Source organism: Amphiura filiformis, chromosome 13 (genome assembly GCF_039555335.1).
Source record: "Amphiura filiformis chromosome 13, Afil_fr2py, whole genome shotgun sequence".
Taxonomy (NCBI): Eukaryota; Metazoa; Echinodermata; class Ophiuroidea; order Amphilepidida; family Amphiuridae; genus Amphiura; species Amphiura filiformis.
Window position 1 is genome coordinate 16447626 of NC_092640.1, and position 124405 is coordinate 16572030.

At 38.7% G+C, this 124405-nt stretch overlaps 4 protein-coding genes and 1 long non-coding RNA gene across 5 annotated transcripts; 1 reads left to right on the top strand and 4 right to left on the bottom strand.

Annotated features, from left to right (window-relative positions):
- Positions 1-21222: 21222 nt before the first annotated feature.
- Positions 21223-29949, bottom strand: LOC140168053 (uncharacterized). Its single transcript, XR_011861133.1, has 2 exons — positions 29691-29949; positions 21223-25464 (listed from the first exon to the last, which is right to left on the bottom strand). It is a non-coding gene; the product is annotated as an uncharacterized lncRNA (long non-coding RNA).
- A 669-nt stretch (positions 29950-30618) lies between these two features.
- Positions 30619-38302, bottom strand: LOC140167446 (nucleolin-like). The gene is made up of 7 exons (XM_072190753.1): positions 38091-38302; positions 37042-37169; positions 35917-36031; positions 34578-34699; positions 32736-32874; positions 31917-32044; positions 30619-30716 (listed from the first exon to the last, which is right to left on the bottom strand). The coding sequence occupies exons 1-7, from the start codon at positions 38300-38302 to the stop codon at positions 30619-30621; spliced, it is 942 nt and encodes a 313-aa protein (XP_072046854.1).
- Positions 38303-38804: 502 nt separating this feature from the next.
- On the bottom strand, positions 38805-62445 carry LOC140167448 (uncharacterized). The gene is made up of 10 exons (XM_072190754.1): positions 62428-62445; positions 62062-62245; positions 49773-49858; positions 48939-48970; positions 46958-46985; positions 44721-44811; positions 44349-44420; positions 41170-41274; positions 40197-40314; positions 38805-38907 (listed from the first exon to the last, which is right to left on the bottom strand). Exons 1-10 carry the CDS (start codon positions 62443-62445, stop codon positions 38817-38819), a joined length of 825 nt encoding a protein of 274 aa, XP_072046855.1. The 3' UTR covers positions 38805-38816.
- Positions 62446-65716: 3271 nt separating this feature from the next.
- On the top strand, positions 65717-84341 carry LOC140167449 (uncharacterized). The gene is given in 12 exon segments (XM_072190755.1): positions 65717-65848; positions 66971-67043; positions 68625-68912; positions 69949-70047; positions 70050-70110; positions 70400-70521; positions 71404-71574; positions 71888-71982; positions 77925-78144; positions 79060-79182; positions 81079-81241; positions 82445-84341. Coding segments are annotated over 12 exon segments (1749 nt in total). The 3' UTR covers positions 82647-84341.
- Positions 84342-93009: 8668 nt separating this feature from the next.
- Positions 93010-121241, bottom strand: LOC140168054 (uncharacterized). Its single transcript, XM_072191358.1, has 7 exons — positions 121024-121241; positions 109599-110147; positions 107783-107977; positions 105180-105260; positions 98361-98497; positions 94936-96038; positions 93010-94286 (listed from the first exon to the last, which is right to left on the bottom strand). Exons 2-7 carry the CDS (start codon positions 110124-110126, stop codon positions 93892-93894), a joined length of 2439 nt encoding a protein of 812 aa, XP_072047459.1. The 5' UTR covers positions 110127-110147; positions 121024-121241; the 3' UTR covers positions 93010-93891.
- Between the last annotated feature and the right edge of the window lie 3164 nt (positions 121242-124405).

Here is a 124405-nt window from a genome sequence, read left to right on the forward strand (position 1 = left end):
CTAAATGATATGCAGGGTTCCAGCTCTAGAATGATGCTGGCTGCCCGGTACTAAAAAAAATGTAAAAAATAGGGTGTTGATATCCCCTAGCCTATTCCCCAATCCCTCACGTTTGCTAAACAGATTGTGCCCTGATCCAGCTCTCTAACTGAATAGTAAAATTTGCCGGCACTCAACTTGGGCTAGCTATAATAAGCAACATTCGACAGAGACTTTTGAAGTATCAATTGAACAGCAACTGTAGTCTGTACACATGGCACAGAATTCAATAACTAATAAGTTTAAATCGAGTATAAACCCAGCAAGCACAAAAATGTTTTTAAACTCATTATGGTTTTGGTCAAAACATTTTTTAAAATAATATTTAAAGGTTGGATTATGTTAAGGTCATGAAAACATCTTTAAAACATTTTGTATAAAAAAAACACTACAAAAACATTTTAAAAATGTTGTCAAAATGCCATCGCAAAATGTTTTTTGGCAAGCATGTGTGCAAAATGTTTTGTCAACGCTAAATAACATTATGATGGAATATTTTGCAGCAAATTCTGAAAAATGTTTTCTGAACATCATTATAATATTTTATACCCTTTACAAAACCTGAAACATTTTCTGCTAAACATTTTGTGCTTGCTGGGAACAGGGTCTTAAGTATTAATATGCTTGGAAAATGACTGTAACTTACCATACTCTTTCACAAAGAACTGCACAGTTACATTATGCTTCATCTGTATGACAGAAAAAGGGAAATAAATATGAAGTTTATTTGACAATTTTTTTACAATCAAACTGGCATGGCATGATTTAATTTGGTGACCCTTTGGATCGCTAGACAGATACTTTGACCAATAAAAACCAAGTATTGCGTGAATATTGAAACAGTCTTCGATTTGATTGTTGCATAAATACATACATTATAGCGCTACATACATTAAGAGTGCAGCGAAAATGACCAAAATGACAAAAGAAAATGGCAACAGATGAAACCAGAAAATTAAATACAAAGAACATAAAAATTATGACCACAGAGGAACAAACTATTCATAAAGAGCAAAGAGATAAGACTAAATACAATGTTGGTTAGATTAAGATATTGCATAGTACTAGTGTTGCAGATTAGAACAGGGGTCCTCAACTAAATATTTGCAAATGATCTTAAAAATCACCAAAGTGCCACTTTCAAATGTAGAGAATTCTAAATCGCCACTATAGCCATGAGAGCCGAGGGTTTTGACTAATGTGTGGGGTTCATGGGCTCACCTCTGATGGTGTCCATGAGCTACACCCTGGTGGTGGTCCAGGGGGCAGTGCCCTCAGAAACTCTTGGATTTTAGCCCAAAATCACCGCAAAAAGGGGATATTTTCGTAATTGTGGGTTTTTAAGGCAGCTGTGTACTCTAGACATTGTTTCTTTCGCTAAATTGAGTTTTTTTGATATGTTTGTACTTTGTTATGTTTTTTATAAATACAAGGAATGAAAATCCAGATTTGTAAACTCCAACTGCAATATTTTAAGGATTTTATTTCACTATTCCACTCGTGTTTGAAATTGAAAAGGAAAGAAAATCTTTGTTGTACCAGCAGGGTACACTTGCCAAGAACAACGCATCGCATTGCGTATCGCGCAATTTGTTAACGCACAAATACGCTTACGATACGCCTGACGCTTATCTGCATGCGCTGGCGCATCTTATGGAAACACCACGGAAGTACACAAACCTAGTGGTCAAATGGCTCCGTTTTAGCTGATAAAATGTGGGGTTTTTCAAGTTCTTTCCCCCGATTTAAATATCAAGTTATGAATGGATTTTGCTCAAACTTCTCAAGGAGCCGTGGATTTACCCGATGTTTATGTAATGTAAGGTAGAAAAATAAAAACTGCCGCATTCTCCTGCTAGATTCGATGAAAGTGCAAAATGTGACCACTTTATACTTCACCGTCCATTAGTTCAATGTTCATTTTCTCTGTAAAATGGCGATTTAGGTACACGATAACTCAATAAATACAGCATCTATAGGTAAGCAAATATGATCATCGTAAAAAGCATGATCGACTCAAGAAACGGTTTTCTCACTTTTTTATATTTTGGTCTATTTCCGATTTTAGGCATCATTTTGTGCAAACATGCGTTTGTGAATTTTAAAAAGTTCAATTTGATGCCTTATATGGTCAATATCTCAAAAAATAAGGCCAATATCAAAAAAATAAAAAAATAAAACGTTTTTGGAATGGAGCCTCAAGATTGAGCTAAAAACAAAATAAAATATTTTGGAAAGAGTGTATTTTTGTTATGATGTACCTAACAAATATTGCCAAAAACTCACTTTTCTGTGATTTTCTTCATAATTGTTGTTTTTACCCCAAATCTGTATTTATATTAAGATTTATTGATGTCTTGCCTTCATAAAAATGTATACTTTTATATGTCTTGCACGAATAATTATAAAGTTATTGCACTTTTACTACATGCATGTCTGAGAGTACACAGCCTCCTTAATGGGGGGTCAAACCAAACCTTCTCATGTACATACCTCATGTCCATAATATGCTGCTACAGTCCAATTACCAAAAGCAGGTAACACAGGAAACTGATACTTGACGGAAACAAACCCTGAATCCGGCTCAAGTTCATCAAACCTTTTTACGATGATATCTTGAGGTGTGAGTATGTCAATTCGAACCTATGTAAAGCACATAAAAATATAACATGATTTATTACAAACAATTGTGAAATTCTAGAACAAGGACAGGGTTGTCATGTGGTGGGGCACATCAGTGGTGTAGCCAAGGGGGAGGGGCAGCTGCCCAGTGTGAAAAGTCTTCAAGGGAGATGCATATTCAAAGGTTACAGATTGCTCCATTGGATGCCTTATTTGATCTGTCCACAAAGCATTCTCCAGCAATATAGTTCTCTTGCATTTGTATTCTATGATAGGCCTATTCCAGGAGCAGATGTATACTAGTCTATGTTTTGTTGTTGTCATTTTGTAATAAACCCTGAAGGAGGTACACTTCATACCGAAATGCAAACATAACAATCTGCGTGTTTACACTGCGCACTCTGTATTTTCACTCGGTATTACCCGGTAACCCACAATCCGATTCAGGCAACAACCACCACGTTTCTACAGGCGCTTAAAATAAGGGTTGCGGTGTGTACCGGAAGTACTGAAAGTATTTTCATGTCCCCAAGCTGTTTTTAAGGTCACGATGTGATACATGAAATCAACATACAAGATGTTCAACACCCAGCAACCGTTAACCGTTGTGTTTCCACTGGCAGAAATAACGGGTGTCACACCACATCGTCTACCTCATGAGGTGGATCACGGTTGCCGGGTGTCCACACCGCATCACTCTGAACCGATCTGTTTCCACTGGGCACATTAACCGGTAACACTCTAAACTAAACCACATTACCCGGCTACCCGCCAACCGTTCCCCAGTAGAAACACGCAGAATGATTGCATTCTCCCTTCTTATTATATGACAGACCCAGGGGCACCCCTACACTATTCTATGAGTGACATGCAAATATGGTAAAATGCATTCTCCCTTCTTATTCTATGAAAGGCAGATACACTAGTAGCTACTAGTCTATGAATGACATTTATGCATGGCAACACTCCACGACAGTTGTATTCTCCCTTTTTGTACCGGGGCCAGCAAAGCTGGCCACGGTACTTATTAATTGGTTCAAGTTTGTTGTTGTTTCTAACTTTCTATTTGATAGTTTATGAATAAAACAGAAAATATTGTCAAAAAATGATCAAGTTGTCATAGCAAATAGAAATACCAAAATTGGTGTGTGAAGAAAGCAGAAGTTTTGTGTTGATTTTGCATGACTAAGGTAAAATCAGTATATATTTTAGGAACTTTCTTTCTAAATTGAAAATTGGGCAAATTCGCTGGTCCTCTTACCATGCACATTGACCTTATTAGAGTATAAAGTGCAGGGGACAATAAAATACTCAGTAAATGTGTCAGTGTGTGGTCATCATGTCATAGTGCTTTTCAAGCAGGGTCAAGGTTATCTAGCAGTGATCTTGCTATAGGTTAATGAAAATGTTTTGATGTCATTACACATCAGAAAACTTACACATGAAAATTAATTGGCAGTTGGTGGGAGATAGAGAATAATTGGCAGGACAATTGGTTCTACATTTAGGAGTTTCACATGATAATAATAATAATATGTTAGGATAGAAGAGGGTGTATGTTATGCCCTTAATCAAAAGTCTGGTATCAATGCTATTTGCACACATGATAAACAATTACCTTCTTTTGGATAAGTTGATTAACTTCATATATTTTTGTCTATAATATTATGATGATATACAGAAAATCAGAAATCAGTAAAATGTAGCTTTGGTGCAGATGTAACTAATTATGTTCCTACGTATATCACTAGTCTTTAACCATGCTATAAACAAAATTAATACAATAGCATTGGGTTTCAGTATGTGTAGGCCTATAATATATTTGTTGTTTATATATTCCAAAAATAATTATTCTTGATATAGTGTTTAACATTCTGTGTGTTTAAATTTTCAAACCAGATTGTTATGAATTAATCTATACTAAAAGATGCAAATGTTGTTTGCTTTTACAAATTTCATTTGTGCAATCACAATTATACTATATATAGACAGTTTTGACGTAAGTATAATGTGAGAGAGAATACAAAACAGAGTGTAACATAAACTATTGGGCAAAATCGCCAATGAATTAGCTTCCAAATTCTTGAGGATGTAGAAGGATCACATTTGGTACCAAATGTTTGGAATCTATTCCATCTTTTTTCAAATTTATGTAACAACGTGAAGACTGATGTTGAAAGAATAGCAACAAATGGAACTAGGCTCAAAATATTCAAACAACCACAATCTTTACACTTAAAAATAATTTTTACTGTATATTTATATTTTAAAAAAGAAAATGGTTGTTACTCAATGTAATTCATCCTTTTGCCGGTACATCCCTTTTTAAAGGGATTTTTTTGATAGTATTCGCCAATTTTATGTTGGGCTTGTGTTTGTTATATTACTGCCACAGCACAATTAGCTGTTGTTGTGTGTATATGTTTTGAGTATAGAAAGACATAATTTAATTATAAAAAATATAAGTAACAAATGTAGATCACTATTGAGTATTGGAAAGTATAAAAATGTTCAATTTTAGAACTCTAGCAATTGCATACAATAAAACAAATATTTCTGGAATGTTATAAAAGGTGTAGGTGAATTGATGGCACAAACTTGGATGAGTTATTGGCAATGGGTACATTGTAAAGGAATCACTGTGATCTACTTTTTGTTATATAATCTTCACATGAAGTCATTCCTGTCCCGGTACATCCCTTTTTAAAGGGTTTTTTATTATGCTATAATAGTGGCAAGGGCAGATGTACACTAGTCTATGAGTGACATGAAAACATAACAACAATTGCATTCTCCCATCTTATTCTATGATACGCCTATTCCAGGGGTACACTATTCTATGAGTGACATGCAAACATGGAGTAGGCCTATCATAGAATAAGATGGGAGAATGCAATTGTTGTCATGTTTGCATGTCACTCATAGGCTTACCTTGAATCACACCCACTCTAAACCTCTGGACCCCCCCCCCTTTTATTCTATACTTTGATCAGCTTGTAATCAACGGGAATTGTCAGGCTTTTATCACTACGCCGAAAAGTAGACCCATGTTAAGAATGATGTAGTTGACCTGTCTGGTCTATATTGTGCGTGTTAAAATATATAGTAGATAAAGTATAGGACTTGAATTAACAATAATCATGATACTTCTGCTGACACATCACAAGACAATTCTTGAAATAAAATATATTGATATTAATCCGCGATGCTATAAGGCCAGCCGGTTACGAGCTGATCAAACTGTATATAAAATATCTGTACCTTTTCCTGTGATGGTCTCATCTGTTGATCCACAGAAACCAGTCGGATAAACACTGAAAATAACAACAACAATGATTTTTTTAACATCAAAATCTGTTTTCAAATACACTATGCAAACACAATTTATTCACAATAAGTATCCACTTTTTTTTTTTATAGACATATTTTTTTATTCCCTGTGCTTGGAACTGTTGAAGGGACATACTCAATGAACCACCAGTTCCGAACAATCATTTATTTGCAGACATTCTTGATGTATCAAAGGAACTCATCAGTCTGTAATTTTAAGGGTGGTGGTAAAACTTCCTGCTTCCCATCCCTTCTTCACATAGGTGGGAAATTGCTACCCCACCAAAAAAAAAACTCTCTCTAATTGCCAACTCTCTATCTCTCCCCTCCTCCCATTAATAATTTAAAGAAACACCATTATTTTTCTGGATCATCACCTTTTCAACTTGTAATGCGTTTCTAAATAGCTTATTTTTTATCCATTCCCACCAAACTAGTAACATTACTTATTTTACTCTTTTGATATATATGTAAAGCCCTCGGAAATAAGCTTGAAAATGACAACAAATTTGTTTGTGTACCATCCATAACCAGAGATCTTAAAGTAAAGGATCTCTGCTATAAGTGACGGAAAAAAACAAATGAAACAGCTAAATCCTAATCCTTTAGTTTTATTGGCAATAAAAGTCCATTTTTAATATTTGGTCAATTTTTGGAAATAAGGGTCAAAAACATGCATTTTTATGGTGTTTTTTTGTATGCTGTGTCAATCAAGCCCAAAGACTTGTACCAAGACTATTTTCAGTGTATGCAGTCTGATTTTTGGAAAAGACATGTTTCATTCTGATAACCAATCATTAAATTAAAGAAACACATAAGAGTGAAAATTATAGCATTAATATACTCAAGATTTTGAATGCTTGTTCCAAGTCTTTGATATGACTCCATGGTCAGAAAATATGCCGCAAATGCGTGTTTTTGGCTCTTTTTTCAAGAATATTTTATTTTATATCCAGTTAGTACTAAATGAATGATTAGGATTGAGCTATATGTTTCATTTGGCAGAACTTGATAATATTTTTTAATCCCAAAAAATTAGTGCTGTATTTTTCTGGAATAGGGAGTAGACCATCATCTCTCCATGATAAACTTGTTGAAACCAATCATATCTCTTTATCTTGGCAGAGCTGCTATCTCAAAAGCAGATCTGACCATGTTCCAGGTTATGTAGCTTTATCATGTTTATGTGGGAGATGGTTTAATACATCCTGTGGTCACATATGGTGCGATATCACCATTTTGGCACCAGACACTACCAGAGTGCACAGCGGAAATCTGATTGGCCTATTATATCCTGTTTTATGGGGAAATCCCCAACAACTACCATCTTTGTGTAATAACATAAACACTGCCCTAGAGATCAAACATGTTTAGGAAATTCAAATGGTTTCAATTGGTTCCTAAATGAACAGGGAAGCACCAAATGGTCTCAGCTGCTTATATTACAGTGGTAAACTCAAAGTATATAAACACACTGCCCACAGGCATTCAGGTGTTTTAGGTTTGCTGTGAAATGGGGAAAATCTTTCAACCACTAGGGAATTTTCTTTAGGTTTCAACCATAGACCCTGGAAGTTCCAGGGTCCATGACTACCTTCACATCCCTGTTTCAACATAGCAACTTCTAAGTGCCAGTAAAGTAGTTAACTTAAAACCATGACCTATTGATTTTTCAGGGGGATAAATAAAAATAATTAAAGCCAGGGCCTCAGATTTGTCGATCGATTCTCAGTACGACATACGTACAAGGCGTGCGGGCAATCGTGACATATCAAAAGAACCAACACAGCTCACGTTCGAATAAGTGGTTCGCATATAATGCCCTGGTATTAAATAGTGATTTTCTTTGTATTGCCTCATCTGTTTGGGCCTAAATTAAAAGAGGACATATCTGAAAGTGAAACTAATATTTTATACCAAAAAAATACAATTATATTTCTGGCAACACCTCCCTTTACTACCACCTCCCCTCCCCTCCCTACCATCAACACCCAAAGGAAGACTTACCTTCTTGGTTTGGTGTATAGATAGGCTTGTCCGTCTGTATGAATGTATATCCCGCCTTGTAACTAAGTAAAATTTGCGTCCCTTCATCAAACTGAATAGCAGCTGATTGTGAGCTGGCATGTAGATACACATACTGTGGTTCATCAGGGTTGTTATTTTCAACCACATCTCCAGGTGATACTCTTAAGGTGACTGTTGTTGGTTCATCTTTAAAAATAAAAAAAGCAAAACAATTGTAATGATCTCTGCCCAACCAGGGGCGTAGCCAGCTTTCTTGGTCAGGAGGGGCAAAATAAAATTTTTCTTTTACTTTGCCCTCCAGATTGTCTCTTTCATATTTTGTCAGAAGGGCACTTTTTTCTTTCATTTTTTGTTAGGGGAGGCACTCTGCCCCCCCCTTGCCTCCCCACTGGCTACGCTACTGCTGCCCAACACTTCTACACATGTTACTGTTTTCAAATTTTAACCCCAACACTCCCAAGTACTAAAAATACTACATTATATGCATACGCAGTGCATCCCATGTGATGTTATGACACAATCATCCTATTTTTATGATACACACGGTTTTGTTGGCCGGGCCAGCGAAACACCTGTGGCTACACTTCCAACAAAGCAAATTCAAGAAAGCATGGAAACTACAATTGAATTACCGGTATCCTTACTTTTTTTGACATTAACAGTCTGAGTGGCATATGTTGTTGTCGTCGCCGGGTAGCTCTGAAGCTCTACCGTCACTGGTACACCTAGCTCACCAGCATTCACTGTACCAAAGATATTGATGACGACGGTTTCATCCACACCAACTCGGATAACATTGGGTGCTGATATGAAGTATGTTGGCCTGTAAAAAACATCAAAATGAATAATTAAATGTTATAATAATGACAGTGGAGATCAGTCTGAGTCCCTGGTACCTTGACCTAGTCCGAGTCCTTGAATGTCCTTGACTGTCGAGTCCAAGTCCTTGACTGCCGAGTCCAAGTCAAATCTTTGACTGTCGGGTCCAAGTCTTTGAGTGTCAGGTCTGAGTCCTTGACTGTCGAGTCAGAGTCCATAAATGCCGAGTCAGAGTCCTTGATTGCTGAGTCAGAGTCCTTGACTGCCGAGTCAGTCCTTGACTGCCGAGTCCAAGTCTTTGACTGCGGAGTCCGAGTACTTGACTGCCGTGTCAGAGTCCTTGACTGCCAAGTCCGAGACTGTCGAGTCCAAGTCATTGACTGAGGAGGAGTCTGAGTCCTTGACTGCCAAGTCTAAGTCCAAGTCCTTGACTGTCAGGTCCGAGTTCTTGACTGTCGAGTCCGAGTACTTGACTGTCAGGTCTGAGTCCTTGACTGTTGTGTTGAGTCAGTGTCCTTGACTGTCGGGTCCGAGTCCTTGACTGCCAGGTCTGAGTCCTTGACTGCCAGGTCCGATACTGGCAGGTCTGAGTCCTTGACTGTTGAGTCCAAGTCCTTGACTGTCGGGTCTGAGTCCTTGACTGTCGGCGGTCCGAGACCTTGACTGTCGAGTCCATGTCCTTGACTGCCAAGTCCGAGTCCTTGACTGCCAAGTCCGACTGCCAAATCCGTGTCCTTGACTGTCAGGTCCGAATCCTTGACTGCTGAGTCTGAGTCCTTAACTGCCCAGTCAGAGTTCTTGACTGTCGAGTCAGAGTCCATGACTGTCGAGTCCAAGTCCTTGACTGTTGAGTCCGAGTCCTTGACAGGGTTCGAATTCGTTAAAAAATTTTGCGTAGCAGTTTTTGGCTAATTCATCATAATCAGGATACTTTTATATAATAAAGCACTATAAAAATTGCTATACAAATGCAAAATTGGGTAGCAGTTACTTCAAAATGTGGAGTAAACTGCTATGCGATATAGCCGAATTCGAACCCTGGTCCTTGACTGTCAGGTTTGACTGCCATATCCGTGTCCTTGACTGCCAGGTCCGAATCCTTGACTGTTGAGTCCGAATCCTTGCCTGCCGAGTCCGAGTCCTTGACTGCCGAGTCCGAGTCCTTGACAGCCGAGTCCGAGTCCTTAACTGCCCAGTCAGAGTTCTTGACTGTCGAGTCCAAGTCCTTGACTGTTGAGTCCGAGTCCTTGACTGTCAGGTTTGAGTCCTTGACTGTTGAGTCCGAGTCCTTGCCTGCCGAGTCCGAATCCTTGACTGCCGAGTCCGAATCCTTGACTGCCGAGTCCGAGTCCTTAACTGCCCAGTCAGAGTTCTTGACTGTCGAGTCAGAGTCCTTGACTGACGAGTCTGTACTTGACTGTGTCGAGTCTTGAGTCCTTGACTGTCGAGTCTCAGTCCTTGTCTGTTGTGTCTGAGATCCAGGTCTGAGAGTCCTTGACTGCCAAGTCCGAGTCCTTGACTGTCGAGTCCATGTCCTTGACTGCCAAGTCCGAGTTCCTGACTGCCAAGTCCGAGTCCTTGACTGCCAAATCTGTGTCCTTGACTGCCAGGTCCGAATCCTTGACTGTTGAGTCCGAGTCCTTGCCTGCCGAGTCGCCTGTGTCGAGTCGCTGTCGAGTCTCAGTCCTTGTCTGTTGTGTCCGAGTCCTTAACTGCGAGTCCTTGACTGCCAAGTGTGAATCCCTGAAGTCCAAGTCATTGACTGAGGAGTCTGAGTCCTTAACTGTCGGGTCCGAGTTCTTGACTGTTGAGTCCGAGTCCTTGACTGTCGTCGAGTCTGAACCCTTGTCTGTTGAGTCTGACTCTGAGACCTGGTCCTTGAATATTGAGTCTGTGTCGGTCCTTGACTGTCGAGTTCAAGTCCTTTAGAGTGAGTTCTTTCAAATTCGCAGGTAAATTGAGTAGTTCTTTGAGCTTTGCAAACTTAAAATAGGGTAGTGTCAATAACGAAAATGTCATACCAACAGTGGCCGCACCAGGAATTTGTTCGGGGGCATGGGGGGGCAAAGTGAATTTCAGCGGGGTAAAATCAACAAATTTTGCACAAAGTTGCTGCAAGAAGTGGAAATTTACGTAATTTTGGGGGTTTGCCTCAAACCAGTTCTTGACTGTCCTTTGCCCCCCCCCACCCGTAACGCCACCACTGACCAATATAATGACAAGTCTGATTTGCCAGTTTTTTAAGTTTGCGACTGCAAACTATAGGAAAATTGCTAATTTTGTTTTCATTGTGGAACCCTCGCTATAATATTTTCCAAGGTTCCTTTCCAGCGTTAACCATCGCGTATACGTGCGCGACGTCAAGCGTGTGCATTGGATCTTGTGTAAAATATGCACTGGACCAGGGTTGTATATCTACACTGGGCGGTGGCGGGCGCCGGCGGACCCGCCCGGCACTCTTAATTTCCACCCGGCACTCACATTAATTTTGAGCCCAAATACCCTGCACTCCAGTCTCAAATGTTTCAAAATCAATGAATAATCATTATAAAAATGAGCAATTCTTATCAAAATTTCAATTTTTTTACCATTTCATATAAATTTCACCCGGCACTAAAATTTTCCTAGCTATAACCCTGCACTGGACGGCTAGCAGTACGCTTAATTTGTAAAAGTAAATCTGAAAATTATTATTATTAATAATAATAATAATTTTATACTCCTGCAACTTCGCAGGCAGCAACACCCAGGCCAACATATACACTATTTAGTATAAACAGCGCAGCTGCACCATTGAACTGAAAAGACCAATCATGTTTGTGCAATAACACATTCACGTCTGCATCCTACGCTGAATATTTAAGTTGACGTGGTGAACTAACAATGAACACGCGAATTAATTTTCCTTTACTTAGTTGTATTTATGCTGTGGATGGTGATTGTCACTGACAATCAAAATGATGGATTCATGTCCCGGGAGGGTCACTCCCATGGCCTGTACACCATCCGCGATAATCAACTTTTGAAAAGCACCCTAAACAAGGATTTAACCCTGGGCTACGATACCCTAAACAGGTAACATACACCTGTTTTCACACCCTAAACAGAGATTGTATTCCTTTCATACCCTAAATTTTATTTCTGCGTATTACCAATTGCAATTTTCCTACCCTTTTATTTCCAATATTTCATGTTTTGACACCTTAAACACGATACGCACGCGATCGTGCCAACCCACCTAAAAGCTACCCTTTTACGCGCTTTTTATTTATCGCGGATGGTGTACAGGCCACAATGGAGTGACCCCCGGGATTCATGCGTCTCAATTAAAGTATTTCAGATTTCCTTTTACAAATAAAGCGTACTGCTAGCCGTCCATCGCGTATTATTTGTACCAGAGAAGATGTAATAATTTATTACATCTTCTCTGTTTGTACAAGGTCCAATGTACACGCTTGACGTCGCGCACGTATACGCGATGGTTAAGGTGTCAAAGGAAATCTGAATAAAACTTTAATTATATTTGCATGTTTGAGTAAGCTTAAAAATTTTCAAGGAAACTTGAATCTATTCCATGATTGGCTTGCGTTCTGTTAATTTGAACTTTATTTATCTTGAATGAGTAATGTTGAAAATTTAACACATGCAAACGTGTCGCCGGGAATTCGTATTATTAATGCTTACCATTTATATGAAAACAGTTAGATCTTACTGTGGATCTCATAAATCATGACAATCAATGAATCATGCAATCGACGACTTCAGAATCCCTTTCTTCATATTCATGATCATCTTTATCATAATTTTACCATACGCGCAGGGATTGTACCACACGCAGACCAACTGACATGTCAGTGGATGCAAAGTACTTAGGCTACACAACTTTCGTACACTATTTACGTAACAGGTGTACATGTAGACCTAGTACCTACATAGGGGGGCTGTGCAATAATTATGTGTACCCCGCTTGCCTCCCCCTTGGCCGTGCCAAAAAATCTTTGCCCCCCCCCCTTTTGACGTGCCAAAAAACCTTTGTCCCCCCTTTTGACGTGCCAAAAATTCTTTGCCCCCCCTTACACATGCAAGATTTTGGGGAACCCGAATTTAACACTTTAAATTCTTATCATCGAGCTATTAGTATTACTTACTAGCTCGATGGTCTTATCATATAGGCCTAGGCCTAATGCGAGCGCAGTGAGCAGGAAATTTCGCATAATTATTTGAATGTCTAACGTTTTCCTACACATTTGTAGGGCGTAATATAGAAATGGTGCCCAAAATATCTGAACCAAAAATCGCTTGCCCCCCCTTTCGACCTGCCAAAAATCGCTTGCCCCCCCCTTTTGACCTGCCAAAAAATGCTTGCCCCCCCCCCTTTTTGGCCTGTCAAAAAATCTCCCCCATAGGCCTACCGTAATTCACCAGACCGGGCTACACAAAATTATTGCACCACCACTACTAGCCGCTTTCGTCAAGGGAACAAACCAAAAGATCTATGACGTCCTATAAACGTAACTGGTTTCGTTTCTCGGCCGACCCCCTCCCTGCCAGAAACGTACGGTACTAATGTTGACAATTTTGGGTCATGTATTTAAAGGTAGGCCTATAATAGTAGGCCTACTAAAAAAACTTTTTTTTTAACATGGCAAGAACACAATTTTGAGCATCTGTTTTCCATAGGCCTAAAGCTGACGTGTCAGTATGACATTTTGAAAGTAGGCTACATTTGTTTCCAAATGTTTCCAAAATCATCACAATTAGGATCCAGCAAATGCTTTGCCAAAACTAATTTTTGAGCTTGGGAAAGGTCGTCAACATCAAACAATATGAAAATGATACTGTCCTGTATGTAGAACAATTTATTGGTTTTATGAAGCACCGTCTGTAAAGGGTGGTGCAATAATTATGTGTACTAGGCCTATATACCCCCGGTCTGGTGAATTATAGGGGGGGGGGGGCAAAGAATTTTTGGCAGGCCAAAAGGGGGGGCAAGCATTTTTTGGCAGGTCGAAAGGGGGTTCAAACGATTTTTGGCATGTCAAAAAGGGGGGGGGGGCGCAAGCGATTTTTGGCACACATAGTTTGGGCACCATTTCTTTATTACGCCCTAAAAAGGTGTAGGAAAACGCTAGGAACACATTCAAATAAATATGCAAAATTTCCTGCTCGCTGCGCTCGCATTATATGATAAGACAATTTAAGGTTTTAAATTCGGGTTCCCCAAAATCTCGCATGTGTATGGGGTTTGGCACATCAAAAGGGGGGCAAAGGTTTTTTGGCGCGGCCAGGGGGCAAGCGATTTTTGGCAGACCATTTTGAAAATTCACCACCCCGGGGTACACATAATTATTGCACAGCCCCTTAAATTAAAATGCTAGGGCTCGGAACCATTTTAGACCTGTATACCACCATGACCATAGGCCCAGTGTACCTAAATTCCGGGGGTAAATTCTGGCAATTTCCTAGACCTTTTTTTTTTTTTTGGGGGGGGGCAAAATTGCATTAGTCCATCAATCATTTAACCATTTTAATGTATTTTCTGGAATAGCTATATAGATACCACAGCCAAGAAAAAAAGACCACAAATGGCTAAAAATGTAAAAACGTCGGCCATCTTTAATATATTCCCTGCACTTTTTCTAAGCAAAAAAAAACACACCAATTTTAAGCCCCTATAGTAACGAACAGTGGCGGCACCAGGGGGCATTGCGGGGCAAAGTGAATTTCAGGGGGGAAAAATTACCGCAAAAACGGGTGAAATGTTCGTAATTTTGAGTTTTACTGGGGAAACAGGGGCAAGAGTTCTGACTGGGGGCATTTTCCCCTCATGCCCCCCCCACCCGTGGCGCCACCACTGGTAACGAAACATGTGTCATGCATGACTATACCTGTATTGTGTTAATCATGTGTTAATAGGCCTAATTCAACAATGGTTTGCTTTGTATTTAGTGCGCTTACTAATATTATCATATATGCCAATTGATGTATTAAATTAACGTTGACCAAGTTTCAGGGCAAAAGTATGCAAAATAAAAGTACCCTGAACATTTATGCATAGGCCCCTATGTCCGATTTGCTCCAAACAAAAGGCATATTGATCAGTGTACTTTACCCCTACTATTTTAATCTGCTTAAAACATATACTCAAAGCATGTCCTAATAATCTAGAAAATGCCTCTAATACCACCTTAAAATTGAGAGGGAAAAGAGTTCAAGTTTAAACTCTGAAAAGAGTAAACATGGGGTGCAATTCAGTTAGTTTCAAAAGAGTTATTCACTCTATAAGTGATCACTGCAGTCAGGCAAATTTCACTCTTTTGCATATAGAGAGAAGACATGATTGAAAACAAATAAATGCTCACTCACCCTAAAGCTGCAGTTAGAGCCGGGAGAACAACAGCCAATAACGTAACACTGCTGACCAGCAACAAACCCATGATATTACACGAGTCTCCTTTTCTGAGAATATAATATTTCTTGCGTGTTGTCTGAACGATGATCTACTGATGTTGTGGGAGTCAAAATGCAACGCGTGGTTTTATATGATCGCTCAGGCTCACCTCTGAACCCGGACCTGAAAATTATGTGAACTCAGCTATACTAGGCCTACCCAGGAAATGTCGGGTTACTGATGGATATAGCTTAAATTAAAAAAAAATGAAAATGGTATAAACATATAGGTGTAGATCCCTGGTGGATGAATCATGAATCCCCTAAATGTTGAGTATGTTGGCCATAGCCTTAAAAAAAAGTGAATTTTTGCGCTCTTCAAGCGATTTTGTTCTACCTTTGCAGCATATTTTTACTTTTTTCTCGGGCATTCAAGTTAGCTCTCTGTAGCTTTCTGTCGCCATAATTGGGGCTGTAGGCCTACCTACTTAGGCATTTGCCGTTTGCGTCAATCTGTCTTGAAATCGGGGGGCAACAGCATGAATTCCAAAACAAATGGCTGAAAAGAACAAAAAAATCAGTAATTTTACCAAAACATGGGGGAATCATGACACGTTCGCTATATTTAAAGGGGAATTTCGTGATCCACAGCCTCATCCCCCCACTTTTCCCCCCAAAAAGTTGAGATCTTTACACCACTGGATACCTCTGGTTACATAATGTTTATGTACCAAATATTTCTTGCAGATTAATTCGTTTAGCAAAAATATCGCCAAATTTGAATTTCGTTCTGGTGCACCAGAACGAAATTACAACACATTGTCTATGGAGCAGTGTAATACACATAATCATGCATAACTCGCAAACGCAAAATCGGAATCAACTGAAATTATGGAAATAAGCTTTTTTTTTTGGTTATTTACTGAAAAAAATGTCATAAAAAGAGGATGCTAGGATCACGAAATCCTCCTTTAAGGCCCCCTATCTCTAATTTTAAATAAGGTTCGCTATCTCTAATCTAAAATAAGGCCCACTAACTCAAATTTTAATAAGGTTCGCTATCTCTAATTTAAAATAAGGCCACTATCTCTAACTTAAAATAGCGAATTAGGGATGGCGGGTCCTATTTAAAGGCCCATTCAGTGATTTGCTCATCCGGACGATCGTAAAAATCATCAAAATTCAGATTTTGGTACCTTTGTAATTGGCATAGATGTGCTAACATAGCCTGCTAGTGGTTCGGTCGAAAGCCGTGTATTTTAGACAAAATAAAGCAGTTGCATGATTCTGGACTTTTGATACTGACAGTACAAAAAGTCCGACTCGAGATCGAAAGAAGCTCACTCTCCACGTACCAACACGCGTTGCGTATTGTTTCTACTACTTATTACATCAGTAGCTACTATTTTAAACAAAATACACAATTTTAACAGCTTTTAACTGTTTTTCATATTTGAATTGACCGTTAGTTTGCCTCGGTGACCTTTAATTGCTTATTTGTTTTCTACTACAAAAATTAAGCGTCTGTTTTAAATCAATTTAGACTCTACTTCCCCGTGTTAGAAACACTGGACTAGGAAGTTTTTCCAGTCGATTGGTGGCGCACTGTACGAAAATCTCGATTTTCTCGAGTCGATCTGAGTTGAAGTAGAAAACCTTTCTAAAACTTCTGTTTTTAGACTAATTTGTCGATGTATTCAGGGGAAAAGTGGTTTAATGAAATTCTGTAGACTTATTCTTTATTTCTAAGCAACTCTGACAAATTTCCATTTTTTTGTTCCGTAGGAACGATATGCTCAGATTGATCAAAACACCCAGTACCAGTTCTCATCATATCCTGTTTGTAAAACTTGCTTGAAGCGTGAATTATATGTATGAGAAAGAGACTGTAAAGAGGTAAAATGCTGCCTCTCGTACACTAGGTTGTCAAATAGTTGCTTGGTTTAATAGTCATGAAAGTGCATGGAGGCCAGGAGATGTAGCAGAGACAATCACCTCAGTTTAGTATGTAACAAGGCATCTCATTGGTCCTGCTGTTTTACATCACAATGGCCGAGTTCTCAGTTCATTGACTCTTAATCTGTATTGACATTATTGGATCTTGGGATGTGACAGCAAAATAATGACAGAAATACAATACTCTCATACCCAAAGCCAACTAATATTTTTTACCATTTAAATTTTGTAACTTTACCTTGCAGAGATTCGGCTAAATTTATAAACTGGTAATGATTTATGTGTATTTACTTTCACGAACTTGCCCTAAATGAACAGTGAGTGCACTCCGGGAGTGCACTGCCCTGCCCTTTGGTGGGAGCTCACCAAGGAAATTGAGTCCACAAGCATCTATGCATACTACTAGTAAACTGCATACATGCACTACAGTATTTTTGTGAATGAAGATTGAAGTAAATATTCTAAAATACTTAGTTTGTAAATCATTTAAACCATGATATATCAAAAGTGTTTCATTAACACCGTTCACTATAAGTTATACTGATTTCAAGTCTTCCACAGAATATAGATCAAATTTAATTCTACTAATTCTAAGCCAGCATTCAGCATAGACAGTTCTCTCTCTGGTCCTCTCTACTGGATATGCATTCAGCTAAAAAGACCTCAAGTTCATAAGGTCGTTGTCCGAACTGGGCTAGGTACGTTGTCATAGCAACTAATGGATTCTACCACTTGTTTGTTACGCCAGTGCACCGGTCCCACAACATGCCATTTAACAATTGCTTTATTGCGTGTTTCTACACCCCCATGCAAGTAGTTCAGCTAAATTATATCAATGTTAATCGTTTCCATGAGTCAAGAAAGAGTAGATTTTGATTTATTTTCAATACCAGTATGCCATAGCGGAACGTTGTCCTTTTTAAGGACTCTTCTTGTTTAATGTTCCTGTGAAATCACTGAAAGGGCCTTTAATTTAGAGATAGCGTGCTTTATTTTAAATTAGAGATAGCGAACCTTATTTTAAATTAGAGATAGTGGGCCTTATTTTAAATTAGAGATAGCGAGCCTTATTAAAATTGGAGTTAGTGGGCCTTATCTAAAATTAGGGGTAGCGAACCTTAGAGATAACGAATCTTAGAGATAGCGAACCTTAGAGATAACGGCCCTTATGTTTCAAATTAGAGAAACGAACCTTAGGGATACCGGGCTTGTTAAAATTAGAAATATTCGTGATATTGAACCTTAGAAATACCGAACCTTTTTCCAAATTAGTGATATCGAACCTTAGGTAGTGGACCTCTTTTTGTAATTAGTGATATAGCGAACCTTGGAGATAGCGAAACTTGGAGATAGCGGTCCTTATCCGGCTATTGGCTGCTGGGCCCGACATCATATCTGGCTTTGTTTAGGATATACAGGGCCAGGGGTAAACATAACTGGTAGGCCTACCTTAATTTTTTTTTTCGGTCTGTAGTTCAAATGATTTCCAAAAGTCCCGTTTATGATGTTAAAAATGAAGTTACGCCACTGGCAGCAGAGGGGGGCAAAGATTTTTTTGGCTGTTAATTTCAAATAATGATACTGATACATTAGCCTACCCAGGCCCGTATACGCTGGCGAAGTTACGTAATAAATCGGATTAACTACCATAGCAATAGGTGAAAACAATTTTGAATATACCGTACTGCACTACAAATAGGTTGTACTCACCTGTGTAAGCGTACGTCTGCAATCATAGATTGAATACAATACAGGTCTTTTCAAAGATACTGATCTTACAGGTGCGAGTGATTGGCATAATATATGGTTCAATGCAGAGGTACCGCGTGAACGTACCAGTACAGCGCGGTATATTCAAAAATTGTTTTCATCTATTGCTATGGCAGTTAATCCGATTATTACATAGTCTGTGTTACAGACCGTGTACCAGATTAGCATGGGCGAGTGGGTGCTACGGCTTTGAACAAATCAAGTTCGAGGACGTCCTATAGACGAATCCAACGAGCCAAGTCATGGTCAGGATTTGGTCAGCCAATACAGGTCCCCGCATGCACCAAACTGGTGTAATGACTGCCCAATTGGGTGGATTAAAGCCGCTTAAAATTCGATGTTAGATTCTTTTGTGTTATACACTGTCATTATTCTTTTGTCTACGTGTAACACATGTGATAGAATGCAGTTTAAAATACCCTCCAAGGCCGCATCATTTCACATTTTAGGTGAGATGGAGCCGACGGGGACCCAACTTTGGCAGCCATTGAGGTGTAGGAATGCGTGAAATTGGATTCATCTATACGAAAGTGCTTTCGTTAGGCTGACCCCCTCCCTGAAACGTAAGGGAGAAATATTGAAAATTCCAACTCAACAGACCAACTTTGACCGGTCGACCGATAACTTAACTAGTTCTTTGACCCCCCTAACGAAGCAACCTCCGTTGATAGGACGTCATCGAACTTTCGCTTTGTTCCCTTAGGGTGCCGTTTAAAAAATCATTTCGGTCACATACTATTGGACATGTAAAAATCGACCTTTACCATCTCTTTGGTTTACAAATTATCGCACTTTGAATTTGTATCAAACCGCATCCTATACCCCCATCTTGGCACCATGTTTTTGCGTGTTTATATTATATCTGATGCGATCAAGCAAAATCATTCTGAACTCGGAAATATTAAATTTTCAGTTTCTTATAGGATAGTAAAAAGCGTTTCCAAAGCTGCATTTTGCAGAAAACCCCATTAAAATTGAACAACCAGTTCCTAAAATACATGAAGATAAAAAAAAAAAAAAAAAGATATGAGCAATTAAAGAGTTTCTAAAACAACCAAGAAACAAAAGGAAATAATTCCTTTGTTTGGCTATATCTCAAAGGCAATATTTCCGACTGATTTTGCTTGATCGCATCACATAATAGTTAGGCCTACGATACCAAACATCGACCTGTATCTAAACAAGCTAAAATGTAGCCAGAGTTTCTAACCATGACCCATCGGTGACATACCGCTATCTCTAAGGTTCGCTATCACTAACGTGTAAAGTCTATGGAGATCAGAATCCCGCTATCTCTAATAGAGAAAAGGGTTCGCTATACCTAAAAAAAAAGGTCCGTTACTTCCAAGGTTCGATATCACTAATTTAGAATAAGGTTCGCTAGTTCTAAGGTTCGATATCACTAATTTAAAATAAGGTTCACTATCACAAATTTAAAATAAGGTTCGCTATCACTAATTTTGAATAAGGTCCGCTATCACTAATTTATTTAAGGTTCGTTATCACCAATTGCAATAAAGGTCCGCTATACCTAAGGTTCGCTATCTCTAATTTTGTTTAGGGTTCGCTATCCCTAATTAATTAAGGTTCGCCATCTCTAATTTTGATTAGGGTGCGCTATACCTAAGGTTCGTTATCACTAATCTTAAATAAGGTCCACTATCTCTAATTTTAAAAAAGGTCCGCTATCTATACCTTATTTAAAATTGGTATAAATTAGAGATAGCGAACCTTGTTTGAAATTAGAGATAGCGAACCTTATTAGAAATTAGAGATAGCGAACCTTATTTGAAATTAGTGAGCGAACCTTAGAGATAGTGAACCTTAGAGATAGCGGACCTTATTTGAAATTAAAGATAGCGAACCTTGGGGATATCGGGATTGTTAAAATTAGAGATAGCGGACCTTATTTTAAATTAGTCATAGCGAACCTTCAATAAATTAGTGATAGCGGACCTTATTTAAAATTAGAGATAGCGAACCTTATTTAAAATTAGTGATATTGAACCTTAGCAATACCGAACCTTAGGTATAGTGGACCTTTTTCGTAATTAGTGATAACGAACCTTAGGGATAGCGAACCTTAAGAGATAGCGGTCCTTAGAGATAGCGAACCGTAACCGACCCATCTATCCTGAAAATCGATGCGCCTATCCATTCACGAGATACAGCATCAGGAGGGACGGATGCACGGACGGACATGGCAAAAACAGTGTGCCTTGCGGTGGACTGGAGGCATAAAAACTATGAAAAACATCACAAAGACACTTGTATTGATGGTTTTCTCTTTTATTTGTTCTCACATGACGACATCAAATCTATTTCCATCACATTCAGTTTTCTGTTACATACACACGGTAGCAGTCATTTCAACATTGTTTTTAATGTCAACACACTTTGATTGGTCTAAATTCATTCAAGTGCACTAACTGTCCTGGACTACAATTGGTTTGTCTAATGCGTAGGACCTGTTTTATGTCCATACTTTGTAACATCAAAGAACATGGATGATATGGATTATCAGAGGGATGTACGGGTATCAAATTATTTGTAGAGGAGCGGATACCTGCACAACCCTCTCAATCAGTGGAACAGGCCAACAATTGTACACCCCTCTTAATTAGTGGAACAGTAGTCCAAATTCTTGTGGCATAAGGGTAATAATAATAAGAGTCCTATGAAGTTGGACTAACCCAATTTGTAGTCCATGATTGTATATACTAACTGTTTTGTAAAAAACTACCCCTTGAGCAAATTCGGTTTAATCTGTGGACTTACTTTCACATCACAAGACAAACAAAATACTACATTGGTTACAATTTCACATACTCCCTGAAGATAAAATGGTATATTCCAGTTGATATACACCCCCTGTGGAAGTCATGAGCTAAACCTCTCAAACAGGGGTGTGTGAATTTCATTCAAATGGGGTTACCTGAATGGGCGACTCCACTTGAAATTCACACCCCCTGTATGGGAGATTAAGGTCATGTCTTCTATAGGGATATGTGGATTTCAACTGGAATAGCCCAATCCAGTATCTATCCCATCTACAAGCACGTTAAAAGTACAAAAAAGGGACGCTATATACATTTTTCTTGATATTTGGGATAAAATCCATGATTAAAACAAAAAAAACCTTATTTTTCTACAAAAACATTCTTAATGAATATGCAACATTTTGTTGACAAGAAAAATAAATTAAAAGTATTGTTTTAGTACACTTATCAGTGGTGGCACCAGATATGAAGGCAGGAGTGGGTGCAAGGGAATGTGGGGTTGGGGGTCAAAATATTTGCCTAAAATTTTGCAATCTTTGCACCAAAACATGAAAATATTGATGTGGTTATTTCCCTGGTGCCACCACTGACCCATAGGTTGCAAAAACTTCCAAACTTAAACACAGCTGAATTGTACACACTTTCCCCTTTAATGATGGGAAATAACTCCTATATTTCTAACTTGACATTAAAATTGGAATGTCTACATTTTTGACCATTTATTTCATATCTTTTTTTGATAGTTGTTGCTTACAATGTGCATTTCGTAATATACAGCTACGGCGAACTTCTTGACATGCAGTGCTTATTTTTTTAATATCAACATTTCATTTTTTTCTAAGCAAGAATTTAAAAACGGCATCTGATCAAAGAACATAAAATTTAAATATTGCAGAAAATTACACCTACAATCCAAGCACTGATGTCATAAATTACCAAAAACATTTCAAAGCATAAACATAATTTTTAATGGGAAATAAAACTTGAATAAGAAGCACATGGAAGAGGAGGTAAAGTTCATGAGCGTTGCTTGACATTGTGGCAAGTTGAGTCCAGGGGCGTAGCAAGATTGTCGTCGTCCATAGAGGGCGTTCTTGAACCCTGCCTGGATCTTCTTGCATGTTTCAAAACCGGATTCCTTGAACATAGTGATATTGTTTCATGGGATTTTGAAATAAAACACCTTGGGGTATAGGATTTCAAAACTACCTAACCGTCACTTTCTTGCCAACCTGTTGTTGTTTTCAAAAATTAAAGCTAAATCAAAAAAGGAACTTCTTTGGTAAAATACCCAATAGTCATGGAACCATGGTCATAGTGTTTACATAGCACATTGGAAAATCAGCTTGGGTTGCAATATATAGCAGTAAACCAATATTCATTTTGTATTGTGTGCAACATCCAAGATTTTTCACTCCAGACAGAATTTGTTTACCAGAAACTTCTGATAATCTGCTAGGGTCACTGAGGCAGTTCAACAACATCCCCCTTGGCAAGCATTACTCAAGGACATATCAAATGTCCTAGATCTGAATTTAACACCCACCTGTTACCATGGCAATTTGGTATCCCTGGTAAAGCGAGGTCAGCCAAATGGCAATTGTAATTGACAAGGGGGAGTACCACCAACATTTAGGGGGAAATTGATGATGCAGGATACAATTCTGAGAAATATTGGATTTATGACTCAATTTAATTTTGGGGATTTTTCTGAAGTGGATGTTTTCCTGCTATAACAGGATATACTTAACAAGGTCAAAGGTCACCATAATGAAATTTGGAATGCGTGTTTAATCCTGTTTATGTGTATTCTTGGAACTGAAGGGAATACAATAATTGGAAAAGAATTGTCAAAACTCCTCCATTCCTATTCCAGTTGTCAACAGGTGCTTTGACATGGGGTAAATATTATGAAAACCCCCACACATTGGCTTGTGTCTGCCATTGCAGGCATTAAACCTAGTGTGACATGGAACAGAAAGGGGTCCAGTGAAATACCTGGTTTTACTATCTTGTTGTGGTGTCAATCACCCACTTAAACCATGCTAGAAGCCCACACTTTTTGAACCCCCTTTCTGAGAAGAATTTTCCATATATAATAAGTTCTGAGGTATAAATGAGATCAAAATTATCAATTTCACTCACCGATTGTGCAAATTCATACTTCATTTTATTGTAAATTTTTGACTAATGATTTATAAATACTGTTCAAGGAACATGGTTCCAGACATTGCAAGGTATAAAATAGTCACATAAAATTAGAATTGAGTTCACAATTATTCACAATAATGCCAAATGAATTACTGGGACAAATATCATATATCACTCAGATGACACAAAATGAATACTAATTTAATTCACTGAATACTTGATATTGAAAAACTGCTGAGCACTACTTGCTATACAGTGTATAAAGGTACTGGATAGACTATGCATCTGCTTTGGTAAACAGGTGGAATACAAACGGAAAATACAAACCGTATTCAAGCTCAACCGTGTTCACTTGCAACTGATCAGTGTCACTCATGACCGATGTTAAACTAACCAAAACAGTTACATTGTCTATGCTATTCCAGTTGACTTCCGTACCCCCATGGAAGACATGACATTATTTTCCCACACAGAGGGTGAAGATTTCAAATGGCATTACTCATTCAGGTAAAGCCAATTGAAATTCACACTCCCTGTGTGGAAGATTAAGGCCATGTCATCCATATGGGGTGTATGGGTTTCAACTAGAATAGCCCAATATCCTTACACAGTGCAGCTTAGTCGGATACAATAAAATCTTTTTTTTGGTTGGTTTTGAATTTTGATTTGTTCAAGTTACTGCACCTCTGGAAGCAGCGAAGTAGCAAGAATGAGAGCTGCCACAACACCTCGAATCTATGACTTGCACCAGGGATGACTGACAGACTACTCTTTAATCTTTCCATTGCATACGTCCCCTTCCCCGACCCCCACCTGCATTGAGAGTTGGGATAAACGAAAAAAAGGAGAAAGAAAGAAAGCCAATTTAAGCCATCAGAAATTGACTATCAATCACTGACTTGACCTACTGAACCTGGCCTTTAAAAATCCTGAGTTAAAATCTCAAGATATGGCTAAATTGGCTGATTTATATAGCATTTGCAGAGGTTTTTATTGATACAGAGTTTTGCTCATTAAATATATCAGTTGGACAAGAAAAAGACAGGTTCAATGTGTCAAATCTATTTACAGGCAGACAAAAAAGTTTAAATAACAGTCTAACAAAATAGTAATTGAAAAAAGAATTATCCAACATTACGCATGGCTGAAGACGATATTATAGCTAACGAAAGAAAACATTCTGTTGTCATAACATCATGATCCCAACAATTCGTATTTCCATGAGTAATGTCAGGTAGTTCCAATTAAAAAACATGATAAATTCATCATTTTATGTACAGACACAAAAAATAATCATCCCATCTTTGCAATCCCCTGTCTTTCCCCAGCTCCCATGGTTATTGCAGCGACACTAACACATCCCTGGAACCAGCCACGTGTCCTCGTTTTGCATAGGGTTGGCTATATGTACAGATCACTAGTGTCAGGAAAGCAACCGTGTGTGATGTGGCCGATCCTCAACTGAATTTCACCCGGTCGGAGCTTATTACATGTACTTATAATAGGAGCCAGAGCAAGGACATAGTACCACAAAGATATTGGGTTGAATCTTAGTAGTAGTCGTCTGCAAAGCGGGAACCTGTATAAAGCAAAAAACAGATAACACAAAAACATGAATAAATAAAATTTTAAAAAAGTAATAAAAAAATATTTTTCGCCATCAATTTATGCATACAGTCCAACCTCTCTTATCAGGAACTCTATGTGGATAGCTCTGTTATCTGGCTCAATGATCCTCATAGGAGACGTATTTGCTTTGACGCTGGTCTTCATTTTGTGCTGTGAAGCATTTAGGACATCTACTACATTTCCTCAAATAGTTGCCCCGGGCGTTTGATTTTCCAAAACGGGTCTTTATTAGAGGTCATTTTAGAACGATACTTCATGTTAAAATCATTAGATACGGTAAGCTAAAAAATCATGCTGAAATGACGGAACTATGAACTTAGGAACAATGACTTCCGGTTCACTTCCAGGTTTACGACCAGATATTCGCCAATTACAGACGCCATTAGCAACCATGTGTGCACCTTGGTAAGCTTACTACACAAGATAGTATAGAAATATCAGCATTTTTGAAACATCTTGGTTGAAAAAAAGTGGTGGGGGTTTTAACTGAAAGAGGGCAACTATTCAATAAAATACGGGGTATATGTTGCTTACAAGGCTAAAATACCATCTTTTGGTGTTAAATACCCGTCTTGAGTAACATTTTTTTTTTCCTCTCAAATTTAGCACTTTGGACATTCATGACCCTGTTTTTACAGAGAGATAAGTCGACTTCAAATTTGACATCAAATTCATATTACGACAAAGAATTGGCATGCATTATTTTCTGACGGGGTGTTTACACTAAGCAGTTTCTCGATTCCCAAGTTTCTGAGCCTGGTACCCCTAACTATTACATAACACACCATTCAGGGTGGGGTTGGATAAATTTGAGCTCATTAAAAACATGATCTCGAAATCATATTTCCATTTCACACACTATATTAGCAGAGAGAATACTGTTTGTTTTTATCTATATCTATACACACAGGATATTCACAGGAAATCATTCACTATGGACCATGATGGCCTCATCCCAATGGCATTGTTCAATAACCTCAATTAAACAATCATAGTGCAAAATTTGACCTCAAATGGCAAAGTATGAGGTTTTGTACCCAACTTTTCTAAGGTCATTCAATGAATGTGCAAATGTATTGGGGTTAAAGAACTGTGCACTGATGGGTGAGCTTGTTGTGGATCCTAGTGACTGCTGGGTTATTGCACCTTGGTATCTGATTCAATAACATGATCACTCACCCAAGCATTAAAGGAAATCATAGCTGGGTTTGTTGCACTGGTGTCAAGATTCAATATTGATCACCCACACAAGCATTTAAGGTACACTGTTCAATTAGTATACTTGAGATTATGTGAACATGTGTACTACATTGCAAACAAACACATAGGGCAGCTATTTTCACTCTTCATTTAAATCCTAAATCTTGATTCGTCTAAGTCTAATGAGTTACTACATGTAACGAATACTTCAAGCGGGAAGAAAATTGTTTCTTTGCAATAAAATGCGCAAGTTCTTAACCCCATGAGAACTACCTGCCGATTGGCCAAAAAGAAGTTTTTATTATCAATTGGACCAATCAGCAACATGGTTAGAATAATTTCACCATGCAAAAAATTGGGGTGAATTGTTTGCAAAGCTCCATTCTGAGTGAAGATATCATGTAAGTGTAATCAATGTTAGATCGGCAGGTAGTGCTCAGGGCAGGGGTTAATGGATATTGTACCGAATAGGTCATTGGTAAGAGTAAATGCCATGAATAGTAGGTACCGTTAAGAGGTGGGAAAACAAAATGTGCTCCAGGGGCACAGGTTCTTGATCAACACTATGGACCACAATGGCCTCATCCCAATGCCATAGTTCAATAACCTCAATTAAACAATCTGAGAGCAAAATTTGACCTCAAGTTGCTGAGTATGAGTTTGTGTACCCAAATTTCAAAAGGTCATTCATTGAATGTGCAACTATATTGGGGTTAAAGAAATGTGCCCTGATAGATGAGCATGTTGTGGATCCTAGTGCAATCTTTGTTTCACCTTACAAGAAAGAATACATTTGGATTGTGGCAACAGTATCTCACCCATTTACTTAGTTTTCAGCAGAGAACTTCAGCGGTCTATATATTTGGTGTAGTGTATGGCGTATACAAAAGTGGGGTTCTGATTGGCTAATTGCATCATCACATCGGCACCTCACTCGCTGGTCAAACTGCGTACCAACGTGTGACCGTGTTCTTTTTACGCGATAATCAGACAGGGCAGACAGACACCGCTGAAGTAATTTTGCTGAATGGTATAGTTTGTAGGATCAAAATATCCATGGGAATTCACACATCAGTTTAGGAGAGTGAGAATAGATTCTCACAGAATTTCTAGGCGTGGTTGGTATCATCCTGTGCATGAATGCACCCGACAGCTTAACTAAACATGTCATTCAGTACATGGCAACACAAACAGACCATGGTTTCAGTTTCTTGTGGATTCTTGCAAGTCCTCACCACAAAAGTGGGGAAAGTTTGAATGTTTTTAAGGCAGGTCAGTAGGCAATCAACTGTCTGAATACGAGTCAATTAAGGCCTGAAATGATAGGACAAAGACTAATTCCCTATTCATGTTGCATTTCCTAATTAAAACCCTTTACTCTTATAGATGTTTGCAGCTGCTAGCATTGGACTTTGTTTGATTTCCTAAATACCTTTTGTATCTGGCAGAGAAGGATGTGACAATCCTAAAACCAGGAACCAGGCTTGCAATAATCCTATCAGGAACTAACCAAGAAAAAGTTCACATTTGAGGAACACTGGCAACGAATCAAAATCACTATTTCACAACATTGTTCAACATTACGCAACAAGTGGTGTGAAAAATCAGGGACTTTATTATTATTATGCACTGGCCATGAAGTATTTGCACACTAATTTAAAGCAACACAATATAGTAAAACCAATTCATATGGTTGGTCCTTTAATTTTACAAACTACAAATGAACAACATGGGACTTAAACCCCCCCACTTTTTTCAAAAAAACGTTGAGATTTTTATACCACTGGAAACCTCTGGCTATATAATGCTTATGTACCAAAAATTTCTTGCAGATTAATTCATTTAGCAAAATTATCGTCAAATTTGAATTTCCTTCTGGTAAACCAGAACGAAATTACAACACATTGTCTATGGAGCAGTGTGATACACATAATCATGCATAACTCGCAAACACAAAATCGGAATCAACTGAAATTTTGGGAATAGGCTTTATATGTGGCTATGTACCAGTGTGGTAGGTCTTGAGACCGGCCTCGGTCTCGAGACCAGCTAAGCCTGGTCTTGGTCTCGGAACCTGCTGGTCTCGGTCTTGGTCTCGGTAACGGCCCTCCTGGTCTTGAGGTCTCGGTCCGAGACCGGCTTCGAGACCAGTAAAATAGCAGAATTCTGGTCATTTGACAGCCCTTATAATTCTGCTCAAACAGCTTTCATAAATAGAATCATTAAAGATTAACTAAATCTCCATTTAACATTCTCATTCTTTATACCTCAAGACCTATTCAAATATTTATAATTACACCCAATTATTAATTGTTCAAAATACCATATAAATTCATCATAAACTATCTCAATATCCAGAATCCTAGATTATAATTATTTACAGCTCCGTTAAAATCTATTTAAGCAACACGTCATATTTCTTTGAAAGTAGCAACATTTTAGTTATTCCAAGCAAACTCAGAAACCCTTCTTTTGTTTTCTTCATAACATATCAAAGGACTCAAAGGCTACCAAATAATGTTAAAATATCTACTCTAGATGATAGGAAAGGTTATGAAACGTTTTCTTATTTTCTTTACAATAAGGTTTTGTTGTACATAATGTTATTATAAAGGTGGCAAAACATTTATTTAATAACATTTGCCAGAAAATATTTAACAATTTCATTTAGCATTTCTCGGTCTTGATCTCGGTCTTGATCTCTGAAAAATGTCATAAAAAAGGATGCTAGGATCACAAAATTCTCCTTTAATTCACCAATCAAGAAATTCAACTTTATTTAAAATAACTTTACGATACACTACTAAACTTGAACACTTTGCAGGTAGCTAAATTTGCAAATATGGACATGAATAGTTGAATGGGTCTCCGTACTTGCTTTCCAATTTGCTTCCTGCAAAAAAAAAAAAGGTTAGTTATACCACCTTTTTGACATTCAAGATTAGCAATAAGAAAAAAGAATAAAATTCTACTTACGGAAACTGCCGCCACGCCCTCCTCCACCATATCCTCCACCACCTCCCCATCCGCCGCCACCACCGCCGTATCCACCTCCTCCATAACCTCCACCTCCATAACCACCGTGATCCGCCGCCACCACGACCGCCACGCCCACCTCCATATCCGCCACCGCCATATCCTCCACCACCGTATCCGCCGCTTCGGCCCACCATATCCTCCACCACCACCGCGACCCCCTCCTCCTCCGCCGCCACGCCGGTAACCACCTCCGCCGCCCCCCGCCCACCCCTCAAGTTGCGCCCTCCCCGACCGCCACGCCCACCTCTTCCACCTGAAAGGCAAAAATTACCACACATAGTTCGTGAGCATGACTGTTGATTAGGCAAAAAAAAAATTGTTTATCCACGTCCGACCGACAGTGTACCCTGGTCCTGACCTGGTCATCTTTTTTTTTTTAAATTTGCGTTAGTATAAATTAAAGAAAGAAAATGTAAATAAAATGAACAGTATAACATGCAGAACCATCTCAAGAGTTAAACCAGTAAAGTGCTGTGTGTTTTGACTTATTTACCAGTCTTTAAATTGTCAGTTTCAAGTGCAATATCTGTAAAAAAAAAAAAATCCGACCTACCGACCCAACTGTTTCATAAGCCTCTATGGACAAACAAACTTTTTTTTTTTTGCCTTATCAGGGTTCCAGCTAGTTTTTTAATTATGGGGACTTCATATCTGCAAAGTTGGAAAAATATGGAGGCCCCCCCCCCCAAGAATATTTTGGTATGTGGGCACAAATTCTGACAAGCTTATCGAGTTCGGGGTCTCAAAGAATTATGGACTCCAGGTCGACCATATATTCTGCGAATTGGAAAATATTTTGGTTCCACATAAAATTGAGTCGAGCTGAACTCAGGTGGCCAGGGTCAGATCCGTTGGACAGAATGCTTTATTTTGCAAATTGGAAATCATTTTGGTTCCACATCAAATTGAGTCTAGCTGAACTCAGGTGGCCAGGGGCAGATCCGTTGGACAGAATGCTGTATTCTGAAAATTGGAAAATATTTTGGTTCCACATCAAATTGAGTCTAGTTGAACTCAGGTGGCCAGGGTAAGATGCGTTGGACAGAATGCTGTATTTTGCAAATTGGAAAATATTTTGGTGCCACATCAAATTGAGTCTAGCTGAACTCAGGTGGCCAGGGCATTCTGCAGATCAGTTCAATGGAACGCTATATTCTATGAATTACTTGCTTTGTAACCAATTTAACAATCTTTACTGAATTGTGTCATTTTCAAATTGAATGAAGCCAAGATGTGTACATTTTTTTTCACAATATGAAAGTAAAAGTTAGCTGTCAACCCTAGCAGAGATGACCATAATCTCTCACACAAGGAGTAGATTTCAAATGGAGTTACCCATTCAAGTAACCCTATTTGAAATTCACACCCACTGTGTGAAAGAATAAGGCCATATCTTCCACAGCAGGCTATGGATTTCACTTGGAATAAGGGGCAGGGGTTAAGTTAAGCAGGGCCATTTGAAATCTACCCCTCCCATTTGGGAGTTTAATATGGTAATGTCCTCCATAGGTGTATGTACAGGGTGTCCCAGAATGATTTATACCGAGAAAGATGTATTTTTTAGGTATAAACGGCATTTCTATTGGTCAAATTGTTTTGCATTTTAAGTCCTACATATATTTAGCGTTCTCAGATTTTTTAGATTTTAAAAATTGGATGTTTCTAGTATCAGTTAGAGAGGATTGCGTTAAAATGGTTAATTACAAGTTTTGACAAAGCAACCTATTTTGAAAATCTGTAAAATTACTAACAGTTCAGTACAAAGTAATGTGTCATTTTCAGTAATAGCAATGTCACACCAAAACGAATCAAGCTATTTCCATGAAAGTCACAGAATAAGTAGGAGACATGTGTGGCATTGTATTGCACTTATTAAAATTAGATACACTGTTGACTATATATTTTTTTTTTTTTTTTCAAACACGGTATAAATCATTCTGGGACACCCTGTATTTCAACTGGAGTAGTCCAATGTTGGGTTTCCTATGATCACTCCAAACACATTTCCAACAAGCAGGGCTTACCCTTAATATTTAATCCTCCTTCTTTTCACCCTTCCGCAAGGCGCAATCATGGTCGCGATTGGCTTTAAACACTAGGATTTTTGCCGAACAACCCAAGCCCAGACAACTATTTCTTGGGGTCTATAGACAGGAAACCTACCTTTGAATTGTGGTTTCTTTGGCTTGGACATCTCAACAGTCACTGTGTTACTACAGTATTCTGTCTCATGGTGTTCTTCAATTGCCTTTGTTGCATCGTCCTTGCTCTCGTAACGAATGAAGGCAAATCTAGAAGAAATACATATTGGGAAACAAATTAGTATTAGTATTAGTAATAATTTACAGAGATGCCAGTCTGTCAGTGTTGTCAAAAAATCCTGAAAAGGCAACAAATTTCCTGAAAATGTTCTTTGCCCCCTACATTTGTACATTATCAGCTGGAAATTCATGAAAGATATCATCCATGACCAGGGCCCAACGATTTGTGAGAAAAAGAGCAAATTGCATGGAGAAAGATTTCAATTTTTCAGAGTTTTGAAGACCAACAAATTCACGGAATTTCAGACAAAAAAAACGGAAAACAACAGAAATTCGCACAAAACATGTTTTTTCCTTGAGAAAAAAAATGAAAAAAAAAAAAATTATGAGCTGTGTGGTTAAAATAATGAAAATGAAGTCCGATTCAAAGATATCAGGCTTAAAACAACTAAGTTGATGATGCAAGCAACTTCTTTTTACCCCGAATGTGAACACGGAATTGAAATTACATCACAGAAAATCACAGAATTTAGTATTTAAAACCATGCACGCAAAATCGTGGAATTCGGTATTTTAAATCACGGAAAACTTGCCACTCTAACCTACAAGTTCGAAGAAAGTGCCTGTGCAAGGTTTACATGAAAGTTGTTTGTCAGATCTTTGGAAGGGTAAGGTTTCTTTTATGAATACTAGCCTTAAAGTATGATCTCAACTCCCTTACCCTTTTGGTTTATCGGTATCCTTATCCTTAATCATCTTCACATTTGTACACCCTTCAAATTTCTCCTTGAGTCCCTCCTCCTCCGTACTGTCCTCATGAAGATTCCTTACAATGACTTCAATGCCGTATTTGCTCTCCTCTGTATAAATACACAAAACATGGCGATAAGTTATAAGGTGCGTAAAATATATTCCCCCCATATTAGGTGAACAGAAAAGGCAAGTTTGTGAAGAATCAACAATGACCTCACTTGACCCCAGATTCCATACCACCCTACATTGCCACTGACCAAAGGATTATACCATGAAAGTACCATCAAAATTAATCAACTTTTGTAGTTTGAAGCATTTTCAAACATATTTGTACAATGACCTCAAATGACCCCTACATACCATTTGACCTCGATCTGTTGACGTCATTGTACCCAAAGGTCATTGTGTCCAAGTCCCATTGAAATCCATCAAAACATGTGGGAGAAATCGTCAAAAGAAGCCCAGGGTTAACAACACAAACATAATATATACACACAGGTAACAGAGTTTGTTTTATAGGCCCCTCTTCAAACTAGTTTGACAAGGACAAAGTACAAATCCAAAGATTAAAGTGGTCTACTGCATGACATACCGTAGGCACCGGAGTTTTGCGCGGTCCGCGCAAAAGCGCACATTTTCGCGCATTTGGGTGTCCAAAGCGCATTTTGGGTTCCATCGAGAATGTTCACGATTTTGACCCATCGATAAGCTTAAAGTTAAAACTTACGATTTTATGCCCCAAATCGGCAGCATTTACAAGAAAATGCACGCAATATTGGTTCTAACTTCACTTATGTACATCAAAATACAAATAACGATCATTAAACCAAGCATAATGTGGGGAAATTTACCCTTGCTTTCGACATTTCGATCGACGATTTGTGATGGTCGCCATCTTTATATTTTATTTTTTCCAGAAACTGGAAATGAACCGGAAGTCGGTCGTAATTGATTGACATGCCATCATTTTACTGATGGTTTTTCGTGTTTTGCATTGATAACAGGGGATCACGATTTTGACCTATTTTTGGCGCATTTTACAAGATTTTGAAAAGTGGCCAGCGATTTTGCTCTTTTAAATCGCAAGCAAAACTCCGTGCCTAACATACCGCTATGAATTGAAGCACATTATTGTGCAAATATTAAAGAAAAAGAAAATGCTTGTTTTTTACCTTTTTACTCAAAGCCCAGGCGGCGAAAGTGGCATGATGGTCGGAAAGAGCCGGCAAAACCGCTTAGCCGTATGGCATTTTCCATACACTAGGCTTGTTTTGTGGGGTTCATTATCGATTCGAAACCCCAACGGCTTTAGCTTGTATTTATATTATTTATCAACATAGGCCTACTTCTTGTGATATTTTAAGCATTTTAAAATTTCAAAATAATCCCATTCAATTACACGGTTGACAACGGAAATGTACTGAATTTAGAGAATGCAAGGCGCTCACCACCTGCTATAAGCCTATAACTGATGTGATAGCACCCTCAATGACCACCGTCTCCATAGACTTGCATGTAAACCCCTACATAAATACCCGAATCGTATATTGTTTGTCATAAAATTCGCACATTATGTTTAGCAAGCATATAGGTATGTCATGCAATAGTTCACGTATGCGACCTTTCCCTTATAATTATACAATTTGTGCTTTAAATTATAAAATGTCCACTAGAAAAAAAGGTGCACAGCCAGTTCAGTGATATGGCAAGTATGCACACTGCATAGGTTTGTGTGTTCAAATTTAGAACCTGTCGTCACTGTTACTTGAGCTGCAATTTCACTATGTAAACATGAGTTAATCCACCTTACCCAATTCTTCCTTTCCTTTAGTGAACTCTATCTTGATCTCGGAGCCTTCAAATTCCTTTCCACTGTATTCATCTATGGCTTTCTGGGCATCCTCTCGCGTTGAGAACATGCCTGTGGCTTTTCTGTGAGGGACGAAACAAAGTAAATATTATTGAATTTCATCCTAGAAATAAATGTGTGCTGAGCTGGAAGCCTAGTATTTGTGCACACAAACGCACCTATTTCACAGACACTTACTGTGAATGATTCAACTACTTTTCCACAATTCTTTTCTTTTATGGCTCCATGTCCGGAAGACTTGCAGTCACACATCCCTGAAATAAATTTCTGGCCACTCTTTGTTTTGTTGGCAATTTGGACCCCCCCCCCATTATTTTTCTCACAGGACATTGGTTCTCAGACAAATGCCTCGCTTTTGGTAAATCATCTGTGGTCTAGCGGATTAGACTAGTATGCCACTTAGAAACATTTATGGGTATCATCATTGAACCATCAACAAATACCCTATTAACTCCAGGCACTTGAAGTAAGGGAGCGTTTGACTTAAATAGGCAACTCAAAAAACTCGGAAGGGGAAACTTGGAATATTTTATCAATACACACATTTTATATCAAATCTGTCTATATCCCTGTAGCTTGGCAATCGAGCTAAGTCGGACTCTGGTGCTAAACTTGCTACATGTAACTCATCTCATCTTAGTTATTGTAACTTGTAAGGAATTGTCAATTCTAAGACATGTAGATAAGTAATTATTATTCTATGCCATCGCACATTAAGTCTTGGAAGTCATACTCTACCCACGACTCAATTTGGATTACAAATGCAGACCTGCCAACCTACGGAGGTCAGCCTGAGGGCCATTGAGACCAAAACCTTGTACATGTACACAAACCAGGTACCGACAAATTCAAAGACTTGAGGTGTGCAATACTTTCAGAATTCACAAAAGGTTTTGCAGGTCTGAATTTATCACAATAGACTAAAGAGAATGATATAGCAAATTTTAAAGTGACATTTTCATCATTTTCTGCTGTTCTTACATTTAAATTTGCCAATTACTGAAATTGTCAGAAAACAGGACTGTCCCTCATTTTCAATTTGGTAAACCCCAAATGAGGGACAGTCCCTCAAAATGAGGGACATTTGGCAGGTCTGCAAATGCCTAAGGATGGAAGAGGAAATAGCAAAGGAATGTAGGGTTGACATTTTTGTCACACAAACGCACACACAGAGAAAGTGCTTATTTCCTAGTATCCGTCAGAAACTCGTTCAGGAGGGACAGTAACCAAAAACTTCACAAAACAGATGAAATTTTCTCTTTGGGTTTAGGTAACTTACCCAGTTGGTTGTTGTGTGTTGAAATCATATCTAAGTTTGACTGCTACAGCTCCTAATTTCTCCTTCAATGTTTCAGCTGTTGTTTGTTTTGATAGACCCGTAATGAATACATTAGCTGTAAGAAAGACACACAGATGAACAGTCATTACAAAACAACAATAGACCTTTTCAAGAGTACTGTTATGAAAAACACCCATCATGATGTGCGATCATCATAAACATATCCAACCTACCGTATTTCGTCAAATAGTCACCCCCTCAAATAAACACCCCCACCACTTTTTTCAACCAAGATGTTTCAAAAATGCCGATATTTCTATGCTATCTTGTGTAGTAAGCTTACCAAGTTGCCCACATGGTTGATAATAGCGACAATAATTGGCAAAAAACTGGATTGGAAACCCGTAAGTGAACCATAAGTCAGTGTTTCTAATTCATAGTTCGTTATTTTAGCGTGAGTTTTAAGTTTTTTTGAATGTGTATTCGATCATGCAGTTGATAAATCAATCAGTATACACTGTGTCATGTAAGAGCAACACAATATAAGATTGGTGTAAACAATCATACAATGTCATATGCTCATAGAATAAGTTTGGTGTTTCCAAAGTCTTCTGATCAGCTGCTCAATAAATCTATTGAAGGGTGGGGAGTTATAACTATAAAACCAATTTTGCAATAGACCATTGCATCAATTTAAGAACACCTTTGCAAATTCAAGAGAAAAATACTTTCCGTCTTTGAGCACATCATTACTGCAGTTGCGATGTGCGTAACAAAGAAGGCACTCTTTGAATAGGATGTTGGGAACTACTGAAGATGTGAATTCAAGATCCTTAATTGCATGACATTATTATAGACATACTGTGAAAGTGACAGTTTTTCGTGTGTGTAACTTTGCTGATTTTGAACTACTTTGCTTGTTCTTATATTCATCATTTTATGTTTTCGTACAAAGCTCTATGCATAAAAAAACACATTTGACCATTTTTGCGGTGTATAGCGTGAAAAAGCACAAAAAATTATTGTTCAGTGAAAATGTCCACTTTTACAGTATTGAACAGACTGCTATTGCAACTCAAGGTCATGTTCCACAACTGGACAGACTACAGTGTATTTGATACTCACTTGAGAACATTTTACGTTTTTCTCCCACATAATCAAGGAAGAGCTCAAAGCCTTCAACCTCAACTCCCTGATTAGCCTTGATGGCAGCCTCAGCATCCTCCTCAGATTCAAACTCAATGAAGGCACGCCTGTAGTAAAACAAAATACACACATAGAAATTAGTCCAAATCATTCATTTTCCACTCTTTGGTGAGCTGCAATGGCAGTCTCTGTGTACTCCTTCCCTTGTATCATACATATAATTTGGGAAAAATTTGATGTGTTCCCCATTGTGTTCAGTATAAATCTGATTAAATATTGATCCGCTTTTAACACATAAGCCAAGCAATAGTTATTTTTCTTGATTTTCCCGCTACATTTTCCAAGTTCTTTTGTCCAAAAACAGGAAAAGACGACAACTCATGATTTTGCCAAAATCAAGTTTTTGGCAAAATCTTGGTAACCTGTTCGCTATGACTTACTCTCCAATCATCGGCTTAAGGTGGTACTACACCCCCTGATCAATTTTTTGACTAATTTTGCATTTTTCAAAAAATAATTACACACTGGTAACAAAAGTTATGTATATTATTCGCCTATTGCACGGTTCCGCCAAATGCGAGTAGAGCCTCGAACTGGCAATAGACATGAAAGGAAGTATTACGTAAATTTCCGCAATGTTATATGACTGGTTCAATTCCCATTCATGCATGCTGCCAGATCGAGGCTCTCCTTGCATATGGCGGAACCGTGCAATGGGTGAATAGGAGCAAAGAATCCAATTACTTCACTGAAATTTCAATGATTCAAAACAAGTGGTTCATTATATGTTAAGAAATGAGGTACTTTCTAGCGGTACCTCTTTTCTTATCATAAATAACGTACCGCTTGTCTTGAGTCACTGAAATTCCTGTGTAGTAACTGGATTCCTTGCCCCTATAATATACATAACTTTTGTTACTAGTGTGTTATTATTTTTTGAGAAAAATGCAAAAATAATCACAAGGGGTGTAGTACCACCTTAAACTCGCACAATTACGGTATTATTCAGAATTATATTATATTCTTACCCCCTACTCCTGCCCATGCCATCTCTGGGTAACCTGATCTCTTTGACTTTCTCTCCAAATGTCTTTTTCAAAGCATCCTCTGTTGTGCTGAAGTTGAGTCCCTTAACAAAGATGGTGCGGACGTCGGCTTCCTTGTACCTGTCTGCACGGTCCTGTGCACTTGTGATTTTGTCTGCAAATACCAACAACAAATGATTGCTTAGACATGTCATAATGTGTGTACACAAGCTAGGCTTTAAAAATACATTGGGGCTAGCGTGATATTGATATGGACCCAAAATAGCCCCTGTGGAAAAATATTTTTCAACAGTACATTCAACTTGCTACTTTTCACCTTTTAATGCCAGGATTCAATAAGCCTGTGAGATCCTAACTTCTGTGTTACAGATTCCAAGCTCCCTGATAGCTAAGTCTATTTGGCTTCCTCAAGAAAGTACCATCCATGTGTGATACATGAACAGTCAAGGGTTGTGTATCTGTAGGACACGTCACTTTGCGCTGCATCCCGTGCTACAGATATACACCGCCTTTGATTGCGCATGTATCACACACGGATGCTACGGTCTTAAGCAAGCCAAATGGACTATAGAAACAATGATTGGTTTTCATTCAAGGATTGTCACAATCTAAATCTATTTTGCTGGCAAAATGACCATTATCCCTTTAACATTGACTTCCAAGCCAGCCAGCCAACCAGGGTTGTATTAAGTTCACCTTTTGCTTTTTCTATCCTGATTTCTGATCCGTTGACTTCCTTCTTTCAATAGCTTCTAGTTTTGTAAAGTCTTCTTCAGTTTCAACATCAACATAGCCAAACCTGAAACAGAAAGTAATATAATATGCATTAACTTGGCAATATTTACACAGTGACCTGGGATAAGAAGTTACAAGGACACTAACGATGTCAACAGATGCCATGGGAAACGTGATCATGTCATACACTTGGCATGCAATATCAGTGATCCCATCAAAAGCATACCAATATTTGGATATTGTACAAAGAGCTTTAAAGGTCCATTCAGTGATTTGCACATCAGGACTGTAAAAATCATCAAAATCACACTTGTTACGGTCATAGAGATGTGCTAACATAACCTGCTAGTGGTTCTGGTTAAGCTGAAAGCCGATATTAGAGACAATAGAGGACATTGTAGAGAAATTAGCTGCATGTATTTTAACGAGTCCTCAATATCATTACATAATTAAGCATAATTAACAATTAGTCAATTATTTCATAAATTAATAAGGATCACCCAAGCATCGATAGTCTGAATGGTGTAGAACAGCTTACGGGTGTCTTAGACCCTCCCTGGGGTGTCTTAGCCACCCTGGTCAGAGATTTCCGGTACACTGCAATGTGGCCAATCTTCTTTGTTGTTGGCAAGTTAGTATTCCCATGATTTTGCCCAGAGGTTGTTGACATTGGTTCTCAGACAAATGCCTCGTTTTGGTCGTCATCTGTGGTCTAGCGGATTAGACTAGTATACCACTTAGAAACATTTATGGGTATCATCATTGAACTATCAACAAATACATCTACCAAGATGCTACCAAGCCTGTGCTTAGTGCTGGATTGGACCATGAACATTTGCACTTTTCATTTGCATAATTTTCAATAACAGATTTAACATACAGATATTTTATTAGCTATTTTTATCCTTGATTTTATCAATTTATTTATCTCTTTCTGCTGTTTTGTATTATTTATTTTAAAAACTAAGTATTTGTGAAAACTAAGGGCACTATTAATATAATAATTCCTATCACTTCATGGTAAGTTTTTGAAATTTTGCTATTTGTTCTTTGGGTTTTTCCCTGTTTTAATAGCAGCATACAAGTACCTTCCCTTTGTAGATAAATATGTTCATTAAGTTATGACTCTTTCCAGCACTACCTATGAATCATTATTATGTTTTGATTGGTTGATGACAAGAGATATTCAGTTGAATAGCCAATAAGAATACAGTTTGGAAAATATTTCACCCCATTCATTTTAAATGATGGCATTATTCTTACAAGATCACTGATTGGGTCAATAAATGAAACAACATCCATTCTGACCAATTGCTAGGTTGTTCTCATGGGGTTAACTGTTCTCATTCTTACCTTCTGGCCTTAACTATTCTGGCATTGTGAACTGTGACATCATGAGTCTTGAAGAATTCTACCAATTGTTCAGCCTCTGTGCGAGGAGCGAGATTGGCCACAAAAACACTTATCATACCTGTGAAGAAATAAAAACCATCAATTCAAAGTCAAATCAATTCATAACAATGGAAGCTTTTTATACCTTGCATAGAAGGACAGTAAACTAAAACAAAAGGTAGCATTTGCTACTAAGAGGTTTTGCAGAAAGGTATACATACAATGGAGAGTGCAGGGACTGCTTTTTGAGGAGGGTGAGAGCAATCGCTCTCTACTGCTCTCCTTAAATCTGATATAGGAGAGTGATTTTAGCTCTCCTTAGTTCACCATTCTCTCCTTATGTTCTATTGTAAATGCTCTAAACAGCTCTCCTTGGAGGCTCCAGAAGAGCTATTTAATGCTCTCCTGCAAATTCCAAAAGACAGTCCCTGAGAGTGCGTTTCCAAAACCCACTCAGTTGATGCAACTTTTGGATTGCAAGACAGTCAATTCACACCAGAAAAAGCCTTCATTCAATGATTTATAGGAGAAAGATTTATAGTCCTTGAAATATGGACTATTCGAGTTGAAATCCATATATTTACACACCCTATGGACAACATGGCCTTAGTCTTCCACACAGGGAGTGTGAATTTCAAATGAAGCTTGCAACCCTGTGTGGAATATTATGGTCAAGTCTTCCATAAGGGTATGGATTTCGACTGGAATTCGCTGTCGTAGTGCACGTTAGTAACCATTGGTTACTGCTCCAAGCCTGGGCTCATACACCTGTGCCGAATTTTGATATGCCATAGGCTTTGTGTTGTGATCATTTCGATCAGTGGTTCGTAACAAAGAAAGCGTGATCCAGTTGACCTAGCAACGGTCATATTCTAACGCACACTACGGCAGCGAATAGCCCTATGCACCAGAGCTGTCAAGAGGAATCCCTTACCATTGTCTTCCTCTTCTGTAGACTGTTCTGTTGCGGTGCTCTCAGCTTCACCAGCAGTGTTCTTCTTCTTCTTCACAGGTGGCTCATCGCCATCATCACCATCACCTGTACAGGGAGAAAAGTCAATTGAGTTAAACAACTGTTGTTAGAGAGGACATCGCCAAACCTCAGTTGTGTGCTGACAGAGTATACCAAAATGTTTTGCCAAATCCTTTTAAGCGTAGTCCTTGCATAACGTCAAGCATTTACGTGTGCAAATTAATTTTAATTTGTAAAAGGATTTTGCAAAACATTTTACTAGTCTGGAGTAACACAGCTGATGCTAGAGAGGAGTCAGAGGACATCACCAAATCTCCATTGTGTGCTGACGAGAGCATCTGGACTCCACATAATCCGTGTTTGTCAAAACTTACTCAGTTCACTACCACAATGTTTGATGTTTCTCATCGCTTTGGTCACAAACACACTATTTATTTCCCAGCAAAGATGCATGAGATTGTTTTTGCAGACACTGTCTTTTGAAATATGGTTAAGACTAGAGCTGTAGAATGCTTATTTAGTTGCTCATTTAGCCTCATCAAGAAGAGCTTTTGAGGAGCTGTTTGGACCAGTGGCCATTAAGTTGGCAATTCATCAAGAAGAGTTATAAATCACTCTTCTACATGTCATTAAAGAGATGTAGAGGAGCAATCGATTTGCTCTTGAGCCTATCAAAAGGCAGTGTCTGTATGAAAATCTGGTTGGTTTGCCAATAATGATAATGTGTAACATGGGGTGAGTGGTGGTGTCCGTGGTGAACTCAGTGAGTCAGACATCAGGCTTCAAATGTCTTCCATAAGGTGCCTCCAAAGACCAGACTCCGTGAATCCTTTCACCTATATTTACATCGTACAACATACGAGGCGGCAGTTGTTTAAGTTACACAACCATTCTAGGTTGGCCATGAGGTTTGTACCCCAAAATTATACTTTTAATTTGCAGTTAGTATTGATCAGAAAGTAATTCTTACTCTACCCCAACGGCATCATTTGATACATGTGGTGCTATATTCCTTTTTTCTTGATGAGTCAGTGACATCAACACATTGACGCAGCAATCGCAGCATGCAGAATTGCAGATCCAATATCTTTAAACATGTGCACATGTACACCAGTGCTCTGAGCAAATGCTTGTGTTGGGAAGTTGCACCCAATGATATGTACCGACTCGCTTGCCAAGAAAACGAATATACCTAAACTATGCAATTTTATGTGGTGCTGTATATTTTCCAAAATCATTATATAGGCCTACTTAACTAGCTCCTCCCCATTCTCTGGTCACCGTATCTAACCCAATTCGACCCACAGGTGCTTTGTAAAGTCATTAGAAGAGGTGCTTCGTAACCCATATTTGAAAACTCAACCTGTTCCCTTGAAATTGGGAGAGGGCACTAATTGGGTTACATACGGTAATGAACAAGTATAAGTACTGCTATGTTGGATTGTAGCACTTGGTAAACAAGAAGTGTACCTCCTGCATTTTAAATACTAAATCTGGTAGCCAAGAATTGTGTCATTGATCTCCATGAGTATGTGTACACTGTACAATTGTTGTTTGGAACCTAACAAAAAAAAATTTGAATCCGAATTGGCCTTGGGTTAGTGAAAGATAGTAAGTTGGACAAATTTAAGATCATACACTTCACTTTAGTACACTCTTAGAGTCAAGTGCTACATCCTTCTCAGATTGTATTAAATAATTCCGAGAGCTCACAACCAGAAAGCTGCAACTCACTATGACCAGCTCTCACAACATGAGCATAAAGTTGGCTCCTTGCTTTGATCTTCAAAAATCAATATTTCCTCCACAATGTCTTATTTCCTATTGAATTTTGTCATGATTAATGGACTGCATCTTGAATCTTCTATAGTGCCTTGGCGATTTTATGCTCATTTTGTGGGAGCAGGTGATTGAGAGTTGAGGCTTTCGGGCTCGCACCCCTCGAATGTAATTAGCCCTATTTTACGCTTCTTTTGGCTTAATTTGGGCCTACATTTATGGGGTTTTTTTAAATATAAAGTTCCTGTGTATCCAAGCGGAACTGACTACAAAAGTGATTGTAACATAATTTGCACCCTCCATATTCTGCACTCATTTTTGAGTTTGGTGCAGGACCTCAAATTGGTGGTATGAACTGTACTACAAATATATAAATGAGAATCAAGATACCATATTCTCTGTAATTAAAACTTAAATTAAACTTGCAAAATATGACTTCCGGAACTCACAACCTTGTGACTTTCGGTTTGAAATGTAACATAATGGCTTCCATGCGGGGGGCCACATATTATCCCAAATTTCTACAAACATGGATCTGTTCGTGCATTTTTATGCAAAAATAAGATTTATTAAGTTAAATATATGAACATTCTACTACTATATGTGGCGATGAATTGGGTGGAAATGAAAGTTTGAATAGGATTTGTCCATGCAATTTCAAGTTTACTTAACATGCTTATAATTACATGCCCGTCACTTTTTTCTTTGAAAAAAGATGGGGGCATTTATTAGAGGGTGTCAATTACAGAGAATACGGTATACGTACATACCCAGGTTGCCGCTATATAGCCACATCCAAATATTACAATCTTATGCCCATATCATAGTAATTGCTGCTGCGATAGAAACATCTGGAATTACCTTGAAGGGACACCGATCTGACACTAGGGCATGCTAGCGACTTCCGATTGATATATTGGCAATCCATTTTCCTATCAAGCAACGGTTCGAGATGCGAAAAGTGTAATAGAAATGCTATGCTTGCTGCAACTGCTTAATATGATACAGGCATTACAAGCATTTTAAATTTCATTGATTTATACTTGAAATGTTATTCTATTGAGCTATTCCAGTTGAAATCCATACACCCCCTATGGAAGACATGACCTAATCTTCCACACAGGGAGTGTGAATTTCAAATGGAATTACCTTAAATGGGCAAATCCATTTGAAATCTGAAATCAAGGCCACATCTTCCACATGGTGTATGGATTTCAAATGTAATAGCTTATTCTACTACTAGTACTACTATAGTCGATAATCTGATTATGACGACATAACCATGAAGAGAACCTGTTAATAGTATTTGTTAGTATGCACCATCCTTTCACCCGGAATAACATCAAATGTAAAATTCTCACCCCCTTCTTGATTCTCTGTTTCCTCCTCATTTTCCTCAGGCTCATCCTTTACTTCCATTTTGACACCTTGCTCTGCGATTAATAAATAAATAAACATCAGTGACTTGCAGTGCCAGACAGTTTGGCCTCGCATAATTTAGGTTAATATATAGTCGACTTCCACTTACTCCTTACACCACATTCGTATCCGTTTGGTGCCTAGAATTGTTGTTACCACAGGCAATTGTTGTTACCACATGATCATTTTCCCTCAGATGCATTTCCTGAACAAAATATGGATCCAATGGATCCACATTTGAGATTTTGTCAACAAAGTGAGCTCCAGGGGCACAGATCATTGACAGAATCTCAAATATACACAACACGACTTGCCTTCTTCATCACCATCGTTAGCATCTCCTCCCGTTTCCATGGTTTCCTCTTGAGCTTCCTCCTGCTCCTCCTCTTGCGTTTCCTCTTGTTCCTATGGGTTCAAAACATAATTTAATGATCAATCTATTTTGTAATACACACATTAAACATTACTAACATCTAAAAGCACAATTTGAGTTTTTTATGTCAAGGCTTATCTAGACGGTTAACCACAGAAGTCTATTTAGGTAACACAAATGGGTTGGCAACAAAATAGCTATTTATCTCCAGTTTGAAGCTCTGCAGATCCTAGTTTGTTTATAGATCAGAATCAGTTCACGTCTTCCACATATTGTGCATCCATGACACACGTCTGAACTTGAGTTGGGGAGGGAATATCCAAACACTACTAGGACAAAGTAGACCATTCCAGTTTGAAATCCATACACCCCGACTGACCCCGTATGCAAGACATAACCTTAATCTGCTACACAGGGGGTGTAGATTTCACCCCATGTTCTGTAATAGAAGTTCTTTCTTCATCGATTGATTCGGAACAAAGGAATCAACAGGCGTGCTATACCATGATAAAGTCCATTCAATTTGACATGTCCTACTACTGCCAAAGATGTGAGGCAATAACTGAAATGTGGATATGGTTTTCTGATACCATGCATCCAGATATGTTGAAAGAACTTTAGTATGCCATATTTGTGGTATAATACGTCATAGGCAGAGCCTCTACGTTTGAAAAAATAAATCAATCTCACTAATGGCAAAAACAAATAAATACACACAAGTTTGGCACTGAATGACATCAGACAAGAGTTTGAAAATTTGTAAACACAGCCGATCACGCCGAGCAATCGCATCAAAGACGTCGCTAACATCGCCCTTCAACAAAATTTTTTGACTGTTCAAAATTGGCAATCTTTACTCAAAATATACAGTCGACTCATCAAAATAACTTTCCTCCAAATTTCAACATTTTCAGAATAAATAACATCTGTTGTAACTTGTGAAATGTAATCGCTGACCGACCGTAAAACAATAGCAACATACTTTATCATCGAATGCGTTAACTATCATGCGCAAATTCTAAGCTAGAGTTCTCAAGTAAATGACTAGAGTTCCATCACTTTCTTTGAGTGATAGCAGTTTTACAATACGTTGAATCCATTCATACAATGCCACAACACGTAGCCACGCCTAGTTTCAACCAACAGTTACATGGAATGTAGAATGTAAACGAAAACCAACAGTTCCCCATTCCAAGTCCAAGAGTAGAGTATACACACACATGTACGGACAAACAATGTCTTAAACCAGCATGGTTCTCACAAAGTTGGAAAAGTCAAAGTGTCAGCTTCAAACCCAATGCTACCAAGGAGCAAATTAGCTTCTTTTGCTGATTCTAGCATCCATAAAGACCTGATGCATATCTTTTCTGTTTGAAGCATCGCAAACTGGTAAAGCCTTTCCACGCCAGAACCATCAATGAAGAAAAATACAACTCTCAGTGAAATAGGCAGCAGCGATCTTACCTCTCCAAGCTCTTGAAAATGAATGCCCAAATTTCCATGAACAGTAAGCCAGGAGCTCATTTACATAACACACTGAATATTGACAATACCTAATGAATTGTCCACAAAAGAAATGGGACTGACCTACTGACTACTGTCCAGGTCTGTCCACTAGCATACCTGCACACACCACATCCAGATTACAAGCTTCAGTGCACATACCTGCCAGCTAGATGTAAGGGATCATGTCATTAATGTGAACCCAGAAAACAATCCACTTTTATCTTAAGGGATCAACTTATGTGACATAGCCCACAGGGACAATCGGGGGTTAACACCATACATTTTTCAAAGTAAGACGAGAGGACTCTTGTTCATTACAGGACTTGGTGTATCAACTGTAAAGCCTCTTTTTAATAATCAATTATCATGAAATTGCTTTTACAAGTTATGACCTTCTATTAGTTTTCAATCTTTGTGATTTTTTGGGAGCTGAAGTAGCTCCAGAAATCAAATCCCAAAAGGTTTGGCACTTCATGGGCTATTCCATTTGAAATCCATACACACCCTAGGTAAGACCTTAATCTCTCACACAGGGAGTGAATATTTCAAATGGAGTCCCCATTCAAGTAACCCCATTTGAAGTTCACACTCCCCAAGCAGATGGTCATGTCTTACATAGCAGGTGGAAAATAACTGGAATAGCCAATCTGATGAACAAAAAGAGTTACATACCTCTGGTTCAGCTGCAGGTTCTTCTTCTCTGAAAATGGATAAAATATAAACATTTAGAATGTTGCAACTTACAAGCAAGGCCAATAAATCCAGTTAAAATACAGTGATCTTCTTAATTCTCCCCAAGCACATTGGTCATAAAGATTAGTCTGTTCCTCTAACTTCCATATTTCACCAAACACAGCATTGTACCCAAATATATATGTTATTTGCCATCATAGTGAATACAGCATAGGCTTAGTTACTGGTTCACGCTTCGTTTCAGGCAAGAGAATTGCCTTTTCGAAAACTGCCTGAAAAAGCGCATGAATTAGGCCCAAAACGGGCTGAAAAAAAAATATATATATAAATTTGAACAAAACTGTCTGAATTCAGTCAAGAGCCTGAAAATTCTCATGCCTGTGGTTTACACACCTGCTAGCGAGCCACTGAGTCACTTAGACAAATGTTGATATTGTTTTTACCCCCTTTAGAAGTTAACCATTCATTTTCTTAACACTTCCTACGACAAAGTGATTCAGAAGTGAATCACTTGGGTCACGTGACGTTAAAACGATATTGCCTGCCTTATGTAAGCCAGTCATTGTTCAGTAAAACAATGAAAAAAATCGAAAAAATCGCGATCAAAAAGCACCTAATTTGCAATTGCTCTTCCGTCGTCATTTTTAGGTGTTTTTATCTCAAATCTAAAAATTTAAATTCAGGCAAATTTTATTTTATAATATTTATGACCTTTAGCCTCTAGATAGCCTAAGTCCCTTGAAAATCAGTGGTAAAGTAAGGCATGTCAACAGCTAAAAGACTCAATTTTCGCTGGAAGCTGCTAAAATGTTTTTAGGAAAACAATCTAGAAACGCCGACGTCTTTTGGAAAATTCAACAATGTGATCTCGAAATGGCGAAGCGGCGAAGCGATGTGCTAACGCTGATCTAAACCGTGTTTTCAAGATGAATTGGATGATAGTGAGAGTAAATTGAAGGATTTACGGAATAATGATAATCTGGGCAACTTTGGGAGCAGTTATAGCTGTTGACAGGGATGAACAAGCATCGGAAGGTCTGAATATGTGTTGGCCACTGGGTGACCGTCTTAGCGGTTGTAGTATCATGTATGCAATGCAATGCGTGGTACTGTATTCAATTCGTGGGACGGTTGCTCTTTAGCCTACCATAAAAACATCAGAGCAACGCTGTGTTTCATGAGTAAGCAGTGATCATACAGGCTACGTGCCTCTGTATGTAAGTTTGTTATACATGTATTTCATAGTTCATAAGTCCGAGATTCGATCATCAAAATAAATATTCAATCACAGTACGTACACAGATTTTTAGTTCATCTCAACTCAAGTTGAAATTTCGGTTACTGCAGTATCGAATTGTGCGAGTAACATTCATCGCAAAGAGCGTACATAAGCGCAAGTGCGGTTTGTCCACACGCTATGCGTCTCAACTGCGAAAAATCATTGACGTCATCACAATGCTCTACACACCGAACTTGCAAGTCAGGAAATTGAACCCAGTGAAAGTTGAACATGTTGAAGTGAACCAATGTATATACATGCAATGCATGCATATGCTTTACATTCAGTGTTTATTTTATTGAAAATAAATGGCTTTCAGTAAATTGACAGTGAAATACTAAAAAAAAAAAAATAACACTTACTCAAACTGATCAATTTTTATATTTTATTTGTATTTTTATTCAAAAGCAATTGTATAAATAATATTCTGATACATTTGAGTAAATAATATAAACTCGACACAAAATCTACACAATGTAGAGAATTTTATTTGCAAAAATCAGTAAACGGCAGCTATTATAAAAGCACCCAAAAACACCCAATTTTTCAAAATTGCTGCCCTTGGTCGTAGGAAGTGTTAACCCTTCATAACTGGAAAAACACAAAAATTCATCAATCCACGTATTAATAATGAATGCCAATTTAGCAATTTAAATATATAATAGAGAATTTCAGACTTACTGCTTTGACTTCTTCCTTCCTCTTCCTCTGGTCTGTAATGAACAAAATGTGTAAAGCAATAAAAATATTTAGAAATGCATATTCTTGTCTCCTCCATGATCCCACTCACTCCATACAAACCATCCGCCAATACTTGCATTGCACTTGCATTGCAAGTCCTTTTTGATCGGCTAAAATCTTTCCCACGTGTCTTCAAGCACGACTTGCAAGGCAGTCAACAGGATAATGACTGCTAACCAGCTACTTAATATACGCAAGTCATGATCAAGTCATGTGTAGTCTACATCAGTTGAACTTGGACATACGGCAAGAGATCCATCATCTATATCTGTTTATGGGATGTGCGTTGCCATTCAGAAATGGCGTTTTAAGTTATAATTGACAGACAGCTTGTGTGGAGAATGGGCGGAATTAAACTGGCGGCTGAGGAGCCCAATTCTGACACAAGCAAGGTTATTTCTTCCTTTGCAATGCAGAGCTGCTAACATTGGAATATATGTAAATGCAGCAGATTTCTGCAAAATGTTAAAAAAGCTTAGGATGTTGCGTGGGATCAGCGCTCCCAAAAGCTCCTGGAAGTTAGCTTTTTAGCTTCTAGTTGGCCTTAAAAATGCCTTTCCAAGGCTACAGAACCATTTTTTTTGCAAAAGGACAGGACAGTGGGCGTATAATTGTTTTTTAGCCAGATGGCTGTAAATGAAAAAATTTAGTCAGACGGCTCAGAATTCATTAATTTCCATGTGGCAACAGCAGATCGCCTCGGACAAGTGCGTTTCAAAGCAGCAAATACGCTCTGAATATGCTCCGTCAATATATTACCAAAGTTGTACATACCTGTTTTGGTGGAGGAGATGCCACCTCTTCTTCCTGTTGTTCTACTTGTTCCTCTGCGGCCTGCTCTTCAGCTGGGGTGCTGCCGCCTGTGAAGGGATCAACAAACAACAAATCAGTTAGAGAATGGACTAAAAATGTACTTAGACATTTTGTCATCATCAATCCACAATTTGAATAAAGAATATCTGCTTTTGTCCAGCAGCATCCCACAACACTTTTGAAAGAGGCAGGCCTCCGCACTCTTTTCATAACAGCATGTGTGCGTTTATGGCTTTGTATTAGATACAAATGGTATGATGATCGCTCTCATGTCGCGCATTAGTATTACACAATAGAGGATTGCAGCAGTATATATACTTGGACATGTATATGTGTGTGCTTCTTTCCACCAGTGCACAAAGTACTGACAAGTTATAACATTTGCTCTCTTTGATAACCATCACTTAGAGCCAGGTATCTGCTAATTTGATTTACATGACAACATTACCATACTATGCATAGTAAGTCAAAACATACTCAAGGAGGATGGACCAACTGCAAGCCACTCATCCACGCCTTGTTTTTTGTTCTTTCTCACTGAAATAAAAGCTTTTGATATTGGGTACAGAATGTCATTTTCCACAACAATATGATGTATGTATATATACGTAACCACAAAACAAGACTACACGACTTGTAGTATAGGCTGTTCTCCAACACTTTCTACAAAACAAACAGTAGCGTGATCTGAAGGAAACATTGCATAGTGTGTACACTAAATTGACTGGGAATTTGAAATGTGGTCAACAGAATTGGACCATCCCCCTTTAAAATTTACATTACTTCCTTAAAACAATGCTATCATTTAGTCAACTTTATCAACAATAATTAAAACTGGTAAATTCTTAGAACTCTGCCTGCCACATATGCTTTATAATCTACTAGTCTACATGTAGAGCTACATATTATTCAGCGCTCATCTTATATACATTAAGTTGTTACTAAACCCATTTCTGCATTCATTCAGCTACATGTATTGCAAGTCTTCCCAATTTTGCTTCAATTGCTCAACTGATGATTTTTAATGAAGCTGTAAATCTTCAGCTTTTCACAATCTACCCCCCCCCCCATGTGTTAGCAAAATAGCATTTTTATCTTTGATAACCGAACCAGGAATCGTTCAAAATGGGTTTGCGTTTACAACATGATACAGTTACCATTACCATGCTTTGTTTGGGTTGATTTGCAACATATAGTTACCATCTGTTAATTCAAGTAAAGTGCTACATTTTGCTTCGATAGGATGTGTAACGTAAAGTTACCATCTGCTAGCAGCTACAATTTGCTCTGTAATGGTTTGCAACATATATTACAATCTGCTACATTTTGCTTTGCAACATACAGTTGCCATCTGATACATTTAGTTCCATTATGTTCGAAGTGGGACATGTTTTTTTGACTTTGTTGATTTTCATGGAGAAGTGCCTTTTCAATTGCTATGAGTACGATGAACTGTAGATATCATTAAAAGGGCCCACCAACATAAGCCATATTGTGTGCCATTCAATGCAGAAATTGGTTTGTAACCTATACCTGTACAAGTTTGGCAGATATTCTGTTAAAATTACCAGTTTTAACAGTAAAAGTTGCAGAAAACTTGAACGTAATATTTAAGTGTTACTTATTTTTTCAATAAGTTCTGAGCAATTTGGCAGTATGTTTTATTTCAAGTTTATAAAGGACCAAGGCATTCAACTCAGAAATGTTTTGTGGCCTCTTATTTAATTCACGGTTCTGAAATTAATTGCAAAAAGCCTGAAAATCTCACACTGACCAAGTTATTTGATTTTACACCTGAATGAATGATACCTACATGCAAGTATATAATCAAGTTTTCTGCAACTTTGTAACATTTTTTAAGTTTTTATAACGTATATTCTCAATTATTACACTTCCAGTTTGAAGCATGTTTATAATCCGATAAATTTAAGCTACAAATCTGTTAACTCTTGAATTGATCACATGACAAGTCACGACATTGTCGACTCTGTCCATCTTTAGATCACTTCTGCATGTTTGTTATGCTTTGATAATTGCTGTACATGTCAGCTCTCATATCGGTGTTCATTGTACCTCCATAGTTAGGCTCGTGCACTCAGTAATGTATGATCCATATCCTTTGCAAGTCAATGTCTTGGCTCCCATGCCATAGACATGTTATGGTGTAAGTCAGCCGTGAGAATACATATCAATCCTTCTCCAACACCAAACCAGTTATGAACTACACTCGCTTTCAAGCTCGGTTAAGGGCAATATAACTCCTGTGCACATTGCCCAAGTTTCTGTTATTCAATCGAGCATGGAATTCATTTCGATCTCGATTGACATGTCATCAATTCAGAGAACATTTTTTTTGTAGCATTCACTATTTCAATTTTTTTTATCTCATTATTTAAAAACTTCTTACGTTTTTGGATTTTTTTGGTTCCGCAAAATGTTGTGTAAACATGCTTCAAAGCAAAATTATGTCCAAGGAATATGAAAACCATGTCATATAAAACTCCAAGGTAACTTGCTTGTTGTCTTTCTTTTCACTTTATTTATGCAGTCACATTTTCTGTAAAACTAAATTTGGATCAACAGTATAATTTACAAGATTTTTTAATTGGTTTTCATATGCCTTGAGCACATAAACATCACACCACGAGCAGGGGTGGCGTTCAACTTTCAAATTTCAGGGTCTAAGCAACTGGAAACAGTTTGAACTGTAATGGCATTTAAGTTCAAAACTACTGGACATTTTTTACCCATCATGTACACAGAATTTGTTGGTTGAGAATGTTCAGTTCTAGACGCTAAATTCTGAAAAACGCCACCCCTGACCAGATGTTGTTTTATCGATCGACTTACATGCACCTTCCATGCCAGAACTTGGTGAGGGCTGGGTCATACCCACACGCCAGACGAGACAGAGAGAGAGAGAAAAGACGGCCGAGCACTGTCCATATCATGGGGAGACTGACGTACATCAAGATGAGTGATGTTGTGTGCTCGGTGGAACGGCGCCAAAGTGCCAAAATATGGATAGCCTGATAGACAATTTGTCTCCCTTTTTGATATAATTTGGTTGAAAGAAACACAATTAGGTGTTTTGGTCTTGTGTTTGATGTGCAAGTTTCTGCTCTATTTGGAAAAAATGATTTTTTTTATTGCAAGTTTTTAGTCGCAGTTGAAACGCTAAGAGATCACAAACAACTGATGTTATGTTATGATATGATGTCATGTGGAATTTATTCAACAGTAAGGCCTCAGCTAACCCTAAACAACATACCAATTTGACTTAAAAGAATTCTAAACATTTAAGTGCAATGATTTGAAGTCCTTTTAATTTATAGCAATTATAGCAGTTATTTATAGCAATTATGCACAATGCAATGTCATTGTTACTGCATAAATTGAGACATGTTTGATTGCATTAAAACAAACAAGTACTTTGGCCAGGCCTGACTTTGGCATGCTCCAATTTAGGACATTATAAAAAATCTTTCTAATAGATTAAATTAATTAGAATCACTAGAAAAAAGAGCAATATTATATATTCAAAATATCTTAAATGTTGCCAATGTCACTGTGCAATTAACATCGTGCAGCAACAAGAAATGAGCAGAAATTTGAACAAGGACCCAAGACCCAACATTTTTGCACGATCTGTTTGATTGGACGGCATGGACTACATAAAGCCCATTATGTGACGGACGGATATTACACGGTTTTATTTATCGTTACGCACGTTACACATAATGTAGGGCCACATAAGACCCAAAGACAAGCACAAAATGGCCACGCAAGACCAAGGCTCACTTAACAAGTAGGTCACGCAAGACCATCTACGTTTGCTACAAGAGAAAAATTCACGCACGACACAACTTACGTATTACATCACCGCGGTCACGCACGACCCGGAGTACTTTAAAAGAAGTTTTTTTATGCAAGTAAGGCCATATCATTAACATGATGAAGCCTTCGATTTATTCACTTTTATTACATCGCATTCATCAATACAATTGTCAGCACGTACATAGGAGAAAAAAATAGTAACGGTCGCACAACACTGGTAAAAAAGAAAGCGAGAGAAATGTATAATGTGGATAACAAGCGCGCATTAGATCACTGTTTGACACCAATCGAGTGGATCATCCACTTCCAATACATATATTTCTCAACTGGTATCGCTCATTATCATGATTCATCTTCCAAGGTCATTGTTGCATCTTTAAAGCATGAATCTCATTCGCACCGAGAATCGTATTTCCATATTAACTTGTCGTAACTGTTAGAACGAGCACCACTCTAGCTCATAAACCCTCTGGTTTGGTTTTTCTTTATAAACGCCTACATAGACTTGTTGAAACTGTTCGGACGAGCACCAGCTAGCACATATCTTCAGCATGAAACTCAATTCATTTTGTTATTCTCAAGCCATATCAATAAGAAAATTGACTCTCATCTTCGAGAGTTTCGACGAACACATTGTAGCTCAGCACCTGTTTGCATCTGAAGTGGGTTCTCGATGCCCAATGTCACTTAATTTCCAAACTTTACGACACGGCTGTGACAGAATTTGTATGCCCAAAGTGGTCATTGTTGTATCCATGAGTGCACAGACCACTCTGTGTATTGCTTTATAATACATGTGTAGGGTCAGTTCTTATTTGTACCATACCAGTTGGTACCATACCAGTTGGTATAACGCAAGTCAATATTAATGTTAAATTGATGATATATATTATATCCGTCTGATGCAGGTTTTCTATTGGCAAGGGTCATTATACATAGGTTTGCTGGACCATTATTTGCAGGGTATGTGGTCCGGCTGTTCAGAGGGCAGTCAGGCAACTGAGGACACGAGGGGCACAATCTGTCCTGTTGGGGGTGTGCAACAAGTTTCTTGTACAATGTATCTACAACCAAGCATGCAGGGAGTCCACCTATATCATACATACAATCTGCTGGCATACCCTCGACACAAATAGCTGTATACATTGGTGGTGTAATATTCATGAAACAAAGGTTATATAAGTATGCACAGATAGCGCAAGACCAGCTCTCGACATTACTGGTCCAATATTGCTCTGTATTGCGGAAATCGGGCTATGGGCAACATTTTGATAAGCAATCAATGAACTTCCATTTTTTCACACCTAGAGTATAATCTAGCAAAATTTGAATTGAGACAATTCAAATTAATTAAAAAAAATACAGGGTGATGGGCGATTTGCCCCTGCATTCTCTGAAATAACCCTTAGAAACGGAGTAGCACTTAATAGACAGCTGGGGGCTTTTCTGATGAAAATTTATAGAATAGCCAGGGCCATTGAGTTATTGGGTGGATCTGAGGTTTGTACTTAAACCACATGTCAAATAAAAGGAATATGACATGACAGGCTGGTGTCGGTTGGAAGGTAAAGGAAGATCATTAATTATATAAGTCTCTGAATTTTTTTTTCTTTTAAAAAATAAAATTGCTTAAAATTAATCTTGTAAACAGGAAGGATAAAAACGGATATTTGGCCCTATAAACAAAGGGTAGGCCTACTAACAACTACACTAAGTTTCACATGAACTGTAAAACATTGACCAACTGGTCTAGGAACAGCCTGACAGGGCCGTGAGCAGGAATCTTGATGCAGATTTTGAAAAAGTGGACATTCCTCCCAAATTTGGAACTTTTTTTGACCCCAAAAAGTATAAAAGCCTTGATTTTTTTCCAGAGGGGGTATTTTGTGAAAAGTGGACATACATGTATTCACTCCCAAATTTGGACCTTTCTAGACCTTGAAAACATAAAAACTTTGGGTTTTTTTTGGGGGGGGGGGGCTTGCTAATGCTATGCTCACAAATTGGGATTTTTGTTTTGACTCTTGGGAAGGGAGCTATTGCAAACATGACTTATTTGCTAGTATGCATTATTTACGATTCTTGATCCAATGGTCTTTTTCTACCCATCATTAGTGTATCACACCATTAAAAATTCAAATAAGAGGGTAAAAACTGAAAATCAACCAAAAATTGTGACTCTTTCCTTGTCTGTAACTTATTATTTCTTTTAAATTCTCATTAAAGTATTTAGCCAAATTCAATGCCTTGACTTTGAAATGAGCAAGTGTGATGACTCACTCTGTAAAAGCTCTCTCAAACAGCAGAGTGAAATTGCTCAAACCAGAATGATATTTAGGGAAAATCATCCCCATAATACTTCCAAGTTATTCCAGTTGAAATCCACACAACCCAACCTCTATGGAAGACAAGACCTTAATCTTCTTAGTCTACACAGGAGATGTGAATTTTAAATGAGATAACCCGAATGGGCGGCTCCATTTGAAATATATACAATTATACATTGTGCACTGCTGTATGGGAGGGCGTCTGAGATTAAGGTCAGGTCTTCCTTAGGGATGGGGATTCCAAATGGAATAGCCCAAAAATCATAAGCTTACAAAGCTCGCATCAAATCCATTCAAAGGTGATCATACATGTAGTGATTAAACGTTCACTACACTTGATTGCACTTGTAATAGTACAGCCTTTGTCTACCTTTTTTAGTGTGTAGTCGTGGTATGCAGCACAAACACAGATGTGGGTCCCCTTTGCTAATAAATCATAAGCAGGTAATCCAATTGGCCGAATATGTGTCAAAGTTTCGTTCCGTGCTCAGAAGGAATATGAAGCCCTGCCTTATGTCACTCATTAACAGGTCACAAGGCGTCCACACGCACTGAACACAGCAAGAGTACTAGGCCTGTTCTTCTCTATAATCAAATTAAGTAATTCTTGGCCAAACTAGAACATGCGTGTTGTGTCCATGTAGTGTACTAAGCAGTGTTCAATTAAGGAAAAATAAATGAGTTGTCCCACGGACAACCAGGTTACAATTTCTGGTTGTCCGTCTAAGTTTTTGGTTGTCCGTATGTACAAAGGTCCATTTTGGCTACAGATTTATGGTTGTCCGGCGGACAACCGAATCAGTATTTTTGGTTGTCCAGCCACTTTTTTAGTTGTCCCGGGCAACCGGACAACCAAAATTTCGAACGCTGGTACTAAGTGTGTACGCAGTGTAAGGCGTGTGTATACTTTCTTCTGTACCGCGCTATATTCGTGTGTGTTTATCGCAGAGCCACTAGCGTTCACAGTGTTCCAGTTTGGCCAAGAATTACTTAATTTGATTATAGTGTAGTTTATCAAGGACTACACATACGCACAAAACTTGTAGGAGTAACGCAATAAATGGAGAGCAAATTTGCAAAGTGATGTCGTATCATGAACTATCAAAGTTTTAAAGTTAACAGAAAACAAGAATAAGTCAACAGAATTGTGATACCTTCCTAGCCTTCAAAAAGTTCAAAGGTTACACCATAACATTAAGGGGGTACTACACCCATTGATTTTGTTTTTGCATTTTTTTGCATTTTGTGAAGAAATTACCAAAAAAAATTGGACAAAGTGGTATGCAAAATGAAGGGGCAAATCTTCTCGTTTTATTGGTGGTATCGGTATCAACGTAGCTTACATGCTTTTAAAAGTATAAGCCAAAAGGTGGTACATCACTGATGATTTAAATTCACTTCATTTTGGAAAGCTTACTATCAACGGATTTCGTTAAAATTTTGGATATGTGTTGCTAACACGTTAGGGAAATAAAGTTGATATGTAAAATGGGAATAAGTGGTTCCTGATTTCTTTTATGACTTCATGAACTTGGTGCTCCACAACTATCAAAAAAGGAACTGGTTAAAATGCTTCTATTTTCAATGTTGAGCTATATTTTGTATTTTTAACTTGCGACATTATTTCACTGAAACTTAATTAAGCCACAGGTAACAGGTTACCACAACCATACTACAGCAATGTTGAACAAACTTGTATTTCTTGTCACCTATACCACCATATTGGGTAGTTTTCCGTAAGCTTAGCTTTTGTGATTTTGGTAACTATTTTATATTTATTTGTGAAATCCATCTCAACTAGGCATTCTAAATTGTACTCACCATTTACATCCCAAGATATATTAGTATATCCACCTTGCACTTCTCGATATATATCCAGTTAAAGACAGAATATCAAAATTATTCCTCATTATGATATCACAAACTCTCACATGTGTATTCAAAATTGATGCTTAAATTTGACCTGAACCAATTGACCTATAACCTGACATACTGTGACCTAATAGCCTTTTCTTCTCCTAACAACACATTATAATATTATTGACTAATGACTATACATCCATTGTGTAAGTGTTTATATATTTTGCATGCACCACTAGATTTTCTATAGAGAGTATAACAAAGGATTTAATGTATTCTATTCATGTACCCTACTTGAACATGCTGAATAGAATAAATCATGGTTTGTTATGAAACACCCATCTGAGTAACTAGGATACAGTAAACAAAATATATATAGGGCTAAAATGACTTACTACAATTGTTTAAAAGCACTTTTTTCTTCTTTTTTTCATATTTTTTTTTTTTTTTTATTTCACATGATCCGTGCATATATCGCCTAGCTATAAATGAAAAAATATTTATTTAGACCAATCAAACCAATATATGGGTGTAGTACGCCCTTAACAAGGTTTCGCCTCTTGTCACTTTCCATGTTTTGCTTTATCTCTATCAGCTTAATATTCAATTTCAACCACTGGGACTTTGCAAATTCGCTACCATCTATACAATGGCGGCAGCAGCGACGACGACGGCAGCTGTAAATCATGCCCACAGGAGAGTATTCAGTGTTCAATATTAGTAATTGTAAACAATATCTGAAGCTGAAGAAAGGACCAGGATTGGCCGCATGCATTCCTTTGCATCCGGACTTTTAGTCAGCTACGGTACACTGGCACTGGGGTAAGATATTGGTTAATGCACAATGTAAAGGTGATAGGCCTAAGGCAAAAAAAAAATTGTTTCTCCTGGAAACAAGTTTTTACTGACATTCCAAAACGGGTGGTTTTTTTTTGCTTTGAATTTCAAATAATATTTTGACCATGAGCATTAGCGATGAAACAAACACAACGATTGGTTGTTTCAAATGGATTTGTAATATGTTCTAACAGCCAATTACAGGGATGTACATGTAAGTAAGCCTGAAGAAAAAATACTGAAAATTGGGGGAGGCGTAAATTTGGGCTAAAAAGCCCCAAAACTGCACAAAGCCACAAATTGCGTAAATCGGGACTAGAAAAAAACCTGAATTCTGTAAAAATCCTGAAAACTTGCATCCCTGGTATATCGAAAGCAAGCAGTTTTGGGCAGGATCAGTAAATAGAGAAATAGCCCAAAATCTGCCAAAGGGTGATTTTTTTTTCACAATTTGGGTTTGTTGCGTAATTTGTGATGTTATGTTTAAAATATTGTCAGTTTCAGACCGAATATAACTGACTGAATTTAAATGGAAATACTTATTGTTTTATCAAATATGCATTTTTAATAAATACAATGAGTTAGAGAATAAATGATAGGATTTTGTCTTTTGCCTATCCAATATTGTGCCATAATGGATGGGCTGGCCAATATTTTGTGTAGTGGATGCCGGCGCGTCCGGTATCCCCTACGATAAAAATATTGGCCAGCCCATCCATTATGACACGATATTGATAGGCAAAAGACAAAATCCTATCTTTTATTCTCATTCTTATTCAGTTTTAATGTAATTTTTGCGAGAAAACTGCCTTTTTTCAGAAAAAATAAAGTTACTTTTGTGAGGACATCCCGTTGTTTTAAATGAACGAAACCATCACGAACATCTAAGCCGCCGAATCGCGTTCTTAGTTCTCGCCAGACGTGTATTACGCGAACGCATTATCGCTAGCGATCATTGAGGAGCAACAAGCGTGCGCCGTTGCGTGGCGTAAATTACGTAAATTCTTTACAAGACGCACCCATTGAATAAGAATGAATAACAACGTAATGAAATGGTTACTTCTAAAACGAAAAGCTCGAGGGAAAAACCCTGACACAAGAATTCTAATTTTTTCTGTTGGTTGCCGAGGGTTGGTTGCCGATTAAGAACTCAGGCCAAGTTCTTAATCTTATCCTCATAATTTGATATTCGATCGTTTATTTTCCAAGTTTCCTTTTCAGCGTTAACCATCGCGTATACGCGAGCAACGTCAAACGTGTGCATTGGATCTTGTGCAAAATAATACGCGCTGGACGTGGACGGCTAGCCGTACGCTTAATTTGTAAAAGGAAATCTGAATAACAGTACATATTCACAAGGGTGTACAGCGCATCTGTAGACTGCAACATTTTCAGAACTGATTGATCACATTTGTGAAATAATACACATCCGCGCTCTGTTCTACTCTGCGTCCTATGCTGCCATGTTAGGCATGTTAATCTTTAAGTAGGATATTTCACATGGAAATTATTTTGTTTAAAAAGGTGATTATTTAACTTAAAAAATGAGGGGTCAACCATGTCTGTAGGTCAAAAACTAGCGGTTATGGGCAAATGTCTGTTTTAAAAACTGCACTTTTCTGCCATCATTGACAATGCCTTACAATGACTTACTGTACAAAAAAAGCATGTAATGCATCATTTTTTACCACGATGATCCATTTTAAACAAAGGCGATTTTATTTTATGAAATCTAACTTTCACTGCATGCTGACTTCTGTATCAAGGATAAAGTACCAGCACTTTTTAGACTGCGTCGTCAAGTTTCTGGTGTCGAAATTTCACATTTTTGTATTTCCCTATGGGGATTACACAGTTAAGCCATTGACTGTGAGCTACTGTGGTCCAAACTTTTTGGATTGAATGTCGCCCTCTATAATAAGCAATGTGGACATGTCTAGCCATGTACATTTCATGAGGACATGACGTACGGTGCAGTCTGCAGAGAAAAGTCAATGAACACAAAATAAATATTTAATCAAGTTAAAAAGGGCATTTCATGATCCACAGCCTCATCCCCCCCTTGTACTTGGTTGGTTGTCCTCCGTAGAATACCGCAGGGGCATTCTCCTCGAAAAAGTTGAGATTTTTATACTGGTCACTCACTGCACAGAAAACCTCTGGCTACAATGTTTATGACGTACATCATGTTACTACAACATGCACGCATGATGATTTACTAAAAATTTCTTGCAGATTAGGCTAATGGAACTCGATTGTTAGTTTCCTATTGACCGCCCGCATCACTTTTTCAATTTGACCAAAACTCATTATTTTCATAAAAAAGTCAATTATCTGAACATTGAAATGGAAATAATTAAAATTGAAACTCTCAAAATGTCTGACATCCCCTGCTGATCATAATCAGGGCACTTTTATTAGTTGTGGGGGTAGAGGATGTAGTAAATAATGGAAATTTAAGGATTACCTCATCATGTTTCTAGTGATTACAAAAATTGCTAATTTCTTTTCATTTTTAAGAAAACACATTCAAATCTTTTCTCAATCTGTTGCAAAATGTCTGTAAAGATGATCTAAGCATTAATACCCGTTTTGAGATGGTGTCACCAATATATACTTTGGTACTGGTGGGGTACCTAAATTTGGAGAAAGCTGTTCATAAAATCATTGATTTTGTTGACATTAATGGATAATGAAAAGAGACCGAATAATGAATAATGAAATAGCGACCTCATCATTTTTTTTAAACATCCAATCGGAAACTAATAATCGAGTTCCATTGGCCTTAATTTGTTCCTCAAAAATATTGTCAAATTTGAATAACGTTCCGAACTTCTGGTGTACCACTACCAGAACGAAAGTCCAACAGATGGAGCAGTGTAATACACATAAATCATGCGTAACTCGCAAACGCAAAATCGGAATCAACTGAAAATTTGGGGATACGTCATTGGATAACAATCAATGGATAAGCTTTTTTAAGTAGAATCTACTGAAAAATGGCAATGAACATGATGAATGAGAAGAGGATGGCAGGCCTAGGATCATGAAAATGAATACTCCTCCTCTCTACCTCTCTCCTTATTAGACACTAAATGGAATCAAATGAAATGCAGTTGTACAAAGGCAATTAACAGTTACAGTCAAGTTGCTGAAAATGAAAAATTCCGCAGGATTTATTCATTGTATTGACTATTTATGTCGATCGCATGATGACATGGATGATGAACTGCATGCATCATGATCAACAATGACAAAAGCATCATGCATGCATGGCAATGGCTTGCTGTGCAATTTAAACCAACGACGCGAGCAACATCCTTTCTTTTTCTGTCCATTTTACTGTTCACTTTACATCGACTTTACCTTTCAATACATATATTCATTACCTTTGTTGCCTTCTTCTTGCGCGCTGCTTGTTTTGATCGTGCCATATTGCAATTTAAAAGGGTTTATTTCAGTGTAAAATTTGTGTTTTGTCCGCAGTTCGGCACGAGGTGGTAAAGAGTGACAAAGCGTTGTTGTTGAAGAGACGCCTATTTTGCCGATTCCCGATAACTTTTGGCGAAATCGCTACACAGAATGCGACGTGTAACGACGAATAAAGCAATTATACTGTAGGGAACCAATTAGCGCAGTACTATTATCTTTTTTATAATCACCTGTTTTCCAAAATATTTTCTCCTCTTTTATTCAGGTTTAGGATCCAATTTACATATTAACACACTAATTCATCATTTTATCTTCTGTGCTACTTGTTTTGCTCGCGACATAATTAAATGTAACGGCTTATTTTGAATTTTAAAAAGGTGTTAATTTTACATAACGCGTATGGGCGCAGCGGTGCAGTGACACACAAAAAGATCAATTTGTGAGGGCAGCAGACCAAATAGCGCAGCCAGGTAGCGCAGGTCAGCAAGTGATACCACCTGCACCTGTAGGCCTACCTGCTGACTTTTTAGGGGTGGTGCAATCCCGGGGTGCAATAATTAGGGGTTGTGCAATAATTATGTGTACCCCCAGGGTGGTGAATTCTCAAAGTGGTCTGCCAAAAATCGCTCCCCCCTTTGGCCGTGCCAAAAAATATTTGCCCCCCCTTTTGACGTAACTCCCCCCTTAGTTTGACGTGCCAAAAATCTTTCCCCCCTTTACACACTAAGCATGGAGGTATATAAATTATTTATATACCTCCATGCACTAAGATTTTGGGGAACCCGAATTTAAAACAATTGTCTTATCATATAGGCCTATGCAAGCGCAGCGAGAAAGTTTGCATAAAATTATTAGAACGTGTTCCCGAAATGTTTTCCTACACCTTTTTAGGGTGGGTGTAGGCCCTAATATAGAAACAGTGCCCAAAATATCTGTGCCAAAAATCACTTGCCCCCCCCCTTTTGACCGGCCAAAAATCGCTTGCCCCCCCCCCTTTGGCCTGCCAAAAATCTTTTCCCCCCTTTTTTATAATAATTCACCACTCACTAACTAAAGCTCACTATTAAAACCGCTCTGCGTGCATGCATTCCACGGGACTTCATGACGCAATCAGACCAAGTCATATATACTCAGGGAATCGTTGGCCGGGCCAACGTCATCTGTGTAGCTACATGCTGGGGATCATCTTCTGCGTGGCATGCGAGGGGTCCGAGGTTCGAATCCCGGGGATGCCAAGTGACTTTCTTCTTCATCTTCTCTCCTTTTTCGTTCCTTCTTTCCCTCCCGATAGCACAAAAACCACGGTTTAGGGTTAAACCAAGATAACACTCATTGAAAACAGCTCAACTGATTAAATCAGATGGTTAAATCCACACTACACACTGGTTTTACCTGTGCAATGAGCAATGAGCTGGTATTACAGTTTCAGTTGGGTGAACGATTATAAAGCGAACGCAAGCTATTAAATAATACTGTGTGGGCTTTTGTTTACGAAACAAGACAATAGTGTGCTTATTGTTAATAACCAGCGTTCTTGAAAATTAGAAGCATACCGGTAATGGTTTGCAGACTTAACACGGTTTAATTTGGAAATAATTTCTTCATATTTTTTGGTGTTATCTGTCGTTTACATATCCTTCCTAAAAGACAAAAGTGCGAATATTTCCAAACACCTAAATTAGCTAAAAATTTAGAACATGTTACAAAACTATATTTTTAGAGAGAATTTTAGAGAATACTTTAAATATTGGCCGGTTATTTTTCACACAGTTACGTTAACTATAATATAGGCAATGTCCTATTACCTATAACATACACTAAAACACCAAAGTGCGAATATTTCCAAACACCTAAATTAACTAAAAATTTAGGACATGTTACAAAACTATATTTTCTAGAATTTCAGAGAATACTTTAAATATTGGCGCGGTTATTTTTCACACAGTGACGTTAACTAGGCAATTGCCTATACTTCTAACATACACTACTTCACTTCATACCGTAGAGGTCACGCGTCGATTGTGAGAGCTCTGTGTAGTGTGTATAGGAAAACGGACAGTAACTGCAGTATGGGTCAAACTATATCCTCCCTGATATCTATCAAGTTTGCACTATATATGTTGGACAAACTAGCAAAATATGTCATGATCACCTTGACCCATTTCGCTGTGTTATGCCAACCTATATAGGTAACAATGTATACCGGTAGTGCAAACTATTCTTTTGTTTTGAAATAAAACGAGACAAACAATTTGAGTTAGGCCTACTCGGAGGATATATTTCAATTTGACCCGTGTGGGGCCAAATGTTAACCCTCCAGATCGGTAAGTCGTATATAGCCCGGATAGATATTATATGTCAAAGTAACATTTGAATCCCTATGACCAGAGGATGATGATAGGTTTAACCAAGTGATAGGAACAATTTTGAATGACCCTAAAGCTTTTCCGCAAGGGAATAGCGAATAAATTTAAATGAAGCCCAATATCAGCGAAGGCGAGGATGAGTTCAACTTAGAGTAGGCCTACTTAGCCCCGGAGGAGGGGGGCACTCCCGGCCCCCTAACTCAACACAAAAGTTGACAACCATGAGAGTTACCAAATTGCGCAGAAAAGGGGTTAAGTTATTTTACCCGTATAGCAACAGGGAAGTGCACTTCCCTTATATCAAGGACCGCGAAATTGGCAAAGTAGGTGGTATTTAATTTGCACTGTCCGTGAAATTTGGATAAAAAGAGGTAATTTTATGTCAGTATTTAGTGTCATTGATTCTAATCATTGAAAAGGGGGAGTGTTTGAAATTCTGGTCAAATTTTGTCCTCGATTTTGCATGAAAAAGGGGGGTAAATTTGATGAAAAATCATTGCAAAGGGGGCCTTTGAAAGATTTGGTAGGCTAACTCTCATGGTTGTCAACTTTTGTGTTGAGTTGGGGGCCGGGGGGAGGGGGCATAGCACTCAACTTCTGAAGTGCCACTGAGGAACTATATCAGCGCGTTCCGAAGTAGGGGCCTTACGTAACGTTGTTTTATAAAAGGGGTTTCATTGAAGACAAACAAAAGGAAAAAGGGGTCATAGTGGATATAGCCTAATAGTGAAAAAAGGAGGTAATTGGGTATGTAAAAAACTTGGTCACTGGGTTTGATTTTTTTTTTAATGGAGCGAAATTCGAGTAGCCTATTTCTTGTCCCAAATTTAAACATTATACAAATTTGCTGAAATAACAGATTTGAAAGTTTCTGCATTATTTTGTGGCATTTTGATGATCAATTTTAGAAAAAAAAAAGACTCATTGGGTATTATAGCCCGACTTAAAAAAAATCGGGTGTGATTTTAAAAAAGGGCTCAAGAGAAAAGACAATGACAGGAAACAGACATGAAGACACGTTTTTGGGGGTGGGGTGCCGGGGTGGGGCCTGGGTGGGGAGGGGACATCCCTGGGGGACATCATTAGGGGCCAGTTTACAGCACCAGACACCAGGGGTGCTAGTGACCAGGCAGACACCGTAAAATAAAAAATAAAACTTAAAATAAAACTCATAAAACTGGTCTGCTGCCCTCATTTGACCAAAGGGTAAATCCCAGCTGATCGCTGCTGATCTGGCAAACTGAAGATGGCTGCCAAAACAAGTGAAATAGAAGAGCGAGTCTTAGCAGTAGAAATCAGAAGATTAAGGAAGAAACTGCGGCAGATTGAAAATTTAGAAGTTCTAGATCGACCATTAACTGCAGAGGAACAGGAAAAGGTTACCATAACTTTGAGCCTTTCTTTTAGATACTTGTAGCATGTAAGCTTTACCAAGCATGTTTAATTTGTTGTACAGTAAGCTTAAAGTTATGAACTGAATTTTGCAGGGCATCTCTCAGCAGACTCTGATGATCTTCTAGTTCTAGTTCTACTGGATTTATGGGTAGACAACTTGCATGTTGTATCTAGTACAGGGAACCCATACCGTAGAGGAACAGGAAAAGGTCCCGGAAAAGGTTACCATAACTTTGAGCCTTATACTATCCACAACGACACGATAGTTACTGTGTGTGGATATCATAAGCCTAGGTAGACTGGAGAACCATACCGGCCCAAGTCAGAGATCCGTCAACTGTTTTTTGACGCTCTAAAACAATTTTTTTAATTGTCAAATTTGGTTACAATTTTGCTTGGCTAACATTTATGTATCTTCGCAAGATAATTTGTTTACTTTTAACCGGAAACATAGCATCTAGGCGCTGAAGTACAAATTCCGACCAGTCCATGAGTCTGTTTAATTCTGCAACCTTGCTTGATCAAAGTTGTTTTGACTGTCTGTCAACTGCGCCGCTGATTAAAGATTTGAGAAAATCCAGTGCTGGGCAAATCAATCCATCTCCCGATTTGCAAAGGTTGACTTGTCATTGCAAACTGACTGGTGATACCCTTCCGGTTCTTGAACATGTGAGCCCAGCACTACACGTGTTGATCACCTATGGGGACTGTGTGATGTCTGGTGATCACTCGAGAAAAATTGACACAAAATGATGTTTTTCGTGAGTAGAGTCATGGTGAATTGATGAAGGAATATAGCACATGCATGTGTCACTTATATGTCAAGAACAATATCCTCATATTTTTGAGACAATAATTAACTTGAGGAAGAAGTTTTATTCATATGCATGACATTGGGCCCTGTATGGCAACCGTGTACATGTGCCAAACAAAGTAGGTGACATCATGAGCACAAATATTTGCACCTTCTAACTTTCGTATCACAAGCTATCGGTTGTTCATACTAAAGTTAGAATTTTCGAACAACTTGTAACTTGTATAAATAGCATGTAAGCTTTACCAAGCATGTTAAATTTGTTGTAAGCTTATGAACTGAATTTTGCAGGGCATCTCTGATGACCTTCTAGTTCTAGTTCTAGTCAGTTCTACTGGATTTATGGGTAGACAACCAACAACTTGTACATTGTATCTAGTACAGGGAACCCATACCGTAGTAGCTCTGCACAACGGTATGGGACAAAGTGTATACAAAACGCAATTGCATGATTTCAATTAGAGTTTGGACTAAAAAATACAAGGCTCCTGTACGTAGCCTTAAATAGTTGCATGTTTGTCATAATAGCTAGTAATTACACAGCTTCTTGTACTTCTTACCTGAACTCCTATGCTTGAAATTGTAATTAATACTCCATTATTTATCCAGAATAAATTAAAATTCATTAGCACATGATCCAAAACTGAGATGGCACTTCAGTGCAGCAACAATAACGAAAATGTGATGTCATACCGACAAATGATGTGTCTGTTGTGCCTGTTTTTAAGTTTGTGTTGCGAATCACGTCCATCTTTTCCTCTTGAACCTAGAGGGTTGAGTGCAGATATCAGAACCGGGATGGTCCCCTTAGGGATGGGCGATACCAGAAAATACCAAAAAGTATCGATGATACTTTCCAATACTTTCGATACTGGTCAATGATCCAAAGGTGAAGGTGTGTGTTTGGGGGGGGGTATGTATGGCTGTGCCACATTAACGGACTTACACTTACTCTTCATGTGATTACGAATCTTAACACATGATTATAAAACCAATAGAAAATATCACTTTAATCAACAAGATGTGTAGTAAAATGGTATTCTGCAGTGGCGTCGCAAAGGGGGGGCAGGGGCACAGACTCCCCACTTTTGTTGGTTATTTGGGGGAAATCATTTGCCTCCTCAAAATAGGATTCCTTGTATTCCTTTTTTCAAACTAAAATTTTAAACAATAATAGTGCAAAAATAGTCCACCAAATGGCTTCAATTAGGTCTTCATTTTGCAAAATTTTCTCACTTCTCAGGGGGCACATCCCCCTCAGACGCCCCCTGCATGCACAACTTTATGGGTACAAATTATAAAGCAATAATTCAGACAATAAAAATCAAACCTTGTCCACAAATGGCTTCAATTGGGCCGTTTTTTCGCAAATTTTTGGCTTTTTCAAACTAAAATTTTACACAATAATAGTGACAAAATGGTCCACCAAATGGCTTCAATTGGGTCTTCATTTTCCAAGTTTCCAACTTCTGAGGGGAGCACATCCCCTCACCCCCAGCGTCGCTGGCGACCATTACTTACATTCTGTTTGTTTTTTCGAAAAGTGGCCCCCCTGACTGCTCTGGATCCGCCACTGAACGCATGGGTCCAATCTGATCCATGTTTCGAAAAAAAGCCCTAGGAGGAAAATGTTGCCATTTTTGGAGTAAAAATTCCCCTAGAAATGGGGTAGATTTTTGAAACTCAGGCGGCACATCTGTCAAAAATTATTCAAAAAGTAATTCAGAAAATAATTCAAAAAGTAATTAAGAAAATAATTAAGAAAATCAAAAAAGTAATTTAATGACTAAAAAAAGTACCGTACCATAGGCCTACCGTAACTAATACACTATCAATTTTCATTTTTTCCTATGTAGGTGAACAAAAAAAGGTGCCATTCGTCTTCAACTGCTGGACAATCTTGAAAAACAAGTCAACACAGCAACATCTCGTATCATCCCTACAGCGCCCCCATTGACAACGACATCTACAATTAAAGCTAACGTCGGCAGCAGAGAAAAGGAAGACGAAGATCCCGTGGATGATAATGAAGACAATGAGATTGTGGAGGAGATCAGTGTAGAAATGAAAAGAAAGTTTGATGATGATAATGATGATGAGTTTACTACTCAAGGAGGTGATAAGAGGACTAATTGTGAGGATGAGAATCAAGACAAGATACAGACTAGTAAAGAGGTGATGCAGGCAACTGGGGAACCTTCACAGCCAGCACCACAAGAGTCACCTCAGAAAAGTATGCACACGATGACAAAGCTACTCACTTTTGGTGCTAAATCTTGATTTCAAACTCTTCAGTCCGTTCCATGTACAATAGAGAAAAACCCCTAGCAATACCATTCAGCTTTCCATCAAATCAATATGTCCACCAAAAGGGTTGGGATGGGATGGGGAATTAAGCCAAGTTATTGGGAGGAGCTGGGAGCACGAAAAAGTAGAGGAAGAAACCCAATGTCTGGTGACCAAATCTATGTAACAAAGGTTTTAAAGTGTTTTTTTAAAAGAATTGGGTTAATTTATAATTTTGACCCCCTGTTTGATATAAAATTGGATTGATTGAGCCCATATTTATTGGTCGAGCTATGAGTTTTAAAATATTGGACGAGACGTAGTCGAGTCCAATATTTCAAAACTCATAGCGAGACCAATAAATATTGGGCGACAGGGCGTAAAGCATCCAATTTTATCATAATCATGTTTTGGATCCAATATTGTCACACACTTGGATTCATCAAAACATAATAATGACCTTAATTGACCCCTACCAAAAATGCCTGACACTGTGAAGAGGGCAGCCCAAGCCAAATTTGTTCAGTACCCTTCAGGCATGCCAAAACACTTTCAAACCTTTGTTACAAAGATTTGGTCACCAGACATTAGGTCTCTTCCTTTACTGAAAGGTTATCCATTTGAAAAGAAATTGCTTTTTGAAGGAAGATTTAGTAAAAAATCTTGATCAATTCCTACACTACCCTTACCCAAGCCAACTCCCAATGGCTTCTTTGGCAACTAATCATACATCAGTGGCATAGCCAGCACTTTTTCAGAAGGTGGACAAAGGGGGGCAAGGCAACTTTTAAGGGTGGGGGCAAATTTTAACAAAAATAAGCTAAAAAGTACATAAAAAAAGCCCTAAAATCTTTAATATCACCGCGGCCAGCATCCGGGGGAGGGGAGAGTAGCTGCCCCTTTGCCCCCACTTAGGTACGCCACTGCAATAATACAACATCATTCTGATCAATTATATTTTCTTCAACTTGCTTTTCCTTCAGGTGCTTCCAAGACCAAGAAAAAATCTCCAAAGAAAAAGAAGGAGGGATCCCCAGTAACCGAAAGAGGATGGGCTAATGTGAAATTTCTTGTGAGGGAATTGGAGGTCATAATGATTTGGTGTATGCAGTTGCATGTCAGGGGTCTACAGTGATCAGTGCAGGGTAAGTTTTAGGGTCATTCTTTAAAGATTTGCCTTTTACTGTGTTTCAGTTTAAATCTTTTGGATCAAAAGAGGCATCGTTCAAAGTATGATATGCCTTTTAATTAGAGTTACCATTATGGTTTAGGGCTAGTGTTTTAGGGGTAGGGTTTGGGCAGGTTATTTTCTGCAGTTACACCAGCTCACTAAGTTTGATTCAGGAGAAGGGTCAGGAAATCATTTTGTCTTTCAAGTAAAATAGTCATACCTGAATTTATGTGTATGTTTTTTTTTGGTTTTTTTGCTACCAGTCGAGACACAATGGTCAAGGTATGGGACGCAGACACAGGAGCAGAAGTGCGGAGTCTTGGAGGTCATACAGGGACAGTTACTTCTTTGATGATATTACCCCACCATGTGTGCCAAAAATTAGGTAAGCCACCTCTTATGTAGTACATCTTATCGGTTCCAATGGTACATTAATGTTTGCTGTAATCCAAGTCTAACCGACCTTAAAAGTTGCTCAACCGAAAGGGTTTATTTTTCCTTTAGTCATGGTCAGAGCTGTAGCTAGGTTGACAAATGTGGAGTGGCCAAAATACAAATATACGCTCTAATTGAAGTAAAAATATAAAGAAAAATATAGGAAATTCTTCCAAAAGTGGTGGCCCGCTTGCTATGGCCCTGGTCATGATGGTACTACCTGAACTGTTCTATTCGCCCTTTGCACGGATTCGCCATCTTGCTACCAAAACGCTTTTATTTCTTGCGCTTTCCAAGCAACGTGCCAGAAGGCTTTTGCAAAGCGTATGTGGTAAGGCCTAAAAAATGTTTGATTAGCTTAACATAATAAAAATTAGGGTCGGTCGGTCGGCAATTTAAAAAAAGAATATTTTTTTACACACATTTTATGCTGTAAATTGCTTTTTTTCTTTCTTTTTTTAAATTTTAGGTTCTTATAAAAGAATTTTAATTTTTAATAAGAAAAAAAGTCTAGGGTCGGGCCTATTTCTAGGGTCGGTCGGGTTACGTCAATCAAACAATTTTATTTTAGGCCTAATTAAAGCATGCGTTTGACAGGTGTACACACACACAGCACAAACTTTGCGTGTAGAACATCATTTTGAGATGACCATGCGATCGGAAAATGGACCTTCGTGGTACACATTCTTTTCTAATATCCAAACTCACACCCACAATTTGGAATCAAATTGTTTTATAAGTCTACATGTAAGATAAAGAACACCATGTGAAAAATAGGACGTTCCACCTTAAACAAAATCTTTTTGTTTGTCTGTTTGTTTGTATGATACAGCATCTCAACATGATCTGAATCCAGAGAGTGACAAGCTAGCATTAAGTGGATCCACAGACTGCTCTATAAGGCTATGGTGTCTGAATACAGGGCAAACATTACGGTCCATTTATACATACAACTCAGTTGAATGCCTGGGATTAGTTGGTAGCTGTGTTGTATCTGGCTCAGGTGAGATATAAGGAAAAGTGTACCTTTTTTGACCTACATGTAATTGGGACATGACCCTCACGCTTAAAGTCAGTCACTTTTATCCATGAGGGGTTCTTATTAAAGCAATTAAATGAATGTCAAACTTGTGAATTTACAAATTGTCATTGAGAGATTTTAAACGGTCATTTCAACCAATTATGTCTATTGTTTTGGGATCTGTAAGTTTACCCCTTGTCTTAAACTATTGTGTTATCCCTGATTTTGACTTGTTCCAGGTTTTTCAATTTAATGTAACCATGGTAACTGGCTTCTTTTATAAATTTGATTTCAGATGGAGGTAAAGTGGAATTATGGGATCTTATGTCAGAGGAGAGTAAATCTTTATTCACCACAATTGGTCATGATGAAGCAGTCACTTGTATTAAGGTAAGGTCAGTGACCTCAGATGACTTTTGACTGAAGATTGCATAACATTTTGAAAGCTTAGGGAAATACAGATGTGATTGTGCAGGGAAAACTGATTATGTGACTCAATCTGGTCCATGGGGGCCAAAGGAGGCATTTTTGAAAATTGAGTTACTGTAATTATTACATTATACATACAATAGGCTATCATTTACTGAAAGCACCAAAGGTCTAGCATACTTGGTTCTAAAGTTATGAAGTTTTTTGATGTCTATTTTCTTATGTATTTTATTGTTTTTTTCTCCATATTTTTACCTTATCTCAGTTTCAAATTTGCCACCTTTGGCCCCCATGGTCCAGATCGTGTCACATATGTGATGCGATCTGCTCTATGGGGGCCAAAGGAGGTAAATTTGAAAATGTAGTTACTAAAATTACTAAAAAGATTTGCCTAATGGCGCACATGAGCTCCTTTCCTTTGCCTTAGGGTAAATTTCACGTACAAATAGATCCCAACAAGAATTAAGTGTTGGCGTCCTTTGCGGGTGAGGATTAATGGCAGGGCACTAAAATGCCAGTTATGTCAAGGAAACCCACAGCGCCATTAGGCAAGGCTTTATGGTATTACTTTATACAAACATTAGGCTAAAATACTGAAAACACCAAAGGTCTAGCGTATTTAGTTCTGAAGTTTTGTGATTTAAGGTTATACACAATTTTGCCATTTTCAGAAGCAAAATGGGATGCACGTAGCCCCCTTTAAACTTATCTATTTCTGGAAATAAATATCGGAGAGAGAAAGCGCAAACTACGTCTAAAAGCTGAAAGTGTAAGGGTCATTATTATGCTTGAATTTTCCACTTGGCTCAAAATGAAATGTACTTTTCAAACATTTCAATATTTTTTCAATATCCGGAGCATCAAGATTTTTGGGAACACGGCCATAATTTCTCATTGGAAGTGGCGATTTTGTTGGGAACTTCGACGCACATTACAAACAAGTCAATAAAAGAATGTGCATATTCATTCTTGATATTGGTTGTCTCGATTTTTTATGTAAGCTTAAAATGTTGGCGAATTTGAAGTAAAATGGCCTCCACTTGTATGTCGCTTTTGTAACCAGTAATAATAATTCCGTGCACGATTTCATAGACAAAATTCTGACCTACATTATTTCTATAAACCCTCTTCTGCATGCAGGTGCTATTTAAATTTTTATTTCGATAGCAGAAAATTGAGATATTTGCTATTTTTCCGACTCGCTGCTGCCAAATTGTCTAGTTTCGCGATAAAAAGATACAGCGAAATCAATTTTTTTTTCGAACCATTTTACTTCGTTTCGCCTTGTGCTTTGAAGTACAAACTTCAAAATTGATATCGTGATTCTATATTTCAAGCTGCGTCATACTGTGTTTTTCTTACCTCTGATTGTCGCTGCTCAAGGCCAAAATTCGAAATTTTTTGGACAGAAGTGACACTCTCATTTTTTTAAAAACATGTTGTTTACGTACGACGGGCTCTATTTGCCCGATTCCTTTCGTCACAAAGTGGTGTTGCCGAGTTTGGATTTTAAAATATTTAGGTATTTTCTAGCTTAAAATCTAGCGCCAATGAACCTGGTGCATGGGAGGGAAAATGGGGGGGTAGTTAGGCGCGAAAAAAATGTGCACATTTTCATGCTTGCTGCGCTTGCAACAGGTAGATATTTAGAAATCCATTTAAGGTACGGTATGGGTATGGGTATGGAAATTGGGGATCCCAAAAAATTGGCATATGCCTATATAGGCCTATAGGCTATATGCAAAGGGGAGGGGGCATTTTTGGCAGGCCAAGGGGGAGGGGGCCACAAAAATTTGGCAGTCCAGGGGGGTGCGGACAAGCGATTTTTGGCTGGCCGAGACGGGAGGCAAGCGATTTTTAGCGAGTCGCTTGGAAATTTTGGCTTATAATTAGTAGGCTAATAGGCCTACCGGTACTGATTGCACAGCCTCTCGAGAAAGCAATTTTTGGCGAGGCGGGGCCGGGGGAGGGAATAAATTTTGGCAGGTCGAAAGGGAGGAAGAATGACTTTACCTAGCACACATTAAAGGGGCATTTCGTGATCCACAGCCTCATACAACCCCATAGGCCTACGTCCTTTCTCACAAGTTAAGATTTTTATACTAGTCATCCCGCTCTGGCCGCATGCTTAGGCATTTTCACGCAGATCAATTCATTAAGCAATGGAAAATATTGCCAAATTTGAATTTCGTTTTAAAAGCCTACTCCCCATTAAAAAAAAACACTAATTTTGGGGGATTAATAAAGTTCTGTAAAGTGAAACAAAAGGCTGCCTCGATCCTAATTATTCATTTAATAGGCCAGGCCTTCATTTCTGAAAATAGCGGGAGCTCAGTTAGTCACTCTCCTATGTGTAGGCCTACTGAGGAGCTTGACAAGGAGCTCAATTATATAATATCAATATTAAACCATAGGATTTTCAAGAAGTGAGCAGCTCAATAAATGCCATTGGTAAAATTATTAGGCCTACGATTTTTAAATTTTATTTGACTGTGAGCCGTTTTTCTATAGGCTATATACATGCCTACACTGTATATAGGCCTACCTTTAAAATTTCTAAAATTGGCGGAATTGAACAAGCTCTAAATTTCTCATACGTCCAGCATAACCAAGGGCAACTGGGGGGGTGGGAACGCCCTAGCTATAGCCATACCCGTAGTGGCGGAACCAGAATTTTTGGAAATCATTGCACTAAATTGCAGCAAAAAGTGGAAAATTACATAATTGTGGGGATTTTGCCTAAAAACTGGATGGAAAAAAAAAAAATATTGGGGAAATACGGTACTGCCCCCCCTAGCGGGCGCCTCTGCATATCCATCCATGATGCTAGAATGACGGAAGTTCTGGCGCTGAAATTCAATTTCAATATCACGAGTTTTTATCAGGGATTTTACCAAGGGAAGGCGATAGGTGTAGGATGTTGCTGATATACCAGGCAACCCGAGAAAGGAACTGAGGTGTGGCTAAATAAGGGAGTGTTCATTATAAATATTTTCCATTATCATACTTTTGACGCCGAGAGCATAATTATTTGAAGCGTACCGCCCCGGTACATCGTGTCAGTCACATGGTCACATTATTTTCTGTTGAAAGAGAAACGCACATGTCTCTGATTAGCTCGGGGGTTAGCTACCGGTACTGCGCGCTGCGTGCTGGTCTGTTGTTGTCGAGTGGAAATGGGAAATTTATGAAAGAACTTCCGCAACTTTGCCATCACGCAGCGGCGTAGCTGGGATTTTTTCCAGGGGCAAGACTGTAGGCCCTATGGGGCGGGGCCCAAATCCACCAAATTTCCCACTGGGGGCGGGGGCCCAAATAGACAAGTTTTGCCAGGCTTATCATAATCGTATATGGTAGGCCTATTGCGCTGTATTGCATATCGTTTGGATTCCCCATCTCTCTGCCCTCCTCTCACCCTCTCCTCTTTTTTTCCTCCGTCCCCTACCCCTTTCCTCTTTTTTTTTTTTCCTTGCACTAGGGGGGGGGGCCCAAATAGGCAATTTTGCAATTGCCCCCCGGCAGCTACGCTACTGTCATCACGGTAGACATACGCGGTAGGCCTACAAGCAGGGCTGTCAACTCTCATGCATTGGCCGTGAGTCCCACGCATTGGGTCACTTTCTCACGGTCTCAAGGTAGTATAATCTCACGCCTAGGTAAAAATCTCACGCAAAAAGCTGGAAAATGAGTAAAATCTCACGCATCGTCATGAATAATTTGTTGCTCCTACCCCCCCAGCTTTTCACATTCCCGAGCGCCGTGGCTCAAATATTAATGGTTCAAAATGAACATTGGAGTCGGCAAATCCTGGTCCGCCTAGCTCTTTATACAGACAAATATAGTAGGCCTATCAAAATGTTGTATTTTTATATTTTCTGGTGGACTCATGGAGAATATCATGTCATGGAGGTCCCGGCGATGGGTTGAGGGGGGGGGTCTCAAGGCATTTTGGTAGGCCTACCCATGCTTGATTCCGGGAGGTTTTTTAGCAGGCCCGACCATTTTTTTTATAAAAACACCTCGGGGTGGGTCTCTTCAAAACATTTGTACAGCGGGGATCAAAGTCATCCAAATTTGGCCTAACTTGACGCTTTTTTAAGGGCATTTTTTCCAAAATGCGCCCAAAAGTTGGTCTTCGCTGTAAACCCACCCATCATAGTCGTTGAAAAGGTAGGCCTACCCCAAAACTGTGGCACATCCACGAACCCGAGGGAGAGACCTCCGCGGGTAAAAACACACCTCTAGCGGGACCAGATTTATAATTTAAAATAGGCCTACATTTTGGAAGCCAGTCATCACGACAAAACGGGCCATGGCAGTGTTAATGGTATTAACACTTTGATTTTAGGCTTAAATAACAGTGTAGGCCTATAAATTGCAAATTTGCACACACCGGGGAACCTTCTCAAGCTGGTTTGGGTAAGGATGTGAGGCTGTGACTCGAAAAAACTACGATGCGATTTTAAACCAAATTTGAAGAAAACAGACCCAAAATTGTATCAACTTTTGGACTGAAAGTTTTCGCAAATATTTACTTTTTCGAGAAAATTTTTGAAAAATACCCTTCTTGAACCTAATTTTCATGACACTGAGGGTCAATAAAATCATAGCTAAAAATACAACAGAGTCTAAACTAAATGGCTGAAAATGCACCCCAAATCTGCCGCACATCCCCAACGACACATTTCACCTTATAGATTTTGAAAATTGTCATAATAAAATAGGCCGAACTTATCCCAAATTATCCCCGAAAAAATATTTTTTTGCAGGTGAGGTTGGAGTCTTATTATTTTTATTCTCAGAGAGGATAGGGGTTTATATTTTTAGCAGGGTACAATTTGTCTTGTTTTTGTTTTGTTTTTTGACGTTGAAGTTCCAGATTCGTTTTTTTTTATATATTATTATTCATTTATACCCCGGGATTTATACCCTGTACGTGGGGAAAAGTACACACGGCAGCTACAGAGAAACCACGAAAAACTCCTGTGAAGTGCATGAAAATGCCCCGAAAATGTGCCAACCGAAACACCCGGACACGAAGATAAAATAAAATCCAAATTCTTTGTCCCCCACTAAAATATATTATGAACACTCCCTTATGAAGTCTGCCCTCTTCCGGCTATTCTGGTAGTAGGCGTTGACAATTACCTTCATATTTTTGAAGCATGTTTGAACCCGATTTGTTCTCTATTCACATTTTTAACGTTGCAAGTAACATTTCAAGACCTCTATTTGTGACATTTTATATTATCTTGCTAGAGATGTGCCTAAAGTTGAAATTCAATATTTCGGATCGCAAAGATCGAGAGATATAAAGTTGCTGACTATCAGTTTAACACCATGGATCATATGGGCGTCATCTATGAACGATTACGATAGCTAATAAATACTACATGAATATTCATGAACTATACAGATTCCATTCTTCTCTACTAATAAAGATGTCAATCACTCTCCTAGACGACAGTTGCTTGGCGCTTGTAAACAAATCGAATAATAGTGCTTGATAACAGCTAAAAAAATAGGCTAAAAACACATTTTCACACATTTTTTTTCCGGATTTTTTTATTTCACATGATAAGTAGACATATTTTCTTACGTATAAGGTAATAATATATTTTTTCTGGAGGTAAAGCCCTTCAACACTTTGTTTAACCTTAAGGCATAATGTTGTGATTGCCGAAGTGTTCCTTTAAAGATGATGCTGGAAGCATGCCTTTGTCTTGAGACAAATATGCATTGGAATTCATTAATATTTAAAGGCACAATCAGTGATTTGATAGATCAGACTTTAAATTCATAAAAAAGATTTTTGCTAGTAGTGTATTCACATGCATACTCCATGTTAGTGTTAATAAGATTTACAAATGGGTATTAACATGCATTTTCTATTCACACTGTAGGTTGATGGCAACTTTGTAGTAACAACATCAGCAGATGGTTTGATCAAGTTATGGGAACTAAGAGACAAATCACTACACACTATTTATGTATCTGAGAATGTTACCAGCGTGTCTACATCCAAACCAATAGCTAATAGAGATATCAAGTCACTCGCTTATAGGAATTATATTTATTATGGGGATGAAGGGTTAAATGTCAAGGCCCTCGATTGGAAGAAAGGTGAGTTCTAGTCACGCCAGCACCGGTCAGGGATATCCGCCAAAGAGTCTTCCCGACTGGCCTAAATGTATTGGTCACCAACCGGCACAAAAAATCTTTGAAATCACAGAAAATGCACAAGTTACAAACAAGATGTGGTGTAGCTGTGTGTAAGGGGGAGAACAGCTACACCACGGACAAATTCATCTTTTAATCTCCCTACAGGGATGAATTCATCTCTTAATCTCTCCTTACACACACTCAGCTACTAAAATTAGCCAGCACTAAAATTGTGCTGGCTATAACTCTGAACAGATATAAGGCTAAAAAAGATAAATGTTATGTCTCGGAGCTCATGGCAGTTTCCAAAACAAATGTGGAAACTGGTTTTTTTTTAATTACATTTTTTAAATTAAGAAGTTATTTTCCAGTGTACAAAAGTACGCAGCATAAAATTGTGGTTGATTTACACAATTGAAGTGTTCAAATATCAATTGTTTTATACCTAAACAAGTATCGAATGAAGTAAATTTTCTTCAAAATATGGCTCAGAATTTCATGGTTTTACCACAAAAAAGAAAATCAAAAATGAATATTCCATTTCAGCTGACATAGACGTGCTAAGAAAAACAAACACATGTAGGCTTTGAGACATGGCTTTTTTTAAAGCCTAATGTGGGGACATGGATGACCCAATAGGTGATATCTTATATCGTTGCTGGGCGGGAAAAACATCATTATAGTTCTAAAGGTCAAATGCAAATCCTCATTTACAAGTGGGCCTCACTTCCATAAACCTCTGATCCAATTCTTTTTATGCATGTTAAATTGAGGAAAATCCATGATGAAGTCGGGTGGTACAAGATGCATTGAAGTTTAGTGAGTGTTGGAGAATTTAATTTGTTTAAATTTATTTTCTCATTATACTTTGTATAGGTATGGTCCATAAGCTAAAACATCATTTGGGTGACTTTGGCAGCACTGGTGCTATGTGTACAACAGGTGATCTGTTGGTGTGTGCAGGGTATGACTTAGACAATGGATTAGCATATATCAATTGTGAGTATTAAAAATAAAGGATTGCTATGCAGTCATTGTGTTGTTGTCGGTCCATCCGTTCTCTTTGTTGGCGTGATTCTTATGCGTTCCTGCCGACCTTCAATTTTGTCATCGTACCTGTTTGCATTTTTTTTAAATTTCTTGTTGTATATCATATTGTTTCCTTTTCATATTTTACTTGTTCATTAGTAATGTTGTGTAATATTTTTGAATGTAAAGTTGTAAAGCGCTTTGTAGTTTCTTAACGTAAAGCGTTATTTTTAAAATGCAGTTTAGTAGCAGTAGTAGTAGAACAAAAATATCATAATTGAATATGTGACACTATCTGGTCCATGAAGGCAAAGGCGGCAAATTTGAAACCGATATAAAGGTTAAAATATGGAGTAAAAAACAATAAAATACATAAGAAAATAGACATCAAAAAACTTCATAACTTTAAAACCAAGTATGCTAGACCTTTGGCGTTTTCAGTAAATGATAGCCTATTGTATATATGTGACATGATCAAGGGGAACGAGTCACATGTCGACCCTGGTCGAAAATGTGTTTTACATATGTTTCTAAAGAGGACATTTAGAGCTTTCAGAAGCTGAAAACCCCATGTTGATATGACTTTTCTTTGTAAAGTTACGTCAATTTATCAATCCGTGAAAACAATATGAAACAAAAGAATTTTAACACTTTCTTTGCCAATATCTCAAAATCAATATTAGCGACATCCGATTCATTCCCCTTGATCATGTCACATATAATGTAATCATTACAGTAACTCAATTTTCAAAAATGCCTCCTTTGGCCCCCGTGGACCAGATTGTGTCACATATGCCCAATCTCAACCTAAAAATCACATATTTTGTCTTGTGAGTGCAAAAGCATTGTATGTGATATTATTGGTAAAAATTGCACCACCAGATTCTTATTGATGCTGTCCCAGAGGTACACTACAGTGCAGCTACTTCATTGGTAGTCTAGAGTACACATACCTCTAGAGTACACATACCTCTGTGGTTGCAACAATAGGAATCTGGTTGTTTACTTCTGATTCCCCTGGTCATCTGAGGTTGAAATAGATTGCTCAACTTGATGGCTAGATGGCTTTGCAGTTGCAAACCGCTGTATCTTTTAGATATTTTGAAAAAACCAAGTCATTGCGCATATTTTAAGCTGTTTTGAAGTGCAGAGCTTTTACTTTTTTATGTCCCCTGCAAAATGAAACTACTTTCAAATCTGACATTTTTTTACTGTTCTCTATTTACCAAATAGGCAATGAAAATGCAGATAGGAGGTTTTCAATGATATGACAATGTCTAAAGTGCAACTTCTTGTGAAACACCTGAAGTCAAGTTATTATATAGCGGCTTTTGAACTGAAATTTGGGTCTAAAATGTAGGTTGCTGAGCTGTGAAAATGTTCCAAAATCTTAGTTTAAAAAGAGCTTCAATTTTGGGAGTCTTAATCATGAGCATGATCCCTACTTGGTGGTGGGGGATCGAATCTTCTGCCAGTGCAGAGAGCCTGAAAATGTGACCCTGCCTTGACCGCTTCACATACCCGTACCACTTTTTCATGTCAGTGTCCCTAGGCTGGAAAACTGACTTAAATGCACATATAATTTGATCAGCTCGTAATCGGCGGGAATTGTTAGACTTTTATCACTATGCCAAAAAGTAGATCCATGTTAAGAACGATGTAGTTGACCTGTCTGGTCGATAAAGTACATGTTAAATATGTAGACAAAGTATGGGACTTCAATTAATAGTTTGTGATGCTTTTCATTTGGCGTGTTGTCACAAGGCAATTCTCAAAATAAAATATAATTTATCGATATCGAACTGATCAAAGTATAGAATATTCTTGCACTCATATTGCAATGTATATACTTGTGTTTATCTCCAGTTTGGAGCCTTCCAGAAGAAGTGTACTTAGCAACTCTGAATGATCAAGATACAAGCCGAGTAATGACGATGGATTGTACCACTACAGAAATGGGGGAGCTTAGAATAGTTACAGGAGGTCAAGAGGTCAAAGTTTGGGACAGAATTGCCAAGACAAGATACAGGTTAGTAACTACAGGAGCATAGGTTGGAAGAAGAATACTTACTAGAATAAATTAAAGTAATCAGATTTGGTATATTTTTAGAACAAAATAATGTGACTATCGACCACAAAGCCTTACGGGCCAAATGTCGCTAGAGCAAGTTCTGAGATATGGTCCAATGAACATCTGGAGAAACAAGAGAAATCAAAAAATTTCCCAGCACATTTATTGATTTTTACTCCATTTCAATCTAGCAATAGGGACATGAAATATATCATTGTAAAGCTTATGTTGAGGAGATTTTGCTTGTTAAATACTCAAAATGTGAAAACATCAATATTACAGCCCTGTTTATGGTGAATTCTCACAAATGTGAAGGTGAGGACAAACAAAATTGTTTGTCCTCACCCAACTGACTCTAGATAATTAGGAATAAGTTAAATTGTACCGACCCTAATTTTGGGAATTGCAGAATTAATTTTTTCCCTCATAATTTTGACGTCCAAAAAATAACTCATAAAAAAGTTTTTTAAAACTGTTTCTTTACACTGGCGGGTCCCAGGTGACGAAAGAGGGCGATGTTTGTGGTGCAAATTATGTTAGGTGTAGGGCTCAACCGATATGGCATTTGTCTACCGATCCGATATCCGATAGCGATGTTGTAATATCAGCCGATATCTGTATCAGTAAAAAAAAATAAAAAAATAAAAAAAGTGCTACATGAAGAGGTAAATACTGGTTAATGGTTTGCATATTAAGGATAACAAACTGTAATTTTGTTCGTAATTTTTTTCCAAATTTTTTTTCAAATTAACTGTGAATGATCTTAGCACTTCAGAATAGGTCACTTTGAAAAAAAAAACATAAATAAATAAAATAATTTACAATTTTTTTTTTTTACGATTTTTTTTACGATTTTTATTTCCGATACCGATATAAATCGATATCGGGCCAATACGATATCCGATCCGATAATCGGTTGAGCCCTAGTTAGTGGCTTCACAAGTTATATAGGGATGCTTTATTGTAATGGTTTGCAGCATTATGCAGAAAACATAAGCACACAAAGGTTAACTGCAATAGCTGCCTTATACACAAAATGGTTAACTGCTGAGGTTAAACAAAGGTTTTTTGTACTCCATGCAGCTAATGCTGTTATTCTCTGTGTGCTCCAAACAGTCAACATCATATAAAATAAATGTGGTTTATGGTTATTCTTCACAGTCCACAAGATGCTGTCCCAATTGAATTCAACTGCCAGTTTTCAACTCGTGCCCAAGACTCAGACATTAACAGTGACGACTCAGAGACTGATGATGATGCGGAGATTGAAGCAAGGCCTCATGGGAGACGGAGATGGTCAGAAAACAGCGAGACTGATCAGCAACAAGCGGGTTGGTTGGGATCATGGTGTACAGTGGTTTGATGGTCAGAGAACAGCGAGACTGATCAGCAACAAGCGGGTTGTTTGGGATCATGGTGTACAGTGGTTTGATGGTCAGAGAACAGCGAGACTGATCAGCAACAAGCGGGTTGGTAGGGATTATGGTATACAGTGGTTTAAAATCTGTCTTATTTTTCACCTAGATGTGGCAGTGACGCAAACTCGTTGAGGCACCTGTTTACCGCGCGCATCTATGCGGCATTTTTAAGCGCATGTGTGCGTATGCCAGCGCTTTGAGCGTCCACTAGCTACTTGACGTCACTGCCACATCAGGGTGAAAAATGGTATATACTAGCTTTGTTCACCCAGTGAGGTAGAATCAAAGAGAATCAACTCTGCCATGTTTGTGTGTTACTCATGGAGGCCAATGGACCTCCAGATTTAATGTATTTCACTATATATGCGCCTGGCAAACTTTGATTCAAAGTGTGGTAAACCTTTGAAATGCTTAAATTTAAAGATCCAAATTACCATTCTATTTCTGGCCCTTGCCGATGAATGCTGGAGGTACATTAAGTGGCCTCCATGAGCCACAAACCAAGATGGCAGTTTTGCCATAGCGTTACGTATGGTGCAAGTTTGAGTCAGTTATCTTTGGGTATAAAATCTTTGGGTTTGCTTCAAGTTTGGTAGTGACGTCAATGCTCTTTCGTGGTTGCACAGCAAGCTTAATGACTTGTATGTGTGTGTGTAGACTCTGGAAGATTAACCTTGCATGCACGATTCGATACTGTCACCAGTATCACCAACATCACTACTGAAATTTGGAGAACCAAAGTTTATATGATTCTATCGCCATGGTAATGCTAGTAAGAATTCAACTCTGGGATTGATATATGAACCAGAAAAGCCTGAGCAAAAATATGGAAGTATCTGTGATACCCCCAGTGTCAAACAGAGCAAAATATAGGTGATGTCTTTATTTAAATCAAACTACAACCCAGGAAATTAATAGTTGGCACACCTGCACTAAACAATGGAAATGTGTGCCCTATTAAAATTGGGGAGGCGAGGGAAACATGCATGCAATATATGTGAAGTACAGACTCTCCACTATATCTCACCCTTCCCCACTCCCCATCATTCAATGTTGGAGGGTCTCACGGACCTGTTGACAACATGGCTTGGTCCAACATTGAATTGGGGGAGCGGGGGCAGCTATATACCAAAAGACAGGCAAACTGTGCCAACCTTTTTTTCCTCGATTGTCCGGGTCAAATCCTAAATATTGCATCTGTTTTCCGTTTTTACTCAATAACTTTGCAACGGAATGTTGGATTATCTTCATATTTCACACAAAAACATATAAGTGATAGGGCTTTACGATAAATAAAAAAAAATGAAAAAATGTATTTGTTTCTTTATGGGGTGGTCATTAAAAACATCGCTAATGCCTAGTTTTGCGTCTTGGCTTGGGTCTGAATTATGCGAGAACTCTTTGACATTCTTAAAAGAATGATTTTTAAATGCAGTATTACATCGAATTGCTTCTAATTCAAATGATAAATAAAAAGAACTGAATGAGCAATTTTCAATCAGCTATTATTACATAAAATTAATGTAATTGCACCCGTATCATAGATAGGGCAATTTTACGTATGTCTATATAAAAACATCATTAGTGCGGAAATTACGATGATATTTGTACAGTGCCGTAAAATATAGGTAGACATACAGAAAAAAAAGAAGGGACGGACATTGGCAAAAATTAATAGAGAGCAGCGAATATAATATGATGAAGGATATTGTAAAATAATAACAAAAAGAAAAGAAAAATAAATCTAAATAAATTCAGGGGCTCGAACCCGTGTCCACTGCGCCTGTGGCAGATGCGTATCCATTGCGCCACAGAGCTGTAACTTCAACAGGCTTAAACTATAATATAATGCTATTCAACATGCATGTATATAAATATCGCTCTACACGATATACAGTCAAAAAATACATTTTACGGCATTTGTTTCATTAACTGAATATTTATCATATAGCAGGTGTTGGCTGACATTGTGCTCCACATTTAGTTCAGGTTTTGTCCGGGATAAATGACTACGGGACAAAATCGGACGGTATACACGTTTTTAAAGAGTAAAGAATTTTAATATAATATTACTTTCTTTTTTCTTTTTTCAAACGTGTATATCGTTCGTTTTTGTCCTAAAATCATTTTACCCCGTCCCAAAACTGAAATATATGTGTAGCACAAATGTCAGCCAACACCTGCTATATGATAAATATTCAGTTAATGAAACAAATGCCGTAAAAGTGTGATTTGTTTGACTGTTTATCGTCCGTAGAGCGTATATTTATATACATGCATCTTGAATAGCATTATATTACAGTTTAAGCCTGTTAAAGTAACACAGCTCTGTGGTGCAATGGATACGGCATCTGCCACAGGCGCAGTGGACACGGGTTCGAGCCCCTGAATTTATTTAGATTTATTTTTCTTTTTCTTTTTTGTTATTATTTTACAATATCCTTCATCATATTATATTAGTTATATATATACCAAAAGACAGGCAAACTGTGCCAACCTTTTTTTCCTTGATTGTAGTTTTGTTTGTTAGCGGGGAGGGATCTAAAAGTGCTATTAGGTTTGTTAAAAGGAGGATAGAATATTGAAGCAGAAAATGATGAATTTTCAATATATCACAATTAATTACAGGCATGAGACTGCACTTTCCTGAAAAAAAATGAAAATGTGTGTGAAATTGGGCAAGAAGTACCAAAAACAGGCTGAAATTAAATAAAGTTGCGGAAATTTTGACTAAAAAAAAAAGCCAAATTCAATTTTAAAACTGAAAATTCTCATTCCTGTGATGTACATTTTGGTGGCTTTCTAATGAAACTAGTTTAGTTTATAGGATGTCGTTTGGTTTTTGACGATGTGGGCACTCTGCATTCACTGGTGATGAGGAGATTGTGCATAACATCATTACATCAATGTACTATCGTTCATCTTGGTGATCTTTAAACGTGTGTGTGTGCATACCAGTGCTTTGAGTGAACGCTTACAATGTAAAGCTGTGCCCAATGAAACATGCACTGATGTCGCTGACTCACCAAGGTAAAAAATCAGGGCTGTCAACAAAAAATCAGGGGGCAACAATTAACAACTTGTCAGCAAACAGTATTTCCATCCTCATATGTTCAACAATATATCAAGTTCTGAAAAGTTGACAGCCCTGGTTTAAATTTACCAAGGATTGAACATGGGATAGCACCTGTTTCAGCACATGTTTCAGTGGGCTGTTCTTGTTGAAATCCATGCACCCCATATGGAAGACATAACCTTAATCTTCCAAACAGTGGTGTTGATTTCAAATGGAGTCACCCATTCAGGTAACCTGTTTGAAATTCACACTCCCTGTGTGGAAGATGTAACATTCTGCCTGAAGTAAATAATTAGCCTTTTGGAGATATGGTGGACACAATAGGATGGCGCTGTACGAAGTGGGTTTGTTTGTTTGTTTGTTTGTTTAAACGGTCGCTCCGTGTGGAGACACACTTGAGTCCTGATGGGACCAGGCTCGGTAAAGTCTTTTGAATTTACCGGGTTTTACCCATATTGAAGACTGCCCTCCTTTTGTGTTCGCCATACTTCCTTCGAAAAGGCTAATGGTTCACCTGCCTGTACAGAAATCAAAGGTATAGCTGCCAGATGTCATATATGTACAATATGTAATGCAGAAATTGTCAAATGTAAATAGGGCAGCTATTGCAGATAGGGTCATCTTACACAAATAGCCACTCAATTGACCTTTTTGGTAAATCCCATAAGCCTTTGCGAGTACACCTGAGATGTTGTCATTTGACATCACGCCGACTTGCAATGCGCAGTAACGATGTTCGATAAATGATGTGCGCATCAGCGCAGATTGGCGACATCTCAGGTGTACCCGCAAAGGCTTATGGGATATACTGAAAAGGTCAATATTGTATTCCAGTGTCACCTTGAGAGAATGAATATTTTGCTGTAAACATTGAGTAGGAAGAATTATATTGATTTTGATTTCAGTTTTTATCATACCAAGAGAAAGATGCTTGTCCCATCTAGCTATGGTTGAATAGGCCAGCAGTCGCAGGTTTTGAGTAACAAATAGAGCTATAGCTATAATTTGGTGTCATCCTGGGCTCCTTCTTTCTGTTCCAAGTCTCCGCACCATGTTTTGTCCTTTTTTGTCTTCCACAAACATTTTCCTATGAAGAATCCAAGAATTCTGTCCTTTCACCACTGAAGAAACTGGTCTATTGACGCTTTTTCTTATCAAGTGTTGACAAAGGCAGTAGTGTTGCGGAAATTCACATATTACAAAGTGCATTTACTTGGATCAGAAAATATAAACTTGTTATTGAACATTATTGAGTTTCAAAACTTGAAAAGTGATTGATTGCGTTGTGGCAGAGTTTTGGTACAATTGAGTTGAATTCACTCTAACCTATCGGGAAAATGTCTGATTATTCATTTTTAATTGTAATAATAATGTAATTAAAAATATTTTAAATATCATTTGTGAGAGTACAATACTTTTAAAAAACATTTTAGTAAAACATTTTTTAAGCACAAAAAGCATTTTTTCCCGATAGGTCAAAGTTCAGCTGTTCTAAATTAGCCAAAACCGTCCCACAATACATTAGGACTTACGAGTACCCAATTGGTTTGTTGAGTTTTAAAATTGCTGTTGAGCTACACAGCAGGAAGCAGAATCTTGGACAACTACCGTAAACGTTTGCCTAATGGCGCTATGGGCTCCTTTGACATAACTGGAATTTTAGACACAAACTAAAAGTGTCCTCCCATAATAATTCCACCAACAAATAAGGGCACGTACCTATAATTCTTGTTGGGATTTTTAGAGGAGGGAGCTCTCTATTTGTACATGAAATGTATCCCAAGGCAAAGGAGCCCAGGTGCGCCATTATAGGCGAACGTTTACGGTATCCAGTTATACTACACACAGAAGAAAGCAATGCTATCGTGGTAACTTTGCAACTCGGCCAAGATTCAGCTTTCTGCAGCGACACAGGCTCCTGAGGAAGTTCAGATATGTGTGAAATGAATTGAATATTACAAGCTTAAGTGATCTATGTATGACTATCATGAGGAAGATTAGGGGGGCTTTCAATTCAGGAGAATGATTGCTTGTACTGAAATTGTGTTAATGAGAGTTTTTATTTGTTATTTTACTGTTTGCTTTTACTTGTATGTAAAATTGGTGAATTTAAATGAAAAGTTCTGTTTTAAATAAAGGATCATCAAGAAAAGTGATACAATGATATCGATCATGTCCAGAAATGACATTGTTTTTTGTCTAGCTAGAAATGTACAGGATGTATCAAAATGATTGCTACCCATCAGTTCCCAGTGATATGGACATGACTGCCACATCAAAATACAACATAGGATCCACATGTGTTGATTAATGTCATAAACAGTCATATAAGTTGTCATTTCAAGAAGACCCTATGTTGCATTTGGAAAAAGCAGGCTTTTCAATAACCATCAAAACTGATGTGTACCAATCATTTTGATACAGCCTGTACATCCTTTAACCCATGAGAACTACCTGCCGATTGGCCAAAAAGAAGTTTTCATTATCAATTGGCCCAATCAGCAACATTGTTAGAATAATTTCACCACGCAATAAAATTGAGGTGAATTATTTGAAAAGCTCCATTCTGATTGTTGATTAAAGTGAAGATATCATGTAATAGACCAATCAGAGGCAATGTTAGATCGGCAGGTATTGCTCAGGGGGTTAAGAATAACAGTTGGCCTATGCATATAAGGTTGAGCACAAACTGGCCTCTTTAATTTCCCTAGTAGGGCTGCCCCATTCAAATATCTGGTATTAGATATTTACCGCACAATTATTCAATAAATATTCATTCATAATATCTTTATTCTGCTCTTGTTTTATGAATGGTCATTAGTTAATTAGGCCCAATTATTATTCCTCTATTCTTGAAATAAGAGAATGAACACAAATTTCATGTTTAACAGTATTTCAGACTAGCAAGGTCTTTAAAAATGAAATTTGGTACAAAAATCATGCAAATCGGTTGTAGGGTTGTCGAGAAATTGTTAAAGAATACTCAGTGAAGTCTGTGTAGCCCTGCAACAGCCATAACCTGCATGGGCATCACAAAATATACATATAATAATGAATGACTGAATATTTGTAAAAGTCAATGTTTTTAATGAACATTCATAAGTTAATTATTTCTTTCTTCTTGAAGAGAATAGTTTGCACTGTCTGAAGTGCTTCGATATTGAAAAAATCAGGCAAAAAAAGGTCAACCCCCATTGCAGTCTATTGACCTCAATATTTTGTGATATTTCCTAGGTAATGAAACAAACATCCTACATGGTTACAACTATTCCTTATATGACTTGTTTTTACACAAACAATTTGAGACCATTTTCATTGAAATCAGAGCATTTTTTATTTTTAGCACCTTATGTGGCCAAAAAAAACTGACCACGATTTGACTCAAGAACAGTATGTCGCAACTAGGACAAAATACTTTTTCTGAATCCTTAATGCACATAGAGGAATAATTTGGTATGCTTTTTGACCAGATATGAGCATAAGTTTGAAATTTGACCTCTGTGTTGACCTCTGATCTTGAATATGGCAGGAGTGCCATGAATTATTTTGTTAACATGTTGAACGTGTTATAGGACCATAAAAGGAAGCTAAAAAAGTTGGTTTGTCTGGGGGATGCACATTAAAGCCCTGTATGTACTGGACTAGTCTTTTGATGGCTATTGTTTGTTATACAAGGCTCATTCAGTCATTTAACTAGGCACTGGAAACCGATTAAATTCGGTGTTCTGGGTTTTTTTTATACCCTTTACGAGAAATTTGTGTTTTAGTTTACAAAATGTCAAAAAAAAGTTGAAAGCGTCCTTATATTTTTAAAGCGGTAAGACTTTCATGCTTGCAAAAACTATCTGGTGCATCTTTTTGCACCAATGAATCTTACCTTGTTATTTCAGCTCAAAATGGACAGAAACCCCGATAATTATTACTAGCATTATTTCAGTACTTGAGTATGTAATAACAAATTAAAATTTTAAGGAAATCGTACATTAAGGCTTTAATCCAATTGCCGTATTTGTTCCATTAATCGCCCATGCCCCTATAAATGCCCATCCAGTGACTTTACCACATCAAACTGTGCAAATCTGGATCATGGTCCAAAACATGGCACACTGATGATGTTTGATGACTATTTTGGGCTTTTTTTTTGTGTGCAATTATGTAAACAATGTAAAATATATGTTCCCACCCAAAAGGCCTATATGAAACTGCAAAAATCAACAATTACGACAACACAATTTAACATCAATATATATTTATTTCAGCACCAACTTTATGATGTCTCTAACAATAATAATTTAAATCAAATATAGGTAGGCACAACTTCTACTGAATTATACAGAAATACACTTATGTAATTTGCCCATTTGTATCAGGGACAGATTCAGGATTTGGAGTGAAAAGGGCTGTCTGAGGGTGGATGTGCCCCTCAGTACATGTAGCTTGATTTAAAAAACAAATGTAAGCCATTTGCAGCCAACTATAATTTGATCACATAATCGGTGGCCCTTTAAACATATATTTTATTTCAAGAATTGTCTTGTGACATCTCGCCACAGGCATCACAAAATGATTTATTCAAGCCCTATACTTTGTCTATATTTTTCTTACACACACAATATAAACAAAACAGGCCAAAACAATCACTCTTAATAACAATTCCCGCCAATTACAAGCTGATCAAATTAGGGGAGCATCTGCCAGGCACAGTGTCAACACCCTATATTATAAATATTTTTTCATACAGCTCCATACTCCGTCAGTGAAATCAATATTCTATTATTGACATAGATAAAGAAAGTTTACATATACATTGTGATATTCACGTGTGATCGAATATTATAATACAAGCACCTGGATCTTATGTGAATGGGCTAAATGTGTTCCTTTATATAATTGTAATTCTCAAAATTAAATATATCACAATTTTATTTTACGATTTAAAAATCGTTACGCCAAAAATGCAGTAAAATGTATCCAGAGCAAACAGCAATGGCTGCTAATTGGTGTATTTAATTTATTTCAAGTTAGTGTATTAAAAACAAAACCTGGGTTTTACCTGAAAACAAATCGAATTTCCTTGTAATAGCAACACCATATGGGATACTAGAGCAAGCGCAAATCGTAATAACGTGTAGAATAGAACTTGGTGGTATCTCATATCCCTGGTCGTACTATGCTTAGCCTGAGTCGCTTGGCCTATCTCGAACAAAATCGCCATGCGTAGCTATTGAAAAACGAGAGGATTCGCCGTATTATCACAGCAATTTTTGACACAAAGATATAGGGATGATGACGCTGTGCCAGGCCTCCCTTTAACAGTACTACATGTCATAGAGCTCGAAGAACTATTTTTATTGGTTACAAAGAGGCCTAAATCATCAATTGGACCAATCAAAGATATGGTAAGAATGGCTAGTAGGGCTGATGTAAAAGCATGAAGAGATAAATAGATCAATTTTGATTGATTTCTCAGATGATTGTTATATCATGTAAGGCCCCAAAAAAAAAAGGTTTGTCTCAAAGCTCACGAGCGGTTTGAAAAGAAATGTGAAACGCAATTTATTTATATATTTATTTACTTTTTTTTGAATTCCCAACTTGTTATTTTTATGGTATTTTGAGAAAAAAAAATCAGATTTTTGCAGATTTTTTTCGGAAAAAACTAAAAAAAATATTTTTTTTTTGAAATAAAAAAAATTTCTGCATTTCTTTTTCTTCAAATTGCACGATTTTACAAACGCGCGTGTGAGCTTTGAGACAAACCTTTTTTTTTTTGGCCTAATTAATTAACCAATAGAGAGGCACTGTAAGAAAGACGGTAGTGCCCATGGGGTTGGAAACAATCACATCTAATTATTAAGAAACTTTGGAGGACTGTGCTTTACAGTATTAGGACAATTGCAACTCGATCGAGTCCAGCAAATATATTTAGTTATTGAATGACTTTTAAACCTTTCAATTTATGCAAACTGGTATATTAAACACAAATAAACATGACAATATACACAAATTAGGTCTTAAGTGGGTAATGAAAAGCGTTGAAGGAGAATCAAACAATTTGGCTTACTTTATGACCCAAACTTGGTAAAATATGAAACTTTGTTTATTTATCAGATATTGGGGAAAATTTATGTGAAAATTATATTAAACACAATGGTTTATTGGTTAAAAACCATGAAATAACAAAGGAACTTTGAATGTTATATTTGGCTCAAATTTGCTATGATCTTTTTTCAGATAATATAGGAATAAGCTGTTAACTATGGTATTAATCAAAAATATCAAATTTGTCAGCCTAAAGTGCTCAAATACAGTTAGGCATAAGCAGAACCAGATAATATCAAACTATTCAGTGACGAAAGGCTATTAGTTTTAAATGCCAGTTACCACACTCAGAAATCAAAGCTAGAATAGTGGAAATGAAATTCATTTGAGGACTCTGTCTCGGACTCAAAGCCACGGATACTGTCTTGGACTCGGGCCTTGGTACCAAGGACTTAGACTCGGTCTTGAACACCAAGGATGCGGACTTGGATATGCTGGACTCGACTACAGCATTGTGTACACTTACGGTTTAATGGGAGATGGATAGGCTAATGTGCCTATTATAACCCCATATCTCTTCCAATGACTGTCAAGTGCATTTTTGAAGTTCACTTTTTTTGCTTTGATGACTTTTGTTATAATATAGGAGATTGTTCCATTCATTTACTATTCTCTGGGAGGAGAAATCCTGTCTACATCCGAGTGATTGAAACTTTTCATGTTTATGTTAAACAAAGACCTCACAGCTAATTCTGATTATGGCAACAGCTGGTCAGCGTTTGAAATAAGTGATTTTCCAGCTGCCAGAGACAACAAAAATTGATTGAGCACAGCCTAAATTGACATAGTGGTCATCTGGCGGAGTGGTCATCTGGCAGATGACCAAAATCTGTACACAAAACTTTCAGTTTCTGCCAATAAAAATGGCAATGAGGATCAATGCAAAATGGTAATGTGCTGTTCCTGTTAAAATCCATACAACCCCAGTATGGAACTTTGGAAGACATGACCTTAATCTTTCACATGGGAGAGTGAATTTCAAATGGGGTTACTTAAATGGGTGATGCCATTTGAAATCAATACCTTGTGTGGGAGATTAAGGTATTAAATGTCTTCCATAGAGGGTGTATGGATTCAGCTGGAATAGCCATGTTCAATTCAATAAAAAAAGATGATTGATTTTGCACAAATGACTTGGTCTACTTTATTAGAGGCCGGTCGACTGCATATCCGTCAGTACACGCTTTTCAATACGGAATAAATGCTAACCTCATGTCAGCGTGACATCATCCAAGCAGCAAAGTTCATTTCCCATTGAAAAAGCGTGTATTGACGGATATGCAGTTGACCGTTCTGTTACCAATGAGGTATAACCAAAGAGTACTGACTCCGCCATGTTTGCGTGTCACTCATGGAGGGCAAAGTAGTGTACATCTGGATCATTTCACTACGCGCCCAGGAAACGTGTGTTTACCATAGCGTTAAACACAGGGCAATTTTGAGTTAGTTCACTATGGGTCTATAGTCTTTGTTTATCACATGTCTCATTCAGGCCATTAACAATTAATCTTTTGTCTCAAAGCTCTTCTGGTGTTAAAAATCTAATGCCGTATGTATTTGTTTTAAAGGTCCAAATTGGAAATGATTGTTTCCCAGGAAAACAGCAGGCCAGACTGTAACACGACTCACTGAGTAGGTTTGATTCTCATTGATAGTCTTGCAAAATATGGGCTAACTTTCCCCAGGGCCATCCAATATGTCATTAACTAGCAAACTGATATCTACTGGTCAGTTTATACTCTCATTCCCATATTTGTTGTTTTATTCTGTGTCTTTAACCACATTGAAATTCCATTGCAGGCATTTCAACATATCCAATGACAGTACATACAGAGCCTATCATAAATGCTAGTTCACAATCACATAGAAATAGACACCTTGCACAACCATTTTTGTTTCTTTTTGTTAAGAATTTAAAAAAAATTAAAAAAGATTTCAGAATATTTTATGCAAATAGTTTTAGCAAATGCCTTCGAGAACATTGAGACAAATTGGTTATTTTTGAAGCTGTTTTATTTTGAAAAGAGTGGTGTTCCTACTAGCATTTTACCCAACTTCCTTTTCATTATTGCCTTGTTTTCTCTCCTTTTGTGTTGAAAATCTGAGTCCATTAAACAGGTCATTGAAGCATTGTCTTGACTCGCATCCTCCTCTTCAGTTGCCCTTGACAACTGCTGGCAGTTCTGAGCAGTTTCATCTTTTTCTTGTTTTATATACCGGATATTACTGTCAACTTCATCTCCTTGTCTTATTTGCTGAAAATTATAATCAATGCATGCTGTTTCTTGTTCTGTTTGCCAGATGTTACCATGGTTACCATCATTGTCCTCATTCTCTTGTTTTATATGTTGAACCCTATCATCTTGAGGTTGAACAGGATATTCATTGTCTATATTTGGTTCATGATCTGAAAAGGAATAAAAGAAGAAACAGTTTGCTTATCCTGTAGCTTTTAAAGGGGCAATTATTATGATTTAAGGTTACACAGCTAAGTTGATCGTGCTATTCCAGTTGAAATCCATACACCCCCAATGGAAGATATGACCTTAATCTCCTACACAGGGAGTGTAGATTTCAAATGGAGTCCCCCATTCAAGTACCCCATTTGTATGGAAGATCAAGGCCATGTCTTCCTGAGGAGGTGTATGGATTTCAACTGGAATACCCCCATTGTTTTATATGTGATGTGATCAAGCAAAATCAGTCGAAAGTCCGATAGATTGATTTTCAGATATAGCCAAACAAAGACAATAATTTCTTTTAACTTCAACACTTCAACTGGTCATATCTTTGGAACAAAATGTTCAATTTCAATGGGTTTTCTGCAAAATGTAGCTTTGCAAATGTTTTATACAATCCTGTAAAAGGCTGAAAATTGAATAAGCGAATAAGCTGAACTTCAGACTGATTTTGCTTGATCCCACCACATTATGAAAAATGTCCCTATTGGCTTACAAGTCATAGTAAGTGCCTTGTTGAAATGACTTTGTTAAAATTAGGTCCAATACTGTACTTCACATAAAACAATAACAACTTCCCTCATTAAACCCATTTACCTGATTGTAGACTTGCATCATGATTCTCTGACATCAATTCTTCCTCAACTGGACTCATAGTGGTCACAATATAAGCACCACGCCCTCTTGAGTTCACTGAACGACCTATGACCCTGACTGGCACAACCACATCCTTTGCTTTGAGTTTATGTAATGATTCTTCGTAAAGCCGCCTTCTCCTGTGTGCATTCCTGCCAGATGATAAGCCACTGCTGGATGATATGGGTCCTGTCAACTGGACCCTAGCATCAAGCTGATTAGCACAATGTTTATCATTTAGTCTATGAGAAACTGAACTTGCTTGAGATGTTGCAGGTGTAGATCTCGAAATCAGAGGCGAAGTGGCAATAGAGGTGGCAATATAAGTGGCAGGAGATGGATTCCGAACTGGACTGGATAAAACAGGTGGCTTTTGAACATACACAGTGTTTGTATCACTAACTGATTGATGAGTTGTACTTTGGAGAACAGGAGTGGCCTGTTGAGGAGTGCCACCCTGGCAAAATGTGGCCACTGGTGTGGTATTAGGAGCACCAGCAATTGACGTTATTCGGCCACTTTGTAGTCCAGGGATATACAGTAAATTATTGCCACTTGATGAGGTTCCAATAGGAATGGCCACTAGAGTGTTGCCATCTTGAATTCCAGCTGCTTTCTTCCCACGTCTGCGTTTTTTAGGTGATGATACTGATGAAGATGGGGACACAGTGAATGATTTTGGCAAGATAGTCGCATACTTCGAAGTGATCATGGACGTTTTCATCTCTGTCGGTGACTGAGGAGGTAGTTTTTGTACAATAACAGCACGGGGGGATATTGGTGATTGCGGTGGCTTTGGTGGTCTTGGTAAAATTGTGGGGTATTTAGCTGCAATTAATGCTGCCTGCAAATTTGCCGGCTCCACTTCAGTCTCATTCAAATAAGCTAAGCGTTTGACAGGGATGGCGTCTTGATGATGCATGCCTTGTAGTCCTTTCACTAATTGACTTTTTTCAAAATGTAAAGCACAAACCCTGTAGTAACTCCGATGTAAGATGGCAATGTCTTGTTTCTTTCGCTGAAAATAGGCCTCTAGATGGAGACTTTTTACCCATGATTTACATCTGTGTGAACAAGTAACAAAGAAAAGAGAAACATAGTAAATTAAGATACCCAACCCACAAGATATTACATAGAACTGGGGCAGCAATATCAGAAGCCCATTCTCATGTTTTGGTGCGAAAACACATAACTTGCAAGTGGTCTTCGGGTCTTACCTGCCCTGCCCTGCCCTGAGACTGTGCTGTGGAATATACAGGGTAATCAGATTTGACAAATAAGTTGCCAAAAAGGAGATTCTTGAAATGAATTCTCTGTTCAATTGAGAGCCACTGATGATGGTGAACTCAGGCATGAGAATGTTTGTTTGAAAACTGCCTGAAAAACTGTGTATTCAAATACCCAAAACAGGCTGAAAAAAATGCGTAAATTTGGACAACAAAACTGCCTGAATTCAGGCAAAAGCCTGAATTCTCATGCCTGAAAACTGGTTTGATAAGGTCAATATTTTTTGGCAAGGAAGATAACCAGGCTGCTGCTACACAGGGTCTTTGTTAGGATTTGAAAATTACCTCAGTGTAATTTTTGGCAAAACTCCCTGTCCAATTTCACCCTGAAAATATCAACCAGTCCTCTGCACCTTCAGTCAGTTCTAACAAGTAATTGCTATAGCCTTGATTTGTTAGTCTGGTCTTATTTTGAGTTCACAGAACTTATTCAAGCATTATTTTTAGAAATTAATATCTGAAAGAGGCATTAATCCCTATCCAAAATGACAGGTGCATGGCTAGGACCATGCTGATATGTGACGTGTCATGTCAAAAGGAGACACTTTTGGGCAGGATATCAATTTTGAGGTTTTTACATATCTAAAATATACAGATATTTTGCTCCACAACATTGTTTTCCCCAATGAAATCGGACATTCCTAAGCGAAGATATTGAGTTCGTAAGTTATGGTATTATAAAATTGGAAATTGAGATATCGGCCTTTAAAAATATTATTGACAATGTTGAGAGTAGGAATTACCTTGAAAAATGTCTCAAAATATACAAGATGCCAGTTATATTCCGGTCTGAAACTATCAGGCAATATTTTTAACATTAAAAGCATCACAAATTTGCAACAAACCAAAATTGTGAAAAAATTCCCCGGGCAGATTTTTGGCTATTTCTCCATTTACGATCCTGCCCAAAAGTGTCTCCTTTTGACATGACACGTCACATATATTCTCTGAATTTTTAGATGCCTTTCTGAGGGACATCACAACATACTGTTACAGTTGACAAAAAGCCTGTATGAGTGTTTGAGTGGAAGCTACATCAAGATATTGGGCTCATTCATTCAAAGTCCACTCTCAAATATGGAAGATTTGGAAAATATTTTCCACATGGAGAAAATTAATTTCAAATGGAATTAAACATTAAGGTGGTGCTATACCCCTTGATAAATTTGTGACTATTTTTGCATTTTTCTCAAAAAATAATTACACACTGGTAACAAAAGTTTATTATAGGGGCAAGGAATCCAGTTACTACACTGGAATTTCAGTGACTCAAGACGAGTGGTACGTTATTTATGATAAGAAAAGAGGTACCAATAGAATGTACCTCATTTCTTAACATATATAATGAACCACTTGTCTTGAATCGCTGAAATTTCAGTGAAGTAATTGGACTCCTTGCCCTATAATATTCATAACTTTTGTTACCAGCCTGTAGTTATTTTTGAGAAAAATGCAAAATTAGTCACAAAATTTATCAGGGGGTGTAGTACCACCTTAAGCAACTCTATTTGAAACGCATCCTTCCTCTGTGGAAGATTCAGGTTGAATGGTTCTCAAAGGAAGGTGTATGAAATTCAAATGTGCACCGCAAAATGAATGCATGGATTGCGTGAGGCAGCTTTGAGACTTACTATTATTTTTTGGCCTTATGTTGTTAGAGAGAAATTGAAAAGAATCAAAATTCGAAAAAATATCATGTAACCTTTGGGATATCAAAAAAAAATAAAGATATATCATCTTTGTAGCTCTCATGTAAATTGTGACACTTGCTCAGTGGGCAACCTCTTACACAGACCCTTATGTGTATAGTCATATCTTCCTTGAGGTAGTAAAGTAAAATCAAAGTTTGTGCTTTTCTCGAAAACTGCCCATTTTTGAAGGAATCTGTTATGCTAGTTGGATTCCATGTGTCATTTCCTTCCTGAAAATGACATACTTTTGTATACTTATCATCATTATGTTTAGAGATTCAATACCAAATAATATCTAAATTACTGATTCGAGGAAGGTATACGGAGCATAGCAAGTTGTATCATCTTTGTAGCTCTTGTGTAAATTATAACGCTTGCTCAGTGGGCAACCTCTTTCTCAGACCCTTACCTTTGGCTATCAGATGGAAATGTGTAGCAAGTTATATCATCTTTGTAGCCCTCGTGTAAATTATGATGCTTGCTCATTGGGCAACCTCTCACACAGCACCGTCTTGTATAAGGAACCTTGGTCTTTCTTTTTCTTTGCTGAAAATAAAATGGGCAAGACAGAAACTGAATAGTGTACATATACACTGGGAGGGTTTCTTAATTTGATTGGGATTGGGAGGAGATGTGCACTTAAGATTCTGAAAATCGACTACATGATTTTACACCAAATTTGATGAAACCCAAAATATAATAATGGACCCCCACACTCACACCCCTACGTGTGCGGGCATTCAAAGCAAGGACTTGTGATACACAATTACATACACATGTGTGTAAATGGTGTTTGTTATTGCATTCAATGTGAGGACATTTTTACGAATAACACATTCAAAGTGAGGTCACTTCACTTTGTCTGTAAACGCGTATACAAAGTGAGATAATAGCCTATACCCCCTATAGGAAGAGTGTTATCCAATGCGCATACTCACAAAACGAGGAATCAGATTTGGACCTCACTTTGTCAAAATATCTTGTGCTCACTTTGAATAGCTTGAGGAAAGCACACACCCACAACACCAAATGGGGATAATTATTGGCCAACCAGGGAATGAATTACACAGTTCATGTTTTTTATGTCCTAGGCCTAGAGGTCCCGTCTATTTTTGGCATGTTTAGAATGGGGGTGACGCAGTTTACGCTGTGAAAGTTTGACAACTGGAGGATGACACCCACAGAGGAGTAAGATAGACAGAGCGCGTACCACCAGTCAAAGTCTCCGCCTCATCCGATAATGAGGGCCGATTGTTCCATGAAATGCGACAGGCGAGACTGCTACGCAATTACAGCGTATTTTCATGGTCTATTGCGTAATCGCGAAAAGCACGCAAGCGCTCTATCGCGTCTATCGCGAAGGCACGCATAGCGCTGGCGTGATTGTTAGACACAGCACGATCGAACAATCGGCCCTCATGAATATGCGAGAACTGGTAGCATACAATACACGGGGACTTTGACTGGTGGTACGCGCTCTGTCTATCTTACTCCTCTGTGATGACACCCTATTAGTGTAAAAACACAAGCAAATGTCCCCTATAGGTGGAAAAACAAACATCAACCCAACACACACATATATATTTCTGAGCTTAATTGAAAGCTTACCCTGTACGTTGGTTCTTTATTAGGACCTTTCATCCACATCAAGACAGCCAATGGGATTCTCTAACCCATGTTTTTACATCCTGTTGCAATTTAGATCTAGAAACACTGTCTAGGAAACATGGACATTCACATTTGCTGTATGTCCACTGAAAAGCTGAATTTATACTCCATCGCTTTTGCAGAAAAGCAATTTTTATGCATGCTCAGTGTTAAATTCTGTATGCAGAGCGTCAAGCCAATAATCAATCTATACAAATCACTGAGGCAAAAACTCCCGGGCGATGTTGCTTGTCAAGTGACTGTATCTAAACCAATCATTTTCTACCAACTGGATTATTTTGCTAATTATTATGTATTTAGGTGGGACTTACCAGAATGGTATAGAGTCCAGTGATTATCAAAAGGTCGAAGGCAACGTCCTGGGCGATATCAGGTCCGTATTATAATAAGTAGGGATGGGCGTATTCCAATATACTACACTCCTCCTTTCTTAGCTTGATCCGTGGTAATTCGTTGTATGTAGCAAAGTTCATAAATTCTTATAACTTGTAATGTAACACAAACAGTTTATAACTTCAACTCCAAACTTGTAGACAATGTTCTTGAAACGCGTAACTTGGCTAACTCAACTTTTAAAACGTAACGTATAATACATAGTTCTTCTGTGATCTTGTTACAGCTCCTCAATTAGTCTCCGCGGAGGTCGTGTATTCCTCTGCGAACGACGTGGCACTGACGATGGACTTGGACGTGCATTTCTTTGAGCTGCTGCTTCCGGAACAGTTCCGCGAGATCCTATCGCTGGACTTGGAACATCTACCGGTGTCTTGTCACTAGTGCTTTCACTTGAGTCGGAAGATTTGGACTCGTTTCTCTTGGAGTCCATTCCTTGGAGTTGATCTTTGAAGCGGCGTTAGTGGCAAATTACTCTCTGTAGCTGGTAGCAAATTGCTTTGAGTAGCCTGTCGCGATGGCATCACATCTCCTCTCCGTAAGTGATCTACATGTCGTTTCCATACTCTTCCATCCGTAAAGCGTCACAATGTATGCGACTTAGGCGCTGACCGCTCTGCAATGGTACCAGGCCACCATGTTTGCTCCCTTCTACAATCTTTCACCAGCACTGTCTCACCAGGAAAGAATTCTCTGTATTTGCTGTGCATGTCATAATGGTCTTTCTGCATTGCTTGTTTACTGATGACTCGTTCTTGCAGATTTGGACGAACTAGCGATAGTCGTGTTCGGATTTCTCGTCAATAAACAGCTTCGCTGGACTGCATCCTGTTGTTGCGTGTTTGGTCGATCTGTATGTCATTAAGAAGTTGTCCAATCTTTGTTGTATATTCCTGTAGCTGCGCTGATACCTTTCTTGAATGATTGTACCATTCGTTCAGCTGCTCCGTTGCTAGAGGGTTGATATGGTGATACTCTTATACTTTTTACTCCTTGTTTCTTCAGGAAGTTTTGATATTCTTCGCTCCTGAATTGCGGACCGTTGTCGCTTACGATCTGAAGTGGTAACCCATATCTCGTGAATAATTCTCGTAGCACGTTAACTGTCGCTTGTGCTGTCGTACTCTTCATTAGTATAACTTCTGGCCATTTTGAGTATGCATCTGTAATGACTAGGAAATTTTGTCCATCTTTCTCAGCGAAATCTATATGGACTCGTTGCCATGGTGCTCCAGGCCACATCCAGGGCATCAAAGGTGCTGTTGCTGGCTTGTTTTTCACTTGTTGACAACTGGAACACAGTTTGACCGTCTCTTCAATTTCGTTGTCCATGTTTGGCCACCAAACCCAACTGCGTGCAATCTCCTTCATTCGAACCATACCTGGAGTGCGCTGTGTGTAACTCTTGCAGTATATCTTGTTGATACTTTGCTGGAACAATCACTCTTAGGCCCCATAATATGCAGTCTTGTTCTACTGAGAGCTCGTATTTGCGATTGAAGTAGGGTTTCAAACGTAAATCGTCTACTTCCTGTGGCCATCCAGTTCTAGTAAACTCTAGTACTCTTGACAATACTGGATCACGTTGTGTCGCGTTCTGGATCTCCTTGCTCGTTATTGGTAAATTCTCCAACATCTTGTCTTCTACTCTGAAGATTGCGTCTTCTTCTTTCTCTATCACTGGTAATGGTAGACGTGACAAGGCGTCTGCTAGCGTGTTCTGCTTTGCTGGGATGTACTTGATGTCATATGTGAATGCTGAAAGCGTAATAGCCCATCGTTGCAGACGTTGTGCAGCCAATGTTGGTATACCGGTCTTTGGTCCTAGTATTCGTTCCAAAGGCTTGTGGTCAGTCAGAATTGTGAACTTTCTTCCGTAAAGGTACATTCTGAACTTCTTGAGTCCAAACATAATTGCCAAGGCTTCTTTGTCGAGTTGAGCGTAACCCTTCTCATGCTTGTCCAGACTTCGTGATGCATATGCGATAGGTCGTCGTGATCCATCTTCGTAAACATGCATGATCACCGCTCCAACACCGTATGGTGAAGCGTCCGCTGCCAACTCTAACGGCAATCGTGGGTCGTAGTGTGTCAGTATCTTTTCAGATGTCAATATGTTCTTGACTGTCTCAAAAGCTGTTGTGCAAGCGTCTGTCCAGTTCCATGGTTTATCACATAACAGTTCATTCAGTGGATGTATCACCGTAGACAGATGAGGTGCAATTGAGCTTGAAAATTCACCATGCCTAGAAATGATCGCACTTCCGTAACATTCTGCGGTTGTGGTGCGTCCTTGATAGCTTTGATCTTGTGATCCGTGAGGCTGAATTCCTTGAGCTGAGATTCTTCTACCCATGTACTCCACTTGCTGTTCCATGAACTTGCATTTCTCTGGTTTTACTCGTAATCCATACTTCTGCAGTCGTTGAAGTACTTTCTCCAGATTGTGAAGATGTTCTTCGTCGTTTCTTCCTGATACTAAAATGTCATCCATGATGGCACATGTGAAACCCAATCCTGCCAAAGCTTGATCCATGAATCGTTGCCAAATGGCTGGACTCGAGGAAACGCGAAGGAGGCACGGGGATCGGGGAATAACCGCGTCCAGGTGGAGAGTAGCACCAATTCTTGAGCGTTGTCATCTAACAACATCTGTTGATAAGCGCATTTCAAGTCAATTTTGGTAAATTTCTCACCTCCCGCCATCTTGCTGAATACTTCCTCTGGCGTCGGCATTGGAAATTCATCTGTATGTATCGCTTGGTTGACGCTGACTTTATAATCTGCACATAATCTCACCGTTCCGTCTTGTTTTGGTATGCAAACCAGGGTGTCGCCCATTCACTAAAATCTACAAAACGATAATACCTTCATCTTGCATTCTCTGTAATTCTCTATCTACCGCTGGACGTAGGGCGACAGTACGGGTCGTGCTTTGTGAAATACTGGAACTGCGTTTTCCTTCACATGAAGTGTTGCTTTCATACCTTTCACTGTACCCAATCCTGGTTGAAATACCTCACTATATTTCTGCTTCAATTCAGGCACCGTGCATGAACTCTTGACACTGTATTGACCTTGTTGTGGAAATAAATTATGCCAGTCTAAGATCATCTCCGCTAGCCAATCTCTACCAAATAATGGTGGTGCATAGCTGTCTGCATCTACAACAACTAATCGTAGTAATCCTGCGTGTTGATCTTGGTACTTTACATCAACATTGATCTCTCCTGCCAAGTTCAAAGGTGTACCGGCATAAGCATGGAGTGGACGAGACACTGGTGTCAATGGAAAATTACTGAAATGCTTCAGATAATCCTTGATGTTGACCATCGACGGTCCTGCTCCATCTGTAATTTCACTCCTTCAATTTCCACTGGTAGGAAGACTGGTTTTGACGATGTGTAATTTACACTGTCTTGCGCGTTATCTTGTTTGTCGTTATTATCATGCCCTCGTCTCGTTTTGTCGTCACTATCGTCTGTAGTCGTAATGGTGAAAGTAGCGTCACGAAAATCTTCAAATTGTTCATCGTCTTCTGTTACGTAGCGTACTGTGTTTTGTTTTGCATGGTAGCTTGGCGTTGCATGACATTCTGATTTCAAATGTCCTACTCGATTACATTTGTAACATGTAAAGTTCTTGTACTTGCATTCATTTGGGGAATGATTAGTTAAGCCACACCTGTAACACTTATGCGTTTCCCATTGTCGTTAGGTCTGCCGTCTGTGTTGGTTGACTTCCGTTGACCAAATTTGGGTCTAAATCTCCCCCGTCCACTTCCAGAACTTCTGTTGTTACCTCGTCCATGTCCTATTTTGTTTACCGTTGATGGACCCAACAATTTCTCTATCGTATCTTCAGATCTTAAACCACAAATGAACTGATCTCTTAAATTCTGCTCCAACTGATCTCCTTGAAATTCACATGAAGCAATTAATTTCTTCAAGTTGGTAGCATAATCACTGATAGATTGACCAGGTTGTTGTTTACACGATCTGTATCTGAATCTTTCTGCTACTACTGAGCGTTGTGGTCTATAATGCTTCTTTAACAGGTCTGCTAATTCCTTGTAGGTCTTACCGTGAGGCGGATCTGGGTAGCTGACATCCCGTAAGGTTTTGTAGACATTATTTCCAACGCTACTCAGGAGTATTGCTCTCCTTTTTGGCATCTTATCTTCCGTGTCAGCAATATCCATAGCGATAAAATATTGCGATAATCTATCCAAATAACATTCAATGTCGCCATCCTGATCATTAAATTCCTCAAAAATTGGCCTTCGTGACATCGCGATTGTCGAGTAGATCGTCGATTAGTAAGCTTAAACTCTTGATTGCAAAATTCGGCAGTTACGTGGGTGTGTCGTCTGCTCATGAGTCAAAAGTTCGCGATCAGTAAATCACTGTTTTAAAGTCCCAAAATGTCCGTCGACGTTAGCCAAGTTATCCGTAGGTGCTATAACAGTTCCGTCACCTGAAACTTTGCTGTAGGTTCCATAAAAATGATTCTCGCCGCCAATATTATGTATTTAGGTGGGACTTACCAGAATGGTATAGAGTCCAGTGATTATAATCAAAAGGTCGAAGGCAACGTCCTGGGCGATATCAGGTCCGTATTATAATAAGTAGGGATGGGCGTATTCCAATATACTACACTAATTAATTTACTATTAGCTTTCGGAGATGAATTAATTCAAAACAATAATTATTGACATTGATGGATGTTCTAAAAATCTATTTTGAGGTCGTCTGCAATGGCAATCACTGTGAACAGTATAAGGGCTCTTTTTGAAATTCCCTTACACAGGAAGGTGTGTGCCATCCTGCAGCTTTCCTGTGCTAGCCTTGTTTTGTTAAAATCCTGTGTGATTATAACACTGCAATTAGCCACTCACTGACTTAAATTAGGAGCGCGCTTTCCTGACCGAGCTTTCCTAAGGCGCGCGCTTAGCGAGGGGAATCCTGCCTTCTTTCTGTGTGAAAACGTGGCAGGGTATTTCAATATGAGCCCTAAATTCAAAAGCGATGAGCAAAAAGCAGTGCATCACTATCGCTCAGCGATCAAATATAAATTCAGATTTACAGAGATTTCTCATATGCGTGTCCTTGTTTGCCGGTATTTACACAAACCACATATATATTTTTAGGCTCAACTTAAAACTTACCGTAGGCATTGACTCTCCATCAGAGTCTTCATCCGAATCATGACAGCCTGTACTGGGTTTCTCTAACCCATGTAGTACATCCTGTAAAATGCCAACAATAAAACATATTAACTTGCGTCAAGTTGCGATTCTGTGCTCTGCATCATTATAACGTCTGCAGTGCTGATAATTAGCGCACAAATTTTATAATGATTAATGTAACATGATCTAATACAATCAGACCAGTCAGAAATTTTGAAAATTGAGTTATTACTATATACATACATGTATTTGACAAAACCAAGTGAATATTTACTCACTACAATATTTTATTCTTCAGCAGAGGAGGCTTAAAGGCATTCCTACAATGCACTATGATTGGGAAATTTGATCAATATAACCTAATTTTAAAGGCAAAGTCCCCATTGCCACACACACAAAATCGTAATTTTGAAACTGCAGCCAACGAGTTAATAGTTGAGACTTATGACTGATATTTGATTTTCTAACAGCAAACATTCATATTGTCCCACTGCATTAATTTTATTTCTAAGTCTCGATGTTTTGAATGTTAAATAATTGGATGAAAACACCAGATATTTGCACACAAGCCCAATGCAAGGTATGATCAACTGTACCACATGTGTACAAAAGCCAGACATACAAGGTCAGAAACCCCATTGGGTTGTGGGAATGCCTTTAAACATCCTCTGATTCTTCAGGTATGACTGATGGTCATCTGATCCACTTTCCCAGGAAATTGGTTACCAGTACATATTTCTTAGTCTCTTTCCAGTCTTTAAAAGCGGATGGTAAATATGACTTGGAAAATATGTCCCCTCCTCTCTGTTCATGGTCTTGCTCTCTCTTCTCCATATTTCCATAGCTTCCCATAGGCCTACTTCTCTTTTTGATATGTTCCGCCCAAGGATCTTGGATTCATCCCAGTTTATCACAAGATTTTCTATTTTCTAAACCACATTTACAATCCGCTTTTAAAGATTGGAAAAGAGACTGAAAAGAAGTACCGGAAAGCAGCTTCCCGGGAAGGCGGATCAGATGACCACATCAGTCATTCTTAATGAAGTCCTCCAATGTGAAGGACGAATGTTGTAGTGAGTAAAAATTCACTTGGTTTTGTCATGCAAAAAGGAAATATGTATATATGTGACCATCCACGACGAAACGCTTATAAAGTCAGCCTCCGGTCAATTTTGTTTTATTTGTGTTTGGAAAATATATAGCATAAACTTTAAAATAATATATCATTTGACTTCAAAAGATATCCAGAAGCGGAGTTATGGTTTGTTGAACTTTGCTCCTTCAGCAATAGGTACCTTTATATTTCGGTTGCTACATATGTCTATTTTTCCACATTGCTGGTAATAAATATCAAACAGTCATAATTGGCAGTCACTTCAAATCAGGAATGTCCTCTCATTGTTAATTGTTAAATCCTACCACTTGAACAGGATTTAGCCAAAGCAAACAAATAAGACTAGAGTTCTTTAAGAATTATATACATATAAGACTTATTATCCTCTTCAACAATAGGATTAATGGTTTAAAAGGTGTTTGACTATCACTTACAAAATGAGAAACATGTCACTCCAACTTGAGGTACATATGAATACAACCTTTATGCACATTTTACACTGTAGCTCAGAATACAATTTGCCGTCTTTACGAGCGGTTTGTGGTGGTGGACGGTCACATATAATTTAGTCAACAAACCTAATGAATCTATTCAACAAAATGAATTCCATTATTAACTTGCTCAGTACAAATGCTTTTAAGCACTTAAAAGTCCTTGGCATACTTGGTTACAAACTTTAATACACTACACAAAATAGTTAAAAGATCCGACTGACAATGCTGATTTTCATTATTTCTTTTATATTCTCACAGTGCTGACCAAAGTGTTTTTCAGTGTCATGGGATTTCAGTACTATGCAAAGTATTCTGTTGCCTGAACAATGAATATTACTGAATGAAATGACATTTATCTGAATTACAATGTTCAGCAGTTTGTGTGTAGCTCATCAAAAAGCCATAGCCAGTCCATATTTGGTACAATTACCGAAAAGGGTGCAACTTGCTAGACTTGAGTCCAATCCTCGTTTACGGAGTTTAGGGTTAGGGTTGGGGTAGGGCAGTCTTGTTACAAGACTAGTAGAGTTGCACCCTATTCGGCAATCGCTCCCCACATTTAATATTGGTTACTTACAGGGGAAGTTTTTTTTTAATGAACAGTTTAAAAAATGGAGTTTAAAAATAATAAACCCAAATATGCCCATGTGCTTTTTGGCGACTGGAAGGAAAAGAATAAAGAAGCAAATAATAAAGAGAGAAAACAAACAAATACGTTTTTTTTGTTTTGGTCAGGATTCGAACCTGAGACCCCTTGTGTGCCAAGCACTAAGTCGGCGACCGGTAGCCACAGGTCTTTTGCTGGCCCAGCCAATGAAACCGACCAACTGACCCCGACTTTGGAGCTCTAAGGCCAATACATCAATACATATTTTCTTTTTTAGGCCTTATAATCAGCCCCGGGTAATCAGCTTTGCTGGCATATATACATCACCAAATAGATTATCTTTTTTCTTTACTAGAAATGTATGTACCTTTAAAATGCTGATATTTTTCACAGTTTTGTAAACAACAACATTCCTTTGTTTGGTTCCCTCATCTGTTGTGGAATCCTTGTTGAGTTGCCGAGTTACTCTTGGGACATTATCGTCTCTTGAGGGCGCTTGTTTGTCATCGTCTATGCTACTCTCTGAACATACCATTTGAGGCTCCATTTCTCCGACATCATCCTATAAAATAATGAAGATTATCAATTTCAATAGGCGTAAGAAACAATAAATATGTGTCAACAACAACAGGTAGGTTGATCCCCAGCCTCAGCATTCCAATACATGAATTTTGGATTTGATACACGCATTGCATTGTGGGATTGACAGTGTTCAATTTTACCCGATTTACCTGAATTAGCATCGCAAAATGCTACTCACAATTTTGGAATTGATACTCAAAATCTTAAAGTGAGTAGCAGTTTTTGCTAAATATATATACGAAAATTGATCACTGGCCACTGCATTTGTCTACAAACTTGCAAGAAGGGAGTAAAAAGACAATAGATACAGTTATGGCCGGAATTCCCCTGAAAGTAGGAATGTTTTGGCGAGGGTAAAAAGGTATACAAAAAATCTACAAAATATGGTGAAAACAAACTGCTACTCACAATTTTGGAATTGCTACTCAACTCTGAGAGTGAGTAGCAGTTTTTACTACACAAAAAATAGATGAAAATCAAACACTGGGGATTGAGCAGCGACCAATTTAGATACAAGTCCACTTCCGGTACACATCAACGATAGCTATGTGGTTTGTTTGTACATTATAGTAATGGAGTATCAGATATCAAAATTTATGCTTATAATCAGGGCTGTCAACTCTCACGCATTGGCCGTGAGTCTCACGCATTGGGTCACTTTCTCACGGTCTCACGGCAAGGTAGTATAATCTCACGCCTAGTTAGTAAATCTCACGCAAAAAGCTAGAAAATGAGTAAAATCTCACGCATCTTCATGAATAATTTGTTGCTCCTACCCCCCGCTTTTCATATTCCCGAACGCCGTGGCTCAATTAATCATGGTACAAAATGAACATTGGAGACGGCAAATCCCGGTACGTCCCTGTCTCACGCCAAGCAATTCCAAAAAGTTGACAGCCCTGTTATAAATAAAATATGCTTAAATAAATAAATCAGTGAAATTATTCTTTTTAGATTATAGAATACATTTAGGTTATATATTTGGAAACCGAGTCCAGTGAAATACACATTTGGGAAAGTGTAAATTTACAGAAAAAAACAACGCATCGGCTGGTGTACTGTATCCAAATTTGGCAGTATTGTACTTGTTCAATGTTGCGAACTTTGTGGTTCTTTGGGGCCCATGGTGCAGGTAAGTAAAAAATGCATGTTATAACATAAATATGGTCTTCAAAAAAAGAAAAGATGATGTTTGTTAATGGCGACAAAGGAACAGATTTACAATATACAAGCTATTGGTGACACATACATGTACCTTAGGCTGTCCCTGATAATTTTCAGGATTAAAAAAGTTTTGGCTTTTTAGAATGGTCCCATACTCATGGAATAAAGCTCAGCTGAATGGGTGCATTGACTGCATTCATGGGTGCATTGTAATACCTTGCCTTATTTGTTCACTTTTATTTGTATTATTGTTTAGTGTAATCAGGGTTATAGCTAGCCCAAGTTGAGTGCCGGGTAATTTTACTATCCAATTAGAGCACTGGCTCAGGGTACAATCTTTTTTTTATAATTTTTTTTAATTTTTTTTATTTGTGCCTGGCGGACAGCGCCAGTCACGGGCGGGGCCGCCCACCTATAACCCTGAGTGTAATACATACAATGGGTGTGGGTGGCTCCTCTGATGGTTCTTGTTCTGCATCTGGGTCTTGGTCAGAGTTTGGTTGTGGTGGTGATGGTGGAATGTCATCATTAAATAAATCCTCATCATCATCCTGTGGTTGGATACGAGGTTTCCGATCTCTGGGTGCTTTGCGCATTGTTTTGGAAATGTCTGATGGATTATGTCCAAGATTTAATGATGGGTACAGGTTTTGTTCTGTGGGTTTCTTGTCCACAAAGTGCTCATTGCAAACACGGCTATAGACTTTAGGGGTCCACTGCTTATTAGATGTAATGTCAATTCGTTTGATACGGTTGACCCATTTCTTTCTCCCATCTGGATCTGCACGCTCTGTTGGGAATGCAAAGAAGGTGAATGGAGGTGGACATACACAGCCATGTTGAACTGCACCATGTGGACATCGATGGATTTCGCAGTAAGTGAGCTTCCATCTTCTAATGCCCCTAATGTTGTTGGTACAATCTTTCACTGCACATGAGTAGTTGGCACCATATGTTTTTGACATGATGGTGGTTCATTTTGTATTCTGTAATGGTAAAAAAATGGTAGAACAATGAAGATTATATATGTATTTCATGTTGCAACTATGTCCTAAACCGGGGTGACTTTGGACAATCTGGTGACTTTGGACATGTATAGGACAGGGTTGCTTGATAAAATCACATGATTTTTTTCAAAAAACTAATCGATTTAAATTTGAAAAATATCATCAGATTTTTTTCCCTGTGCCATGCGTGTCCAAAGTCACCCCAGTGTTCAAAGTCACCCCGGTTTATGGTACTTGACAAAATATACATGCATGATGAAGTATACAATTTTGTCAAATATTTTTCAGATTTTCTTTTTGAGTAAGATATGGTAAAGTCTATAAAATTTGTTTGCATTTTGTACATAGACCATGCAGTCATTTGTGTGCTCTCTCTACACATGTGCAAACCTTACTTATTTTAAAAAGCTGGCTTCACTTATACACAGCTTCCCATCATCGGATGAGTAAAGAGTCATAAATGATGGATTAGGCCAAGTAAAAAAAATAACATGTATAATTGTATATCGTCCGGACTTTTTCAAAAATCTGTGAGGGAGGTCCTTATTAGGCCCTTCGCACTTGATTATTAGTTTCCTGTTAAAGATTTTGAAAAAGGGACAAGGTGACTTTTAAATTTAATTATTAATTACCAGTATTAAATTTAAAAGGGCATTTCGTGATCCACAGCATCATCCCCCCCCCCACTTTTCTCAAAAAAAGTTGAGATTTTTATATCACTGGAAACCTCTGGCTAACTAATGTTTCATCATCATCATCAGGCAACTACAAGCTTTTTCCAACTGTTGCGATCTTGGGCAAGCGAAACAATTTTGTTTGGCTGCAGCATCCCTTCAGTATCTCCCAGGAGGTGCTGTACATACTGTAAGTACAGTGTCCGTGGCCGTCCCGGTTTCCTCTTCCCATGTGGTGGAATATAAAGGGCATATTCTTTCACAGGCTCGTCATCTTCAAGACGCAGTATATGGCCGAAAAATTTGAGTTGATGAATTTTGACTCTGGCAACCAGTGAAGTGGTGTTGGTCAGATTGTAGATGGTTTCATTTGGGATCCGATCCACACGCTTGATGTTTTTTCCATGTCCTTGGTGATTACCCATGACTCGCACCCGTACAGAAGGATAGTGACACAAGTTGTCTCAAACAGGTGATTTTTGTTTCGATTGGCAGGAATGGGCTTCTCCAAAGGCGTTCCAGTTTCCAGAAAGCAGCCCAGGCTAGTGCTTTTCTTCTTTTCAGGTCTCCAACACTAGAGCCCATCTTGGAACCCAAGTACTTGAAGTCTGTGACATGGTTGATGGTACTACCATAGACTTCAAGTGCTGGCTGAGTGTTACAGTTTGCAGTCATATATTCTGTCTTAGGGGTGCGCTGATGACAAGGCCTAGATCTGCTGCTGCTGTTGCAGTCCTAGTAAGTTGTGACTGGGCCCGGGCTATAGAAGATTCCAACAGTGCAATATCATCAGCAAAATCCAGGTCATTCAGCATCCTAGCAGGATACCTGCTTGACCGCCGTGGGTAGGTAACAATTCCAGCATCAATTCCAGAAGTTGATTTCTTCAGGAGGTAGTCTACCAGGATAATGAACAGGAATGGTGCCAACACGTCACCCTGAAGCACTCCAGTTGTTACTTGGAAAGGCTCTGAGATACTTCTGAGTTCTGAAGCTGCTGTGCCACTGTCATAAAGGAGTGAGCTGAAATATTCCTTCCATTCCTCAAGCAGTTCATGGTCACTGGTTGGGGCTGATCCATCTCTCTTTTTGACTTTTACCCCTTTCCTTGAGTTCTTTCCAGAAAGGGAGTGTAGTAAGCTCATCAGATTTATAGGAGTTGTTAAGGCTGGTGTTCAAGTTCCTCCATCTTTCTCTAGATTGACGAGACTGTGAAATAGAGTAGGCCCCTACCGCTTTTTGGTTTCATCCCTTTCAAGTTTAAGTCTGATGGTTGCATCTGATACCCAACTTGGCAGTCCGCATGGCTTTTGCTTTCCAATAACTTCCTCAGCAACTTCGCGAACTGCTGTCTCAAAGGTCTCATACCTACATGTATCAGAGATGGGTGTGGCATCATCCATGCTCAAGACCTGGAATCTGTTTGTTAGTTCCCGCTGAAATTGCTCTTTTGTATCAGGATCTTGCAACTTCTTCCAATTGAATTTTGGTCTCTTGCAAGGTTTTCCTTTGCTTGTTCGCCAACTGGCAGCTAGACGGACACTCACAATACGATGATCGGAGTCCACTTCTACAGAATTGTATGCTCGACAGTTGCGGAGAGAATTTACCCACTTGCTGTTTATTAGAATGTGGTCTAACTGTACATGGGTTGTCTGAGGTTGTACTCCTGGCAAATGTTGTAGCGGTATGGACCAATCACCCAAGGATGGGAAAGATGACTATCTGTTCCTATTCTGGCATTAAAATCACCGAGGATGAGATGGATGTTGTGCCTTTTCATACCATCCAAGTGGTCAAATAGAGATGAATAGAAATCCTCCTTGTCAGAAGATGTTGAGCACTCAGTGGGAGCATATACAACAGTGATGCTAAGCTGAGGGTTACCTACATGGATCGAATCCATAGGTTCCTACAGTCACCCATGGAAAACAGGGTACTGAAAAGCAGTACACCATGTCCATATGGGCCAAGGGATGGTTTGTTTACATGGCAATAATTCCTTCAGAATAGGCAATACAGATTCCAAACATATCAAACTTACCTCATAATGTCATATCAGTTTTAGTTGCCCGAGGGGGCACTGGTCATTGACAAGGGGGTATCATGCGTGGCCATGAAGTTTCAAATAGCACCCTAAACAAGTATTTACGAGGTCTGAAAATGCACCCCTAAACAAGTATGACAAGTGCAATTTCATACCCCATTAGAAGCAAGTAAATCAGTCATATTTTGACTCTAAAACCCTTCATGATATTTGGGAAAACACAAATTCAAAAGTTCATAACTTTTAACCTTTATTACATACTACATTTGTCTCAAAGGACCCTAAACACTGATTTATTGTACAAGGTATACCCTTTTTCTCAAATTTCCTTGTTTTAGATACCCTATTCACGATACGTAAGTACAGTGCCTGATCATGAAAAAAGACCCTTTTTACTTGAATCTTTGGCCACGCATGATACCCCCTGGTCAATGACCAGTGGCCCCTTGGGGCCCCTAATAACTCCAAATTGACACAACAATTAATTCTATTTGCTCAATTTCATACCAAAATCAAGGAAAACATGGTTTTGTTATTGCAAAATATCATGGAAATCAGAAAGGTTATACCTGGTCATTTGCAGTAGGCCACTTCAGGTAATCAATATTGGTACTTGAATTGCGTGACTCAGTGACTTTTGCTCATTGTAAGAGTGATAGTGTTGTAAACTTGATTGCATAACATTAAGATTGCCAAATGATATCCTTTGTATTTGAGTTGTCTGATGATGGTATTAGAACTGTCATGGATGTAAACATTAGGCCTACACAAAATGTCAACAAAACATATGCTACTGCAGAACTCTATGCCTGTATGTGCAGTGTGTGTCTGAGGGCCGATCTGAGGGCTGATGACACACATTCGATGGGTGTAAGGGTTACCATGGAATGTTACAAATAGTATCCTCTCGGAAACAGCTTCAACACTCTTAAGACATCTGTGAACCTTCTGAACCTTCCTTCTGAATGTTTAGTCAGCAGGGCGGTTTTCCGCAAGTCGCTAACTTGTGTGGGTTGCGCGCATTTAAATTGCAGGTGTGCCATCGTTTTGTTTTTTAAAGTCTCGTCAGTGTCATCATTCTGCTTGAAGTCTATAGTGTCTTTTTGCTTGAAGTCTACAGTGTCTTTGTGTTTGAAGTCTACAGTGTCTTTCTGCTTGAAGTCCACAGTGCCTTTCTGTTTGAAGTCAACAGTGTCTTTCTGCTTGAGGTCTACAGTGTCTTTCTGCCTGAAGTCCACAGTGTCTTTCTGTTTGAAGTCCATAGTGTCTTTCCGCTTGAAGTCCACATCATTGTCTTTCTGCTTGAAATCTACAGTTGCTTTCTGCTTGAAATCCACGGTGTCTTTCTGCTTGAAATCTACAGTGTCTTTCTAAACAACTTTCTGTGAGGTCTACAGTGTCTTTCTGCCTGAAGTCCACAGTGTCTTTCTGTTTGAAGTCCATAGTGTCTTTCCGCTTGAAGTCCACATCATTGTCTTTCTGCTTGAAATCTACAGTTGCTTTCTGCTTGAAATCCACGGTGTCTTTCTGCTTGAAATCTACAGTGTCTTTCTAAACAACCGTTTAGTCATGAAAATATATGCGCCAATAAAAGGATTAGGGATTAATCTAATGTGATAATCACAACCAGGCACATGTAGCTTCCACGAGTGCAGAGACAGAGAGAGAGAGCCCATCCACGCTCAGTGCACCTTAAGGGCACACAACTATGAATCAACTGGCGTAACTACCTCTTTCTCTCTTTTGTCTTTTAAAGAAAAAAAAGGATCACTTTCCTCACAAGGAAGTGAGGATAACACTACTAAACAACTACTACTAACAACTGACTTGCAGAAACCAATCTAACAGCTTATGTGAATGAAGACACTGTTGGTTTAGAACACTCAAAATAGGCAATGTGCCAACAGTCAATAACATCAACAGTTCAAGAGTCTTTTTGTCTGCAATGACAAACTGACATTCAACATGAATGTAAAATGGTTCAAAGTTCAAAGAAGTAAGCGTCAGTTCCAGAGTTTTCTTTTAGAATTCCAAATGACACATAAATCAGTTCAAAGTTCAATGAAGTGACCATATAGGAGGACACCGATGATGGATTAATGTCATAGTACACAGTGACCTGTCCATTTAGTTTAACACATAGTCTTTCAGGTGCTCAGGAAGTTTGTGAGGGTGCGCTGAACGCCTTTGTGTGAGCAATGGTGGCATGATCTCAGGGCCAACCATACTAGCTTGGGGGATACTTTCACTAACCTCACTGCTGTTACCGGTACATGGATTAGACTGTGCAACCAAACCGGAGGTATTGCTGGAGCTATGACGCTATCGCGCAAGGGATCGCGAGGATCTGACTCAGAACTGGGGTGCAGTGATTAGCATTCCTGGGCAGGGGTCACAAGTAGCAGGTGTGGACAACTCGCCAGGTATGAAAGGAGGCTCTGGAGGAGTACATTCAGGGACCACTTCAACAAACTCGGAATCCTCGGTGGGTGGAGACGACTTGGGAAAGGGACGAGAATCCAGGTCAGGATAATACTGGACCTTAAAGCACTCAGATTTCTTGATACGATAAGAAGTATTCGAAGCTGAGAACCCACAAATTTGCGGATGTTGCACCATGGGCCTTCGATAGTAGTGACTAAGTAGCGATCTCTAGCATGAGATTTCTTGCGATCTGAGTAGAGGTAGACAAGATCACCAACCTCCAACTCTGCTGCTGGGGAGGCAGAGGCTAATGGGGCCTTTGAATGAGCACTGTGTGGGTGGTTGGCTTTTCGCAAGGCATGCTGGGCCTGAATCATTTGACAATCAGTGAAAGGAACCTGATCATTGGTAAACTGGTCTCGCTGAAACCACATCTCACGGGCTGAAAGACCTCGGGATCTGATGCGAGTATTAAGGGCTGCAGTATCAATGGCAAGCGATAATGCTGTATACGGACCACCTGTAGAATCTTGTCTGAGCAACTCATCTTCAAGCTCACGAATGGCTTTCTCAGCAACAGGATTCTTGTTATTATTTTTAATCGACCGATCTCAACCGATAGATGGTAACGTGTGAGAAGTTTGTCATTGGCGAGTCGAACAAACCCTGGTGCTGGGTCAGTACGAATGACTGCAGGGGGGCCATCAAGTGGACGAAGTTCAATGCACAATTGAATCAGGGCATCACGCATAGCGTGCCATGTTGTTCATTCTCGACAATGCAAGAAGCTGTGTGGGGACGTTGAGGTTTCGCGCAGCACAAGGACTAGCTGGCGGCTACGCTTCAGGATATCAGCTGCAAAAGAAATGCCAACTGCATCGGGAGGGTCACTTGAGGACTGCTCGATCAATGTCTTAGGGGCATTGGACAGAGAAGCACACTGGTGACAAGTTGATGTCACTTGATCCATATCAAGAGCATAAAAGTAACGCTGGGTCACCAAACTGAGCTGATGTTTGGAGGGATGGTCAAGTTGGATGTGCAGGGCAGTGAGAAGACCATTTAAGACCTGTCTGGGAACAACAATACAATCGCGAGTTGGGGACAATGGTTGATCACGACGAACAACAAGTAGGCCATCTCTAGCGATAGATGCAACCTGCAAATAGCGCTTCACATCTTTGACAGAAGTAGCTTTCTTTGAAGGGCGAGTGCCCTGAACTAGATGAGCATGTGTTAAATGCGAGATCCGGGCATTCCTGCTGAATAGCATGCCCGGCTGCTTTGCTGGCCCAGAGGAGCTTAGCTTTCCCGGACAGAATGTCATGTGCGGAAACACGAAGGACAGTTGCTTCCTCTTCACGTTTGATAAAGGAGCATATTTGACAAGTGGGCTCAGTGCAGTCAGGGGCATTACGACTAGCAAAGTCTGAGGGGGCGTTAGCTGATCCTGCAAGATGACGAACAGATGCTTGGAAGCGACTGACAGTGGAGAGGAATGTGGACACGCGAGGACTGGCTGAAAACTCACCCGGCAGAGCTTTTCATATGCCTGAACACAAGGTTTGCTGTCAGTGAGGATACATGTCTTGTGTTTGGACTGAATAACATAGGGACTGAAGTGCTTGGTGGAGGCAGAAATAGACAGCGCCTCAATTTCTTGAGGGTAACCATGTTGGCTGTCGATCACGCAATTTAGCACTGAAGAACCCGGCGAGGAAGAGTTTGTCATTGCGGAAATATACAATGTCGACCCAATGCTATGTTTCTTCACGGATCCATCAGTAATGATCCAAAGCTGATCATTGGGATGGGGAAGTGTGACTGCCCTAGCGGAAGACAGTGCTGCTTGAGCCTTGTGAAAAGCAGTATGCAGACTATCAGACCATGTAAGCTCTTCAGTTGATTGGTGCCCAGCTGCAATAGCATCATCTAATGGGGCTACCAGACTGGCACAATTCTGAATGACACGGGCCAGAACCTTGTATGCACCGATGAAGGACCGCATGCCACCAACTTTGCTTGGAGGCGAGCAGCTGGAAAGTGTGGCGATGCTATGGGGGGCTAGCACAAAGGGTTCCATTTGACCAAATCCAACCCAGAATTACTGTCTTTTGGGGGCAAATGACTGTTTTGGAAGCAGAAAGACGTAACCCAGACTTAGACAAAGCTTGCAAAACTTGGCGCCAATTCTCAACAAGTTCATCCACAGTATTACCACCACAGTACAAGACATCAGCGAGATTTGCTACGACACCTTTCTCTAAGAGGTCACCAAGGACACGACACATCAGTTCCTCAAGGGCTGTTTCAGAACCTGGCATACCCATGGCACACCGTGTATACACACGCACCCACGAAAGGAGTTGCAACACCACAGTATTTCATGGACTCATGGGATAAAGGGATTTGGTAGAAAGCACTAGTCAAGTCAGTGGCAATCAAATACTTCCATTTGGCAATTGACGCAATGTTGAGTCCACATTGGGCATTAGAGAGGGTTGTGGCTTGCTATATCTACCGACATCAGCAAATGCAGTAACCAGGCGAAAGCCTCCATTAGGCTTCTTGACAAGAAAGGACGGGTTAAGGTATTCGACACACACACCGACATCTTCAGGTCTAGCAAAGACGCCTGCTTTTTTAAGCTGATCAAACTTTGATTGCAACTCTTGGAGTTTATCCTGTGCATACAATTGGAGACGACCTTTGCGTTGGGGGGGGTTGGACCGGTCCCATATTAACCACAGATTTGAAAGGGCCGACAGCACCATTGTAACCTGGGAAACTAGGGTCAAAAACCTCATCGTACTCATCGAGAAGACTGCGGAAGTTGGATTGCTCACAAGTGCCAAGTATACCATCTGGGTCAAGGGCAACAGCAGCTGAGTAGTTAACCGGTGAACTGGGCTTTGGGACATTGACTGATGCTGCTGCAGCAGTGTGTGTTGGCTTAGAAGTTAGTGATGGTGAAAAAACAGTGTGTATCTGGCCAAGATGTTCATGCTTTCTGATGACAAGTGGCACACCAGTATTGTTGGGAATGCGAACCCTGCCTGCAATACTTGTGATTACATCAGGCTTGGGCCAGGCTTGTTTGGGCGGTAGGAACCTACCGGCGGGGGTATCAACACGGGGCTCAATGGCAAAAGTAGCATCTGATTCAACGATGTCTGCAGGGAGATTTACCTCAACGTATGAGCCTGGCCATATGGTAGTGTTTTGAGAAGGTCCACAAAGTATATGGGCACGACGAACAGTGTGCTGGGATTTGGGGCTCTTGTTGGCGCCATACGTGATAATTGTACCATCTGTCGAATTCATCAGGGCGAATTGCGACATCATTGCATTTCATGAAGGGAATACCTGCAAGGATTTCTTCGTCAAGGTCTCTAACAACTAGACCTTTAAAGACAAAGGAGTGTCTGTCACGAGTAAAGGTGAGGGTTGTTTCCCCAACTACCTTAAGAGGGGATGACCCATCAGCTTGACGGGCAGACTGTGAACTCTGATGAATGGGGCATCCTAATCGTTGGACAGTGTTTTCATGAATGAGATTACCAGTGGATCCACTGTCAATGGTGATGCGGACCGCATGGTGCTTGTGGAATGCATCTACATAAGGAGACTGATCAACATGAATTCGCAGCGCTGTCTGAACATTGAGCTGCGCACTAAGGTCAGATTGGTCAACAAAGGCGCATGCTAAATCTGAGTCGCTGTCACAATCATCAAGGATGTTAAGCTGACGAGCGCGGGCCAGGTATTTTCTGTCCTTTTCAGGGAGGTACGAGCACTCGCTTAAGAAATGCGCATGGTCATGCCGACCAGCTTGCTCACCCAGAGGGCAGGATTTACCAAATGATTTCTTAGCTTTCAATTTAGGCATCGGTCTACGCTGACTACTAGTGCGCATGCTGCGAGCAGCATCGTTTGAGCTCAGCTCATCCAGGAGCGAATCCAGAGCTTGAGAAATTTCGGCTTTGATAGAAGCCAAGGTGCGAGATCTTAGCTCTGTACCGTACCGCTGCTTTACTAATCGGGGCAGATCAGGGTTTATAAGACGCAACCACGTTAACACTACAAAGTTTTCGAGTGTAGGCGTAACCTCCTCATCTTCATCGATGACTTGGTCATGGTGACTGATGCCGCCTCCTTCACGCATGAGGTTGTCTTCGGTGAATGCTACTAGACGCTGGTACAAGTCCTCTGGCCGTTCATCAGGGCCAAGGGTAATATTGTTGAACTCTAGGAAGTGGCCACCTGTTGTTTGGAAGCCAAAATGGAGACGGATGGCTTGCCATATCTTTTTCAGGCTGGTGCAGTTTTTGAGTATTGTATTTCGTGAGATAATTGGACAATAGTTGGCTATTTGTCCAAGCATAAGCTCTAATGCAGCATTTTTCTGGACTGCTGTTTTCCTTTGGGCTTCCTGTATGTCCTCACCGTCGTTAGTGAGACCTCAAGAGGGAAGTTTTTGACTTTTTGCCCCATACCGCTCCTTCAACCAAGTAGGGAGAAAAGCTTGGGTATAATGACAGTGTATACTGGAGGTTATGTTTCCAGCTTTCAAATGAGTTTATTGTTTAGTTCTTTGTTAGAGGCCATTGCTTTGTCGCACAATGTGTTGTGGCCATTGCTGATTGTTTTTACACTCGTGTATGTGAACCAGAATAAAAGCTAATATGCAGCCTTGTTGTTTGTTTGTTTGTTTACCCAGGTTGGTCCGTGAGGAACACATGCTAATCCATGGAAAACCATGGACCGTTCCAAGCTCATACAAATGCACAAGCCTGGATAGCCAGTGCAGGCTTAAGCTTACTGTTTTAAGCTTACTGGTCGCTCACAGTCTTGTGAAAGATCACACAATTAGGGTTCAAGATGACCACCAATTTCGTCAGGAAGGTCAGCTGAGAGACTTCAGAGATGACTGGTTTCGAATCCAAGCTGTCACCACGCCAAGGATTAGGGATTAATCTAATGTGATAATCACAACCAGGCACATGTAGCTTCCACGAGTGCAGAGACAGAGAGAGAGAGCCCATCCAGGCTCAGTGCACCTTAAGGGCACACAACTATGAATCAACTGGCGATGAATGAATCCCTAAATCTGACAGTGTGATTGTTTGTCTTTTATGAATACGCTTGGATTATGCTCGGTGCACAGCTCAGACAACGGAAGTAATAAAATAATAAACTGTTTACAAAAATTTCAAGATTTATACATTTGATCCCGGGCATTTGATAAGCTTACTCATGTACTAAAATCTAATACGATAAGGCCAAGTAAAATAAAAAACATGTTTCACGTCCGAGTTTTTGAAAAAGAGGAGGAAGAGGGGTTTTTTTATTTTCTATTTTTTATCGCAAAATCAGTGTAAATACCCATAATTAGAGCTGTTTTAGCGTATACAATAATGCCTGGAAAAAGGAGGAGGCCTCTTTTTATTTGTTGTTCTGAGAGATGGGCCCCCTCTACCTATCACAAAACCTTATAAAAGTGTTTCTTGTATATTAGCAAGGCTATAGAAAGCATCTCTACTTCCTAGACATATTTTTTGAAAAGTTATAATTGAATTTCAAAAAATAAAAATAAAATTGAAGAAACATCAAAAAAGGAAGCGGGAGGGGACGTTAAACATGTTTATTTTTTTATTTGGCCTAATGACCGAATGAATAATAAATTTAAAAAAATGCTTGTACTTTTTACCTTTGCATCATGTACTGCTACTGCTAGGCTGCTAAGCCAAAAGGTGTCAATTACGCGATGTTTTGTAGTTATAGCAATATCAATTAATGAAGTGAAAATTGACTGAAATACATAATTGAAGTCATAGAAACGTGCATGTGTGGCTAAACCTGCTTCACTTCACTTTATATATCTTCCTTCTTGTTTACGTTTGACCGACCACTTGCTGTCAGCATCCCGCCAACTCGGCCTATTCAGAGCTCGGCTGCCAATAGACTGCGCTGCATTCTTTTTTTTTTTGATAAACAATTCATACGTTTCCATGCATGAAACCATTTAAAATCTATGACGAAACACATCACATCTCCAGTGACTGCCCTGCCCAGAGTTTTCTCATGGATATCTGAGCTGTTGAATCAGAACAGGAATGATGAGTTTTCCATGGTCAGGTCAGAGAGATTAATTTCGGGAATGATCAATTAAACTGGTCTACTACAGTAGACTAGGCTGCCAATAAAATAAACCTACAGGAGAAAGTCACAATTTCAGTCAATGCCCCTCCATGACAAAAGGGCAAGTTCAGTGTCGTAGCGTGGGTCATTATGTTGTGGAGTTTTTTTTTTTTTTGGGGGGGCACCGACCATGATTGGGGCGGGTCTGATGGGGGGGCACAAGCTGGTTTTTCGGCTATCGATTGGGGGTTGCACCGGGGGGTTGCCCCGGGGGGTTGACCCGGGGGGTTGCCCCGTGCCCTATGATTAGACTAATTCCAATCAGCCGTCTACACTTCGCATCAAGGATTCTCGAGTACTACTATTATACTGTGTATGCTTAGACGGTTGACGACTGAGGGCAGCAGTCTAGCCCTATGATGCTACGCTACGCCACTGGGCAAGTTAAAGTACCAGACTGACAAATGAGGGGCTGTGCAATAATTATGAGCCCCCCTCCGGTGGGCACTTCAATTTGAAATGGATATAGGCCTAGGTGTACGGCTGGCACTTTTGCACTAAGGGGCATTCGGTGAGAGCAAAATGTAATTGGGCGAGCATGTAGCCTTGGCATTCGGTGATGCCAAAATATGGGGTCATTGGGTACCGGGTGAGAATATGATCTTTTTTTAAAATGGAATCTTTGGGCAGTCTGCTTTGGGTGAGAGCCGAAACAGCGCCGCACAGAAAATCGAATTTTTCTAGTTCTAAATGGCTTCAAATTTCTTTGTTTTTTCAAAATAAGTGATAAATGAAAGTTACTGTTAAAATTGAACTTGTAGACCTATAGGTCTTTGGGTGACAGATCAAATGGAAAAATAGGGGGTCTTCGGGTAACAGAACATGTGATCGTAAAAAATAAGGGGTCTTTGGGTGACATGACAGCACAAAAACAATTTTTACCGGCAAAAATGGAAAAAACTATTGATTTAAAATTCAGATTTTTTTTCAATGAATTATTAATTTTAAAAAATCAATTTCCTAAGTGGAACTGAAATGTGACATGTCAAATTCAAAACTTTTTCATTTTAAAAGTTGAATGATTCATTAAAAGTTGTATATTTACTGTTTATCAGGCCTAGGTTGGCGATTTTTTTATTTTAAAAAAATCAAAAAAAATCAATTTATTTGATTTAAATCGGATTTTTTTGATTTAAATCGATTTTTTTATTTTTTTATTTCAAGAACTGCTATACCCCATGATAAAGTCTAAAGAGACCAGTGGACATTATGCACAATCCTATCAGGTATTTACAAAAAATCAAAACATGTTTTCTTGTGAAAATTTCAAAGAAAAAATTTGGTAAAATCATGGGAAAAAACCTGTTGAATTCTGCACCTTGAAAATGATTTTTTAGCAATAGATAAAATGACATCATAGAGGTATTTAATTGTATCCAAAAGGTGTAGAAACATTACAAATGAAGTAAAACAGCTAATTCAAGATAGAAATTAACTTAAATTGATCAAAAACGGTAAAAACTGAAAAGGTTGATTTAAATCAGTGATTTAAAAAAAAAATCATTTGATTTAAATCGTGATTTAAATCGTGATTTAAATCAATTGATTTAAATCGCACCAACCCTGCTGTTTATGAGCTTCGAAGAAAAAAGTAACAATTTTGAAAAAGATGGCTTAGAAGTTACTTTTTAATTTGAGAAACACTAGCCCGGACCGGGCCATTGATTCAGATATTCAGATCCTCAAGTCGTGACCTCTGCCGGTGGTCACATGAAAAAAAAATGGAATATTTATTTCCATTTTTTTCCATGTGACCAGCAGAGGTTTTAGGCTTATAGGCCTACAGCCCTCAGAAATTCCTAAAGAATGGCACTTTTAGAAATATGAATATAGACATATCAATGTATTGCAAAAATATGGGCAAAATGTGACTATTTTAAGGTATAAAAGTAAGTTCCGAAAATCACTGTCCCATCTAACCCTGTGTCCCATTTTACCCCAGTCTACCCTGTCTTTTCTGTCTGATCACAAGGATTTCAAAAATATAGGCCTATAGTTTGTGCTATATCTACGATCTATGTCGTTCTCGAGTTATTATACAAAAAACATAATTACAACACATTTTTATAATAGTTGTGCAGGGGTAAAAATTATAAAATTACACTGCGTCTGCATGTACTTACCGTAGATATGAAAACTTTTTTTTTCTAATTCCATTCAGCTAAACACACAATTTGCTACCGTCCATTTTCAACAAAATCAAAGCAATTTGAATTTTTTACCCCTGGACAACCAATGTGCAATTTTGACCAAAAATAGGTTTTTGTATAATAACTCGATAACCCCCACATATTTCTGAACTCAAGGTCGTATTATTAGCAATGTCTACTCCCTATTACAGAACAAAATAATACAGAACTATTTTTTTTGAATAAAAAAAAATATTAGGCCTACCGGTATCCTGTTTTGCCACATGAAACATAGCTAAATCCTAATCCTTTAGAGCTCTTTAGATAGTCGAGTCCTAACTATAGCGATAAAAGTCCAATTTATAGCTCATTTTTAGAAATAAGGGCCAAAAACATGCGTGTTTATGGTGTTTATCGTATGCTGTGACAATCAAGCCCCGGGGGTCACTCCCATTGTGGCCTGTACACCATCCGCGATAATGAAAACGCGAGGGTAGTTTTTCGTGGGTAAGCACGATACGCGCGTAACGCGTTTAGGGTGTCAAAAACATGAAATATTGGGAAAAAGGTATATAGCAAAATTACAATTGCTAGTAGGCCTACGCGGGAAATGAAATTTAGGGTATGAAATTTGGTGCAAGGAATAAAATCCCTGTTTAGGGTACGGTATTGTTTTAGCCAAGGGTTAAATCCTTGTTTAGGGTGCTTTTCAAAAGTTGATTATCGCGGATGGTGTACAGGCCACAATGGGAGTGACCCCCC

What these genes read in the sequence shown, in the direction of transcription:
- LOC140167446 (XM_072190753.1), bottom strand. Translation starts at nt 38,302, where the DNA reads ATGACATGTCTAAGCAATCATTTGTTGTTGGTATTTGCAGACAAAATC. An exon ending in AACACACAACAACCAACTGG is followed by an intron (nt 34,700 to 35,916) that starts GTAAGTTACCTA and finishes CGTCCCTCACAG; the next exon opens with AAAAGCCACAGGCATGTTCT. An exon ending in AAAGAAACCACAATTCAAAG is followed by an intron (nt 30,717 to 31,916) that starts GTAGGTTTCCTG and finishes TCCAATTTTCAG; the next exon opens with AATACAGCATTCTGTCCAAC.
- LOC140167448 (XM_072190754.1), bottom strand. An exon ending in TACAGAAGAGGAAGACAATG is followed by an intron (nt 40,315 to 41,169) that starts GTAAGGGATTCC and finishes ATTTCTTCACAG; the next exon opens with GTATGATAAGTGTTTTTGTG. An exon ending in AGAATAGTTAAGGCCAGAAG is followed by an intron (nt 38,908 to 40,196) that starts GTAAGAATGAGA and finishes TTTCTGTTTCAG; the next exon opens with GTTTGGCTATGTTGATGTTG.
- LOC140168054 (XM_072191358.1), bottom strand. Translation starts at nt 110,126, where the DNA reads ATGTCAAAAACATATGGTGCCAACTACTCATGTGCAGTGAAAGATTGT. An exon ending in TTTCCATCTGATAGCCAAAG is followed by an intron (nt 96,039 to 98,360) that starts GTAAGGGTCTGA and finishes TTGTTCACACAG; the next exon opens with ATGTAAATCATGGGTAAAAA. An exon ending in TGATGCAAGTCTACAATCAG is followed by an intron (nt 94,287 to 94,935) that starts GTAAATGGGTTT and finishes ATTCCTTTTCAG; the next exon opens with ATCATGAACCAAATATAGAC.